Genomic DNA, 121,896 nt, shown 5'->3' on the forward strand with positions numbered 1-121,896 from the left:
CTGAGAATGGAATAGCACATAGAATGGTGATATCAACTTAAATATGTGCCTAAAAAATACAACTAAACAGCAGCCTACCATCTCCTCTAAGGTTTGTTTTATTGCAGAAGCTGTAACTTTTTCTTTGCTGATTTAACATCTAGCAATTACAGTAATTATACTCCTTAAGGGAAATGTGGAAAACAGAGTAAAATAAAATAAGGACTAAAGAGAAAATATTGATTACTTCTAACTGATCGATATTGTCTTTTGAAAGAGGAGTAATATGCCTGGCTAAAATTTGGGATCTCATTAACAAAGGAGAAGAATAACTTGGAGTCTCTTTTTACAGTACACAAACAAGTAAAAAGTTTATCATAATTCAGTATGATGACAATTAAAATCACTATATTAAAGGCTTACCATGCCACAGACTCTAATCGGGATAATTTGTAGACATAACATCATTTAATCCTCAAAACAACCCCTGAGATGATGAACTAGTTTCCTTTGGCCTGCTGTAACAAAGTGCCACAAAAACAATAGAAAAACATTTTTGAAGCAGTTTTCTATCCTCTACCCACCAGTGAGCTGTTCAGCGACATCCACTGTCTCTGAATTTTCTATCACCGTGAGTCGATGAGACTCGGGAGCAGTTCTGTGCTGCAGCTGCATGCAGTCTGAAGAGTGATGATTTTGATGATTCACACACCGTTTCTTCCCAGGCTGGCCACTGTTATTTTCCAGGTGACTTTTCCTGGTATTTTAAATCACTTTTAACTTTCTATTTCATTATGAAATGCTCCGTTATGAATTTATATCTGAAAGTGTATCTACCATTTCAATTTTTCTCTTTGAATTAAAAAAAACCTTCAGGCTAATACAAATCTTTGATACAAAGAAAACCTTAAGGACAGACTTAGTTGTAAATGTAAATCTCTTTATCAGTAGGTATGGATCATGTATTGTGTAGCATATGTGGTGTGGGTTTTTTAAATAATTTACCTTATATTTCTATAGGTTTGTCTTTGTCATGATTCTCTCTCTGAATATCTTCCTTATTCTTTGACCTCAATTCCTCAGTTTCTTTTGCTAAATGTTTCTGCAGCTTTTTGTTCCTTGCAGTTTCTGTACCTTTTTAATATTAGTATTTCCCTGAACTTCATCCTTGACCCACTCTCCATTTCACCTTTCATTATTAAGAAATCTAAGCCTCACTTATAAGCCCATGATTCCCAAATCTCTGTTCCTTTCCTGGAAAGTTCATCTACATTCCAGTCTTTATTTCCACATTCTTACTGAGTCCTCCATTAGCACGCCCCATAGGCATCAGTTCAACATCTCCCAAAATACTCAAATCCAATCATCCTGGCCACTTCCCAGTGAAGCCTCCCGTTCTAGTCACTGTGTCAATTAAGGCACCACTGTTGACTGTGCATGTGAGTCATTCTTGGTCTTCCCTATTTCTACCCCCCACATCTCACTTCCCCCAAACACCCTCCATTGTGCTACCAAAATTCCTCCAACTATTTGTGCAAGATTAAAAATGGACACAAATTGTGTGCCAGTCCTCTCACCTGAACTGGATTTGGCCTTGCACTTTCATTTGGCCAGTTGTACATTAGCAAATGCGACATAGATTAGGGGCTTAATAAGCATTCGTATTTTGAGACTTGTCCTCCTGGAGCTCTGCCCTGAGACACAACGATGTAACGAAGGCAGTCTTGCCTCGAGGAGAGAGGCCATGAGGGAGCGGGAGAGACGCCTTAGCCCACTGTCAGCACCAACACCCGGGCAGATGAGTGGGTCCACCCTGAGCCATGCAGGGTTTCCAGCCGTGATCAGGTGGCAGCCACAAGAATGTCCCCCCACAAGACCAGAAATGAAACCATCCCGCCAGCCCCTATACTGGTCACAACACAGGGAGATGACGTGCTGCAGCCACTCAGTTTGAGGTGGCTCAGCAGGCAGCAGTGACGAACGGAAACATTACTCCCTCCTCTCCGTGTTGATGGCTCCACCTAAGTCTCTCCTGGAGTTTGGAAGTTGCAAGACAACTAATCTCCCTAATTCCTATATGTCCCATCCCAATTTATCTAGAACCACTACCTTTATTACATTCACATAGAATCATATCCTTCCTATATTTAGAAGCTTTCAATAATCACATAGCTTGAATCACTGTGAAACTCCTTAGTATCTTTAATCTTTAATGGCCTCCTATTCTCTCTCCAACTTACTATTCCAGCTTCATTTCCCACCACAGCCACCTTCATGTACTCTTATAGGACATTTCACATGTGTTTTTTGCAGTACTTCTCATCTACTTACATGATTTCATATATTCAAGCATTTGTTCCACCATCTGTAGTAACCCAGGTGACCACAGTGCCTAAACCACAATAGGTATTCAAGTATTGCTTGTCGAGTCAATGTTTCACCATGGTCAGACACTTGGTTTTGCTTTCTTTCACTTACATTTGAATCTTGAAAGCAGAGCTGTTCTGTGTCCATTTTACTGATGAGAAAACAAGTTCAAAAAAGTGCCCAGGTCCTGGAATACTAGAGCCTTTAATCAACACGTGATTATCTGCTTCCTAGCAGAGATCATTTCACCCTAATTGCACACTCTACATCTTCAAAAACATGAGGCATTCACATATTTTCAAAAAGAAAATTTAAATATTCTATCAAAATCAGGCTCTGTGGCAGTGTTGTGTAATTTTATATGATATTCTTTGATTCTATGTTCTAAATATACAGCGGATTCCATTCCTTTAGTCTTAATGCAAAGTTGTATAGTAAAAAAAGGCAAAAAAAACTTTTAATTAATGCTACTTATTAGGGTCAGCTTTCAAATAACCCAATTCCCTCCCCCAGTATTGTCAGGGAATGCTTATCATTTTAGTAGGGTTGGCCTGGTAAAATCAACATATTTAATCTTCATGTGTAATAGTTGGATGAGTGCCAATAGAATCAAAAAGGCAGGTCTGAGCAAGGGAGGAGAGAGGCAAGTGTAGGCGAGCACAGGGTAAAACATCCCTTCAACAGAGGCAGCAGAAAGTGTGTCCTATTCTGTAGGGAATGAACAATTCTAACGGATTAGGTAAGTCATTGTTTCTCCCACTTACTCTATGGTGACCTGGGACACAATCTTAAATTCTCTGTCTTAACTTGTTCGAAAAATAAGAGTAATTGTGCCTCATGAGGTTGTTGGAGGCTTAGCTGAAATAGTATACAGACGGATGTCGCGCAGTGCTTGGCGTACAGCAAGAGAGCACTACCTGCCTTCCTCTGTAGATGGCCCTTCTCTTCCACTTGACCTGGGGTACCTCGACACTTTCACTTTGTTCTCTCTGCTGTCTACTCGCCAGGAACCCCAAAGTTACATCTCTAGCCCAGGCTTCCAGACCCAGCTGCTGAATTGCTTGCTTGACCTATTCCTTTGATCAGCTCACTGGCATCACAAACCTAACAATTCCAGAACTGAAGTCTTGTTTTTCTCCCAAGATTGTTTCTCCTCCACACTCACATCATTTTAATGATACTATCATCCCCCACTGACCCACTCATTTGCTCAGGCCAAAAATCTGGGCACATCTTGACATGTTTTTCTCCTATCGCCACATTTAATATATTACTAAGACTCTGATTCTAACCTCAAAATACCCTACATTTATCCATTCCTCTCCATTTTCATTGCCAACACCTCAGTCCAAGGCATTCTAACTCTCACCTAGACTAATACCATTGTCTCCTAACAATGTGTCTCTCCCTCCACTCTCGCCCCAAATGCAGGGTGATGTCCGTATTGTAACCAGTGTTACCGTTTAGAGATATAGATGAAATGATGTCCCTCTGCTATTCAACTGCAATCTTTTTGTGACCTCCTATTATACCAAAATAAGATTCAAACAACTCAGCGTGGCCCGAAGGCCCCGCCTTGCGGATGTGGATGTGGTCCATCCGTGCCAGTCTCTTCACTCTCCTCTCAGGCTCTGCTTGTCCTAACTGTACCGCGGCCATCTTGGCCTTCTAGTTCCTTGCATTCTCTTTTCCAGCTCCACGACCCTCTCCGAGCTGTTCCTCGGACCGCCTGTACCGCTGTCCATGCACACCCTGCCCCCCACACATGACCTGCACAAATTCTTTGTCTGACTCCTACTCATCCTCCAGAAAGACTTTTTAGGATTGTCTCAGCTAAAGGCAATGACCTGTGCTCTTTCTTACAGCACCTTATTCTCTTCATCATAGCACATGTCACATTTTATAATTTTAAAATTTATTTTAATTTTACAAACAAACAACAAAGGTGTCATTGTTAACATTTATTTCATACGTTTGCTTCCTGGTAGATAGGATGTGTGATTGAGAGTATTTGTTAATTTTCCTACCTGTGTATATTTTTACTGGCTGCTTGGGACCCATCTCCCATTCTTGGAACTGCTGTAAGCAAATACAAATACACAAACACAAGTATGCAAAGTTTCTTTAAAACCCTGAGGAACTAATTAAACTCTAAAATTTGTGCATATTACGATGGGATTCTAAATACCATTTTAACTCAACAAAATCCAGTCCTTGCTAAAAGTGATTTCATTCTTGCAAAATGTTGGATCCAAGAAAGGAGAGGAAATATAAATTCAGTAACATCAAGCTTCAAAATTTACTCTCAATAATGAGTGAGAAATCTCCAATCCAATGAAATCTAGTTTACTTTGATATGTATATACCAATAAATTACCTATATGTCTTTACGGACTCTCTCTTGTCCTTGATTTTAACTTATTAGAATGCTTCAATTGCTCTATGTCAATTATTTTGAGGGAAAAATATCAGTAACATTTTGTCTTTAACATTTCAAATAGGAAATCCCCATTAGTATAATAAATAATGTATTTGTCAGGGAACTGGCAAGCCATCTTAATCAGAAAACTTCCTGGCTGACAATCACACAAAACTGAGACCACAAAGCATATCTTAAATGTTTCAGCACTTGGATTTTCCTAAATACTTCTTTTAAGTTCTTTCTGAACAACTTGCACAAAGATCAAAACATGCTAATTTCATCAGTGCTGCCCAAAATCATAAAAGAAACTTATAAACGCATATGGATACATTTGCTAACTTGTAAACAACAAACTGTTTTGTGGCCTTATTGAAGAGAGTCAGTGTGATAAAAGATTCTCCTTACTTGCAAAATGGAGAGATTGAAGATGAGAGCTAAGATAGCTTCAAACTATAAAAATTCTAATTTTTTTGCTCTTAGACTGAACAAATAGTCCATATTTTCCTCTTCTCATAAGGTAAGGTAATAGCATCTATGTTTTGCCATTTCTATACTTCTACTTTATATTTATTACTGTGTAGTGTATTGAACTGATACACTGAAGATCTGGGTTCTTCTTGCCCCTCTGAGAAGTAGAAATATAAAAGAGTAACTCATTATAAGTTCTTGGTTTGAATAAAGAGCTAATTTGGAGGATTTTCTGCCACCCTTTTACTCTCTATATACTCTTCTCTGCTATTAAACACACATACACATCACCATCACTACCACCAACACCCACCACCACCACCACCACCACCACCACCACCAACACCACTACCATCACCATTACCACCCTCACCACCACTGCCACCATCACCACTGCCACTACCATCACAATCAATCACCACCACCACCAGCACCACTAGCACCACCACCACCACCATCACCAGGATGTTTGTTATGGTTATAACCATTTCTGAAGTGTTGAGGGCAACAGAGAGCATCCTCAGGAACCACTGAGTAGAAAAGCCTTCCCTAGAACCTCTTTCAGGCATCTCCCCTGACAGTGCAGCTGGAGCTGCTGCACTGTGAAGGCATTTTGCTCAGATTCTTGTTCACAGTCCTTGGAAGTGGTGCTTAAAAAAGTAAGAGAGCTAAAATTGAACCAAAGCAAAGTTGCCACCAAGCAAGCAAGAGATTCCAGGACTGCCTATGGTCAGGTTCAAACTGTACCTTGCCACTTGAGCTAATAGACCCTCTTGTATTACAGGGTTCAGGGTTCGGGTTCAGGGGTGGGAAACGGCACTATGTGGATGTATGAGAAGTCACACTGGAACAATCACAATATAGGCTCCTGGGATACTGGAGCAAGGACATACGGTTTACAATAGAGAATACATTGCAATAGAGAATACATTGCAATAGAGAATAGAGAGTCCTTTGAATAGCAACTCTTACCATGGCACTGAGCCTTGGTACAAGTCAAAAGTCTGACTGTGAGATACTAAGTGACCATATGGCTAGAATTTCCCACATGAGCAGACTTCTGCCTGACTCATCAGTTCAGATAGCCCAGGCTCCTTTCATCCCCCGTGGCTGCACCAACACCTCTTCCTCAGCTCACTCCCATGGTCCAGAAGAGGCATGTGTGAGGACTAGCTGATGCAGCATGAAACTGCCCACGTTTGGTTTACAGGCGAGTATGTAGATGTATATCTATGGTATGTAGGTGCAAAAAACGAAAGTCTAACTCAGGGAAAATCTTCCAGTTTGGCAGAATTTGTGACAGTGCACCTGGTCATCTACTTTGCATGTAAAAGAAGTGGCCTGAGATTAGAACATGTAAGGATTTATAGGTAGTCTGGTTGGTTGATCAAAATCCTAGAAGAAGAAAGATTAAGTTTCGGGACAAAGATGCCTGGCAGAAGGGAATATATATGAATAAATGGAAGTGTGTATGAAGCATGAAGATCTTTGTATTAAGTTAATACCAATCCAACAGCCCTCACCGTGGAAGAACTACTAAACAACCAAGTAGATAGAAGAGCTAAACCAGTTGATGACAGCCAGCTGTCGTTGGCCATTCAAATGCTGGAACAGTGGACATTAAAAAGCAGAAATGATGGCAGAGATAGAAGTTAAGCATCAGCCCAGCACTTTCCATATTGAATCTAGCTACGACTACCTCTGAATGTCCAACTGCCATCAATGGAGAACAATGCTGCGCCCATACATGGTACCATTTCTCAAGGAGACTATATACGTTATGGCAAGTTGTCTACCCTGAGACCCTTCTACCCTGAGAATTCCTGTGATTGAATCAGATAGGATAGCCTTTCTGGGTACAAACTGCCTTCAGTGCCTACAACGTGTCAGCCAGTATCACTATCCAGGGGTTTGTTCTACCTGCACAGGATTTTAGTACAGCAGAGTAGGCATGAGAGTAAGCCCAAGATGAAGGCATACATCAGTCATATCGTGTTCATGAAAATGTGGATCTAAGCAGTGATTGGTGGATGGTTATGGAGATGGGGATTCACTGTCTACACACCTTTGCGAGGAAGGGTTTACGGCTCCAAATGCCCAGGTGCTGTCAGCCCCTTGAGGAATCACCTCAGCTGCTAAGAAGCACACTCCCTGTGGAGGTGCACGTCCAGCAACCGATCCAAGCATCAGTAGGAAGTTTCAGCCAACTCATCCCGATGAGTTAGGACCCTTTTAGCTCCAGAGCTCAATCCAAATGGCCAAGTCCAACATCACATATGCATCAGAGCTCAACTTCCCCCGCCCAACCTTACTTCCTTGCCTTTTCTTCCACAGGTGCTCATCCCAAGGGCATGGCCCCGTAAACATCTATCCTCTAAGCTCCACTAACGTAAGGTTCCCAGAGTAGTCAGTCATAGAAAGAGAATGTAGAGTAGTCGCTGCCAGGAGCTGGGAGGAGGGGGGAATGGGGTTAGTGTTTATTGGGTCAGAGTTTCGGTTGAGGAAGATGAAAAAGTTCTGGAGAGAAATGATGGTGACGGCTGCACAGCAATGTCAGTGTACTTAATGCCATAGAACTGTGCACTTCCCATGTTTTAAGAAGGTAAATTTTATGTATATTTTAACACCATAAGATGAGAGGTAGTGAATACTATATGTGAAGGGGGAATTTGGGAACCTCCTTGAAACGAATGCTTTGTTTCTGTTGCAGAAGGCATGCGAACCAGGGTGAGCTGATTTGCAAGGAGTGGTGGGACAACCTGGGCCACGGAAAACTGAGAAGCAGGGGGTCCAGCAGGTTAGATGCGAAAAGCTTGCAATAGCTACTGTCCTGAACAATGGGATAGGTGAGCCCCAAGACCCAGGTGATTACCTTTATGCTGAGGTGCAAACTAATGGGCATCTTAGGTCTCTTCCAAAGCGTTCTGTTGCTACCTCCCAAGAGCTTTTCACGGAAGCTTGAATTTCGTGGGAAGTTGCAGGAGAACTGGCTAATGGGAGGATTTGGATTCGGACGGGGCCTGCTGTCTGTGCGGCAACTTCTCTGTGGGCTGAGACAAAGGGTCCTTAGATTTGGGATGACGTCCCCCAGTCCATAGAAGGAATGCTGGCAAGGTGCTAAGATTCAGCGGAGATCAATAGGACACAAGAATCAGCTCAACTGGCTGGCACTGCGGCCATAGCAACAACCTTGGCAAGCCCTCCACACCAATAGCAACAAGCCACTTCAGAATCACCGGGAGCTGAGCCAAGAGAGGGAACACTGAGACAAGGACTTTGTAAAGCTTAAGGATAAACACCCTGCACATGAAAAACAAAGAACAACTTCCAAAGTATTTCCTTTGATTTCTTCTGATCTCCCTTAATTTCAGAAGCCAGGCCCTAAAGTCTCAAGCTCAGGCCCAGTCTTTCAAAGGGAAGGACAAATTGCCCCAAAGTCCTCAACCTGCAGGCAGGTCCGTAAAACGTTAGATCTGCCTGGAAATACCCATTTGGAACAAAGGATAATGTTCAAGAATCTTAGGGATCAAAAATAACATTAATTCTGGGACATTAGACTCTAAGCAGGGAAATTATTTTGATTACTGAAGGATATGGAGAAAAAAGTAGCTGATGTTGCTGGGTTTTGATCACTGCTGGGTGCAGAGGACCAGAGAAGGTTTCCTGCAGTGGTATCTCCTTTCCCTGACTGTGTCATTGCAAGTGATTCATTGCAATTCTAGCATGGAAAGAGCCTTCAGAAGGTTAAAGAGTAGGACCCAACAATTGGGCATGACAGCAGGGAGCCTCTAGTACAACCGCATATCACAATAGCAAATATGAAATAGCACCAAGGTGCAGCAGGAGTCTACCCAATTACATAGTAAGGATGTTGAAGAAACTGGGAACAACCCCATATACCATTTACTCCCTTAACTCCCTGGTTCGACTAATCTGAGATAGAGATGAACATTAAATCAATGTTTTAGTAATCCGTGGTCACTGATGGAGCAAACACATTCTTTTAGATCCCTGTTAACTTTGGTCACCAATCTATTTTGCCTTCATTTGGACAGAATTGTGTCTTTATTGTCCTACCATAGGGATAAATTCTCAAGCACTAATAAAAGTAGGAATTACTTTATTCTGAAGATTAGTAAACCATCTTTACTGTTTTTTACATGCATAAAACCAAAGGTTTTGAGTTGACACATTTTTCTCTCTCTTACCCTGAACACACTCAGGTGAACACACACAACACACACATGTTCCCACATAGCTTTACCAAAGTTGCATGTTAAACTCCTGTGCTCACCCCACATGCCACCACTAATTTACTTAAGCATTTAGAGGGTGAGCAAATAGGAGTAGCTTCAGAGCATTCAGACAACAGCCAGTCTTGCTATTCAAAGTGTGGTCCATGGCCTAGCAGCATCAAGCATCACCTTGAACATTGTTTAGAAATGTGAAATCTCATCTCCCTCACCACGGTGCCCCCTCGCCTATGTTTCCTTTAATGAGATCCTTCAGGTGATTTTGTGGGCACTTTAAAGTTTGAGAAACACTGCTCTAGACTAGTGGTTCTCAAAGTGTGGTCCCCGGGCCAGCTGCATCACTATTCCCTGGAAACGTGTTAAAAATGCAAAATCAGGGGTCGAGGGAGGTAGGGGAGGTTAAAGGGTAGATAAATGGGAATAGAAGGAAACTTGACTTGGGATGTTGAACACACAACACAATGTACAAATTATGTCCTATAGACCTGTACTCCCGAAACCCATATAATTTAATTAACCAATGTCATCCTGATACATTTAATTTTTTTTTAAAAAAAGCAGAATTTTAGGTCTTACCCCAGACATGAACACAAGAAACTCTGCTGGGGCCCAGCAATCTGTGTTTTCCCAGGTTGGGAACTGGTGGCAGCTGCCACAGTTATCATTACCACAGCCCCACAATGATTGCTCATCTCAGGGTAGTGGTGACATTGACAACCATGGGACAGAAGACAATAAACCTCAGACAGGGGACCTACAGGGTTTGTATCTGCATAGCTTCCTCAACTCCTCTGCCAACTGACCACCGAGTTCCAGCCACAAAGCCCTTCCTCACCATCAGGCCTCCAGACACACCGTGTCCTCTTCCTGCAAGGCTCTCATTCTCTCCTCTTCACCTGGCTGGCTCGTTGTTATTGTTTGGGGCCCATCAAAAATATCACGTCTCCAGAGAAATCTTCCCTGACTCATCCCATCAAAATGTGTTCTCTTTTTCCTGTGTCTGAACCTTGTTTTCCTCACAGAGCATGTCACAGTTCACAACTACAGGATGGGCTAGGTGGTTTACCATCTGCTTCCCTGCTAGACGTTAAGCTCCGTGATGCAGGGCCCACCTCTCTCTTGATCACCAAGTTGCACCAAAGAGTGTCTTCTGTATAGCAGGCTATAATGGGCATTTCCTGGATAAAAGACTAACTAGGAGATAGAATGGAAAAGATACCAGACTCAGACAAGTAGATGGAGCCTTACCATTGTTACGGTGGTGGCACTAAGACTCATTCTTTCTGTGATCATAAAGGGTAAAAGAAATGGTCTTTTCACACCAAATCAAAAAATAATGTGTGAGCTGCCCATAGTGTTTGATGATTTTCAACATTAGACATTCTCTAAGTACTGGAGGTTTTCTCTAGGAAAGTTAAAATTTTGTCATTGAAAAAATTGTGTTATACTAGTAGAATAACTTTGACCTGAAAAGGAATGAAGCCAAAACATAATATAAAAATGTTTAATTCCCTTTTGAATGTGTGTTGAATTCAATACAAATTGATAAAGCATTTTTCTAGGTCAAAGGAACCGATGTTACACTTAGAAGGCAATTGACTGCAAAAAATATAATCTATGCTATACTTTATTTTTAAAAAGAAACTCAAGATCTTATTCTATCTTTAATTATTTTAATAAAGATGTCTTCTTTACAGACAAAGACACCACAACAAAATAATGGCACTATAAAGGGACTTTTGTTGTTTTTTTTTCTCTTTGTAACATCTTCATATAGCAGTAAAAAATAAACTCTTCAATAAATAAATATATAATAAATATTTGCAAATTGAGAGTGTATAAATAGGTCCATCCTTTAAAAAAAATGTCCCGTCTTGGTGTGGCATGTTTCATGGTCCACATTTCACCCAGGTTTTTTATACAGAATGCCATAACCTGCAATATCCTTCAAGGTCCTTACTGTAGATGAGCAGTAATCCTGGCCATCTGTGTTGGTCCATTTCTTCAACATGAAGCATCTGTTTTTAACGTCACTTTTAAAGTAAACATATTCCAGAGAGGTGAAGCACCAGAGCAGCAAACTAGGTGAGGTTCCCATCATCCACAGTGTAACAGGTTTTCCGCTTCCATCTATGGGTAAGGACCAAGCCAGTGCCTCTAGGAGAACCTAATCCACTGATAAAGAGAGATCTTAATCTACAGCAAGTCCAAATATGTTTGTTTGTTTGTTTGATTTCAATATTCTTTCCAAATTCAGTCTCCCAGTGGAAAATAGGCTCTGTACCATTCTGAATGTCTTCCTGGGTTATTATTTTACCGTGGGAACTTTCATAAGAAAGAATGGTTGTAGTTTGGTTCTTCAGTAAAGAAACTATCGCACTTCAAGTGTATATCAGGATGTCCTTATACAATGCAGGCACTCTTTCTGGATCCACGGGTCTGGGCAGGAAATGCGTAAATTTCTGATGTCTTTTAGACCTGGCGCCATCCCTTGGGGTTCCATCTTTATTAAGTGCCACAAAGTATCTGCGGCCGGTGTCTCCATGTTTATATATGTTGGATGAGTAGGTATTATACCAGTTCTCTTCAAATTGCTCCCTAAAGATGCATTCAGAAGTCAGTTTCTCCTAAAAGAGAGAAGATAACTATCATTTAAAAAAAAAGCCTTTGAGAGAATTTTTTTAGAAAAATCTCAACTTTGTCTTTTGATTTCTTTGCCTATAATTATATCCTTGGCAAGAAAGGAGAAAGATTAAATTGTTTTTACTTTATTTTGCTTTCAATTATTATGTATCTGGAATTTTTTCTCCCAGCAGTTCAGTTCAAGGAACTTTGTTTAATGTCAATTCTCAATTTTATTTTCAAATATTTAAACAATATTCTGAACTTGCTCATGTTCCATTTTATTTCCTTTCTACTACACCACCACCAGACAGGCCTGCAGTTTATCTTGTTCCATCATTAGATGCCAAAGTTCTGTGCAGAAAGTTTCTACTACATCAAGATGTTGCTAACATCCAATACCTAATGTAAATCATCATTTCAAACCATGTATCTTCACTTTATACATTTATTAATTGTTTGATGATACATTCCCCATGACTACCTTTGATCTGGAAGCTATTACTTGGTAAACGTGTCATAAAAGCTCAGTGATTTCTTGTCTCTTCAAAATGGACTGTATATTATTCTAAGGGATGGACCGCAGTTAATTTTTTTTTAATCCAACATGTAGATGAAGAAGGAAAATTATGTGCATGTTTTTCTCCATCAATTGTAATGCTACACTTAGGATGATGACACAATGTAGTATTTCTCTTTCTTCTGAGCTGACAGAAAGTCTGGAAGGGTCAAGGCTTATCCTTACCAAGGACAGATATTAAATGGAACACCACTTACTGAGATACTATAACCAATTTTTCTCCGTATATATTGAGATTCTAACTGTATATTGTGGTCTCAGTTGATATTTTAAGGAAAACAAGGTACCAGCCAGGGCCATCAGCTAAATCACAAAAAGTAAATTGCTTTGGAAAATTGTTAGAGACTTTGACTTTGTGAAGGGATTTCATGTGAGCAAATGGGTGAGAGAATGGCACACAATTACACTTTACCAATTTTCTTAAAATTGTATCAGCAATTGTGAACAAATAAAAAATATTACCAGTGAAAGAGAAAAATCTGTATTTTGCTGCAGATTGAGTTTTATGTTATCCTGTTTCTCTAATTCTTGGGTTGTTCTAAAAAATACTTCTCATATTGGTAAAATGTTAACCTGAAAAGTTTCCTTTAAGCCCCATATTTAAAAACATTTATAGTAGACCCACAAATGCACAATGCAACTCCGAATGAGCTCATGGCTGTTATAATTATCAAGACTGCATATGTGGTCAAACTAGTGTGGTTGCCATTATCTGTTGCATCTTATGGTAATCTAAGATTTCGTTCATTCACTTCCTGTGTACAAAGATCAGCAAGTAAGTGATATGTACTTGGCTATTGAAGACAATGAGTAGAGAAAGTTTACATTAAATGAATGTAAAGGTGAAGAGAATCTAACATGGCAGAAAGAAAATGCTCTCATTTTCTCTATCTCTGGTAGGAGTGATCAAAATATGAAGTAAAGCAGAAAGACCCAAGATAACAGCCAGGGGAAAGTAGTGAGCCATAAGCATTATGCTTTTAGGGTTTAGAAAATAAAACTGAGATAATGTACTATCTCCCAGACACATAGAAACATATCGTGATATGTGTTTAATTTGTACATGAGCATTTTGTGTATATTTCCTCAGAAATGCATTATTAGTAGATACAAAATGGATAGTCATTGTTTTACGAATTACATAATGTTTTAAAAATACATACTGATCCATAGAGTTCTCCTTTGTCATTCATTCCCAGGTAAAGGCCGCTGTCCACACCTCGGATACTGACCAGTCCCACTGCCACACTGATGAATTCCAGGATACCTAAATTTATAAACAAAATAATGATTTGTATTTATTAATGAAAATCTTCCAAGCAGCAGTATACCAACATTGCTACATATAATGATGTGTGTGAAAGTCCTTTGTAAACTAAAAAGTGCAATTGTCTTATTATGTACAATTGTCTTATTATGAAGATTCTCCTACTTGATAGGTGGGAAAACAACTAGAGAGGAAAAATGCTCATCATGGTACACTGATAAGGGTATGAAACCTTAAACCAGGCTGACCTGGGTTTGAATTTGAACTATGCAAGTCATTTGAACTTGAGTTTCCTCATAGGCAAATCGGGTGAAATGCCTCCCTATAGGAGCAAGGTAAGGACAAACACACACCTTTAGGCATTTACAAATGGGAGCTATTATTATCATACGTTAGTATATAATAAAGGTGTTCCTAGTTGACTGTGATTTCACTAGTTAATTATAATCATGTTTTATTAATTATTCTTCCATGCAGTTTTTTTGCTCACTATGAATCAAGTCCATCTCTTTGTAGCTGCAAGCAATATATCTTATATGGGTACATTAGTATTTTATAGTTTATAAGAGTCTTCTATTTACATTTTTCATCTGGTCCTGAAAAACAGGCCCCTAACATAGGTCTGGAGATATTATTATTGCTATTTACATACAAAGAAACATTTGAAGAAGCTGAGGCTCAGAAGGCTTACTGATTTGCCTAAGGTCATGACATTTGTAACTCACAGAACCCATAGCTGAACCCGCACTTCTGAGCTCTGATCCAAAGTGTCTACTTCAGGACACTGTTTCTTGAAGACAAGACAGTAGTTTCAAAACCTTATAGATTATATAATATGCTGTTTTCTGTCACCGGATTTTTTAAAGTAAATTTTATAATTCAAAGACACAAAAGAACTTTGTAATTCATTTAATGTGGTAGCCAAATGCCAAGAATTTAGCATGAAAATCGATTTTTCTATCAATAACTTTCTAGAATTATGTTCATTCATCAGAAAGTAAACTAAAACTCTCCACCTAGTACACTAAAATACCATACAAAAAAAAAAAGGAAAGCCTTAATGCTTACCTCTGCAACACTCCCTTTCTAACCTTTGGAGTAATGTTTTTGTCTTGTTCTTCCCCTTAGACTCTGCTGGAAAAGTATATAGACATACTTGCTGTACTTGGAACTTCCTTCCTCAATAGCTTGCTTCCTTCGCCCCTTCACCCCCTCTTAAGCTCTACAAACAGTATAAACGTGCACCATTTAACCTGACTCTTGCTTTTAAGTTATTTCTTGATTTATTGTGCAAGTTTCTATTTGGACACGTGATGTTCCCAAGTCCAAGGGAAAGTACAAAATCTAGCTATTTGCTAATACGAAGGGCTCTGTTCTGTCCAGAGCCTAATTAATTCTTTGGCAGAAATGTAGATTCTTAAGCTCCAAATGTAGATGCTTAAGAACTCAAATGAGCTCTTTCAAACTATTAGAAGATCGCATAGAACACTAGAGCTATCAAGGATCTGAGAGCAACAATACACTACTAAATAGTCCCTAAGTGGCTTGAAAGAGTCAGTGTCCCTAACCGAGAGCCTAAGGCAGAGAGAAGATAAGATATAGCAGGAAGATGAGGACTTTTTAGGATGGCCATTATAATGATAAATATGGAGGTAGGAAGTAAACAGCAATTAAATTTACTGCCAAGCTCATCAGTGAATAATTCATATTAGAAATAAAAATATCAGGCACATCATGATTGGTAGAAGTAGCTGTATTAATGGAATTTCATCCAGGATATACTTACAAATGTATAATTACTTGAAGTTGTATTGAATGTTAAATTCAAATTGAAAAGGATACTATGGCTCACATGTAACTTAATTCTCTTTAAGGATCTGATTTACATTAAGATGCTCCTGTCTTTCAAAGAACAGGAACTGATTAACTGATTAGGATGTATAATAGAACCAGTTTTCAAGTACAAGGAAATATGGTTCATTTGCATATAGACTAATTATATAATAGATCTTATAAAGTATTTATTTTTCCTGTACAACTAAAATCACCCATACTTTCATTTTCATCTTATGATAATGCTTTTTTTTAAAAAGTAGCTGTAGAAAGACAAAAAATACATATATTCTTAGAATAATTATATTCAATACTTCAACTTTAATAAATAACATCTAAAACTTCATATATAACCAGGTATAAATAATTTTGCCATGGCTTATAGGGTTGATGGGAAAAGGGTTATGTGTTTTTATGTTCTCCTTAAGGATTTTAGCCACACTTTTTAATTCTGATCCTTTTTCTCCTCAAGGAAATAGTATACCACATAGTAATTTGTAATCATTTGATTCTTAAATGAGATTTGACAAGTCTTTCTTATTTATAATATGAGGTGGCAACTAAGCTAATTCCTTCACAAAGAGTAGACATGAAAAACTTTCCTTAAGAGGTAATCACAGATTTTAGATAGATTTTCTAATGCCCAGTGTCCCATAAAAAGACTTGGAGGTACTTTGTCTTTCTGGTATCATTTTCAAAGCCAGCCTTCTTAAAAATCATAATAAACAGGTGAGTCAACCCACAATGCAACCACATCAGACAAATCTATGGAGAAGAGGGGAGAATAAAGGGGAAGCCTTTAAAGAACTATGTTTGATCTCAGGCTAAGCTTTTTTTTTTTTTTAAGTAATGACTCCATGTTTATGTATTAGGTGAAGTCTTCCTACTGTACTACTGTGCAGAGAAACTCTATTAGAAACACAGAGCTAACTCTGATAGGAAATTATTTTAACCTCACTGGGACCTTTCTGTCCATTGATGTGGTTTTGAAAATTTCAAATCCAGCATTCTGAACGTTTTATTTAATTAGGGCCAAATCAGCATAAGTTATCAAACATGTCAATTCACTTTAGCATCTGCAAAAGCCAACCTTAAGGTTTTCCAAAATTCTTTTTTAATGACACAGAAATTAATATAAAACAGGTAATTTCATAATTAGTCACTGAAACACTAGGAAAGAAGGCAAACAGAGAAAGAAGCTTATAATATTGTACATGTTAAACATAAACTTTCTTCTTACCTACACTCCTTTGCAGTGAATGATGATGATGTCTGAGCTATCAGAGGCCCCTAGGATGCACTGTAATGCATTGCAGAGTATGCGCACTCCTTTCGGCTGCCAGACTAACCTGGGTTATCTTGTCTTTGTGCGACACTAAATATTTTGTTTTGATATGTAGCCTCCCACCATTGAGTGACAAACCAGCCCAAAATCAGTCTCAGTCATATTTCGGCAAGGACTAAATAATGACACAAAATTTTAGCAAAAAAAAAAAGTTCTCATAAGATAGTAACTCTGATATGCAATCTTCCCTTCTTAAGGATTGGATTGAAATACCAGTTTAATGAGTGTTATCAAGTCTACAAATATTTACTGATCTCTCCTCATAGAGCCAGTCTTATAAAGAGACACAAAGTGGAAGAAGCCTCTCTTGTCTTGGGGAGATTACAGTTGAATTTCAAGTGTCTTAAAAGCAGAATTTCCAAGACTACATTTTCACAGGGGGAAGGAAGCCTGAGTATTTCCTAAGCTTAACGCTCACCTGCTCTACTAATAGGCCTTAACCCGTTTGTGTCCATTTCTAAATCTTCCGGTAGCTGGAGGATTTCTCTGTCATGAATGAAGGGCAGTAATTATTTAAGGCGAGACAACTGAGCCACCTGGTGTCAGCAAAGTTCTTTAGAATCAGAATCTCAGCCTCTTTAATTTAGAAACCACTTTCCAAGAGTGACCCAAGGTTGGCCACTAGGTCATGACACTCTTGAGTCATCGTCAATGGGAATTTGGCAAAGATCAGTGGAAGCTGCAAACATATGGGTTTTACAAAGTTAATTTTCTAAGCCTTTGAGTGCTACCAAATGACCACCACATGCTCATTCCTACATCTAGAGTGACAAACGCCACTCAACCCAAGATTTACACTTCTCCAAAGTTTTAATGAGTACTCGAAGCCAAAGAGGAATGAGGGTAAAACAAGGAGATGAGGACAAGATAAGAGAAGGCCATTTAGAGATGAAATTCTCAAAGAATCCCACAGTGCTGGGGAAGGGAAGGGAAACCCGACACCACGTTGAGCCCTTTCACGTTGCTGCTGACAAGTAAATGGTGTCTTTATTTCAAAAAAAAAAAAAAAAAGAGCCATCAGTGAATCTCTCCAATGGTGTCCCAGGTTTGATGATCAAACATCCTTTCAGAATGCTAGGCAATTAGCTCTAATATGATGAAAACTTCTGCAGTGGAGGAAAGAAAGATACTGGGATGCCAGAACCGGAAAGCGTCTTAAAGCGACCACCTGCCTAACGCCGTCATTGTGCAGTCAGGAAAACCAAGGCTCAGACTGGCGAGGGCGTTTGCTCACTACACAGCTAGTTAGCAGTCCGAGACCTTACGGTTTCCCCGTCCAGGGTCTTAACAATCATTCGCTTGTTTCTTTCCTTTAACCCCTTCTGTTCCCAGGCGCTGCTGGAGGTATTCTGAAACCTGTCCCTGGGTGTTCCCACCCATATCTTCTTTCGCTTCCCCATTTCCTCTTGCGTGCGGTCAACACCCAGATCTTTGCTTTCGGGTTTCACAATTTCTAGAAGAGTTTGGCTGAAGGACTGGGCATGCTCAGTAGCCAGGTAGGCGCTGGCGCTCCCTCGCTCTCTCTCCTCCCCACCCCCCCCCCCACCCATAGGACTTTAAGGGCGTACAGGACTGCTGCCAGGTGAGCCTGACAGTGGCGACGGTGCCCACGGAAAGTTCATCTGTTACCTCTTCAGGTGCTCACTTCACTGCCCCAGGTGGACACGTAAGCGCCCGCATCCCACGCAGGAGCGAGCCTCTGAGCAGTAGCCCTGAACGCATGATCAACTGCGTAACTGTGGGGCATGTTTGAAGAAGCGGGATGCTGCTTCCTGGTATTAATTTTTGTTGATTTAAAAAAACAAACAACAACAACAACAGCAACAAAAAAACGGTAGACGGTCCTGGGGAAAACCTGAGAGGAAGTAGGAGGAAATAATTTGGGGATTTTTTATAACAAAAACAAAACAAATTTAAAAACCTGCCTGAGAGGTAAGTAGTGCTAGCCAGATCCCAGGCTGCAGGAAGGGCTGGGAAGCCCAGTGCGTGCGGAGCCCCCACCCTCTCTCCTCCCGCCCCCAGCGTCCGGAGCAGCGCACCTAAACTCGGGGAGAGGACGGGTCCTCGGGTTCGCTGCGCTGGCTCCCTTCAGCCCCCGCCTCCCAGCCCGCACCTGGCACTGGAAGGGTCCGGGGGCTCGGCTCCGCGCGCAGCCCTGTCTCCCAACACAGGCGAGGAGGGAGGCGGGCGAGATGGAGAGGAGCCAGGGTGGGGGCGCGGGTACGTACCGAAGAGGCTGTGGTCCTGCCGCGTGCCCTGCACCGTGCCGTCCGGCAGGATCTGCAGGTGGAAGCCGGTGCGGCAGTAGAGCTGCCGGCGACGCAGGATGCCGTGCAGGTGCGCCAGCTCCGCGGCCCCCGGCCCACTGCGGGCGCCCCGCTCCGCCGCGCCCCGGCGCTCGCCCAGCAGAGGTGGCCGCTCCCCGGCAGGAGGCAGCAGGAAGTGCGAGCCCACCTGCTGGCCCAAGCCCTCCAGGCCGCCCAGAAAGCCCCCGACTTCGGTTAAAGGAGCCATGGTGGGGCCAGAGGGAGAGGCGGAGTATCCGGAAAACAAAAGACCCCCAATAAAAAGTGTAGCGGGGATGGGGAGGTGAATGAAGAAAAATTACAGCGAAACAAGTGCAAAAAGTTAAGGCCCGGTTACTCCCGTGAGGTCGCTGAACGGACTTTGCACTGAGATAGCCGGGAAGCTCTCACTGTCTTGGAGCGATCTTCTCTCCTTGGGTAGGTGGGAGCCGGCTGCTGGCTTTGCAGAAACATCTATAGCTGCGGCTGCCAATACTGGGACAGGGGGCTGGGGGCTGGGGCTCCCACTCCGCAAACTGATCAGATCAGTCCTGTGTACATACACACCGAGTATATAAGCAGGTCCTCTTGACATATGCTAATCAAGTCCTTTCATGCGCGCTGGGGAGGTTCTGTTTGAAATCTTAAACCGGCCTGCTCTCAACACGTTTTTGCTCTTCGGAAGTGACCAAAAGGGGCCCTTGACGGTTCTCTATCCGTGCAGTCGCAAAAATCATTCCCACACTTGGCCAAAGCTGGCCGGCAACTTCGGAAAGGCGCAGTCAAGGCCCCTCTTTGCGGTTGTCTTTGGAACAACCTTGATGCTGCTCGGCTGCTGCTGTGCAACCGCCTTTGATGTGAGCTCCTTTGCAGTGATAGATGGCTGCTAAAAGGAGCCCGGCTTGGCAGGTATATAGAAGGGGAAGTGGGGAGGGAGGGGAGACTGGAAGGGGGATGGGTAGGAAAGGAAAAGGAGAGAAGAGGAGGAGAATTGGACTTCTTGGGAGCTGCTGGGAGCCTGCAGTGGACAGGTGCAAAGAAAGGTAAGAGAGGGAAAGGAAAAAAGGGCGTTACCTGAGGCTTAGACCTGCCCAGACACACATGAAAGGAAAATCAAAGCTTTTGACAGTTTAACTCGCTAATTTTAAAACACTAATAAAATGTAGAAGCATTACTCTTTCCTTTTATCATTTAGATGGGGGATTTTCTTTACATAATCAGGGTTAGGTTAGAAAAACACATACCCCCCCTTCCCAGGTTCTCTTTAATGTTTATCGTTACTCAGCACACGATACAACCGAGATTGTCTTCTATCTAATGTATATAAAGGTTTTGAATTGTGTGCTAAGGTCATGCACTTTTAATCAATATAATAATATAATATAATGTAATCCTGAATCTAGGGATTGAGAGTAAATCCAAATAGGCTGCAAAGAGATAGTTTTCGCTCTCACACTCGCCCAAATGGAAAATGAATGTCTCTAAGATTGGCATAAATGAGTGACCTCTGGGGACCCCGGTCCAACCTAAGAACACTTTCCTTCTTGGTTGCATTTTCTTTAAGATTAGATTTTGGGGGTTCACTTCCCATCATAAAAACAACTAATGGAAAGTGGTGTTAATTCTTGATGTGTTTTGAGACAATTGAAAAGTTACTGGTAAAAAATATTGTGAGAGTGTCCTATATGTATTTGCAAAATAAAGTCATTGAAGTGAAGGAGTTGGATACATGTCCATTTGAACTTACACGCTTTGGTTTTGGGCCACTAGTTAAATGTAAGCTGTTTCCATTAAAGCTTTTTTCAGTGGTAGAAGAATTGAGAATCAATCATTTGGCAAATTTATGCTCTCCCTGAGCAAAAACTTTTAGGGAATCACTAAAGATTAGTTTTTCAGTCTTGTTTCATGGTCTACTCAGCAAAAGCCTAAACCTGGGAGCACAAATCCGTGTGACTGCTTTATTTTATTTGCTCTAAGGGTTTTGTTTTATTTTTTGCTAATTAGTTGGCAGGTGCTTTAAAGTAGGTAAAGTTACACCTTTTCATCACGAGGGCCCTAAGTACTGACCCTTGTGCAGCCAAGTTATAAAAGCATCCTTAAAATGAGTGATTTACTGTTGATAGATATGAAATAAAACAAAAACACTGGCTAAAAACAATAAACAGATAAATCACTTTAGAAATGTACACTGCTAAGTCTGTTTTAAAGGTTGTACCAGGTAAATGTCACATTATTCCACCTTTCAAATAACTGCAGTCTGTCTTGTGGTAGGACCCCCAAATCCACCATAATCAAGATTTCAAAGCACATCTGTGTAAACATTATCACATCAGTGTAAAACATCAACCAATGAGCTTTTACTTTGAACCAAATCTTCTTAATTGCAGTGTTAAATCAAAGAAAGTTAGATCAAAGTTGTGTGAATCTCATAGAGGGATAACTAAAATAGCCAGTACATGCATTGATCACTTTTAAAGAAGAGATACTTAAAGGTTTAAAACAAAGATCAAGTACCTTTTAATGAGGTTTGTTTCAAGGTCTAAGTTCTGTACAGCATTTAATGCTATTAATTATTCCACAATAGATATACAGCATCGTCACCTGTTCCTTGAGGGACCAGCTTGGTACAAAAATTAAATATTTTAATTCTATAAAATATTCCCCCACGCTTTAAGTCTTGCTGTGTGATTTATACCTCTAAGACTGTTTAAGTCTCTTATGTTACTTATATATACAAAAATATGGGGACATTTCACACATAGTCGCCCCAGCCCAAATACTTTAATAATAAAACTACCTTCTCTTTAGAATTGCCCTGGATTCTAGTTCAGGCTTCAGTTCCACATCCCAGGACCATGTCCTCAAACTCTCCATGTGCCTCGGCTGCCTCTTTTAGAAAATAAGTACAATGTGACTCCTGCCTAGCTCACTATATCTACGGTTGCTATGAGATTTAAATGTAAAAATATTTAGGAACATGTTTTTAAAACTAAAAAGTTTTTCATTCGTATAAGATGCTAGACACCTTCAGTTGCTGGAAAAATTTCTGCTTTCTCATTTAACAAATGTAATTTATTTGAAATACAAAATAAATCTTTTTTTCCCCAAACCAAACCTTTAATGTGTAAGTTTTGAATGGTGCTTAATGCCATTTTATAAAGGGCCAGAATAGAAACAAAAAGATAAGGATTTCTTTTGTTTGCACTAGTCATGTGACAGGAAAAGATAACAGTAAAGATTTTTTTGCTCACACTGTGATGATATCATGGGAAGTTAAATAATTTTGAAGAGTGTTTTACAAGAGTGCATTATTCAACTTTTAAGTATACACTGCAATCTAATCAACTCTCCCTATACTTCCTAGAGACCACACTTGCCTTGCTGTTCTACAAATATGTGGTACAATTTCCACTTCCACAAATGTAGTTACAGTTTTCCAGACCATAAAATTTCTTTGTAGCTTTGCAGCAAGCATATTGTCATGAATCTTTGTTTTTACACATAAACCAGATGCCTTTTGATACTTCTACATGTGTTTGTTTAACTTGAAAAAAAAGAGCTGATTTAAAAGTCATGACTTACACTCCCCAATAAAATAAAAATACATTTGCCTACATTACTTTTATTTGCAACAACATAAATTTCCACACGTAGAAACAAAATATTGGCAACAACATAAATTTCCACACGTAGAAAACTGATTGAATATGTTATGATATGTTCACACCGTGGAGCATTATACAGCTGGGAAAAATGTTGGAGATCTCTATAAACCAATATGGAGTATTTCCAGGTTATATTATTAAGTGAGAAGAGCAAAGCTTCAGCATACTTTATATGTCATGCATTACCTTTCCTGTAAAAAAGGAAAGAAAATAATAAAATCCTATGTGTGTATACTTATTTTTTTTCCTGAGAATAAACATGGAATGGAAAAACCAGAAACTAATGAAATTGGTTACCTGGGGTGAACATAAGGAAAAGAGAGTGTGACACTTCTGTGAGAATAACTTTTAATGGAGCGTAGGCTTTTTGAGAAATCTAAATATTATAGATTGTTTAAAAGTAAAATAAAATAAACAAGAATGAGGGGGAAACGGAATGAAGGCAGAAACAACTTCACTGAATTCAAATGAGTAACACAACCACATAGAAGGAAATAATATTGTTTTGAAAAACTAACTTTTAAATACAGTTTATTGACTATATAATTAAGGTCTAAAGACCAAAAGAAACATAAACAAATATTGAACTTCAGTTACAAAGACTGTTTTTCTCTATGGTAGGGGTTAGACTATTGTATTGTAAGATTGAACCAATGAGTGAATGTACTGACAATAATGAAGAGCTATGTGTTTCACTGTTAGAGAATGGAGTTACAAACATAAAAACAGAAAAGAGGAGAATGAATACTGTAGTGCTGAGTTAAAATTGTAGTTATCAGTATTAACACAAGTGTGTGTGTGTGTAGGTGTGTGTTTATCTTAGCTCTGTCTAGTAAAGGGGCCTAGAAGCAGGGCTACCCTGGAGACGACTGAACACACCTAGTTCCTAGATCTTTAGTTTCTCAATTCAAACTACCTACCTCTAAAAGGACCCATGGTTCCTGGAAAATATCTGGTTTTGGGACTCGGGCATCTTTTTCTTCTTAAGGCTATTTTTTTAGGGCAGCTTTTGGTTCACAGCAAATAAGAAGATACACACTTGCCTAGCTTCCCCCACTACCAACATTCCCTACCTGGGTGGCGCATTTGTCACAATTAATGAACCTACGCTAACCCATCATCACCCAAAGTGCATAGTTAACATTAGGGTGGACTCTTGGTGCTGTGTGTTCCAGGGGTTCTGACGGATATACAGGGCCTGGAAGAAGTAAGGCCTGCTTGAATGTGGTCGGTGGGTGTACTTATTTCTAGTTTTAATTTGAACATTTCACCTAAAATGTCATATGGTGTGCTTGAGTGTGATGTTGTTATGCTACAGAATTACATGCTTATGACTTTGTAATAAAAAAAGGGGGCATTATTGGTGCTGGACCCTGTATAATGACAGGTATCCATCATTACAGTATTGTACAGAGTATTTCCAATGCAATAAAAATCCTCCGTGTCCTGCCTATTTATTCATCCTTCCCCCCACGCATCCCCTGGCAACCTCTGATCTTCTTACTGTCTCCATAGTTTTACCTTTTCCAGAATGTCGCATAGTTGGAATAATATAGTATATTGCTTTTTCTGATTGCTTTCTTTCACTTAGTAATATGCATTTAAGTCTTCTTCATGCCTTTCCATGGCTGGCTAGCTCATCACTTTTAGCACTGAATGGTATTCTACTCTCCGGATTTACTCCAGTTTATTTAGTCATCTACCAAAGGATATATTGATTGCTTCCAAGTTTTAGTAATTATGAATAAAACTCCTAGATATCCATGTGTAGGTTTTTGTGTGGACATAGTTTTCAGCTCTTTTGGGTCAATACCAAGCAGTGTGATTACTAGCTTGTATGGTAAGTGTGTATGTAATTTTGTAAGAAACTGACAAATTATCTTCCAAAGTGGTTGTACCATTTTGCACCCACACCAATAGTGAATGAGAGTACCCATAGCTCCACATCCTCACCAGCATTTGTGACTGGGGGTTTTGGTGTTGTGGTGTTGTATTTTGGTGTTGTGGTGTTTTGGATTTTGACCAATGAACATGTGTGAAAACTATCTCATTTTTTAAATTTGTAATTCCCTAATAACATATAATGTGGGCATCTCTTCATTTTCTTATTTGCCACTTAGATATCTTCTTTGGTGAAGCATCTGTAGCAATCTTTGGCCCAGATCTTTAAATGGGTCGTTTGCTTTCTCTTTGTTGAATTTTGAGTTATTTGTCTATTTTGGAAACAGTCCTTTATCAGATGTGTCTTTTGCAAATATTTGTGCCCAGCCTATGGCTTGTCTTCTCACTCTCCCAACATTGTCTTTGGCAGAACTGAAGGTTTTAATATTAACGAAGTTCTAGCTTAGCAAATTATATGCAGAATGGGACAAAAACAGGTTTACAGTTGTATATGAACCTCAAGAGTTTATTCTTCTATTATTTACTAACTGTTATATTATTTTTCCTTGTGAACAACTGTAAACCTACTTTTGCCCCACCCTGCATCTCATGGGTCGTGCCTTTGGTGTGATATCTAAGAAGTCCCCACCCTGCCCAAGGTCATCTAGGTTTTCTCCTGTGTTATCATTTAGGAGTTTTGTAGTTTTGCATTTCACATTTAGGTGTCTGTTCCATTTTGAGTTAATTTTTGTGAAGATGTAAGATCTGTGTCTCTAGACTCCTTCTTTTTTTTGGCATGAGGATGTCCTATTTTTCCAGCACCATTTATTAAAAAGATATCCTGTTTTTGCTCCATGGGCCATTGATACTTTGTCAATGATCAGCTGACGATGTTTATGTGGATCTACGTCTAGGTTCTCTATTCTCTTCCATTGATTTATGTGTCTGTTCTTTCACCAATACCGTAGTGTCTTGATGTTGTAGCTTAATAGTAATTCTTATGGGTAAGTATTGTCAGTCCTCTACCTTTGTTCTTCTCCTTCAATATTGTGTTGGCCCAGTCTGGGTTTTTCACCTCTCCATATCAACTTACACTCAGTTTCTCAATTGCCATAAACAACTTCCATCAAAATAAATAATGATGGGAGAAGAGATTCATAAAATAAAATAATAACCTATGAGTGCAACTGTTCAAATAAATAAACAACTGAACAAATAAATAAAAAATAAAGGAGACAGAAACACTTTTCCTTAATGGTAGAATACCCACTAATCAATACTGAAAAGAATGATGGAATTAGAAAGTGATGATTTGCTTCTATCCTAGGATCATTGCTAATTCAGCAAAATCGTCATGCATGCTAAAACAATTGGGTAAAAGTTTAATGAAGAAGAGGCAATTTACACAGTCCCCAGTATCCCCTCACAAATGGTTTCTTAATCACCAAGAGAAAATGATAACTTTACAGTGGATTAACGCCAGTAATACTATCTTAACCAAATAACATAAATGATGATAATGGGACAAACCAGGTGTCTCTTGATACCCTGGAAGGATGCAATGTCAGTTTTTTGTGTTCCTGTCAAAAATGTGTAACCTCAACACAATCATTAAATATTAGCCTACCCCAATTGAGGGACATTCTTCAAAACAACTTGTCCATACTCTTCCAAACTGTCAAAGCCAAGAAAGAAGAAAGAAGATTAAGGAACTCTTCCAGATTAAAAGAAACTTAAGAAACATAAAAACTAAATGTGATGTATGATCCTGATATGAAGGCTGAACCTGAAAAAAAACATAAGGGACATTATTGAAACAAGTGTCAAAATCTTAGTATGTAATATGAACCATGAATTAAATAATAGTTTTGTGTCTGTTAAATTTCCTAATTTTGAGCATTTTACTATGAATAAATAAGAAAAACTCTTAGGAAATATAAAATAAAACTTTGTGGATAAAAATGCATGATGTCTACAAAATTATCCTCAAATGGTTAAGAAAAATGTATACACGGCTATATACAGAAAAAGAGGATAGACGATAAAGTAGATGGAGCATTTGAAATGTATGTCAAGATTTAAAGAATGTGAGGAAAGGGTATGTAGAACTCTTTGTACTATTCTTGTAACTTTTCCCTAAGTATAAAATTAGATCAAAATATAAATTTTTAATGTAAAATTTGAAAGGTCACAACTTAGATATTGGAAGCTTTAATTATAGGAGAGAAAATCTGAATTCAACAACTATTATGTAAGGTAGATGAGATAAATCAGAATTCCTGAATTTGAGCTCAGCATTTGCACAGACTTCCAGTCTGCACAAACCTGGGCCAGAATAGGTTGTGTACGCGTATTCTCTGTGGACAGGATGAACAGATGTGGAGAACTGAACAGTAATTGAGCATGAACACAGATAGTTTGGGGGACCCAAATCAGGCAGAATGAAAATTTGACACAAATTGAACATTGTTGTTGCTACCTTCTTATTTCAAAAATGTCAACTACTGGAATCCAGCCCAAGTCCTCACTGTACCCACCACAAGGAGGAAGAAGAATTATAAACAACACATACTTTGATTTTTGCCTTGTATTGTTTTCTTTCCCTATTCACCTTACTAAACATAATAGTTATGAGACCTTGAGAAAATTACATACCTCCCTGGAGCTCAGATTTCCATATAAAACTGGGATAATGAAGTACGTTACGTTCAACTTGCCCAAGTGTTGTAGGAATCATAAATAAATGTGCATGAAAATCCATTAGTGCTCTAGCATGTAAGATATTATTTTGCTGACAGTAATCATTCTCAGTTTTCCCTGGGTTTTAGGCTATTTAAAATTCTACTCACTCTGTAGTGAGAAATGTTAGTAAGGGAAGCCAAGTCAAACATTTGTCAGGTGAGTACCAGCTTGGAGCCCGTACCAGCTATGTGAGTGACATGTTGCAAGTCACCTGCAATTGGCCATGAGGTCAGGTTAGAGAAGATAAGACAAACATTAACCACATTTAACTGTAGATTTTAAGAATGGGCATCAAGAATACAGTTCATAATAGCACAGTTATTGAAATGTGTGTGGAGAGTAGCCTGGTTTGAATGCTGTCCTAAGGAGAAGCTAGTTCACTGGTCCTCCTGCTGGAATGCATGCCCCATGAGGGCAGGAGTCTGTGTGCATTTTGTTCACTAATGTCTATCGAGCACCGACAATAGACTGGCATGTTTTTACACTTGATAAATATTGTTGGTTGATTGACATACACTTAAAGACTTTTTCAGAAACCTGAAGTGTTGTACTTTCTTTGATTTTTTAAAGATTTTATTTATTTACTTTTAGAAAGAGGAGAAGAGAGGGAGAAAGAGAAGGACAGAAACAGCAATGTGTGATTGCCTCTTGCACGCCCCCTACTGGGGACCTGGCCTGAAACCCAAGCATGTGCCCTAGACTGGGAATTGAACCAGCAATTCTTTGGTCCACAGGCTGGCACTCAGTCCACTGAGCCACACCAGCCAGGGCTTGATTTTTTAATTTATTTTTATATTTCCCCTACCTAAAAATTGTTCTGAGTCACAGAATATATATTCAAAGGCTTAAATTTAACTTGACTGTTAAGAAACACAGGCACACTAGGAAAAACATCCTTCATCTTAAGAAATAAGAACCCCTGGGTGTAAAAGCCATACTCCAAGAGGAAGGACAGTCATGGGGGTCAGCCACTAGAGGACGGTGTGGGCACACACGCTGCCAGACCCTCCAGAATGCCAAGAGGGACCTTGACAGACAGGCAGGAATGCTGCCAGGTTTCACTTCTCCAGCTTGTAGCCATGGGTAAGTCCCTCATGCAAAGTTTCACTCCCCCAAATAAAAACAGAATGAGCGCACAACCATAAAGAGTAGGTCATTGGCAGAGATGAAAGTCAGAAAAACTGTGTAAATGTCAATAGTCTTAAGAAGAATAAGATGCAGCTCAGCTGTTTTGTCAGCTGTCAGGACACCGTGAAAGTGTTGACACTGAATATATTTGACTCCAGCAATTCCTGCGAAGTAGGCTATAAGTTTCTAGCTGGCAATGAAATCGTGAAATGAGCTCAAGCACTAGGAGCTTGAGTCAAGCACATGAAATAGCAAGGGGTTGGGTTCAGAGTCATTTCTTGTCATGCAAACCAAATAAAAGGTAAGTTCTTTGAGAATTGTATCACCTATAAAGCTGCATGTACCAGAATCTGCAACAAAAAGACGTGATCACAACAGCAAATATCCGCTCTGTGGGTTGTTCACAATAAGAGAAGAAGCTTTCAGAAAGCAACCTTTCATGAGTGAGAGTTCAGTAAATTCAGACCCACTATTATTTCTTCAATGTTATCAATATAATGAAACATAAATATTTCTAAATGAGCTAAAACTATTGAAAATATTTTTTCAGGGCAATCTTTTTTTTAAGATTTTATTTTTAGGGAGAGGGGAAGGGAGGGAGAGAAACATCAACGTGTGAGAGTTACATTGATCGGTCGCCTCTTGCATACCCCAAGCTGGGGACCTGGACCACAAGCCAAGCATGTGCCCTTACTGAGAATCAAACCGGCAACCTTTTGGTTTGGAGGCTGGCACTCAGTCCACTAAGCCATTCCAGCCAGAGCAGAGCAATCGTTTGAATCTAGCAATTCATTGGCTTGGGTTTCTGAATTTTGAGCAATAATTCAATCTACATCTTTATTATTCTGAAGAAAGAACTTCTACTCATGGTAAATTCATGTGGATTCTCAGGCATTTTATAAAAACAAATATTTGACTTTCATTCAAAAAAATGTAAGTTTTTACTGTAAAACAGGTACTGTCTGTATTTAAAAAAGCAAAACACAATCTCCACCTTCCTGCCACTTACAGTCTAGTTGGTGGATACAAACAAGTAGAAGAGAACATTATAGTGGTCATACTATGATGGGGAAGTTCAAAGTAGTTTATGGGAAGCAGGTCGCAGGGTAGACTAGCCAGCCTCGCAATGGTGTGAGCACTTCAGAAGGAGTTCCATCTAAGCAGAGCCCCATGAGGGAGCCCCAGGGAAGAGAGGGAGGGCGGACAACAACTGGATGGGAAATAGCTCCTGGGAGGGCACCGTCCATTCAGTTTCCTCTTCTCTGTGACCCAGGTCTTGGACTGGATGACCTCTATGGTCCCATTCAACCTAACATTTCATAATGTTTTATCTGAATTTCCAGGTAAAATTTCATTGGAAAATAGAATTCAGTAACTTTGCTCTATAAACTAAGTTCACAAACCTCTGTCTTCAAATTATTTAAATTCTTCTTCCCTTAAAATCAGAGCTTTAATGAAGATGAGGAAGGTTCTAATTATAATATTCAAATATTGATATTTTGTCAAAGTAACTATGCAAAAAAGCCCTAGCTGGCATAGCTCAGTGGATTGAGTGCGGGCTGCGAACCAAAGCATCGTAGGTTCGATTCCCAGTCAGGGCACATGCCTGGGTTGCAGGCCATAGCCCCCAGCAACCACACATTGATGTTTCGCTCTCTCTCTTTCTTCCTCCCTTCCCTCTCTAAAAATAAATAAATAAAATGTTTAAAAGAATAACTATGCAAAAAAGATGCATTTGTATATACATGAACTTCCAATGTCTGAAATTATGGAAATGCTATATAATTTTTAATTTTTGACTTATAGCATATGTTAAACTGTCTTTCAAAGTATGTGTTGTTTTGTGTGTTTTTTTACCAATTTCACATAAAAGCCCAAATAAATTTCGATACAAGCCACCAGGTAGTGGTCAGTCATCGCCTTTAAGACCTCTGTCCCGAAGCTCTAGCTACACATCCTGCCTCGTGGCCTCTTCTAGTTGAATGCCAGGTCAATCCTTCAAAGTTGTCGGAGAAAGGTTATAAGAAAATTTAAGCCCTGGCTGGTGTAGCTCAGTGGATTGAGCGCAGGCTGCGAACCAAAGTGTCGCAGGTTCGACTCCCAGTCAGGGTACATGCCTGGGTTGCAGGCCACGACCCCCAGTAACCGCACATTCATGTTTCTCTCTCTCTCTCTCTCTCTCTTTCTCCCTCCCTTCCCTCTCTAAAACTAAATAAATAAAATCTTAAAAAAAAAGAAAATTTAGTTTTCATCTGCAGACTGGAAGTAAGAACAAGAGCACACCATGTTCCAAACTTCACTTCTCATTTGTTTCCATTTTTAAAAGACTTAAAATAATGAATTACTCTATGTAATGTGTAGCTCCTCCTTCTCATTCAGTTTCTTTTCCATCTGAGAAAGCACCTGGTTTGGATAATGATCTTGAGTTTCATCTATTAGTTTCATCATTGTTTGGTGCTCTTCTTTATTTAAAAATCACTTTAGGGACAAAGTCTTCACAGGCACATACGTGTTTCATTAATAAGTCCATGTAATGTTTTTAGCCAGAGCCAAGAGTTCAATGATTAATTCTAGATGTAGAACTCAAGGCTCCAGTACGTAGGCTGTGACCACAGCATAGGCCCCGAAACAAACACTACACACGACACAACCCTCATCAAATCTGGTTTCGTCGTAAAACACCGCCAGGATGAAGGCACCGACTTCCTTATTCTGGAGTCATTTGTTCAAGGAGACCCACGCACCTGCATGGTGACGTTAGAGTAGCTCGTTTAGTGGTTTTTTTTTATAAAGTCTTATCACCAGTGAAAGGTTCACTTCATCCCCCTTGATGTGGTGCCCTGAGGTTTCCAGGTTCCTGAACATAAGATTGGAGACAATCCTGAAAAAATTGCCACCACTTCATAAGTGCATGAGTTCTGATATGCTCCAGTTGCCAAGGAATTTATGAAAACCCATGCTTTCAGCCTTTTCATTTTTAGATAAATCTCTAGTGTTTCAGGTAAACTGATTTATTTTAGCAGGAAAGGACACTGCATAGTGATCTAAATCACTTGATTACCACATTGCCTTAAGAATGACTAACTTTCTGTAGACAAAATATAAATTGTAACTGTAATAAAGGTAAGCATTATTTAGATGCATTATATCATTGTATTGTAAATTTGAGATAATATATTTTAATCAAACTTAAAAATGAACATTGGCATAAAGGAACACTTAATTACCTGGCAATAGCAAATGAGATCTGGGCCCCAGTGGTTGTCAGCTGGTAAGTGCACAGTGTTTTAACTGGATCTCTGTAAACTCAGCAAGTCTGCACCTGACTCTGCATAGTCAGTTATTTCTGTTCATGCCTGAGATGACTTGTTTTTTAGCTCTAAGTCTTTGGAAACACAAATATAATTATTTGGAAAGAGTAAAAGTAATTTCATAGAGATATCTGTATATGGGTGGATTGAAACCAACTAACCATCCCAGGAAGGGAAGGGAGGTTGTTAAACCCCTTCGTGACTAAAAGGTAGGTACATTTTTGCCATTTGTGGCTAAAGATTTCTTTTGACTGTTACCACTAAAGACTTCCCCCCTTCCCCGCCCCCAACAAACACAGAAAAAAAAAACTTTAAAAGGTTAAAAATTTTTCAGACCAAGCTATTACTAAATTCTTTTGTAGTTTTACATTGTAAATACAACATGTTCACATGCATGTTACAGAAACATTTAAATATTTTTAATTTACCTGTTCCTACAGTTATTTATACTGTCTTCTCTTATTGAAGAGTTGCAAAAATAAAACAAAAACAAAAGCTGGTGGTTCTATAATGCAGCTCAGTGCAATCTGATAGCCTGCCCTTAGCTCTTACCAGACATATTCACCCTCCAAGGCCCTTTTTCCCATGCATTCTGGCCTGACAGGAGAATTTGCTCAGTGTTCTGGGCTACCAATACCAACCAATTGGAGCTGGCAAGAAAGGAAACTGGTGTGCCATCCCGCTAAGCTGCTGCATGTATGTACACCGACCTACCTTATGTTCTGCTGGATTTCTCTAATGGCTCCCTCCTGGTGCTGAGCTTTCCATCTGTTCTGAAGCCTGCCCTTCTGTTTGGTTATCTGCCCTTAAAGCAATTTCCCATCCAACACCTGACAATCTGGGGTTACAGCCAGACACAAGGGCATACACTGGTCTACTAGGCCTTACTACCAGGTACCCACTGGGTCTGTCCATATGGACACTTCATTTCACAGGAGACAGTACTAAAAGTCAGAGAAGGTAACATACCAGGTGGTTGCTTAAAATACCAAGTTATTTTTGGTTTTTCCTTAGTAAATAAGGAAAATCACTAATGAGCATCTGCTTAAGGGTTTTCTGGCACCAAAAGACTTTTGTTAAGATGCTCCTTGAGTTAAATCTCTTTAAGTTATATCAAGATCATCTACCTTTTCCATGAGTTTCCAAATCTTCGATTTTTTTTGCTCTTATCTCAACTCTTCACAAATTCTGTACATTCCTCCTAAGTTGTACCACTCAAAACTGAGCAATTTCTCTAGTAAATAAGAGCATTAGGGATAAATGCTCTTATTTATAAGAGCATTAGGAAGAAAAATATCTTTTATTTTATATAAGCTCTTTATTGAAATATATATTAAAAGGATATACAAATAGTAAGTGGACAGCTCTTTGAATTTTCCCAGAGTGAATACACGTATCTAATGGGCGCTCAGATCAAGAAACAAAACACGAACAGAACTCCAGGACCCCCTTTTTTCCCTCTTTCGGTCACCCTCTGCCCAAGGAAACCACTATACTTCTGAGCATAAACATAAATACAAATGTGGTTTTGATATTCTAAATAGAACAATATAATTGGTTCTTTCATGTTTGCTTTCTTTTTCTCAACTTCCTGGCTGCAAAGTTTATCCATATGACTACATGTAGTTGCATTTCAGTAATTTTCATTGCTATGCAGTATTCAACTATATAAATGTACCAAATGTTTTTAAAAAGATATCCAGGCCACCATAGATGCACAAGTGAATAATATCTAGTTTGGGGCCAATTACAAATGTGTCTTTTGGAGTGCATAAAGTAATCATTTTTGATGAGTATTTCACCTAGGAGTGACATTGGTGGGTCATAGGGTATGCTTATGTTCAACTCTTGCAGTTACATTTTTGGGAAGATTATTTGTTTTTCTACTCTAGTGCCATTCTTGTGTGATGGATGATTATTGTATTCCTCTGAGGCCATTCTCCAGCAGAAAACAGCTTTTAACGAGCACAGATGCTTGCATCACTGTCGGCAGGAAAACGAGGCTCTACCCATCAAGAAAGGGCTCACTTAGTTGTAGAAAGGAAGATTTGCTAGTAGCAAGTCTGAGTTGCTGCTCCTTGTTTCCGAAATAGGATAAGAAGTTCTTGCCGCTAAATGGAGGGTGAAGACATCCACAAGAATTAAACAGTGAGACACTGTCAGTAAAGGCCCTGGAAATTGTATAAAATCAGACATTGTTTAAGTCAGACTGGGTAGTTGTGATTGTCAAAAAGATTGTTACTGGTGTTGAAGTCAGATAGATAAATGTGCACAACTGGCAACTTGCTTGTTGTTACCAGTGAGGTTGGTAAGAACAAGGAGGGAGCTGTCAAGGTCAAGTCACTGACCTTCGGCCATGGATCAAGCTGGAACTCCTGAGAGGACCAGGAGAACCTGGTGGAAGCCTGTTGCTTTAAGGTTCTAAGCCCAGCAGGATCATGCTGAATTATATGTGTAAGGTTGGTTTCAAATAGCAAAATCACAAAATTTATTCCTGACGCAACCCTTCTCCGTGACCACACTCTGTGTAACCTTTCCCTGCCAAAGCCTCACTTTCTCCTTCTGGCCTTCCATTTGCACTAGCTCCATTTCCAGACGCGCTGCTGGGTCTACCGTCTCCTGGTCTCCTACGGTGTCTGATGAGCTACTTCATATTTGTCATCTCCTGATTGGCCATTTCTATCTTGCCCCCCTCCCACATACACAATAATAATAAATTCCCTTCTTCATTTAATAGGCCCTACTATGTGCCAGGAATGTGTCTAAACACTAAATGGCTCTGACTCCTTGGAGCTTAGACACACCTTAGTTTGACTGAGGGAGAAGGGCAGGGTGCAAACCACTATCGGTCTGTCTTTGGGAGAACGAGGCAGTCAGAACAGAAGGCAGACCCTCAGCGCCTTGAGTAAGTTGGTTTCCATAGCCCTGGATGCTGGGTATTGAGTTCCAGACTCCTAGCATCTAACACTCTGAAGAGATCGAGAAAAGGCCATGACCACACAGAACACACCTTCCCCACCACTTTCTCCTTTGATTTTGCCAATTGTCCCCCGAGGCTACCAGCACTGAAAATGAGGACAGTGTTTATGACAACTTTCCCAAGAAAGAAGGGGCTTCCTGCACCCTTGCTCCCTGGCTGGTAGCCTCCCTCTGCCAGAATTAAGTGCACCAGGGGTAGGATCCTCGTGTGTCCTGATGTAGGGTGTCAGATAGAAATGCTTGTCTTTCAGCTTGTCGAGACTTCGGTGCTCAGAGACTAACACAAGATAAACAACATGCTTTAATAGATGGGGTTTTTTTGTTGTTTGTTTTAAACAATCCATTTCTGCCTACACATGGCACACACCCCACTTACATTTCCCATTTTCAAAATGTAGAAGTCACTCGTGTATTTGCAATTTAAGGAGGAATGGTTAAAAAATTCAGTCACAGGATGAAGTGTTAATTGGACAGAATAAAACAGTTATAGGTCCTGAGGAGGGAAACGCCATGTGAAAGACACTATGAAGTATCTGTACACAGTTTCCTGATAGGCTTGGAGTATTTTGGCTCGTGAGGACCACGGGTTCAGAAGGTGATCACCTATTCCATTCCATTACTTTATAGGAAATTATGGCCTCCAAAACATTGTAAGTTTCTACAGTCAAGATGTAGCAAAATCATGAGTCCAGATTTTTCCGTCGAGTTTATCGCTCTGCCCACTGATAGGTGTGCTTTCCTGAAAAACCCTCTTTGGCTTATTGCTTGCTGTTGTAAACATTTTTAAATGTTTCAGAGCTGTTCGTTTTACTGAGACCGTAGTGAACATAAGTGAATATTTTTTTCAAGATGTGGACTCTCACTGGTAGGGACATTTGGGGGATATTATTAATATTCAGTGGAATCGACATAAAAGATGAAGGAAATTGGGCTAAATCTATATTGGTCCGGCAATATTATCTGTAATTTCAGAAGTTTCCAAATTCCTTCCATGTTTCCTTATGATTTTTCCCCCTAAGAATGAAACTCAGACAAATATACAGGTAATAAAGAAATCTGGTTATTTTTATGTAGTTACAATCACAGAGCATCAAAGGTAAAAAGAAAACAACAGCTATACTTCAGGAAATTTGATTTTTACAGGAAAGGTACTGTGGAACGTTCTAGTTGGAATAACCCTTGCCCATGGAATTTTCTGAGTACTCGACAAACTTACCCCAGGATCTCTCACAGAAGGACACGGGTATCTAGCCAGAAAAATAGTTTCAGTAGCTATATTAAATTTATTAAAACTAGAAATCATATATATATGAAGTCATCTTAGATGGAACATTTCTGTCCTTTTCCTTGTAATCGGATATTATTGTATTACACCCCTAATTCTCTTTAGAGCTACTCGGCTTTTAGTATGTAACCAATTAAAATTCATTAGTCTGTCATGCCCTGGCTGGCATAACTCAGTGGATTGAGCGCGGGCTGCGAACCAAAGTGTCGCAGGTTCAATTCCCAGTCAGGGCACATGCCTGGGTTGCAGGCCACGGCCCCCAGCAACTGCACATTGATGTTTCTCTCTCTCTTTCTCCCTCCCTTCCCTCTCTGAAAATAAATAAAATCTTTAAAAAATAAAAAATAAAATTCATTAGTGTGTCCAAGAATTCTGCCATAGGTCATGTTGGAAATTTATTAGAAAAATCTGGAAATTGTGCTCAAAAGCAGAAGAGCTGTGTTATATATTGAGAGACTAAATGCTTTGGATACTGAAGTTTCCCAGAATTCAAAGGAGGCAGAAATTAAAGGAATCTTGGTGATAAAGCAAGGAGCCACTATTGACTTTTCCTTACAGCATTAGTTATGTAAAACCAACAGGCTGAAAGGGAAAGAAATAGAGACGGCTTCCTAAAGTGGACACATTTTGTTCATATGTTATAGGTTTTTCTGTGCATCACTTTGTGTCTTCAAGAAAGAAAACGTCCATGAACCTCTATTAAAACAAGAAGTGACTAAGGCATGTCTGATAGATTCCTATAGGCAACTGGTAAGCTAAGAATGGGAAGAGCAGGATCTGGCCTAGAAAACCTCGTTTCGTTTGCTTCTGCAAAACCCTGATCTTCACACTAACTGCCAGATCCCACTGACCTCATGGCTGGGGACTGCAGCCCCGTTGAGGCTCCTGGGTTTATTGTCTGCACCCCTAGACTCAGAATATTTTAGGGGCTCCAGGCACCACTCCGCGAAGCTAGCATAACTGTTACCAAAACTGGGGCAGAGGTGGAAAACGGTAACAACGTTACATGTACTTTCTCCTAAAAGTGATACGATCGTGTAACAAACTACAGTAGTAACAACAGTAAAGATGGCACAATACACATTGATTCATTTTATATTGAAACCAACAGCAGCTTCCCTCCACAATTAGGGGTAACTTTCAAGACAGTTCTGATTGGTTGAATTAAGGGACCGCAGGTATGGTTTTTTGTTTTGTTTTGTTTTAATATTAATGGTAACTAAAACACAGCATTCAAAAGTCCAGAAGCTTTCATCCTATAGTCAAAACATCCCTGCACTTAACTTGCCATTTTTATGACTTGAGCCAACTTTTAATGCCTCATTTTTGTTGGGCTCTTCAAGATACAATTGCAGATGATTAGTGACCCTGTGTCACAACATCAGAAAGACCGTTAGGGGACTTGACTTTCTCAGCGGGGCCCCAGGCCCAGCGGTGGCGGAGCGCGGCCCCGACACCCCCGCAGACCGGGGTGCGTCTGCGCCCCGCGGACCCAGCCCAGCCTGCGGCGCCCGGCGCCCGCTGTCAGGTGTCGCCGCGGGCAAGCGCTGTTATTTCTGCGGGCGGGACTGGCGGGGGTGCGGGGTGACATAGCAGCCGCCTTCTCCTCCAGGTTCTTGGCGGCTGAAGACCGGGCCTCCCGCGCTGACAGCGGGCCCCGGGGGACCCCGGGCCACGCTTGCACGAGGGTCGCCCCGGCACCCGCGCGAGCCCCGCGCGCCGACTTCTCGCGAGGTTTCCCCACCCCCTCACCCGCCCCTCCGGGCTCCCGAGCAGGCTGCGCCCGCTATGGCTGCGCTGAGGAGGCTCTTCTGGCCGCCGCCTCGGCTCCCGCCTACTCCCTCTCCGCACCACCCGCTCCCCGGGCCTTGGGGGCGCCCTGTGAGCACAGCCGCCGGCCCTCCCGGCCGGCCCACCTCCGGCCGCGAGGAGGAGGAGGAGGCGGCTGTGGCTGGGGCGGCGCGGAGGCGGCGGCGGCGCTGGGGGGAGCTGAGCATCGCGGCGGCCGCCGGCGGGAGTCTGGTCGGCCTCGTGTGCTACCAGCTGTACGGGGACCCCAGGCCCGACTCCACGCGGGCGCCCACCCCCGGGCGCCCCTCCGAGAGCGCGGACGCGGAGCTGGAGGACGCGCCCCGCGGACGGGGGCTGCTCCCCATCCCGGTCGCCGCTGCCAAGGAGACGGTAGGTGCGCGTGCGCGCGCGCGCGCCGCTCTTACCCGCAGGTGACGTCCGAGGGCTGGGCCGACAGGTGTTGGCGCCACCTGGGTGCGGGGCGGTGCGGGGCGACAGCCACTCGCGGTGTGACCGTGGCCGTGAGCCCCCGTGACGTCGGAGGCTGTCGCAGTGTGAGCCCGGCGGCCGCGGGTGGGGACCTCCGGGGACCGAGACCGAGACCGAGACCTCGGCCCAGCGGCCTCGGGTGTGTGTGCGCCCAGATGCTGGGAAGACGGATGATGCTATCAGGATGTGTGAGAACCTCAAAGGTCGCTGCTACCACCTATCAACGGACAGCCCAGACCAGAACAGAGCAAAACAAAAGCCCAAGGAAGAAGTCAAGGGCATGACAGGCAGAAAGTGGAGGGTTGCATTTGTTGCAGGAAAGATCTCCCGAGCCGAGCTGGGCAGCAGCAGATGATCCAGGAGGTGGTGTCAGGTCCCAAAAGACGTTAATGTATGGAAGTGTATTAGTCATAACTGTGTGGCCTCCGTAGTATTATAGGTCAGGAAGAATAAAGATATCAGATTGGAGAAGAAAAAGAAAAAAAAAACTGTTCAAAAAGATTATATCCCACCCACCCCCAAAAGCAGAATCTCTTAAGTAAGGGACAAGTGAGAAAGAAGGTGGATAGGACAGCAAAAGCAGGAAACTGAGTGAGGCTAACTGCCACAGAGGAAGTTCAGATGAAAATGTTCAAATATCATTATGTCCTTCACATAAGGTAAACATGAGTATAAATAAGGCAAGACTAAGTCCTTTTGTTACAGCAATATATTTAGTAGTCACGTAAATGACCAGGAAAATCGCCTAGGGATATTTTCCCTGCAAGACTAGAAGCGTGTGAAAGGCTTAGAGGACAATAATTTAGAAAAGAGGCAACTATTCTATTTTAACTTTAATAAAATGTATGTACTCTTTATTCTTTGCCCAGATGGACAGTAGTGATCTGATGCTGTCAGTGCCTCATTTCTTTGGGTGGAGGTTGTTGATGCATTTAGGTCAGGGAATCTACTTTGTGGACTTTCCAGCAGCAAATTACATTAAGTACTTTTCTACAATGAATACTTAAAATCCTAGCAAATGCCTTCAACCTCTGTGCCCCCAACCCTCACACACGTATGTACATACATTAAACTTGTGGCCTGATTTATTGACCGAGACGGAACTTCTAACCAACCACAGTTGGTTTGGGGGCAGAATAGGAACATAGGAAACAACCAAATAATAGTGTTTTATTTTCTTCTTTTTAAAAAGTTAGTTTACTTTTAAAGTTGAGAGACAGTCTCCTGCAGTTTTTAAAAGACACACTCAGAATGCCCAGACTCTGGCTCCACCACTCACCGATTGTATCTGATTGTATCCGTACTTAACCTCCCAATGCCTGTTTCCTCACCCGTACAAGGAGATTGATAGTGTCTTCCTTGTAGAGTTAGGAGAATTAAATGAGATAATATATTTTTAAAAAGAATGGTACCCTGGCATGTAGTGAGCACTCAATCAATTTGTTTTACTTGTTTCATTCATTTATGTACTTACGGATCTATTCACTTACATTATTATTGCTTATTTACGAAAATACCTGTACATAGTTTTAGAAGTCAGCTAATATTAAAGTCCCGTGTCTTACCCTTTCCAAGTCTCCAGTTATACATTCTGATCATTGTTTCTTTTGTATTTGACCTTTTTCTTCCTCTGAAAACTTCTCTTTATAATCTCTTTAAGAGAGCCTGAAAGAGACAATCTCAGAAGGGATCACCTTCTCTTTATCCCTGGTGTTTGAAAACTTCACAATGATGAGCATTGGTGTGGGCATTTTTTCATTTACCGTGCTAGGTACCAGAGGGCCCTTTCTGTATGGAAATTCATGTCTGAAATTTCTGTATTCTTTTCTTGTATTATTTCTTTGACAATTTTCTCTTCTCTTTCTCTGTTTTCTTTTTCTGAAACCTCTTTTAGTCTGGTGACATCACCTGACAGATCCTAATCTAATTCCAATTTTTCTTATATACAAGCTACTTAATCTTTTTGTTGGTTTGTTTTTATGGCAGGTATCTTTATCTTCAGAGATGACTTTATCTTCTAACTTTTCTATTGAATGTTTTATATCTCAGTTATCCAAATTTTTTTAAATTCCAAGAACTCTTCTGTGTTCTGTGCTGTTTGGTGTTACAATATTCTGTTTTGTTTTATGGCTACTCCATTTCTCTTTTTACTATAAGGATATGAATTACAGTTTTGCTTTTAAATTGCCTTCTGCTCCGTGCATTGTGTTTTTTTTTTTTTCCAAAACGGCCTTGAACGTTTTTTATGTTTGATTTTCTATGCTTTTATTTTCATTTTGGAGGTTTTCCCCACATATCTGTGGTTGTTGCCTATCTCTATTTGAGAGCACTCCGAAGCTGTTTGTACAGGAGTGTTGCTTGTGTGTGTGTGTGTGTGTGTGTGTGTGAGAGAGAGAGAGAGAGAGAGAGAGAGAGAGAGAGAAAGAGATCTGGGCTTTTCCTGAGAGTAGCATCCAAATTTGAATATTTTATAAATCTTTTTCTTTGTTGTCATTGAGCTTCTCCCAAGAAGGAGAGGTGGGAGGCACGGCCATCTGTACAGAGGCATACATGCAGAAGAGTGTGGGAACTGGTGTTGGGAGAGTGTCCAGTGACGTATTGTACTTGCATATTGTTTTCTGATCCTCTGTTTCCAGCCCTACAGCTCTCTCTGCCAGCACAGGTCCTTGTGTTCCGAAGGCCTTCTCCTCTCTGAGCTCTGTCGCCCAAATTAGCTCACCTCCATCTGTATCCTTCACAGCACCCAGGCTGTGCCGCTGCTCCCTCGGTCGATTATCACCCCTCCGTCGCTTCAGGTTTATGAGAATTTGATGAATGCTCTTGAGTGTTTTGGTCTCCTCTCCTTTTCTCTTTCTTAGTTCTTGTATGTTTATACTTTTTTTTTTTAGAAAATCCATTGTGATTTTAATGTGGTTTTGGGAGGAACAGGTTGAGAGAAACTCATAAGGTCCATCTGCCATTTTTCAGAAATATTTTAAACCTGTGTTGCCCCTTCATTTATTAGGCTTATTTGATTTTCCTGAAGTGGTAGAAATGATTTCTTTTGATGTTTAAAACTATTACTAAGAACCCTTGATTTATTAAAGCCTCTTTTAAGTGAGCAGCATATCATATTGAACGTAGCCTAGCATATAAACTAGCCTGTGTGTGTGATGAGACTAAGTTAACCGATAGCAGCGTGCAGCACTGACCTACAGACACGCAGGTCTGTTACCATAGCCTGGAAGGTTTTCACTTCAGAGACATTGCCCGTCATCTTCCAGAGGCCTTCCTGGCTCTGTCGTATACTTCCAGATGAGAGCTTTGTGCAGCTATTTGGAAACTGTCTGTCTTCTCTGCTTGTCTCAGCCCTTTAGGGAGAGGTGTTGTGTTGGTTTTGACCACCTTTGCATCATCTGATCATTGCCTGGTCTGGGGCGTGGCCTTGATAAATACTGTCAAATTGATGAACTTATACTAAGTAGTTGTGTGGGACATGCACATTGAAAAGGCACAACAATATTCTGTGAAAATTAATGGTTTTAATATTTTGTTTAGCTAACGTAGTTATTTTCAGCATTAGAATTGGGAAAACTTCAGTTAAGGTCAAAATTCCAGGCTTTGGGAAGCCAAATCACATGACACTGTGTTTATTTTAATTGTGCAAGTTTGGCTTGCCAACTTTTTTTTTGTAAGCATGACCTTGAATGTTATTAATATTATAAGGAAATGTTGAAAAGATTCTGTTTAGAACTTTACAGTTTTAGTCTTCAAGTATTATTTTTATTTGTGGAAAAAATTTTTGTCCTGTAACTGCCTTTTTGTTTCAGGTCCAGAATTAATCTTCTAGACTGCTTAACACACTTTAATCCACTGTTTTACTTATTATATAGACCACATGATATTTTTTTAAGTATTTTCTTTTTCTTTTTTTAATATTTTATTTATTTTTTTTAGAGAGGGAAGGGAGGGAGATAGAGAAACATCAATGTGCGGTTGCTAGGGGCCGTGGCCTGCAACCCAGACATATACTCTGACTGGGAATCAAACCTGCGACACTTTGGTTTGCAGCCCGCGCTCAATCCACTGAGCTACGCCAGCCAGGGCTTCACATGATATATTTTATGATTCGTTTATCTGAAGAAGCTTTTAGCAACTTAATTTAGTTTTACTCTCAGGTGAAAAACAGAATAATATTTGTATTTCTTTTGCATATTTCTGTAATACCTGCCAATAATCATGCATTTTAAGCTTCTTTCACTTTATATCTTTTCCAGCTTCTTTTTTAAGGTAGCACATTTTGAGACATGAGGTTATACTTATTCTTTGCAGAATATTGAAGATATGCTAGATGTGTAAATATAGAAAAGTCCTAATTTTTATAGAGTGAGGAAAGTGACATAGATGTGAGACTGAAGATAGGCGAACTCTGTGTAGAATAACATTGTTGTACAAGAAGCTAAACTAGGTGATCCTCTTTGGCCTGACCAAGGTGTAGATTCACATACAACAATTTGAGTGTAGAGTTTTTTCCAAGTAAATCACAGAATAAAATTTGGATGAATTTGGAAATAATATTCCTTTTTTTGGTTATACAAAACCAGGAATTATAGAAATGCATGCATTTCTGGGTTGCAATGAAAGCTAGCTGCAGCATTTTATGGATATCTTTTTATTCAGATTCCACAGAAGGAATCTGGAAATGAAACTGTTATGACCTTGAACCTAAATTTTAAAAAATTCTCCTCTGTAATTCTCCTCTGAGACTTAGAAATGGTCAAATAATGCATAGCGATCAGTTTGAATGAAGGTATAAAACAGGTTTTCCCCCCTTGGTCTACGTAATTTCCACATTAAAAAAGTAAGTAAAAACACTGAATTGTATTTTGAATTGGAATTCAGGTAATAGTAGTTGGGTTTAATGTAACTTGCTAATTGAGTGTCATGTTCTCACATATAATTCTGTTTATATAATTTTGGGCTGGACTGTTTATGAGTACTAAGTGTAGTGGCACTGTTATTGATTGAATATATAATTTATCTTTAGTAATTTTTGAAAATGAATGCTACTTTTAACTTAATGATTAAAGAAGACACTTTGGGATTATTAAAACAATTACATTAACCCTAAATGGATGAAACTTCTTTGAAGGAAGTTTCATTTATCCCCCTTTAGCACAAAAGCTTTGTATTTATAGATTTTAATAAATTCTTTTTTAGTGACAAAATGAATGAATTCTTCATCCAGAAATAAATTGTAATATTTTTATTATTATAGTTCTTTAGCAATCTTGCTTTTACAAAATCATCTCATCCATGTTTTAAAGGGAAGTGACAGTGCAGCAGTGAGCAGTTGCTGGGTTGGAAAGAGATTTGGGAGGTAGGATCAACAGGATTGTTGTTATTGCTTAGATTTCAGGGAGAGGGAGATGGAAGAGTCTAGGATGATATTCAGATTTTCGTCTTGGGCTGCTGGGTGGATCGTGCAGCAGTGCACTGAGACTGGGCCCTCAGAGAATCAAGTTGGAGGTTAGTGGGCATGGATGGTGTTTTTTCAGTTTGCGCAATGGATCAAGGTGTCTTTTGAACAGCTGAAGTGAATTCCAGGTGGATACATAGGTCAGAAGCTCAGAAGAGAGATCTGTACTATAGGAATAGACTTGGGAAAACATCAACTGTTAAAAGTCATGGAATGGATGCCATTGTTCAGAATATGTAAAACAACAAGAGAAAGGCACCTAAGAAGAGAGCCCTGGTCAGCATCAGTGATTTAAAAGACTGGCAGAGGAATGGACCGCTGTAAAAAGCTGAGAAAGTAAAAAGAAAGAAAGGCACAAGAAAGCCAGGAGAGTCATGGAAGCCAACAAAAGTTGGTACATCAGACATGAAGCAGTCAGTTACAGTGACCACTGCCAGAGGAGGGGAACTGAGATAAGAAATAAAAAGGGTTGAGTTTAGCTGTGAGGAGACCGTGGTGATCTTGATGAGATCTTGGAAGTGATGATCAGATAGTGGGGTGCGTGGGGAGTAAAGAAAAGAAAACTTGAGGCAGACAAGATAAGATGACAGCCTTTCATGAATTTGGCCATGAAGGGGAGGAGACAGGGCTGTAGCTTAGGGGACATAGAACCGATTCATTCATTCCCTCCTTCCATCCTTCCTTCTAGATGAAAGACCCTCACATATGTTTAAGTGCTAAAAGAATGAAGAGGAACACTAAGCCCAAAGGAAAGAGGATTATTTATTTGTCAAGGACCCAGGTGGAGATGGGAGATGAAAGTGAAAGCACAGGGAAGGGGTTAATTTTAGAAAATGGGAGCAATGCCATTTTCAGCCTAATAGGAGGAAGGATGGGAGGAAGCAGACAGTGTACATTCTTACTGATAACTAGTTGAAGGAGTTCTTGCCTGATGGTGTTTATTTTCTCTGTGAACTAGAGAGAAGATAATAGAAATTTGTGGAGATTTAGGGGAGAGTGGAGAATTGAAATAGCTATTAAAAATTTAAAAACCATGAGATCTTTTAATTTGCTTCTATTTTGTATTTTCAGGATTAAATATGAGTTTTTAAATGATAAAGTGAATTTTTAGCTTGCTCATAAAATGTAATTTGTCAATGAATATTTTTACATGGTCACAACTTTTGCTGTTCAAATTCTTGTTTATATTATACCTCTTTTTGAGATGTGTAAACCTTGGTAATATGATCCAATTAGTACTTTTTTTTTTACCCATGATGTAATATTTAACTTATACAGGAAATACACCAGACTTATACTACAGATTTTACTCTTTTGTTAAAACTTGATAGGCAAGTTTAAACTGGAGAATGTTAGTTCTCACTGATCTTTTGTAACTGTTGTGCCTAACACTGAGAATTTGAGTAATTTTATTTTGTGTTGTGTAATCACTTTTGTGTTGGAGAAAAGTGTATTTTAAAAAATCAAACAAGTTCTATTTATGGCATTATTTATCTAGCATGTAAGACAATGCCTAATCATTTGTGTACCACACAGAATTTTCTGAATATATTACTTTTTCACCTTCCACTTTCTGTAACCCTTACTCCTTTATTTTCTCATGTGTTTTTGGATTATATAAACTAAGTAAATGTGGAACTTTAGAGCTATCATTTAATTGACTAGCATCACGAATGTTTGCTCATTAAAGAATTGTGTTTTTCTAAATTGGGAAAGTAGAATATTCATTTTCTCCTTGTTCCTCCATTCACTAAATTGCCTTTTAACCATTTTAATAATCAACTCTGCCCTCAGAATTTAGACATAGGGAGTGTATATAAAAGAATTTCATATAATTCCATTTTTTTTTCTGCTTTCTGATATGGATGATATTTATCCAATTGATGCTGTAAGTATTGACTAGGTAAAATATTTGGATTATCTCTTTCTCTGGAAGGAATATAATGTATTGTCCAAACTGCTTGCAGCAATTCAAAGAGTATTTTCTGATAGGCTTCACATGGTATCAGAAAGGCTCTCGTAGATTACGTCCAGTTTAAGCCAGCTCCAGCCTGGTACTTCTGTTCAAACAGGATCACTTAAACTTCTTACAACCACTTTAAAGTTATTTTCTAATAACTTTCTAAATCTAAAGATGGAACATGATTACTAATTCTCTGTAACCATACAAGCACATTTACACATTGTTCCAGGAGGTGAAGCAAGGGTTTGAGATGTCACTGCCATCAAGATCATGATGGAATAATAAGGACAGCAGGAGGCAGCTTTCGAATGGAGGGCTCGTGGTGAAGGGAGATCAGTGTGACTTGAACTTCCACCATTCACTCTCGCTTCTCACATGGCTTCCTCGAGACTGTTTCCTGTCCTAGTAAGTAGGTCACAGCAGGATTTTATGTCCTCATTGTGTGAATACAGCCTCAGGACCCGCCTGGTCCAGCGCTGTGCAGATGTTCTAACACACATGCCTGTCGTGTTCTCTTCTGGTCTGCCGCCCTGGTGAGTCCCTGGTCATTGTTAAACTCAGGGAGGAGTTTTGATTCAAGTCTTTTATGACACAGACTTAAAGGCAAGACACCCTATTTAGGGAGTAAAGTTAGAGTCTATACTTCATATTGGATCAGTATTCTAAATATTATCCTGACTACTCTTCAGATGTAACTGAAGAGGCACTTAGTAATCTGGAAGATACTTTTGAGGAAACCACAAAGAATGTAATATAGGAAATGGCAGATGTTAAGGAGAGTCTATGAGACATGGAAATTAGACTGAGAGGGTCTAAAATTCATCTGTTAGGGATTCCAGACTAGGAGAGTAGAGAGAATGAGAGAGGCAGTGCACTGGGCAGTAATGGCCGAACAGTTCTCAGAGAGGAGCAAAGACATTAGTCCTCAGATTTGGGAAATGTAAACAGTCCTGAACAGGATAAATAAAAATAAATCTGTATGTAGTCAGATTATTGTGAAACTGTCGAATCAAAGACAGAGCAGAATCCCTCAAAGGGATAGGTGTTGGCCTGACTGAAGACTAATCTGTGGTAATGGATAGAAGGCAGAAAGTAATAGACTGTATCTTCAAAAGGCTGAGAGAAAATAACTACCAAAATAGATTTCTATACCTAAGAAAATTATAATTTAGGAATAAGAACAAAATAAATTTATTTTCCTAAGTTTGAGAGAGTTTACCAGTGTTAGACCATCATTAAAAGAACTATCAAAAGGTAAACTATAGAGAGTATCAGGAAGAAATGAACCTAAAAAGAAGGGGGAAATTCAAGAAGCAATGGTGAATGAAGAAATTGGTAAAAATGGACTAGTTTTTAAACAGTAACTATATGTTACAACAATATTACTATTTTGAAAGGAGTTAAAATAAGGTGGTTTTCAAGTGTTGAACAACAATGATATGCAAGACAGTAGGGCTTGGGTAGAGTTAGAATGCTATGAGGGAAACAAAAATACATGCCTACTTCATTACACAATAATCCACGTGTATTAGAGTTTTAAATGTGATAAGTGAAACTTTAAGATATTTAGAGGAATATATATGAAAATAAAATTTTGACCCTAAAGGGGGGATTTTCAAAACAAGACAAAAGTACAATCTAGAATGGTAGACACTGCTACATTTCACTTTATTACAACAAAAATATCTAATAAAACACAAAGAAGTCTTGGAATGGAAGAAGATACTTATACATTATAGCACTTTTAAGGAATAAGTATCTACAATATATCACGATGATCTACAAATCAATAATAAAAAAGACAAATAATAGAAAAATGGACAAAGGGTCTAAACAGGCAATTCAAAGGAAATATATTGAAAAGACCAATAAATAGACCAATAAACAAATATATTGAAAAGACCAATAAAAAGATGCTCAACCTTTCTAATTATAGGGAAATACTATTGTAACCACAGTAAAGCACCATTTCTTACTAATTGTATTGGTAAATTTGTAAATAATGATAATAATATGGGCGATGACGTGGAATAACAAAATTCTTATATTCTCGGGGTAGGGGTACAAATCTTTAGAAAATAGATTGACATTATGTGTTAAATTGAAGGTTCCTGTGCCTCATCACTCTGAAATCCTATCTGGATATATACCCTTGAGAAACTGAACCATGTGCTCATTTAGCAGCCCTTTTCCATGTCCCTGATACCTCGATTTCTCATCCCACTAAAGCTATTCCAAAGTCCTGCATTCCCCTGTGCCTGAAGCACACCTCACCTATCTCAAGCAAATGACCTCCGTTTTGAATTTGATAGTAAATTCATAATATGTAAAAGCTAGATTAGACCATCAAAGAAGTAAATTATAAAGTAAGAGAAGAGGGCCAAGCACTGGCCACAGGACGCTGTGTAGATGAGAAGTATCAGCAGTAGTATTGAAAAGGAACTGCCAGAGGAGTCGGACAAAAGCCAGGACAGTGTGACCTTGGAAACTGAGAAAAATTATTTCAAGGAGAGGAGAGTTATCAACAGCGTCAAATGCTGTGAGATGAAAACTGAGAATTGACCTTTGGGTTTAGAAACAAGGAGGTCATGGATGACCTTGACAAGCAGCTTCAGCGGAGGGGTAGAGGAGGGAACCTGCTGAAGTAGAGGAAATCAGAGACAGGAAATGTAGGCAGCTCTCCGCAGTAGCTTGTACAGAGCGGGAGAGGAATGGTGTGGAAACCCCTATCATGTAAGCTACTGTTACAATACAGGGGACACTTTAAAATCATAAACGATCAGTTACTCTCTTTTTTTCTGTTTTACTACTTTCTCTTTCTATTTGATCTCAACCAGGAAAGTACTATCAGCTGAACTTCAGCCACATGTATTTCCACATAGAAGCATTTACTAAGCATCAGGACATTTCACCTACAATACTTAGGGATTTTCCTGCACTGGGAATTTGATGTTTAACCTTTCGACCACCCAGCAAGCAAAGAAACTGTTACTCCTTTTATCTTCATAGAAGCTTTTAAATAAGCCTGAAGCCATTTGACAAAGCCAAGTAAAATACTTCCATGAACATTTTGTTGGCTAGAGTAAAAAATAGATGTGAATAAAATCTCATGTGCATCTCTCTCATAAGATTTTTGCCCACAAAATATAAAATAAAAATCCTTTTTTGTGTTTTACAAAATGTTGGCACAGTTGCCAATATCTGGGTGTAAAATTCTAAACTTCCTGCATGTAATCAAGTAAAATTTCATTTTTTACTTAAAAAAATTAGTATTGATTTAATACAAAACAAATGCTTTTAACAATTAACTAGCAAGGATGAGTAATCGAAATAATTTTGGTTGATACAAATGGTGTGAAATAATTTTGGTTGATACAAATGATGTTTATTTTTCCTTCTTCCATTTTTCATTTTCACGTCTCTGCTTCTTGGCTGCTAAGAGGTAATGCATTATACAGTGTTTAGATAATTGATATAATTGTTTCAAGTTACCTCTTTAGGGTATTATCAGCTTGTAGGAATCAGTTTCTCTAATTGTCAAGTTGAGAATCCTTTATCTGGCATTTAATCTTGCCTCCCTGGGAAAACCAGACCTTACCACAGAGTAAATTTTCAAATTGCTGACCTGAAGTAACGTGACACTGTCCCTTGGCAGTGAACCTCTGCTTTCTGTTATTCTTAGGAAGGATAATGATTTACTCTGTTGCCTGACGGCCCTAGTTTCACTACCTTAAGCAGTGACATCTAAGTGCTAGTGACAGAGGTCTTGAGTTTAGAAATTTCAGAGAATGTGACTTCATTGAGACATATTTTTACTTCCTTTGGAAAGATGAGATAATTTTTAAAAAAGTAACTTTTATAATTTCTACCACTTCTTAAGCCACTGATCTAGCATGATTTAGAAGATTTAAAACGTATCTGAAATGGATCCTTACCTACCATATTTTTCAGACCATAAGGCACACCTAGGTTTCAGAGGAGGAAAATAGGAAAAAAGGTTTTGGAGCAAGAAATGTGGTAAAATGTTTAATAACATAAATGACATAACATTTCACCAATGTAAATGTAAGAGCTCAACAGCAGCATTAACAACCATTATTCCTCCCAAATTTGCGGGGGGGGGATGCATCATATAGTCTGAAAAGTATGGTATTTTTAAGACTAAATGTGTGTGTTACTTTACAGCTGCATTTAAAATTTTTATTTCCATGAAATTCTCCATTTTTATAAGGGAAACTGAGGTTAAAGAATTATAATGTAACACAAAATTTCTTAGTAAAACAGAAAAGGTAGAGATTTCTGGAGCTAGAAAGAAGATTCTCAAAACATTTGTTTAGCAAGCTTGAAAAGAATGTTAATTCCCATAAAATAATTTCCTAGAAGGAGTAAACTGAAAAGGTAAATTTAAATTCTCTTGTACTTTTAGACTTCTGAGATTTCATTTTCCTACGGTGCGACCTTGCATTTCCAGCGAATGTGGTTTATGTGCCAGCTCTTAGACCCATGCCTGGGTAGTTTTCAGTAGCAGCTTTGCAAGATACTTTTGATATGAAAAATTCCATTTTCTCCATGAAATTTGCCACATCTGAAAATATTGCAGTAATACCTTACCTTAAACTTAGGATGTCTGTATTTTCCTGTCCTGTGAAACACCATAAAAATATTAACATATCTAGTTAGGATATGCCCACATGAAGCCAAGAAATTATCATTGCATTACATTTAATAAGTAATATTTGTCAAAAATCACACCATTTATAGTTTCATTATTTTGAAGTTTGATGATGCTTTATTTTCAGGGTGAATTTTACTATATTAATGAAAGAAATGAACTTGTTAGAATTTAAAACTTAAGTTTATGCCCTGGCTGGTGTGGATCAGTGGATTGAGTGCCGGCCTATGAACCAAGGGGTCACCAGTTTGATTCCCAATCAGGGCACATGTCTGGGTTGTGGGCTGGGTCCCCAGTGGGGGGTGTGCAAGAGGCAACCACACATTGATGTTTCCCTCTCTTTCTCCCTCTCTTCCCCTCTGTCTAAAAATAAATAAATAAATAAATAAATAATCTTTTTAAAAAACCCTTAAGTTTATATATATGAATTTTAGGGTAATTTTATATATTATTTGTTACTTAAATTTTAGAGGTTTTAGTTAATTTATTTGGAAATTTTAAGTATAGTGATCTGTCACCAAGTTTAATTTAGGAACAACTCAGTTTTAAATCATAGATCAAAAATTTAAAGGTCATCATCATTTTACCTATAGATAGTTCAGTTCTGTTTTTGTAAATTCAACTATTGGCTACTATCGGGCAATAATTACTTTCACCTCCCGTGGATGCTGTGGGTAGGTCTGTGAGGCAGAGCACAGTCTGTTAACACTCAGCGCCTCTCAGCATTCCAGGATGGAGGACCAGACCCAGCGTGTCTTAATCTCACTGCAGTGTTTTGTGACGAGGTTGGAGCTACAAATGCATTTTGCCAAATTTGGAAAAATAAAGCTGAGAAAGTGCAACTGCAGATATTAAATTTCAAGTGACTAGGGGCTGTGTTTACGACTTTGGAAAGAAATACAATATGCAGAGGATAAAATGTGTGGATGTGTCGATCTAAGTGAATCACAGTAGTTTAGTATTTCCTGAAAAATTAATAAAGGTGATTTAGAAGTCTTATTTCCCGAGAGGCTACGGATGTGGTTTGTTTTGGAAGTGTATCTCTCCAAGTTTTTGTTAAACATGCTATATAAAATTGTAGTGTTTTTCTCCCTAGTCCTTTTTATTCCATCAGTCCTTGATGTTGTCATCAGAAGTTGGTGTGACATCAGCTGCAAGCTGTTCACCACAGTCTCTTCTCTTCCCCCATAATAGTTAGGGCTGTGGATGCCCTGTTCTCTGTTATCCCTTGCACTTAACAGTGGCCATGTGACTAACTCCTTTTCAATTGAATGAAAAGAAAAGTGATTTGTACCACTTCTAGGCCTGGCCTATAAACGCTTCTCTTGTGCGCTTCCTCCATGCTACCCCCACCCCCACCCCCACCAAGTGATAGTCTTCATCACCCCGTGTCCCCAAATGACTGTGTGAAATGAAGCTCCCTGATCCCTCTCCAGCTCCCGCCCGCCCCCACGCCAGGGCCCCCCCGCCCCAGCCATTCCCCCACCCCAATCCAGCAGGTCCTCTCTGGACCTCTATGAGAGAAAAACAAACATACTTCTGTTGTGTTTGAGCCATTACATTTGAGGAATTTAGTCTACCCTATTTAACATAGTAGATAGAGGAGGGATTAATTGGTGACAGCCTTGAGTCCTTGAGTATTGAGAAGGGAAATAACTGTTTTTTAAATTTTGTATTAAATTTTTTAAAATTTTGTATTCAAAATGTTTCTATTCAATATTGTCAACATACAGTATTGTGTTAGTTTCAGTAGTACAACCTAGTGATTCAACATCATTATAGACAATACCTTACAGTAGGACAACCACACTAAGTCTAGTAACCATCTGTCACCATGCAAAGTTATCCCAGTATTATTTTTTCAACTTTTTTTAATTGTTGTTCAAGTACAGTTTTCTGTCTTTTACTCCCATCCCAGCCCAGCGCCCCAGCCCTTCCCACCTCCCTCCCATTTCTACCCACCCTAGTTTTTGTCCATGTGTCCTTTATATTTGTTCCTATAAACCCTTCCCCTTTTCCCCTGAAATCCCTCCCCTCTCCCCTCTGGTCACTGTCAGCCTGTTCTGTTATCCCAGTATTATTGACTGTGACCCCCTTCACCTCCAGTACATTGGGTTTTTCCCACACTGGGAATTTATGTTTAACCTTTCAACCACCCAGCAGGCAAAGAAACGGTTACTCTTTTTATCTTCACAGAAGCTTTCAAATAATCCTGAAGCCATTTGAGAAAGAGAAGTATAATACATCCTTGAACATCTTTTTGTCTAGAGTGATAATAGATATTAAAAGAATCTCACGTGCATCTCTCTCATAAGATTTTTGCCCACAAAATATAAAATAAAAATCCTTCTTAATGTTTTATAAAATGTTGGTACAGTTGCCAAGACCATCCCCTTACCCACCTCACCTCTCCTTTGGCAACCATCAGCTGGTACTCTGTTTCTATGAGTCTGTTTTTGTTTTGTGTGTTCATTTGTTTTTTGAGATTATACATATAAATGTAATTATGTGGTATTTGTCCTTCTCTTATTTCACTTAGCATAATACCCTCTAGGTCCATCCATATTATCACAAATGGCAGAATTTCATTATTTTTTATTGCGGAATAATATTACATTGTATATGTATATACATATATACACATATATATATGTAATGATATATATTATATCTTCTTTATCCATTCATCTAATGATAAAGGAAAATGATTGTTTCTTAAAAAAAATTTTTAAAGATTTTACTTATTTATTTTTAGAGAGAGGGGAAGGGAGGGAAAAAGAGAGGGAGAGAAACATCAATGTGTGGTTGCCTCTCACATGCCCCCTACTGGGGATCTGGCCCACAACACAGGCATATACCCTGACTGGGAATTGAACCAGCAACCCTTTGATTTGCTGGCTGGTGCTTAATCCACTGAGCCACACCAGCCAGGGCTTTGATGAAGGTGAACTAACTTTGTCAGCAGGTTGATATCCTGTATTCTCCTATTAGGAGAGTTCAGCTGACCACCCACCTGTAGGTTCAACCTCACCGTAGACACTAAGACCAATAGGAAACTACATGGAGCTTCATGTTAATGGGCAATTGGCCACTTTTGACATTGTTAATGTAACTGATCCTATGATTTAGCCCCAGTCTATGGATTCCTATCTTATTTCTCAGTGATTTTGTGCAGTATCCAATGGACTACATTTCTTCTTCCTGGACTCGGATTCCTCTCGAACTGGTCTACTCATCTCTTCTTTGAATAATGGATTTCAGCCAGTTTGCCTGCTTCTTGAAGCTCTGTGTAGCACCTGTGTCCCTAGCTGAGATCCACAGTCTGAATCTTGTACTTGGTTCAGGTAATGCCAAATAAATCATATGCTGCATCTCCGGTACCTTTCTGTTCTGGTTCTTGTGCTCTCCACTGCTGTCCCTCCTGCAGTCTTCCATGTAGCCAAAAGGGTAATCTACCAAATTTGAGGCTCCTTCAAATCATATTTGTGTCTGTCTTTTTCTCCAACAATAACCAAGGACCTTCTTCTATGCTGTAACTCCCAGTCTTAATTCAAATTGGGAAAGCTGTATGTATTCTACTCTTTCTGGCTTTCCTTAATTCATATGCTTATAAAATTCTCACCAGTTTGCTGTGCATTTGTTTTTGTTATTCCTGTAGTCAAAGGTTAGAAGAATTTGTGAATTTCATTAATGTTTTTGGAAAGATATTAGAGAAGCAAAAATTACTCTTTATTGTTAAAAACAATTGGTAATGTATAACTGGAAGAAGACAACTGAAATAATATGTAGCTAGTAACATTGTTAATTACTTAAAATTTGAAGTACATAGAGCTCTTTTTAAAATCTAAATAGGAAAAAAGGAAAAATCAAAGTCCAGTTTTTATGTGTTGCAATCACTTGGGAGGAATGCCTGAGAATTGAGGGCCAAATTTCAAGACTTAAGCCACAAGTTACTTTTGCCTATGTTCTTGCTTAAGAAGAGATTCATTTTATTGGAATTTTTACTCTGTTAGCATAATAAACAGACAAACTGAGAAATAAAATCTATAAACTTTATTACGATATCTTACCTTAAACAATTGCCAACATTAATTTTGAAGATATGCTTAGACAACTTTAAAAAAGATACATATAAGTTATGTGGTCTCTTTCTCACTAAAGCTTTAGATTCTCTCTGATTCTCTCTGTCTAAAGTCCAACTTGGAATTAGAAGCCTCTCCTCTGGTTGTCCTTAGCTGTCACCTGATCCAGACTCAGTGTCTCTTTGCCTCTTTGTTACTCAGTTGCCAATTTTTTTTCAGCCATAACCATTCATTTATCCATGCAGTAAACATTTACTGAGCCTCTTAGATATGCCAGGCACTTTTAGTCACTGGTTAAGTTCTTAGAAAGTAAAAAATATTGCCCCTGTCAAGAAATTCATGTTTAATTGGCAGGACAGATATGTAAACAGGTAAAAATACAACCCAATTTGAAAATGAGGGCAAGGAGAGCCAGTGATATGATAGGGATATATGAAGGAAATAACCAGGATTTATCCAAAGTACAGTGTTAGCTCTCAGGGAAGGGGTGTTGTAAAAATCTAAGATATGTTACTAGGAAAGATGTGATTAATTAGGATTGATTTGGAGCAGTATTTTATTCAGCCAAGAGCGCATGGCGTCAGGAGTTCCCTGGCAGGCAGGCTTCCTGTGAGCCTGAGTGGGAGAACCACGTAGCCCATTTGGTGCAGAGCAGAGACTCATCTCCTTGACAAATAGCTGCTTGAGGTGTCAGGGCTCACCTCTAGAGAACTGAAAAGTTAATCAGAGAACTAAAGTTGATCTAAAATATTGTTGGAGCTGACCATAACTCAGACACCATTATGTTTTCCAGAGCTCAACCAGGCACAGGGTGAACTTAGACTCATCCTTGTTTTTATCAACAAATTAGGGCTAGACTTTGGTTAGGATTAGCCTAGTTGGTTTCATGAAGTTCTAGCAGTAGACGACCATTGGACATGTTGATAACTAGCAGATCTCTGTAGCAGAGAGGCTAGAATGAAGCATCAAGGGGACCTCATAAATAGCACCTTAACACCGAGCACTGGAGTGGGTAGGTAAGCATGCACTGTAGTTTCAGGGGAAAGGTCTCAGGCACAGGCCAACAGATGGGAACCAGGATACTGAAACTGGGAAATTATGGATGGGTTCTGATGATAGGAATGAAATCAGGAGTTCAGTTCCTGGTCCCAGAACAGGACAGACACCACTACCTAAATCTGTGGCCTCAAAGTCTCTGGTTACCTCCAGTTTGGGATAGGATTGGTTCTAGAGATGGATGTGAAGCAAGTATCTCTAATAGTACTTATGTAGCTTCAACCACAGATGCTTATAGGAAGTGGAAGTCAAGGACACTATTTCAGAGTCTGAGTTCTTACAATATAGACTCTGGTTCTTATAAAAACCAGGGAAAACATGAATTCAAGGAACAGATAACATTATATTCACCCTCTAAGAATTTTTAATGAGAGCAAATTTTTAACATTGATAATTTTTTATGGTTTCTTTTTTATATTTTATATTTAATCTTTATTGTATTTTTTCCATTACCCTTTAGTCCCCTTATACCTCCTCCCCCCAGCAATCACCACCCTGTTGTCCACGTCCATGAGTCCTTTTTTTCCTCTTCGCTCATCCCTCCACTCCCTACCTGCCCCCCACCACAAGCTGTCATCCTGTTCTCCATCTATGCGTCTGTCCCCATTTTCCTGGTTAGTTCAGCTTGTTCATTAAATTCCACATATGAGTGAAATCATATGGTCCTTGTCTTTCTCTGAAGCTCTACTCCCTGGTTTGATGTGCTCTTCATTGCTTAACAAAAAATTATTTCAGCCTTCCTTCATTTAAGAGCTTCCTCTGTGGGTCTGCTGATAATAAGAAAAACAAACAAAAAAAAAGACAAGGCACAAGTACACGCAGAGAAAGGGTTTCGCCTAATATTGGGCCATTGGAAAGAGGCGTTTCCAGAAAAGATGGAGCGTGGAGACTCTGTACTGAGTTCACCGCGTTGGAGCAGCTGCGCAGCTCCAGCTCCCTCTGCTCTCCTCCCCGCCAGCTCTCTACTGAGGCCATTCTCTTTGCAGCAGCCGTTGTAAGCCAGAGGGTTTTCTCGCTGATATTTCTTACAAATTTAAAGGCTGTCACTTTCTTAAATTCCCCCCAAAAGTGTTTTTTTAATTTGGCTGACAACCTATGTAAATTAGATTTGTTCTTAGTGAACATGACCTCTATAACTTCTGTCTGTCTCTTCCCTGTGGTTCACAAATGATCTACTTGCACTTGATTGCTTTTGGAAGGCTTATTTTTTAAGCACACAGTCCTGGATTGATAGTAATAACTTTCATTTTAGCAAGCACATGGATATAATTCAGGGGTTTTGTTGTGTTTTTTGTTTTTTGTTTTTTGGCTTTCAGGTTGACTTTCCAATTTACTTTAAATACCTTATACTTACTGTTGAGTTTTTACTATATTGGGAACTTGTGATGCAAAAAGTATCATTCACTGAGACAGTATATATTATTTTTAAACTTTTTCTTTAATTGTATTTTCCCATTACAATGAATCCCCCTATACCCTCTTCCACCTCCACCCACCGCCTCCCCCTCCTCAATCACCACACCTCTCTATGTCCATGAGTTCTTTCTCTTCTTTACTCGATCCCTCCACCCTCCCAAACTGCCCCCAGAGCTGGCAGCTTGCTTGTTAGTTCAGATTGTTCATTAGATTCCACATGAGTGAAATCATGTGGTATTTGTCTTTCTTTAAAACAGTATATATTGTTGAAAGATGTTTAGGTTAATTTTAGGTTTTAGAAATTAAAAGATTTGGTGGACTTAGATAAACAAAAAAGGTATTAACGTAGATCAGCCAGTGAATATAGGAATACTTAACCCGCTCCTTGTAATGTAAAGATTGTGCCCAGAGATGCATGCCAGTGTCCTCTAGGGGAATGGCTGTGTCTGTCTGTATTTTGTGAAGCGTCAGAACATTAACATGATACAAGGTCGTTGTCTTGTGTGGGTAAGCAAGACTGTCAAGAGGTTTACAAGAGGACTAGTAAACTGGTATGAATACCATTTTCCACCTTTACTTACTGATTGTTGTTTCTGAATGTTCATAACATTGATGTGAGAACTTAAGAAGGTTTAGATTTTTCAAACTTTGAAAAATACAGAAGCAAAGTTGAATCTTTTAAAGGCTGGAGTTCCTTCTGACACTTGGTAGCCTACTGACCTGGCACTGCCCCTTTCCGCAGAGGTTCCAGTGGCTCAGGTCAGAATCCGCAGCTACAGTTCATGCACTGCAGCTGCGCGTCAGCCTCCTAAACACTGTAGAGTTTAAGGTGGTCAGACCTGTTCCACAGTAAAATAAATAAATGAAGAAAGTTCTTTACCTGTGCATTTACGTCAGTAGTTCAGAAAATTGTCTGTTTGTAAACTATAGAGAAAGACTCAGGTGGATTTTGGAAAGGCTTGCAAGTAGTCAGAAGTGATTAAACAAGCTTACTTATTCATATTTTTCCCCTAATGGCTTTTGATAAAGTAATCTTCCAATCTACTAATTACTTTATAACTGATTCATTTGTATATAGTAGGCATGCATTAGTTCATTAGTTGAAATTCATCTTGGAAACTAAAAATAATTCAAAGATAATGTACATAATAGAGTTTCATCTAGTGTTTTGAGCTTTTGGGGGGATTTTTGTTTTGCTTCTATTTTCCCAACATATTTTAACTGGGGTCTCTATTTATGTTTCTATTCTAGCAAAAAGGCAAAGAAACAAGAGAGCCAAATGATCTCTAAGGACAGTTTTAACTATAAGCTCATTTATTTTCAGTGATCAAAGGAGACTAGATAAATACCCATTCCTGATTTAAGGTAGAAGATAATTATCAAAGCCAAGAGCAAACACTGCATTTAATGGCAATTCATTAGAAGCATTCTCTTCAAAACATGGAACAAGAATGCTTAATATCACTGATACTATTCAACATCATTTTTAGAGACATAGACCTTTAGTAATTAGGGCAATGAAAATGAGGCATAAATATTAAAAAGGATAAGTAATACATCTGTGACTATTTTGAAAGAACTTATGATTCTCCACTTAGAAAATCTAAGAAAAAGTTATTAAAATTAATGAAGGGATGTAGTAAGGTTAGTTGAATACAAAGCAAATATATTGGGTTGGCCAAAAAGCCTGTATGATTTTTTTTCCATAAAATAAAAGACATTTTTTCATTTTTACCAATAACTTTATTGATTTTGATATTTTGAGTATATTGGCTATCTGTTATATGGTATAACATTGATTGTTTTTAATTAATGTCTCAGTTTGATTGCTCTCAACTTCAGCTGGTCTACCTGACCGTGGAGCATCATCCAGTGAGAAGTCTCCAGCACGAAACTTTGCAAATCGCTTTTGACACATTCGATCAGTCACAGCACCTTCTCCACACGATGCACAAATCTTTTTTTGCATTTCAGTTGTGTTTTAATTTTCTTGAAATAAGATAGCATAATATACTGAAAATGTTGGGTATTTTCTTCCATCTTCAATATTAAAATGGTTACACTAAAATTCAACAGTTTTGGTAAGTTTTTTTTTAATATATGCTGATATTACAGCTGTCACAATACAATCTAACAAAATTGTTTTGAATGAAGTTAAAGACAACTAAGTACTACTAGAGCCATCATACAGGGAAACCCAAACAAACCTTTTGGCCAGCCCAGTACTAAAATCAATAGCTTTCTCATTCCTATGAAATAACCAATTGAAATGTAATAGGGGTTAAATGTTCCATTCCCAAGTCACTGTTACATAGAAACTATACCATAGATGAGTGAATCTACCAAAAATATTTAAAACTTAGGTGAAGAACACTGGAAAACTTTACTGAGTGACATAGATCAGGAAATTTAACCTGAAAGCCAAAAAAAAAAAAAAAAAAACCCAACCCTGATTTATATCCATGTAATTGCTAAAATGAAAGTTATTATTATCAATCCAGTATCGTGTACTTAAAAATAGACATTCACATTTTAGTTGGGAAAAATCAAGTGCCCCTAAATTTTTCCAAAACTCAATGTCATCCCAAACAAACCATCAGGAAGATTTTTAAAATTTGACACATTGAATTTAAAGTTTACTTTGGAGAGAAAATTACATATCATTCACCATGAATATTTTAAAAAGATGATCAATAAGATAGGGTTTTGCTTTACTAAAGGCAAAACTGTGACCAAAAGCTGTGGTAATAAACCACTATGATGTATTGGTAGGAGGAGACAAATGAGTCAGTGAAGGGAATAGCGAATACACAAACCTGCCCAAGTACTGATTTCCCGTGATGCTCTTCATCCTATCCCGTTCTCCACCTGATAAGCCTGATTCTCCTCCTAGATCTAGGATCTGTTCGAGGATCAGGCCAGTCTAAGGGACTCACGGGAAAACTGGCTGTCACTTTCTGCCAGTCCATGTCTCCCGTCAGCAGGGCTGGTGTGTGTCACTGCACCATGTGACATGTCACACCGAAGGGGGCAGAGCCAGTGGAGGAAGCACCACCTGCTGCAGCAGGACGCCCTGCGAAGCGCCCAGGCCTGGGTTATCTCTCTTGTCATAAGTCATATTTTTCCCTTCCAGGATATGTATGTGTTTTTTAATCTGGGGAACACTCCATTTCCAAATTCCCCCCCAGACCTTCTTTTTAAGGTGACGCTGTTGACTTGTGGGCTTCACCAAAGAGCGCTATTATCAAAAATGATGGTAACTTTTGCTGATGTAACAGTGGACAGAACTCATGCAGTAGAGTTTTAATGATTACCTTTAATTCTCTGTGGTAGATTTCTTCTGACACCCATGCTCCAGTAGTTAAAGAATACAAAATTACTCTATATTCTGCCTTTCTTCTCTTTCTCTCAGTATAGGGTGGATTAGAGGCAAAAATCATAATTAGGTCATTACTGTAAAATTTTAGGGAAGACGGGTGTTTGGAAAAAGGTAGTGGCAGTGGGTGGATTTGAGAAATTAGAGTGAAACCAACAGGATTTGCTGATTGATTGTTAGTGGAAGTGAAGGAGAAAGGAGTTGGAAGCATCAGCTCTAGAAGGGGGATCAAAGGGCAGGGGCCCGCAGGTTCTGCGTGCTGGGGCAAACGGTAACTGCGCTTAAGGAAGAAGAGTTTGGTGAGAAAGCACAGGCACCTCGCGGGCAGTAATGGCAGTGCCGGCAGTAGAAGTCACAGATCAAGTCCACGTTAGTTCATAGCAAACACAAGACATGATAGGCAGAAACTGTGGTTCGGGATGTTAGACTAAGGCATGGCTTCAGATTGTGGTACAAAAACATCTTTACAGTGAGTGGTCCTCCAGGAAATCCACTGGAGAAGAGTGAGTGACCTGGGGCCACCTAGGCCTAAGGAAATGGCCTGGCAAGAAGAAAGCCGGAAAGTGATTTGTGATCGCAGGCAAGATTGGGTTCCCTGCCCTGGGAGGAAGAAGAAACCCCTGGGGTCCTTGTGTAGAGGGAACTGAAGAAGCTAGGCTGATCCCTGAGGAGTGTTCAGGGAGATTATTGCCCGTCCTTGACATTGGTGTGCATTGTCTGACTTTGCACCCCTGGCAGAGCAAAACGATTTCATAGCGCCCCGGATTGCCTGAGCGCTGTTCCTGGTGCACTGCCAAGCTGCTTGTTGTCTCTGGCCTGGTTGCTCTCTCTCTCTAAAGCACTGGTTCCTCTGTGCCGTCGTTACACTGAAGAGTCTCCCTAAAGCCATTTGTTTTCTGCCAGATTAAATTCCAGTGCTTTACTCTGTCATTCAGAAATTGTTGTCAGTGATCCACCCTTTTCTGTGAATGCAAATCCTACATTTCAGGAAGAGCATTACTATCTTTCAAACATGCTGTGTAAACCTGGAATGTTCATATATTTTCCTGACATTGAAATTTGTATTTTCTTCTTTCTGAATTTGTTCAAGGCTGGTCACTATAACATTGTTTTATAAAAGTAAAATACCATGAATCACCCAAATATTCAACTGTTTGGATTTATTAATTTTGTTATGCTGTAAGCATTTACTATGAAGTAGTATACAATGATTAAAAATGCTCTATTAAACTATTTGGTGACTTGGAAAACGGCCTTGATATATTATTAAGTAAAAAAGACCAGAATACTGAATAGTGATAGTATAACCCAATTTTTTTTGCAAAAATCCCCCACAAAAATTATACCTATAATTTTCTAAAGTTGTCTTCTAAATTATATACAATAATTATGTGTTAATTTTATAATCAGGAAAATAATCCTTTTTTAAAAAATTAATTTGTTATCATTAGTTTAGAAAGAAAATAAATAACAAAAATTATTTATCTATAGAGAAAGGTCTTTAAATTAAGGAAAACAAGAGACTTCCTTCCCCTCATACACATACTCCTTCTAATTCTGTTCCTCTCAACCCTAGGTAGAATTCAGAATGATTATTGGTAGTAAGTATAATACAGTCACCTTGAGTTAGCAACTTTAGGTCTAATCTAAGCACCTCTACTAAATGGTTTCCTTAGCGGTATCCATGAATAGCCTATCAAGGTTTCACTTTTTAAAGAAAATTAATAAGCTGCAATGAATAGACTTCTAATTAAATAAACAAGCCTCTACAGAGAGTGAATAGTAGGCATTCATCCTGTGTTAGTGTTCCCTCTAAAGCTGCGATTTTCAACCAGTGTGCCGCCCGATGTTTAAAACACGCAACACCTGACTGTTTAGTCAGGGGCACTGACCCCTTTTCTCTTAGATTGTCAAATAAAAAAAATGACAACAGCCAACACAACAATAGCTTCTTGTGTGAATGAATCAAAATTATACCTATTTTTATGGTCCAATTGGCAAAAAAAAATTTTTTTGGTGTGCTGCAGAATTTAGGTAATTTGTTTATGTGTGCCATGAGATGAAAAAGGTTGAAAATCACTGCCCTAGAGAAACTGCTAGCTCAGAAATTTAATGTTTTCTTAGACTGAAACTGAAGAAATAAATCACAGGTTCTTCAAAGTTCCAGTTTCAAAACTTCAGGCCCTTAACAATATTCATTGTGGGATCTTTGGAATATTAATTCATTGTATTCATATGGATTATTTATTTATAAAAGTATTAAGTTCTTTAGACGACAGTATTTTCAAATTTTCACTTACTCTGTTAATTCACTTTTAACACAATCGAAAGCATTTCTATTCTAAAAGGAGGCATTCTTTCGCATAGTTCCAATGACTCGCCTTCCTAACTCCAGGTGGGCGTGGGCAGAGCGGACTCGGAAGACCTGGACCTGTGCGCCACGTCTCGGGAGAGGCGGTTCCGTCAGTTTGCCTCCGTGGAGTGCGAGGGCCAGCTGTTCATGACTCCGCAGGACTTCATTCTGGCTGTTACAACCGATGAGCCCAAATGTGAGTGTGCTTTCTTAATTATCTTAATAATGTCATAAGGTTTTTTCTTATCTCCAGTGTACAGCAGTATGTTTTTCAGAAGAACTAACCAAATAATGTGGTATTTTGAAAGATATTATGCTATAACATTTTATCAGACTAATAGTTTATAATACAAATAAATGTTAATTGAGATCCCTTCTAGAACTAAATTGATTACCCTCGTATAGCTTCAAATTGATTACTCTCATATAGCTTCAAATATTATTTTAGTTTTAGTTTCAAAATATGTATTATTAAAAAAATTAGACATACATAAAAATATTAAAAATAAAATAAACATTAATGTATAGCTTTAAGAAATAAAATTCATTCAGTAGAATTGAAGTCCCTCTTCATCCAAGTTATATTTATATATGCAGTAACTTCACATTAAATAAGTTTAGAAAATCAGAAAATCCTTTGAAGAACAATCTTAATGGCTCTTTAGTCTTCATGAGAAAAAGCTAATAATATTGAACATGGTGACATATCCGGCAGAATGAATATGCCTTTTGTGAATAATTTACCCTGGAGATCTCATAAACCCTACAAAACTCAAGAGTGTGTCTAACTTCCTCTTTTGATAAATAGCTTCTGAACATTGCATAAGAGCATGTGCATGTACTTTTGTGCCATTTATTTCTCTCCTTACTGCTATCATTAAAAGCAGCAGAATAATAAATATTATTCACATTGTTCTGCTCGTTATGAAAAGGAGGATGTCTTTAAATGTGAATGTATACAGTACCATAATTAAGGTTAAATTCTGAATTCTACTTTGTAGACATACGATTTTAACCACTTGATTATACGTTTCTATAAATAACCTTGGGTAAAGAAAGGATGCTGCTGTTCCATAAAGAAGAAATCTATCTGCCTAGAAATCAGTTTGCTAAATATTAGAACATACTCCCTTTTGATCTTAAGATGATTCATTGTTTAAAAAAGAGAATGTTGGATAGCAAAGGACATGCCTATCTTAGAATCTTGAATTTGATAGGTTGTTTACATTAATTATGGTTAATTTCACAGAAATAACCACGTTGCCATGTAGGAATATTTCTGGTTGTCATTACTGTAATGTAGCAAAAATACTTAATATTGACCAGTTTCTAATTCAGCTGTATGAGAGGACTTAATCCTATAGAAACCTGGAGATAATTCTTGGGCAGTCATTAGATATTCACAGTGTTCAAATATGAGCAAAGGAAACAGCCGTATGACTCACACTTATTCCAATATTATAAGATTTATAGCTTTTGAGATCTTCAGGAATGTGAAGTGGAATCAGAAAAAGAAAGTGATCCCTGGTGTCTTACTCAACCATGACATCATTAGGGGAGAAGAATGAAAATGGGACGCAACTCTCTAGCTCTCATTGCTTGCTCTCGGCTTCGCCTCTTTTTCCTGTGTCCCCACCTTTCCCATGTACCCTAGAGGGACCTGACTTTTGAATCATCATCAGAGATACTAATACAGTAGAGATCATGGTAACACCTTAAAATTATAATTTCTCTATGTTAATATTTTATATTCTAGTATGAACATTGAATAAATATCATTATTTGTGTTTTTAAGACCATAGATGTTTGACATGAAGTGAATTCACTTACTTCATAAATCCAGAAATCCTCAAAGTAAGATAATGATTATGGAAAAATGTGTTTTGTATTCAATTTATTTATTATGAATAGTTTGTAGTATGTGAAACAAATATATACCATAAATAAAATATCTTGGATCCAAATCTTGAGGTTAAAGAAACTTTGCCTTTTAGATATGAAAGCTTGGTGTTATAAGTTACCAATTTTGAGTTATCTAATTCTTATATATTTGTTTATTATAGTTGTTAAAACGTGGAAGTCATTTTCCAAACAGGTAAGTTAAAGCTCTTGGTGTGCATACTCTCTCACTGTCTTTCTGTCTTTCTCTCTCTTTTCATGCACATACACACACACACACATATAATGCGCTATCAGTTTTTTTCTGGACATTAAATCGCATCCAAGAGCGATTTGAATATGCGTATCAGTGGTAACTCTGGTGTGTGAATGTAAATTGGTATACCCACTTTGGAAAACAGTTTGGCAGTATCTACTAAGGCTGAAGATCCACATGTCCAGTACCTATCAGTTATACCCCTGGGTTTAAGTTTTACGACAGTGGATGCATCTGTACCTGATAAAGTAAGCTTGAATATGCCCTATGATCCAGTGATTTCATACCAGTGTGCATAAGCAAAGATACATTCACATATGCAGGACAGGTTCATAGGAATATCCATAGGTTGTTCATGGTGGCCAAAGAGACTGTGATACAATAGCAATAGTAGAACTGATAAATGAGTTTTGATGTAGTTTTTCCGACTGACTTATTTCACTTAGCTTTAATATTCTCAAGGTGCATTCATGTTGTTGAAAGTGGCAGCGTTTCACCTTTTCTGATGGCTGAGAGTATTCCATTGTGTGTATGTGCCACATCTTTATCCAGTCCTCTACTGAAGGACACCTGAGCTGTTTCCATGTCTTGGCCACTGTGTATAATGCTGCACTGAACATGGGGGTGCATATATCTTTGTGAGTAGACGTTTTTAAATTTTTTAGGTAGGTACCCAGAAGAGGAGTTGCTGGGTCATATGATAACTCTATTCTTAAATTTTGAGGAACCTTCATACTATTTTCCACAGTGGCTGCACCAGTTTACATTCCCACCAGCACTGAATGAGGGTTCCTTTCTCTCCACAACCTCTCCAACACTTGTTATTACTTGTTTTGTTCATAATGGCCATTCCAACAGGTGTGATATAGCATCTCATTGTAGTTTTGATTTGCATTTCCCTAGTAGCTAGTGAAGGTGGGTATCTTTTCATTTATCTGTTTGCCATTTGTATGTCTTCTTAGGAGAAGTGTCTGTTCAGGTCCTCTGTCCATTTTTAATTGGAGTGTTTGTTTGGTGTTAAGCATATGAGTTCTTTATATATTTTGGATATTAACTTCTTGTCAGAGCTGTCATTTGCTCTGCCCATCTCCCATTCAATTGGTTGCCTTTTTGCTCTGCCCATCTCCCATTCAATTGGTTGCCTTTTTGTTTTCTTGGTGGTTTCTTTTGCAGTGAAGATGCTTTTTTAGTTTGATATAGTCCCATTCATTTATTTTTGTCTTTACTTCCCTTGCCTTTGGAGTCAAGTTTATAAAATCTTTTCTGAGTCCAATATCTATGAGTTTAGAATCTATGTTTTCTTCTATGTAATGTATTGTTTCAGGTCTTATATTTAGGTCTTTGATCCATTTTGAGTTAATATTTGTATATGGGGGTAAATAGTAGTCTAGTTTCATTCTTTTTGAGTGGCTTTCCAATATTCACATCACCATTTATTGAAGAGGTTAGCTTTTCTCCATTGTATATTTTTAACTCCTATCTTGAAAATTATTTTCACATATACTGTGGGTTTATTTCTGTACTCTCAATTCTGCTCCATTGGTCTGTGTGTCTGGGTTTTTTTTTCCTCCTGCCTGTACCATACTGTTTTGATTATCATCACTTTGTGGTATAACTTGAAGTCAGGGAGTGTGATACCTGCTGCTTCACCCCTCATCCCGCCCTCCTGTTTAGGATTGCTTTGGCTACTCAGGGTCTTTTGTAATTGCATACAAATCTGATGATTTTCTTCTATTTTTTTAAATGTCATTGGGATTTTGGTGGGGATTGCATTAGATCTGTATATTGCTTTGGGTAATAGGGACATTTTATCTAGATTAATTCTTCCAATGCATGAACATGGACCATCTTTCCATTTCATTGTATTTTTTTCAATCTCTTTTAATAATACCTTGTGGTTTTCAGCATATAGGTCTTCCGCGTCCTTTGTTAACTTTATTCCTAGGTGCTTGATTGTTTTTGTTGCAATTGCAAAAGGAATTAAAAATTTTTGTTTTCCTGAAATGTCATTGCTAGTATATAGGAACATGGTGGATTTTTGTGCATTCAACGTAATACTGGAAGTTCTAGCCAGAGCAGTCAGGCAAGAGAAAGAAACCAAGGCATTCAAATCAGGAATGAAGAAATAAAAGTGTCACTTTTTGCAGATGGCATGATTCTTTATGTAAAAGACCCTAAAGACTCCACCAGAGTAATTAGAAGCAATAAACAAATACAGTAAAGTTGCATGATTTAATAACATATTTAAAAAGACATAAGTAAACAGAGAAATATATTATGTTCATGGATGATTCACTTGGAAGAATAAGGACCCCAGATTTTCAAAACAATTCTGAAAAGGAAGAAAAGAAAAAAAGTAAGAAAACATTTGGGCCTATGTCATGTTAAGATTAATAACAAAGGTGTTTGTGTGTGTGTATGTGTGTGTGTGTGTGTGTGTGTAAAGGCTCTGTATAATAATTAAAGTAGTATTGTTATTATTGCAATACTTTTAATTAGATCAACATAATAGACTATACCATCCAGAAATAGATATAGGCGTGTATGGGAAGATCTATAAATCACTGGAGAAATGATTGACCTGCAGGTATTGAAACAATAGTCTTTCTTACATTTGGGCAAATAAAATTAGGTCTCAAACTGACCACCATATACAAAAGCAGATTTCAGGTGGATTAAGTTCTTAATTTTGAGAAACAAAAATTCTGATATAAGCAAAATGAGGAGCTTGGGAAGTTTTTATTAGACAAAGACATATAAAGAAAAACTCAAAGGAAATTACTGGTAAATTTTACAAAGTTAAATATCAAAAACTTTGTCATTCTAAAAGATAGTATCAACAGTGTTCAAAGATGTATGACAAATGAGAGAATATGCTTGCTGCATTTTAACAGTAAGTCTAAAGTGTCTTGTAAGTCATACAGAACTACTCTAAGTCCATATAGAAAAGAAAATCTTCTCAATAAGAAAAAAGGGGACAAACACGGTTAGAATGGCTGGGGTGTTTGTGTGTGTGTGTGTGTGTGTGTGTGTGTGTGTGTGTAAAGGCTCTGTATCACTAGTAATCAGGGATATGCACATTAAACCAGATATGATGCTATTTCACAACCATCAGATTCTCAACTTCCAGAAATCTAACAATACCAGTACTTAGTATGGACAAGAAGAGAAGGACCCAGGTGAGACTGTAAATTGGTATATTCACTTCGGAGAGAAATTTGACTATCTAGTAAAGTTGAAAATGCATATTAAAAATTCTACTTCTAGGTGTGTGTACTAGGTAAACATTTGTGTGTTTATACCAGGAGTCCTGTACATATTTCCTGTAATAGCAGAAAAAAATTAGAAACATTAGTGTCTGTCAGTAGAGAAATGAGTGAAAGAACTGTGAAATAGGTATATCGAGGACAAATACAGTAATACAAAGCTAAAATGAATAAATAACATAGAGCTACTTATGTTATCAACATGAACAGACTGAGCTAACGGTAAGGTTGCGTAAAACAGCAAGTTGCAGAATAATGTAGACCAGTTGTTCTTTAAAGTGCAAAGACCTTTTTAGGCACCCATAAGGTCAAAGCCATTTCCGTAACAATACTGAGTAGATGCCTGTTTTCTTTCTCTCATCCTGTGGTGAGGCAGCATGATCAGTGATGACACTGTCACTCTGACAGCTTACAGAACATGCATTTGTATGTTCTTGTGTTCTAAGACTTTATCGTTTCCATTTCCACATGCATTAATATAAAGTTACATTTCAGAACTGCCAATATAGATAACTGCTGTGTAACTATGAAAATGAAAATGAATAGTATTTGGCAGGAAAATATGCCCATATATTAGATGCAAAGAGTGAGTTACTGAATAGTATGTACAAAATGATTTACTAATTGTCACAACAATAACAAAATACTATGTAAATATGCCTGAGAGAATTAAACTAAAAGGGTATTAAATTTTTGTGGCTTATCCATGGATTACAATAAATTTTTTTCTGTACTTACTAATTTCCATATATTATATATATTAACTGTACTCTAAACAAAATTGTGTACATTTAAGAAAATTGTATAAATCCTTTAAAAGGCAACTATAATTCTAGGTAACTGAATTCAGTCCAGCAAATATTTATTTGGTACCTGTTTGCAGTACTGCAATATAATTCTGACAGTACCACCAGAGTTATTGTCAGACTCCACCCACGTGTTTAAGGATCCAGTCCCCAACAAGACTGCTTTCCTTTCAGATGCCAGCTGCAAGCTCAAGAGTCCCAGGCCACCCATACTTCTGACAAGTGGCCACAAACCCAGGCGGTGCCCCCCAACTCACCTCAAGTTTTAATAATTTGCTAGACTGACTCATAGAACTCAGGAGCCTTCTACACTCAAAGTTACAGTTTATAATTATAAGGGACACAAATAAGGACCAGCCAAATGATGACACACATAGGGTAAGGTTACAGGAGGGCTCCAGGCACAGAACTTCTGTGCTCTCCCCATGGTACCAGGTGTGTCACCCTCCCTCCTGGCACATCTGCATAGCCCCCAACCTGAAAGCTCCACTGAGCTTGGCGTCAGGGGTTTTCACTGGGGGTTTCACTGCATGGGTCTGATTGACTGGGTCATTGGCCACGTGATTGACGTCAGGCTCCAGTCCCTGTCCTCTTGCCTCCCCAAAGACTGGGCTAGATCAGAGCCCCAGCACTCTGACCACAGGGTGTTCTTTCTGCTTCTCAGCCCCCACCCTGAGTCATCTCCTTAGCATAAGCTCAGGTGTGATGGAGGATACAGAGTCTCCCTCCCAGGAACCTGGACAAAGACTAATCAGCTTCTTTATTATACAGCATGACTGTGTATAAAGGACTCTGATAGGCACTGGAGTGGGGAGGGAGATTCCCAGCCTGAATGGAAATGGGGATTTTACTAAAACTGAACATTCCTTAGATTTAACAAAAGACAAAGAGGATGAGTGTGTCAGTTGGATGATCTAGATCAGAAGAAACTAAATTATTACTAAAATAAACTGCCTAGAATCAGTAAGGATCTGGCCAGTCATTTACTAGTTGTGTGACCTTGGGTTATTTATGCTTTTTAAGACTCAATAAAATATGCAAAATGAGAATTGTCTTTTAGAATTAAATGAGATATTGTAATAGCCCATGGCCAACCACATTGAGAGTACTTGATGAAAGGTAACTAAGTTTAAGATGAATACATATAAACAGTTAAAGTGAAAAAGAAATTAATATTTATATAGTAGAAATGATAAAAATTAAAGTGTATAACACACATTCAAAATATTTTTAATCTCTTGCTATAACAGAAATACTTATGAGTTTAGTATTGTTCAAACAGTAAATATCCCAGCTTCTCATCGTTATTCATAGCTGAATTTTCACCTCTCTGCTGTGCTACCCATAACCTGCTGGCATCTGTTACCTGCAGTGCAGGGATAACACTGTGAAGGAAACGAAAGCCAGGATTGACAGATGGGTTTCAGGGTGTCCATAAATCCCCTAAAAATACCTCTTCTGCCGTTGGCACCCAGGGCTTCCTTATTTGCATGCCAACTCCACTTTGTAAAGAAAGATGGCTTATAAATGCTACAGCATGTTTTTAGGTACAAGTACCTCAGGAAGGGTTTGTTTCAAGTGCTTCTGAATATCAATGTACATAAAAGTCTGGATATCTTGTTAAAAACACAGATTCTGATTTAGTAGGTGTGGGATAGGAACTGAGATTCTGTATTTCTAACAACCTCCCAGGCAGCAATGCTCAGGCTATTGGGTAACCAGACTTTGGCAAGAATCAGATCTGGAAATAGAAGTAGTTTCTAGTGTTTCTTTTTCAGTGTGCTACCTAGCAAACTAATTTTTTAAATAGATACAAATCCTTTTATTTCTTTTTTTTAACAATTTATTTATTTTTAGAGAGAGGGAAAGGGAAGGAGAAAGAGAAGGAGAGAACCATCAATGTGTGGTTGCCTCTCATGTGCCCCCTACTAGGAACCTGGCCCACAACCCAGGCATGTGCCCTAACTGGGAATCGAACCAGTGACCCTTTGGTTCACAGGCTGGCACTCAGTCCACTGAGCCACACCAGACAGGACTTAATTTTTGTATTTCAAATTATTTCAATTTATTTCACCAAATTCTTTAATAATTTTTCTTCACATTTAACCAAATTATAGTTCTCACTTAGTTATTTTCAATACAACATATATAATCAAAATTGTTTTAGTATCTAAAGAATAGTTCAAATGTTTAAATTTTCCAAAATAGTTTCCCCCTACCACCAGCTGTGATAGTTTGATTAAGAACAAAACCCAATTAATCAACAATTGAAGTCTGTATTCTTTACTGAATATTTAAGTTAAAATTAGGAAAAAGAACTGAAAATGTCCATAATAACTCAATGTCCCTGTCCTCCCATTTCATGTAATGTCACAATTCTTTGAGTCACTATTAAAATATTACTCATTCCTTCCCGATACAATCCTTTGTCCATTTATTTCTTCCACCACAAAGCCCCCTAAATCCAAAAGGGCCACAGCGAGCCGACAGTGTGTGAGGCCACGGGGTCTTCTCTGACCTTCATTAGGGAACCTGCTTTTTCCAGTGACTTTCACAAAACTGTCTTCTTCTAACTGGCTCCACAACTTAAACTAAACTCACTGTTTTATCTTCATTTGGTTATCATTTGCTACCAGGTATAGCATCTTTATCATTTATTTTATGTTTGGACTATGGGCAAATACTGGGCTTTGTGGGTGGAGAACAGGATAAATACAGCCATGTCTCAGGTCTTCTAAGTGAATTTTTTTGGATAGGAATTCAAATATTTTTTATCTCTTTTATAATTAATTTACCTATAATCAGCATTATGTCACCTTATGCTATAGGAATTAAATCAAATGCTCTCAGAAACACCACCCATTTGGAAAGGATCATCAAAGCTATTTCGAAATCTTAAAGAAAGAGGTAAGTTGATTATTACCTTTAGTGCTTAAGCACTTTAATATTGATATAATATTACTTATACTAATATATACAGATTTTCTTCATATTTAAAATAATTTTACAACTATGTGTGTGTAAAGAAAAAGCTGAGGAGAATAACACAAAAATGTTAACAATGATTGTTTCTACGTGGTAGGATTAAGGGTGTTTTTTATTTTACTTTTTATATGTGTTATTTGCATCTTCCAAAATTTTTACAACAAAATGAACTTTTATAGGTGAAAAACATTTTTAACCACATTGAGAAGTATAGGCTATATTTACCTATAGAAAACATTTTTCAAAAGCACTAATCTCTAAATCTGTTTTACTTCCAGGAATTATAGGTTTTCTTAAATTTAATCAATATGAAAAACTTATTGGATCTGTCATTGGTTACCCAATTTGAACCTATTTCTTTTAAATACAACTCTTACTACAAAATTCACTTCTCTCAGTTTACTATATTATCCATATCTGTGTATCTAACTTGACTCACTAATTCATACATACAGTCAAATTATATAGCTTTTATTGCAGTTTTCCTTTACAGTGTACTTTTTGTACAAATTTATAGCAAAAACTAATAAAATATTTAGAATTAGTTTAATCTTAAAAAGGAATGTTTCTTTGAGATAATTTTATATATTTAACTATAAGAATGATATGAAATAAAAATATTAAAGAAATTATATAAAGTTACCTTTTTCTTTTTCATCAGTTTTAACCATAGTAATTTGAAAATGTTTTACTCTCACATAAAGACAAATGGTTTGAAGGAGCAGTTATAATCCATATATTTTATGTAAGTAGAATTTTAAAAATTGCTTCCACCTGGTTCTCATGGAATCTGAAAGGAGAGGACACTTTATCTTTTACTTTAAGCTTTTCATAACTTAGGGCTTTAAAATCTGCAAAATTGGTGCCAAGGATCTTTAAAGGTCTTAGCCATCTTCCCTGGAAGGTGTCTGAAAGAGTGCCATTGGCGTCTCTGGGTGGGTGGCAGCATCAGGACCCGTGTCCCACTGAGCCAGTTCGAGCCGCAGCCCCACGGAACTGCAGACACAGACCCCGTTTCCGGGTCCCATTCCCCCCCCACACCCCCGCATTTATGCTTGCTTTCTTTTTTGTTTGTTTGGCTTTTTGTGGGTTTTTTGAGGGATCCCTGTGAAATCTAGGCATTGTATCTGTATATACATTGACCGTTCCAGAATCTTTCTCCCATAACATGCGTGGCAGTCAACCAGAACTGTGTCTATAGGTCGCAATGTCCTAGTACAAACAGAAGGAGGGAATGCTTTCAGGGCCTCCTGGCTCATCCCCCTCGTGACTTCTGACAAACCGCCTGACAGCGACTCCTCTTCTCTTTGTTCTGTGACAAAGAGGCCAGCCTCCAAGAACGCCAGGTAGAAGGGAGGTGTAAAGTTCACAGTACGATTATGTACGGGTTCTTTGTACCCTTTTAGCAACCATCAGGACTGATATCTGGAGAAGTGCTATTGGCTTATTCCCAATTATAATTTTCTCTGGATCTACCTGGAAAGTGAATTAACACATTAATTCTACTCCTGAGTATTATAGTCCAAAAACAAGAATGTGAGTAACAATTCATATTTTTATTTACTCCAAATCAACTCCTTTTAAAGTTTTTGATTCTGGCATTACAGAGAACTCAACTTGTTGTGTGTGTGTGTGTCTGTGTGTAAAGTAAGTACAAACTGTTTAATGAAAATAAAAACTTCTTAGATTATACTTAATAGAAGCATTAATTTTATCAATGATAATGATATCTTGAAAGCAGGATAACTACAGAGTTTGGTTTTTTTAATGCAATGCAGAAATCAAAATTCTAAAGAAGAGTGTCTAAATGTTTAATTCAACTGTTACTAAGAATTAAGTACTTTACAATTTTAACTACTTCCAACCTTTTTATTTTATGTTTGATTCATATACTGAAAACTAGCAGCAAATTTAAAAGCTACAGCTATTAATAAACATTATAATTTTGATTTTTATTGCCAATACTACATATATCCAAAAGCATTAATGAGAATTTTATATGGGTTTCTATAGAAACATGTGAAACAATGAAAGTAAAATTAATTTTGTTGCTTTTTTTGCTATGATTTTATAATAAGTTTGGTCTCATTTAAAACAATACCATCTTCTTTAAAACCGTAAGTTCTTTATTAGTATTACTTATTGCTATTGTAAGAATATTTTACTTGATAAATATGAAGAAAAAGTATTTTTTATATAGCATAACTGGCACTGTTTTTCTTCTAGGTGTGATTTCTTACACAGAATATCTTTTTCTTTTGTGTATTTTAACAAGTAAGTGTACTCACTAAATGTATTTCTGAATGTAATTTTTTTAATTAGAATTTTAGAAAACAAACCTTTCTTAGATTCTCTTTCTATTGAAAATCACTTTAGGTCTGTCCATGCTTTTTGCAAAATTTATGTCTAAATGACCACAGAAAATGCTAAGTGTGGCATATCATGTCAAAATCATAAATATTACTATGGCTCACAGTATAGTAGGAAAATGCTCATAAACGATAAATTTAATATCATATATCAATCCCTGTGGGTTCATCAGCATGAGAGCCTAAAGGTGAGGACATACAATGATTTGTAAATTTCTTGCTACCCTCATTTAAATCACATTTTCTGTAAAATTAGTGTGAAAGAATGACTCTTTTAACTAGTAAGTTTGTCGGAATACCCATCATACATCCTCAAACAGCTTCATTTTTCTCTTCCTCTGATATGCAGCAATTCTTATGAACTATGTGAAGGGTTTACTGAGGTTTTTAGTTAAATTTCATTGCATCTAATGGTGGAGTAGCTACACTCCAGCTGCCTGACCTTTCCGTTCCCTTATTCCCACCTCGGAAATGTGGACCTCCTGCTCCCTCTGGCATCGGTGCTTGCCTTCCACATCCTCATGCTCGTAAACATCACTCAGGTTTCCTTCGACATGTGAAGACGCAGGGAATCCTTCCTTGACCATCCTGTCTAAAATAGCTCCCTCTCTCGTCTCCTCCTTTGTATCCCTTTACGGTGTTCTGTTTTCTTCAGTGCTTAAACTACATGAAAGCATTTATTTATTTATTGGTTTACATGTTCTTGTCTGTCTCTCCACATTTGAATGCAAGGTCCTTGATGGTAAAGATTTTATCTTTTTTGTCCATTTCTGTATCAAGAACAGTGTTTGACATATGTTAGCCTCTCAAAACATAGTTGGGGAATGAATGAAGAACGGCATGAATGAAAGAATATCGGTAGTGGAATTCCCCATTGTGGGGATTTGTGGAGACAGATATTTGGAAACAAGAACTGTGATGATTTGAGTCCTTTCAATGATGAATGATGCTACCACAAAAATTAGAGGGGATACCGGAGTATCTCAGAGACTTGTTAAAAAGTTATTTTTTTTTAGCCAGGATAACTTTGGATGCAAAATTCCAAGTTATAAATACCTAAACCAGTAGGTGATAGGTGAGTCTGAAACAGAACTGGCTAAGGAAGTCATGGGTCGAGGTAGGGTCGAGTGGAGTGTGAGGGTGTTGGAGAGAACGAACACACAGGGTGGCCTTTGCCTGCTCTGGAAGGGGAAGGACGTGGGGATGCTGTGGCTCCACTTCAGAGTCCAGGGTCCCTCTTAGAAACTTCTGAGAGTTTGAATTTTAAAATTATGGATGTCATTTAGTTTAAAACCAAAAAAAAAAATGTGCAAAGAGGATAGGCAAGATGTAGGTTAGATAATTTGTGTTACTTGTCTATAGTTTTCTCCTCTTAATTTTTTATTAGTTTAACTTTATTTTTCCTTCCAAACAAGGCTTGTAAGGACTTCTTATCTACATATATTTTCATGAACTTTCTAAAGCCTAAAACTGAGTTGTCAGAGGTGGTGTAACTTTTTCTTTGTTTCTCAAATGAATAATAATGAAAATAAGTTTAGATTCCTAACATACATGCAAGAAATGAACTTGCATACAAGATGGGCTTCTGTTTCCTTTATTTGCAGAGACAGCTATTACCAGTTAAGAGAGTGGGTCTGTACGCTTCCCTTTTGCTAGGTTCTAGATGTCACAACAGTCAGTGGCAAGTGTGCGTGTGGGAGGTCCCTTTCTGAACTTTTTGCCAATCATCCCAAAAGAGGTCAAACGTGTTGAGAAAGATGTGGACACCAAGCTCCTCCTCCTCTAATGACATGTTCAGGTTTTCCGGTGGCCAAGGTTTCTTCTTTATGCTTTAGAAGTAGAAAGAGAAAAAAGATTGAACCTCATTGTAGGGTTCGTAAAATTAAAGCAGTTCATAATGAGTGAAAGTCTGTCCTTTTCAGAAAAGTAATTGTTCCTTGTATTTTGGGGAGAATTAGGAATTAATTATTTAAGCCTCTTATTTTATATTTCTATTTCTGAAAACTCTAAAAGTTTAAACCCAAATATGTAATCTCCTGTGTGTGATATTTATTTTGATAGGTCATTTCCATTATAATTTTCCCCAGAATTTGGACTAGTTCCTTGTGCCATATTTGTTTTTGGAAAAAAAGTAGTCAAATTTTACTGTCAGTGCTATGCAACAAGTATCTCATAGTGTTTTTAAAGTATATTATCCATTCTGCTACTAAGTATGCTAATATATGAAACACAAATGTGCATACTTATGTACAGCTTTTATTATATTTTATAGTAACATGTTGCTTTCAATTTGTTGGTTAAGGAAGATATCTCTGTACCAAATATAAGTATCTGTTTACAGAGGGACTTTGTACTTTAAAATCATTTCCTGTTTCATACATACTTTTCTGTTTTTTCTGGCAGAGCCGCATGCAGGTTTTAGAATAGCTTTCAACATGTTCGACACCGATGGCAATGAGATGGTAGATAAAAAGGAGTTTTTGGTGGTATGTATATTATGTGCTGAGTTTTGTCAATAATTCACTGTTGCTTCTATTTTTATGTTTTTGCATTATTTTAAATAGTGTTGTAGAATGAAGTGAAAATGTTATGCTTTCACCTTAATTTAATGAAGAAGTGTATGCTCATGTACTTGAAATAATTTTTGCATTGTAAAAATATAAATTACATTTAGTGTATAAAGATGATTATAGTTGATTACACATTTTCTGGAAGTTTGAAATGTGTCCAGGATTTTCTGTTGAGTGGCTGACGTGCGCCCTGAGGTGCTACAGGTGCCCAGTCAGCCCTCCGTCCCCACCCTGCCAGCCACCCAGTCACAGCTGTGTGGCAGGAACACCTCTCTCCCTTCTCTCTCTGGGGTTCTGGTTGTCGCTCCTCCTGCTCACTTTCACCCATTCCTGCCTGCACCCCAGTCTTGTCCCCATTTTCCTGTTCTCTTCCCCTGGCTTTGACCCAAGGCTGCTCTAAAGTGGGAGGGGTAGGATTGCTTGTAGGTGTTTGTCCTTTGATCTTGCTCATCTGACTGGGCCAGCATTGGTGCTGGTCTGGTGACCTGGTTTGTCTTACCACCCCCACCCTGCCTTCCAGAATTTTGCAGTCTCTTTTTACCCATATACTTCTGTACCTCCTTCTGTGGCAAAATGTCTGTTCCATATTTTTCTCCAGAAGGTGGGCTCAAACCCAGAGACCCTGGGTCCTACTCCAGTGTTCTGTACACCCCAGCAGGCTTCACCTCTTTTGTGTGTGTGCCACAAGCTCCGTGTCTCTGTGTCTTAGAGATCACATATTGCCGTAATTTTGTATATTTCACGTGACCGTGGGTTGCTAATGCCAAAGGATGTATTCTCTTTGTCTCAGGGAAAAAATTGACATTAGAAAAAATATATATAATACTTTAATGTTATGTATAGATGAAACCAGTTATTTCCTTTGTTTTAAGACTGCACCTAGTTGGTGTAAGGTGGTGGGTAGGTGCCCTGAAACTCTTGCTTGGTACTTGATTCTTCAGTGGTTTCCTTTTTAGCTTCAAGAGATATTCAGGAAAAAAAATGAAAAGAGAGAAGCTAAAGGAGATGAAGAAAAGCGTGCAATGCTGGTAAGAATAATTTATAGTTTTTGGTGAATTTTCCAGATAAGAATCATTCATATTGAGAACAATTAAATCTGTAAGTTTAGAGCGGTCCCTTTCTTGAAAAGTTTTTAAAGCTCTTATGTAGAAAAATTGCTTCAGTATTGATATGCATCAATATCAATATTTATATCAAATATTGATATTAAATATCTGTATCCATAATTACATTCATGAAATCATTTTATTCATAGTGTTGTTATCCGTGAGATTTGAAGGGTGTATCATATTATAGATTAATATAGATCATTATGCATATAAAAATTTAAAGGTGAATTGCAAAGATTAATTACATATAAGAGTGAATTTAGTGGTGCTGTAACAATATGAATGTTGAAGCAAAAACAAGGAAATAATTTTTTTTGCATTCTTAGAAGTATGTATTATAGACTCTTCTGGGATGATGTTTTTTCATCTTACTCTGAAGGTGGATTTAAGCAGCATTTCACTCCATTTTCCTACCAGTTTTCTTTTGCTTGCCCCAGGTATTTAAACCTGAAACATCCCAGGTTCACATAATAAAAGATAACAGTTCTGAGACCTTCCTGTCAGGCTCTATACTAGATGCTTTGCATGCATTTTCTCATTTAATCTACCCAGCGATTCTCCTGTTACCTATGATTACAGATGTGGAAGTTGATAGTTGGAAAGGTTAAATATCTTGTCCAAAATTATGTAACTATTAAGTTACAAAGCCAAGATTTGAGCCCATGGCTTGCTAGCCCCAAAATCTACACTCTTACCCACTGTGGCATATTTCTTCATCTAGTACTTAAATAGCAGAAACACAGTGAAGTTTGTCGGCATGTAAATGATAATTGTTTCATTTGCAAATCAGTGATTTGTATTGGTCTACCAGGAATTCAAATAACTAACTTCCGGGAGTTACAACATTTTTTTTCCTCATTGTTATAAACATATATATTAGGTTTTTTAAAAACATGGATTATCTGTAGAGGATGGGTGCCATATTCAATCCCAACAGATGTATAAGTGTGTATTCATATTTATATTAAGAAAAGCAGGTTATCAGGGTTATACAATACATGTTATTTCATGGGATATTGACTATGATATATCAGTGTTTGTTGAACTACCCCCAATATACTAATTGACAAAGCTTATGGAAGGCACTCAAAAAAAATCAAAAGACTTGATTATGAGTATTAAAAGGGTATTGAGAGTTCTCTAATTCAGGTCTTATTTTCAAATTGTAATCAATAAATTCTATGTGATTTAGCCCCATAAATGCAATTCTTAGGTTATTAGCAAATAACACTAGAAAATTAAATACCTTCATAAGTTTTATTTCCTGTAGATGATTTAATATATTCAACAAGTAAACAATTATTTTAATTTTCATAGGTTAACAGCTATATTGACTGGGTAGACAAGTTGTTAATAAAATATCACTTGGGAGGTTGAATTATATTAATTAATCTTGATGTACCTTAATGATAAAGTAGATTGTATTTTAGTGGATAGAAATTTAACTTTTATTTATTTGTTTATTTATACTACTTCCAGAAAGGACTTATGGATCTTCCAGTAAAAGTACAATAAATTCTATTCTAATCATTAACATTTACTAAAATATGTAAGTCAAGTAACAAAGGGAGAGAGGAAAGGGAGAAATAATAGCAGACAACCTACACTGGAAAAACCTACAGAGTCAGCACAAAACTTGGCTCTGAACTTCATTGTAGCCCAAGTAAAGTAAGTTGAATTCTAATTAAATATGAACTGTCTGTAATAGTGACGTAAGAAAACCTCATTAACTTTGGATGATTTAGGGAAAGTCTGCCTCAATTATGACATCTAAATTATGTAAGCATACCCCAAAGTCTATTATTTTATATGCCCAATGCTCAATGAAGCTTTTCCTGGCAGTTATATGGGGAAGAAGACTTGTTTTAAAGAACAAATAAACAGAGAACTGTACTCGAAAAACAATTAAAATAAAAATTTTTTAAAAACCTGCAAGTAATAAAATTAAAAAAATAAAGAACAAATAAAAAAACTTAGAAGTAATATATAACTTGTTTCTATGGGAAAGAATGCTCACTAAAATTATTGATCTCCACAGGGACCTCCCACGAATTTATCTGACATAGTTTACTTAGTGCTCCTGAAATCTCATTTACTTAATTTAATGGTCAGACTACTTCTCAAAACGGTGTTAGCATTCTAGGATAACACAGCTCTCTACAAATATGTGTTACTATGTGTAATGATAAAGTCAATTAGTGGTAGCTTATTGTTAATAGCCATCACTTTTAAATAATGCAGATGTGAACTGATGAGACTTTTGAGCTTCAAAGCCATTAAAATGTACAGTGAAAATATATGGGTTATATGAGAGAGACAGTGCACAGGCTCAGGAGCCGGATTTTCAGGGTTCCAATATTAGCTTGACCCTTCATTACCTGGGTGATCTTGAAAAAGGTCCTTAACATCTCTGGGGCTCAGTTTCTTCATTTTCACGGAGGAGAGGATGGGAGTAATGATCACGTGTGATTGCTGAGCTGAAATGTGTAGCCACTTAACAGTGTGTGCAATACAGTAAACACGCAAAGAGGAATGAGTAGAACCATGTAGCTACTTGAACCAAATATTTATTTACATACCGAAGTCAAAATTAAATCAAAACTAAATTTTAAAATATTTACATGCCAGACAAAACTAACTCTGCTTCTGTGCTACGACCATTATAAATGGTCCCTTTTGCTCAGTCGTCATGTTTCCCCCAGGTAAGTACCATGCCTGCTGTGCAGATAAATCACAGTCTTAGAGATGCGTTAACTTGTGTAAGGACGTGGCACTAACACGAGCAGAGCAAGAGTCCACCGCAGGTCTCTTATTCCATTTCCACTGCCGTGCTGCCCCTCTGGATTTCCCCCACCCCACAGAGAATTGCTGAGGTGTATTGAAATAAAATCATAAACTTTGGAGGAACATGTTTTGCTCAAAGCAGTAGGTCTGTCGTAAAGTTACAATAAAAATGGTTGAAACGAGCACAAATTCATTTAATGTTTAATTAATGAGATTTGAAAAACTTTGCTACTCATCTTTAACATTTACCTCACTTGTATGTGTGCTCTATATATAGAATGTAGCATAATGATTTGCCCTTCCTAATTGATTATTTTGTCGTCTTTTTCTTTTTTTCTTTGCCTATACTTGGGTTCATTCTGAAATGTGACACTTCATTTGGCCCTTTGTGCTCTGTGTCAGCGTCTTCAACTGTATGGATACCATTCACCTACTAATAGTGTATGTACAATACTTTCAATGTTCTTTATGTGAATAGCCCTCCCCTGTTATACCTGATCATGTAACTTTGTTGTATAAAGCTGTACCTGCTACTGAAAATGTTTAAGAACTTCCTGGATATAACAGGATACAACCAAGCCAAAATTTTTTGTCTCCTTCCTAGATTTATGAGAAGACTAAAATTTACAGAGTAATTATATATCTTTAACTTTAAATTAAAGTAAAGCTGAGTGAGCAGCAACCAAAACCTCTGGTAGAACAATTGAAATTGTGTAATTTTCATCAGTATTCGAGGAGTTAAATACAAAGTGTGGAGCAGATTTTCAGCCCCTGCGCCGGCAGAACACAGGTGTTTGAAGAACTAGATCTGCCTGTCTGATATACATTCTCTTCTCAGTTCTAACAGAGAGGTATGGTAATGGATAGCCTTTTCTTAGTTTTCAGTACTTCTTCCCAATGTGTTTCTAAAACCTTTGATGCCTGCCTACTGCCTATGGTGTATACACAAGTCTGGTATAAGGTGATATTTGATAGCTTAATATATCATGTTATTTCTCAAAGAGGATTATAATAGTCAGACTCTTCTTTTCCTGACAAAGTTGGGAGTTTGGTAAATGATCTTTCAAATGTACTCTTCTTATGCTAAGCTTTCTCCTTCTTTCCTCTCTGCTGGAAAGTTGAGCTTGTTGGGTAGCCTAGCTACTAAACAACAAAGAGTAGGCTGGGCCCCTTTTGAATGTAAACACGCACAATTCATTTAATTTTCCCAAGGTTAGAAAGATCCCTCAAATGATACAAATTCCACCTGAGAGAAGGCCTTGAATTCTGGTAACTGACTCACCTGCTAAAGGTGTCAGTTAGTGTGCAGCTCTGTAAGTAGCTGTGCTGCCTCAGGTATTGACTAATCAAAAGTCCAGGCTCCATTCTAGATGTGCATATCCTGGAGGCTGATTCGGCATAGAATAAACCTGCGATATCTTGCCAAAGTCACAGGGATGGACCTAGAATGAGCTGGTGGAGAACAGGCCAAGTCCATAGGACCCATATGACGGACTAGTTATTTTGATCCCTTACAGTGTAACTTAAAATATTTTTCTACAAAATTGACTTCTGTTTGTCATTAAATATGGTTTGCCATTTTCTTAAAATTTTAAAAAGCTTCCTCTTAATCATTTAAAAAATTTATAAGAATATGAAAGAAAAATCTTATAGATTATAACGCTATCTGCCTTGTGAATGCTAATAAATGTTAATACTTACAACTTCATTATTTATTTTTCTAATCAAATATGTCATTGCATGAGCCATTTTCCAGCTGTGGCAATTTGTAGTTTTCCTTTAAACTCATAAATAATTTTCAAAAAATGGAGGAAAACAAGGAAAATTTATTTAAATTTAGAAAAAATTCAAACAGCCAGAAAATTTGTATGAAATATCATTGGCATGTTTGTGGCACAAGTATATTAGTATAATGTTATGAATTAACTGGTCATTATCTACTAGTTTACAGAGCTCTAGATCAACTGGAGGATAAAGTATTTAATGTGAGTACAGTTCATGGAGCTGAATATAACTTGAGCTTCTACTTTTACGAAGAAGTCCCTCGGTAAAAGCAGAGGCTCTCTTGACTTTTACTACAGAGATCGAGATTCTGTGTCCTCTGTGGTAACCTGTTCCAGAATGTAATCACTGCTGCACTAGATTCTGCCTGTGTTCAGTCAGATTATTGTTTTTGCTCTATTTCTTGCTTCAGTATTCGTGAAACATTACCGTACAACCTTTTCTGTTTCAAACAACCCTGATTATTTTCATATTTCTCATATAGCCAGCCAGCTCTTGATTGTCTTACCACTATATTGAAAAGAAATATTAAGAAATCAAAAGACTAAATAATGCAAAAGTCAGGTATATTTGATTTTGGCATGCCCTATGTGACTTTTTAAAGTATTTAAAGATTATCTGAATTACCCTATTTCCACTGTGGTCAGAAAATGTACTGTTTTTATACAATTTTTTGACATGTATTGAGACTTCTTTTAGGGACTAAAAGAATGTCAATATTTATAAATGATCTATGTTTGAAAAACTGTGTATTTTCTAATTTGGGGTACAGGGTTATATTTTTAAGATTCTATCTTAAAACACACACATATATATTAGATCAAACATGTTAATTATGTGTTTCAAGTCTCTATCATTATTAATGTTTTTGTCTGTTTGATCTGACCTGTCATAAGTGTGTTAAATTATACATTACAATGATATAGTTGTCAATTTCTACTTATAATCCTCACTTTTTATTTTACATATTTTAGAACATTGTTATTTTCTATCGAAGAATATAAATTACTTGTATCTTTATAGTGAATTGAGTCTTGTATTATATACTATCCCTAGATATCTAGACGTGTTTTTACACTGTTCAAGGATAAAATGGGCCACCTCAGTAGCTTCTGAGGCTAACGCATCTCTGTCACCACAGTTACTGTAGCAAACCTGGTTTCCCTCTCTTCTGCAGTGTCATGCAGAGTTAGTGATCAGGTTTGCATGGCGTGTTTTCATTTTAAAGTCTGTTTTGTTGTTAGAATAAATTTACTACCTTTATTTGTATTTTTTTACAAATCAAGTGTTTTATTTTATTTTCCATTACCATTTATCTCCCTTATTACCCCATCCCCTACCTTTATTTTTATTGTTTTGTTTTTTTATTTTCTACTTTTTCCTCTAGTGATGATGAAGCTTTTCCTGATTTTTAAAATATATTTTAGTTCATAAATTTACTGCAAATAAAATAACTAATAAGAGTATAACCACCATATAGGTCAAAAATAAACAGTTCCGTTCCCCAGAAAGCCCCTCACACATCTCTCCAACCACAGTCTTCTCCTCTTCCCCCGAAGATGACTACAGTCATAACTTCTGTGTAAGTCACTCCTTTGCTTTGTAGTTTTACCACCTACTTATGCACCATAAGTAATATAATACAGTCTTCCCCATTTTGAAACTCTGATAAGTGGGATCATATCATATGAGTTTCTCCTTGTTTTGCTTCTTTGACTCAACACATGGTTGACAAGTCCCTAATCTTCGTTGTATCTGACCCCAGTTCATACACTTTCACTGCTGTGTGCAGCAGTTCTCAGACACTTTGTCTTCAGAGCCCCTTTCCATTGTTGAAAATTATCGAGGACCCAAAGGAACTTCTGTTTATGTTGGTTATGTCTGTCTATATTTATTATATTAGAACTTGAAACTGAGAAATTTAGAAATATTTATTAGTCCATTTTTAAATAAAAAACACACATTAACAAATGTTTTATGGAAAATAACTCCAAAAAGGTAGTGAGGACAATGGTATATTACATCTTTGCAAATCCCTTTAATGTACTGGCTTCATAGAAGGCAGCTGGTTTCTCACAGCTGCTTCTGCATTCCGTCTGTTGCAGAGTATTTTGGCAACAAACACGATCAGTGGTTTCTCTTGGAGTGGCAGGCTCACTCGGTTCACTTTCAAAAAACAGGTCTGCCAGACCCCAATGTCTGAACAGCCATATTGGTCTGTGAGCTTTTCTTTCAAGTAAATATGGTTGTTCATGAAAGAAGTGACTACTTCTCTTTTTAGCACAAACCATCACACAAATGTTTTTTCTGAAGACAACCACATTACTTCAGTAGGCAGAAGTGTGTGCTTCCCATTTTATCACACCGAACACTGAAAAGACGTGTGCTCAAAGGTCAGTTCAACAAAATTGTAAGTTTACTCTTCAGCAAGTACACCATAAGTGAAAGTTGTTTTTTTTTTTTTTTTAATGTGAGTAGGGGGAACTGAAGAGCGTGATCGCTTTGGTCTTTGGTGCTCCTGCTGTCCATATACTAAGGCTTCAGAACTTTTACCCACTGCTGCTTTTGCAACATCATTGCGAGAGTCAACACGGTACCAAGGGCAAAGTGCTATCTTCAAGATGCTTTGCAGGAGACACCTGTTTTATATTTTGTCCAGCTTTTTCCATTATTCTCAGTGAGAAGACTGGTGCTATCTCCAGCCTGTCATTTATAAAAGCCTCATACATCCTTTCCAACCTCTCTCTTTCCTTATATTTTTCAACCTCTCTCTTTATATTTCCTCTCCATGACTACTATTAAGATTTTGTTTACCTTTATTAAAAGTATATTTTGTGTATTTTATTGGTTCCTTTTATCTGTTCTAATTGGAAAATTCAGTTAATTTACGTTACTGTGATTATGAATTTATTTGGATTCATTTAAGACATTCTAAATAGTTTTTTTCTTTCTTCCTTTTTTTTCTCTGTATTCATTTAGAAAACATTCCATTCTATTTCCTCTATATTCTTGAAACTTGAATAAGTGTACTTAAAGTAATACAGTCTTAGATTAGGCCATATCCTTACTCTCTTCCTTAAAAATAGATTCTTAAAGTGCTGTAATTTCTTTCATTCCCCTCCCTGCATGAGTACTCACCATTGCACAATGTTTGTCTTTGTCTTTTTTTTAAACACCACAAATTAGACTTATTAAATATATACCATCAGTATTTGTTTAGGATTGCTTACATATTTGCCATTTCTTACTCATTAATTCCCTCTTTAATCTCACCCATTCTTATATCCTAAAGTGAGGGTCTTTTGGTAAATTTTTCAAAACCCTCTTTCCGGAAATAGCTTTACTTTGCCCTTATTTTCCCCAAGTTTTATTAAAATATAATTGACATGTAACATTGTATTAGTTTAAGGCAAAATATATAATTTGATATCTGTATAGATAGCAATAAATTTACTTAACATCCATCACCTCACATGGTTACAAATGTTTTTTTCTTGTGATAAGAACTTTTAAGATCTCTTTTAGTGAATTCCAGTATACACTACAGTATTGTTAACTGTTGTCACCATGCTGTACAGTATGTTATTTATCTTGTACCTGGGAGTTTCTACTTTTCAACCACCTTCACTCACTCACCCACCCCTGCCCTGCCGCCTGCCTCTGGCAACCACTACTCTGTTCTGTTTCTGTGACTTCACTGTTTTCTTTTCAACTTCTTTTTGATGGAGGTATGATTGACACAAAACATTATGTTAGTTTCAGGTGCACAACATAAGGATTCAATATGTCTATATATGCCTTTATTTTGAAAGATAATTTCACTCGATATATTATTGTAGGTTGATACTTATTCTCAGCAAATTATATCATTTCAGGCTTCTGGTTTCTTTTGTTGAATTTGAAGTCAGTTCTGAGTCTAATTAGTGTTCTTTTTTAGATGAGCTGTTTTCTGACTACTTTTAAGATTTTGTTTGCCTTCAGTATTCTACAGTTTTACTAATAGTATATCTCTGTTTGCTCTTATCTGTCATGAAATTTATTGTGCTTTTCAAATATGATTGTTTATATTAATTATTGAATATTTAGTGCAAATATCTCTCTGAATATTATCTCTTCCCATTTCTCTATTATTACTTTCTGAAGCTTTCACAAATATTCATGCTCTCTTCTGTGTCTCTAAACTTGAATTTAATAATTTGCCATATTTTATCTTTTCACATTGTATTCAGTATAATTTATTCATATTATCTTCCAGTTTACTAATTCTCTCTCCAACCATATATATGATATGATATTGAATTTTAGTGGTTCCAATTTTCATTTCCAGACATTTTATTTGGTTCTTTTTCTAATCAGCCTAATACTTTTTTGGTAGTCTGTTTTTGGTAGTCTGAAAAATCCTTTCAAAAACAGCTTCATTTTTATAAATTTAATAAGTTTATTTTGTATTCTATATCTAATAATTTGAATATCTGAAGTCTGCAGGTCTAGCTCTATTGCTTGTTTCTTCTAGTTCTCATTGATGGTAGCTTATATTATTTTACATTTAGTAATTTTGTATTGTGAGCACATATTTGTTGGAGTGCTTCTGCGTAGATTCTTTAAGGACTCTGTTAAGGGTGTATTTTCCCTGTGAAGGTTTTCTGTGTGTGGATATTTATGTGTGTTTCTGTTTCTGTTATATACTGGGGAAAACTGCCGTTCCATTAAGTTTAAGTTACAATTCTCAGATTGTAGTTATTTCAGTCCACGGTTGTCATAGTGGCACAGATGACAAAGTCTTATGTTCTTCTCTGTGCATTTTTAAATATCACTAAGGTAAAGACACTTTACTGTCTGATTCTATGGGCTGCTATTTTGGTTGTTTATTTTTTTCACAGTTTGCCCAATCTCTGAATATAACCATTCTCAGACCCTAACTGTATTTAGGGTCTGGACAGGATATATTCCCATCTCTAAATCAGTCTTCTTTTTCTTCTAACTCTTTTCATCTTTCCTTTTATCTTAATTTTCTTCCTTCTCTTATTTCCTTCCTCTTTCCCTCTGTCAGTCCATTTGGGATGCTCTAACCAACTACCATAAACTGGATGGCTTATAAAGAACAAACATTTCTCACAGCTTTGGAAGCTGGGAACTCAAAGATCATGGAACCAGCAGATTCAGTGTGGTGGCTGATGAGGGCCTGCTTCCTGGTTCGGAGACGGCACCTTCTTGCTGTGTCTTCACATGGTTGGAAAGGGGCAAAAGAGCCTCTTGGGCCTCTTTTATAAAAGTTAATCCCATTCATGAAGGCTCTACTTTCATGACGCAATCACCTTGCAAAGGCCCCACCTTGTCCTAATACCATGACCTTGAGGGTTAGGGTTTCAACATACAAATTTTTCAGACCATGGCTTGCCCTTTCCTCCCTCTCTACACAGGTCCCCCCCTTCCTCCCTTCCTTGTTTCCTTCCTTGCCTCCCACCTTCTCTCCTTCCTTCCGTCCTTCCTCCCTTCCATCATAAATGCCATGGAATGCCTTGCATAGAAGCATGCTTTGGCTCAGCCAGTCATTAGGAATTCTTTACTCAAACTGCAAAGTTTAAGGAAGTTCTACTAACAACAAGTTCTAAACTTAGCCTGAAAATTTATCAGGCTTACAGAATACAGTACATTTGTGACATCATTTTGCTTGTACCATTCATTTTACAGTTCTTCTGAACTATCTACATCTTTTTCCTCTTTGAATGAAGGTCCACACCTACCTGACACGTTGGCAGGGAGACCTAAAGCTCACAGAGTCATCAAAGACACTAAGAAGACTGAAGGAAGTCCTTGCCAATTTTTCTACATATCATAACATTTCCTAGCCATCCCATTACTCAGCCGTATTTGGACATGTTCCCCTGTCAGTCTTTCCATAGCCTGCATGCGCATGTTCTGATTTTGTATTTGCTTTGCATGCCTTGCTATTAAAGTCTATCCTGATTTGTATGGCTACCTTAAATTTATTTTAAACACCCTTTTTTTTATATAATCTTAATTTCATTTTCTGATTTTCTTTTTTTTAAAGATTTATTTATTTATTTATTTTTAGAGAGGGAAGGGAGGGAGAAAGAGAGAGAGAAACATCAATGTGTGGTTGCTGGGGGCCGTGGCCTGCAACCCAGGCTTGTGCCCTGACTGGGAATCAAACCTGTGATGCTTTGGTTTGCAGCCCACGCTCAATCCACTGAGCTACACCAGCCAGGGCATCCTATTATATTTGTCTGGTATTAAAAATTTCTACTAGTTTTTTGCCTTGGCTTGTGCGGCTCAGTGGATTGAGTGCTGGCCTGTGAAGCAAGGGGTCATTGGTTCGATTCCCAGTCAGGCCACATGCCTGGGTTGCGGGCCAGGTCCTCAGTAGGGGATGCTCGAGAGGCAACCACTCATTGATGTTTCTCTCCCTCTCTTTCTCCTTCCTTTCACCTCTAAAAAAATGAATAAATGAAATCTTTTTTAAAAAGATTCCTGCTAGTTTTGCATGTTCTGAAATTTTACTCTTAATTATATCATCGAAGTCATTAATTAAATAATTAAGTACTGGCTTTTGGACAGGCACACATAATAGGAATCTGTGTGCCAGAAAGTCACTGATGTATTAACTATATTATCTTGTAAGTCGTAAATCATATATTTACTTAAGGCAAGGTGTGACAGTAGTAGCTGTGAGAATACTGTCCCTTCTGTGAGAACTGACATAATTTAAAACACTCTTTAGGATAATTGCAGCAATTCAGTTATATATTCTAGCATAATTTAATCTTTGGAGCTAAATAAAAAGTGGGAAAGCTTTCTGTAAGAGAAGGCTATTACGATGTTATGATCTAAATAACTTATTTTATTTTAAAAAGTTATATATTATCCTGATAGATAAATACAAAAAGAAGAAAATAAAAAAGTATTTTAACGGCACCATTCAGAGGTAATCAGTATATAGGAGTATATTGACCTCTTTTCTATACACAGAAAATGTATTTTTATAGAGAATCATGTCACTAAGGTTTACAAAACTAATTGTATCCCTTAATAAGTTCTAAATAATTTTTCTGATGTCATCAGTGTTTGTGTGTGTGCTCATGCATGTGCATGCATGTGCACGTGTGTGTGATTGGCGGGGACAGGTGTTTGGCAATAGGGAAGAGGCATGGCTTCACAAAGCGCATCATTCCTGTCACCCTCCTAATAGCAGCATAGTCAGCCTCATTTTCTAGCTTGACAGATTTGATAATCCCTTTGTTTTGCATGTACTAACCTTCTAATACAATTTAAAATTTTATCCATGTTTAAAATATTTAGATAATACTTGCAGAGTATTTCATCTAGCTATCATTTATTGAGGTTCCACCATTCCTGTCTAAGAGAAAATGAACTATGTTAGTTCTGTATTCAGCTTATTTTACTTATTTAGCTTATAACTGTTAGTTTAAGCTTATTTAGTTATAAAAAGGGGTAATGAGTGGATTCTCTGTCATATTGTTACATTTACACTTATAGTAATAAATATGTCTGTGTTATATGATTCCTGTTAAATAATACTATATTAACATATTTAAAGATATTATTAAAATATGGGCAATAGGCAGTGCTTTCTAGTTAATAATGCACTGAAACTTAGGTGGTTGAAATAATTCTCAGATGCATTATAATTTTTAGTGGCATCGGACTTTTAATAACACACACAAAAATCAAAGTTTTTGCAGAATCAGCTACGCACTCCTAAGTGTATCGTGCAGTGCTTTTTTCCCACAATAAGTGAAAGAACCTGTGCAATCTTCCTGATAAATCCTTACAGAAACTTGCATTTAATTTTTTTGAGGCTCTATGAACTTGTAAGTTTAAGTTATCAGGTTTAGAGACTCTGTAAACTCTTGAGTGTATAGTTCTGCATTTTCATATGAAGATTAGAGCACTTCTTCACCTTGATATCACTTTCTTCAGACTAGTCAACGACTGAGGTAGAAGCTAGAGTTCTGTCCTTGTAAGAGATTAGAAAGTACCTTATCTGTTCACAAAAGACACACCTATCAAATCCCTGAGTAGCTTTGAGTAGTTTGATTTAAATTGGCTTATTTTGTTTGACAAGTTTTGGATTAATTTAAAGTTTGTTTCTCTAAAGTGTGGATATGGTTGTTTTGACTCTTGGATGCACTAACACAATGTGTGCTAGCCAGCAATAATTCATTTTAATTGAATCATGAATTTTATTGGTTTTTACAAAATTCCCCAGATATCCTGCAAATGAATTTACTTCACATAAAGTGTGAATAAAGTTTTTATTTTACCCCATCGTAGAAGTTACACATGTTTCAGTAGAAGTGCATAGGGGAGGGGCTGAAGAATATGATTCTTTTTGACAAAGCCAGAAAGCACTTAGAAATACTGGTTATACGCTATTACACCTTTGAAAATACGCTGGCTTTACCAGCCATGCCATATGATACTGTTGTGTGCAACGGCAAACAAAAAAGGTAAGCTAATGTGTTTTCTTTTCAAGGTTGGCTAGAAGAGACTCAAAGTGTATAAATGATCGTTCTTCGTGACTATTCCTTAGATTTCAGTTGTGCTTCTTAAAACTTCTGCAGGTACTTAAAACAGATGCTGAGGAACTTGTGTCCAGAAGCTACTGGGACACGCTGAGACGGAACACAAGCCAAGCGCTCTTTCCAGACCTCGCAGAGGTACAGCCAAACGCTGTTGGCCGTTTTGTGAATCTTGTCTGCGCTTCATTTTAGAGTCATAATGATGGAACAAACATTATGTTTTATAATTCTCCTTTTCTCCAGCAAAGCAAGGGTATTTATCTATAAATGGTCTATTGGAATATAACGGCTGTGCTGGCAGAGACTGCAAAATTGCCTACAAATGGTCTGCGTTAAAACAACTTGCTTGTTGTAGAAAACATGACTTTCCAAATTAATTTGAAAAGAAGTTATTTTTTACTTAAGGATCACTTTCAGAAAATTTGAAAATACTATTTTGTAGTTTCACAGGTTTTTCTAACCTTTAGCTTGCAATATTACGTGAAATGCTGAAACTTTTAACTTCGTAAAAGATAGCTGATGCTTTAGAGTTATGGCAGACTTAAACGATTAATTTCCCTCACGTCTTTAACAGGGTGGCTTGCGAAGGGCAGGGTATGAAGCAGGTGTGGTAGGAACTGTCAATCCAGGAAGGGAAGAATATTTCATCTTGACATTGTTTAGGGTTGTCAGTGTGTGGAAAATAAAGAGCAGACTGACCGTTACCCATGCTGCTTTGAACTGGATGGAGACGCACACCTTATCGCTGCACGGAGACAGCTCCCACCACCCCACTCTGATTATGCTGCTCCCAGTAGGGCTCTGTCATTGTAAAAGACAGGCTGTGTTCTGTAGCCTAAACACTACTGCGTGTTTTCTGTTAAGAATTTTTAAGAACTTTTAGAGAAGGCTGTCAGTCTTACCACAAAGAACTTTTCAGTAAATAGTAAAAGATATACACAAGGTTTGTCCAGGAGGTAACAAGCCATGCAATATGAAAAATACAGACATTTATTGAAAATGTAAGGTACAAGAAACATCAGACTATGATGCCTCAGTCCCCTTCAAAGTGGGCACCTTGGGACCTCACACAGTTCTCCCAATTGCCGTCAGCTGCCTGTTGTATTTTCCTGAATCTCATTGATGGCCTGAAATCTTTTCCCTTTCAAAGGTGATTTTACTTGGGCCATTTTTTTTTCGGTCTTGCCACTCCTGCTACATGGTGAGGGGTGGAGCCGTAGGTGTTCACCAGGCAGGGTAACCCGCATCACTGCGTTGTGATGCTGTATGTGGGGGAGGGGTCCCAGAGGGAACAGTGGTGCTTGCTCCGCTCTCTGCCGGATCAAAGCTCCAGAAAAAATACAACTAAGCCACAAAGAGATAGCCAACCTATCAGATGCACAGTTCAAAACACTGGTGATCAGGATGCTCACAGAATTGGTTGAATTTGGTCGCAAATTACATGAAAAAATGTAGGCTATGCTAAGTGAAATAAAGGAAAATGCCAGTAGTGATGGAAAATCACCAATAGTGATGGAAAGGAAACTGGGACTCAAATCAACGGTGTAAACCAGAAGCAAGAAAGAAACATTCAAGCAGAAAAGAATGAAGAAACAAGAATTCAAAAAAAAAAAAATGAGGAGAGGCTCAGGAACCTCCAGGACATCTTTAAACATTCCAACATGGAGAAGAGGAAGAACAAGAAATTGAAAAATTATTTGAACAAATAATGAAGGAGAACTTCCCCAGTCTGGCAAAGGCAGTAGACTTCCAGGAAGCCCAGGAAGCTCAGAAAGTCCCGAAGAATTGGGATCCAAGGAGGAACACACCAAGGCACATCATAATTACATTACCCAAGATTAAAAATAAGGAGAGAATCTTAGAAGCAGCAAGAGATAAGGAGACAATTACCTACAAAGGAGTTCCCATAAGACTGTCAGCTGATTTCTCAAAAGAGACCTTACAGGCAAGAAGGGGCTGGAAAGAAGTATTCCAAGTCATGAAAGGCAAGGACCTACATCCAAGATTGCTCTATCCAACAAAGCTTTCACTTAGAATGGAAGGGCAGATAAAGTGCTTCTCAGATAAGGTCAAGTTAAAGGAGTTCATCATCACCAATCCCTTATTTTATGAAATGTTAAAGGGATTTATCTAAGAAAAAGAAGATAAAAAATATGAACAGCAAAATGACAACAAACTTACAGATATTAACAACCACACCTAAAACAAAAACAAAAGCAAACTAAGCAAACAACTAGAACAGGAACAGACCCACAGAAATGGAGATCATATGGAGGGTTATCAACAGGGGAGTGGGAGAGGAAGAAAAGGGGAAAAAGTACAGAAAATAAGTAGCATAGATGGTAGGTAGAAAATAAACAAGGGGAGGTTAAGAATAGTATAGGAAATGTAGAAGCCAAAGAACTTACATGTTTGACCCATGGACATAAACTAAAGGTGGTGGGGGGGATGTGGGTGTGAGAGTGTGTGCAGGGTGGAGGGGAATAAAGGGGGGAAACTGGGACAACTGTAATAGCATAGTCAATAAAATATATATATTTTTTAAAAGTGATTTTGGTTTTGGAAAAAGCCAGAAGTCCCAGGGTGCCAAATCTGGGCTCTAGGGGAGCTGAGTCGCCTAGGTGATTTGATGTTTCACCAAAAAACCCTGCACAAGACAATGTGATGCATAAGCAGGCACATTGTCATGATGAAGCTATCACTCACCAGTTGCCCATAGCTGTGGCCTTCTGGATCATCCCAGTAGTTTCAGCACAGGAATTTTCAAGCTTAATGCAAAATTTGATGCAGATTCATTGCTCTCCTCATTCAGTCATTTTTAATGTGATGGCCACAGTACGCACGCTCACTCAATGGCATCTACTGCCTCCACTGACTAGTACAATAAAGTTGTCATTGTTTACACGTGCACATTCCTGTCCACACTCCTTGGCTGCCAGGTAATATTGATGTCACACAAACCATCCTTGTTGTATTAACAATGGCTGGACTTTTTCTGGACAGACCTTGTGTTGTTACTAGCTTTTTCTTGATAGAGTTGGCCTCCCATTTAATTTTTAAAGTTTAATGTTTAGCCCTGGCTGGTGTGGCTCAGTGGATTGAGCACCAGCCTGCAAACCAAAGGGTCACCAGTTCGATTCCCAGTCAGAGCACATGCCTGGTTTGCAGGCCAGGTCTTGAGTTGGGGGTGCACAAGAGACAACCACATATTGATGTTTATCTCCCTCTCTTTCTCCTTCCCTTACTCTCTGTCTAAAAATAAATAAAGAAAATCTTTTTTTTAAGTTAAAAAGAAGAAATACTGTTTAAAAAATAAACTTTGACGTTTAAAAGTTACACCTAAAAATATCTAGAGACGTAAATTAGAGCAGGTGTAATATCTGTTACTTATATATACAGTGTTAATTGATACCTCTAGGGCAAACACAGAAATGTTCATTTTTTGTCAGTTGTGCTCAATTTAAAAAATCCCCAAATCAGCTTTCCCTGTCTCTAATCTGCCTTTGACATATCAATATGATATAATTATAATGAGCAATTACTTTTTTAAGATTACCTTTTAAATTTGAACTATTTTTGGGCATGAAGTAGTGATAGGTGTTCCATGTACAGACATTTTAGAAGTCCGTAATTCTGTAATCATGTATGCAGGCACATACTGGAAGTGCTTAATTCTGGAACCATCTGTGCAGGCACAGAGTAAAGGCACCACTGTGCGCCTTTGCTTCTCGGTGCCTGAAAGTGAGGACAGCTCGTGATACCAGCCCTGGGGTCCCCGTGTGCTGCTGTGGCCTGGCTTCCGGTTATGTCCTGTCCCCAGTGTCTCTCCGCACACTAGACTGTCCACCTCTCAGCCTGCAGCCCATCTTTAATCTCGGTTAGCTCTGCTAGAAGCTCGCACAGTTGCACACAATCTGTTAATGAGATGTTGAGTTTAATTTAAATCCTGGCCGGTTTAATATCAGAAGACCAGTCAGCTCTTCCATATACCTAGAGATTATAAATGATTAGAAGATACTTTGAAGATGTTTAGCACGCTGTCAGGGCACGCTGGAGCTAGCTTTTTTGGCTTCCCACAGCTAATTCTGTACATTTCTTCCCAACTTGCCATTCTGTTAAATCCCTTTGGTCCCTTGAAAGTGTGCATGATAAGAGTATTAATATCATAGAAATTGGCAAACACTACAAATCAGCCGTCTTTTCCAGGAAAGCCAGTTTACTAGCACACTATTGGCTGTGGTCAATCCACACTATAATCATAAGCTGCTAAATTAATTGATGAATTGAATTGATTCAAACATCATGAAACTAAATCTGATGGGGAAGAGAAAATAGAAAACAAAAAGAAGAAAAGAAAATAAAACTTATATTGTATTTCAAAGAAAATAATTATTTGGGAATTATCTTTGCTTCCAACCCCCCTCCCATGAGAGAGGGTAATTGAGAATTAACTAAGTTAGGTTACAACTCATTCTAACTCCGTATAGATTATGACTAATGCCAGTGTAACATCGAATTGTTTCAGTATTTCAGGATTCAAATTGGTTCAGAAAGAAAGTTTATAAATCTATTTGTATTTTGTTACTTACATATTTAAAAATGTAAATATTGAGATAAGCATTTTTCTTTAAATATTGTAGGTAAATTTGAGATTAGCCTTTCATATTCTTATTCCAGAGCTTTTGTGTCACAGCCAGCATCAATTTCTAACCAAAATAGTATAAATTTATGGTATAATAATAAGCCTCTCTCAAATAGTTGTTGAATACAATCTGACCACTAGAATTATAAAAACTATTCTGAGTTTTATAGGTAAACTAAAAATTTTTTGTTTGCTTTAAACTTTACTTGTCCTTAATAAATTCCAGTAAATCATTCAGAACCTGTGCCAACAAATCGAGTTTGACGATTTCTTCCAGCCCTTGAATACAGCTTGATAAGGTCATCACATTGTAATAAAGAAAAATGTGTTGAAAGAATATCCTTAAAACCCTTTAATAGTTTGACAAATTTTTATTTCATGCATACTTACTAATTCATTGCATTTTCTGATGAAATTCACAGTAAATTTAAATGAAAACAGTTAGATAATGGCCTTTCATGTAAATGACCCACAGGTTCTTTTGTGGCAGTTTCTTGCTTTGTTATGAAAACACCTGAATTCATTTTATTTTAACAATGAGCACCAGAATCAAAGGGATAAAGTCTCTATTTTTGTCCCGAGCCTCCTGTGATGTAAGTTATATAACACTGTCGGTCGGGACACCAGGGGCTCTGGTGTGGTTTTCAGTGACTCCCAGCAGCCCTCTGTTCACTGAGGGGGGGGCACGTTTTCACCAATTCCATTTTCTGATTTTTTTCCTCCAATGTCAAACTTTTACTTATGCCTCTGTGGGTCTGGATTATCTGGATAAGTGCAACCCAAGTCTAATAAGATTTTGATGATGAAAGACTGTAAATGAAGATCTGCTCTGCTCAGTGGGCCTGAGAAAAACTGGCTGAATGAGGTCATTATTTAAACCCGTGTAAAACAAAGCCAGCTTATTTCAGTGTATTATGTCTTGAGGGAAAGCACATCACTAGAGAAGGCATTCATAGTTTTGTTATCTGAGTTCACTAAGTTTTGGTATTCCTGTAACCTCTCATTTTAAGGCTCCCCCAGCCCAGACCTACATAACATACATGTGTGCTTTTAATAACAAAAATGTAAAAGTGTACCATGTAAAAATCTTTTTTTATTTTTTGGCAGTAAGCTTCAGTGTTATTATCTTTTCTATCTTGTCTGGCCCTTTTTTAATTTCTTGAAATACACTGATTTGGCCAAAATAGTAAAAGCTCATATTTATGGGACATGCACAACATGCCCGTTTCGGTGCTGAATGGTTTGCACGCGTTACGGAATGCTCACAGCTGCCCTCCATAGCAGCAGGTACTGCTGTTCTTCCTGAGGACGATCACATCATCAGAGACAGTCACTTCCCCAAGGTCGCTTAGCTAATGATGGAAAGCCAGAATTCTGGCTCTTGGGCTTATCATATTTGTTCACCACACTACGCTTATTTGTGAAATAAGCAACTTTTTCTAAAACACCATCCCTTCCCTTATCTATTCTGTCCTTCCCCCACATTCCACTCCTCTAGCTTCTAGATGGATCCCCCAGTTCCTCATGCTGAAAACATAGTATGTGACACCTGATTTCCTGGCTGTGTCATTTTCCCCCTAGCAAGCAGATCTTCAGAGAAGTTGGTTTTATTATAGGGAACTTCTTGGTTATTGCAACTTCTGAGAATACTTAGGACTTGTCAACAAACTAAACTAAGAAATAGTAGAGATCTTCTAAATCTTAACCAATTGTAAGGAGGTTATACACCAGAGATTATTTTAAAAACTTAAACTAAATTATTTAAATATAAATAGGCTAGATGATTACTAAGAATTCCAACAGTTTTAGATAATTTAAAGCAGAAGATGTCCTACATATTGGCATTTTTAAGAGAGATGTGAGTAATCAATGTAGTAGAGAGATCACTTTAGAAAAAGTGTCATGGATTTAAAGAGGAAATGTAGGAGGGGAAAAGACCACCATACTAGTTAAAATAATATTTGGTTTAGTGAGAAATGAAATAAAGATCCCATAAAGGTTATGAAAGATAAAATAGCTGTCTTCATGGAAGATTGGAAAGAGGGCTGTGAGGAATCAAAAGATACCATCTGATTTCACTCGTGGAATCTAATGAACAAACCGCAAACAAGTGAGATCAAGTTGATCTCTATAGAGATCAACTCATAGAGAGAAGGATGACAGCTAAGGTGGAGGGAGGTCAGGGTGTGGAGGGACTGAGCAAAAAGGAAAAAGGACTCGTGGACACAGACAACAGCATGGTGATTGCAGTGCAAGGAGGGGGGCATAAGGGTGCTAAGTGGTAATGGAAAAAATACAATAAAAAATTTTTTAATGTAAAACAAAGCTACCAAAATTTAGAGTATGGGAGAGGGGGAAACAACTGATCCTTTATAGAGAAGTATATGCTTTCTATTTCTTATGTTTTTTTATGGAGTACTTATTGTTAGAATTCTGGCCAAGAAGTAATACAGTTCATATATGTCCCTTTTAATAAAGTGATAGTTATTATTTGACCTCTTAATTTTCTTGTATTTCCAGGAGAATATATTAGAGGGGTAAAATTATGTGAAATTTATCATTTTTTACCTGAGTTTTTAAGATAGAAATGAGTTGATGGCCAAATGAAGAAGGGAGGGAAGAAAAAGAAGGAATGGAAAAGACAGGGAGGGAGGGTGGTAGGAAGGGAAAAGAAAGGAAAAACCTATAAAGCTACATAAAAAGACTGAATGAAGATTTCCCATAGGTCATTGAACTTTATAAGGACTCTAATTGACCTATTTTAAGAATATACTTGTTGGAACTTAGTTTATCAAGTTGAGTGGGAAAGGAAAAACCCTCTGGAATTTTTCAAAAAATAATGTAAGACTTTAAAAAAAAAGCCATTATAGATGATGTAAATGCCAAAGTAATACTACTGTCGTTTCTCTTTCAAAATGTAAGTTCCATAAATGTGGACTACAATAAAACCCTCATGTTGGAGGGGGTGACTTTGTAGAGCTTGAGACCATTCCTTTGTCAGTCTGTATGCTCAATAAATCTGAAGAATGTGCCTCTTTCAGACATCTTAAAAAAATATTTTCAAGTTGTATAAGAAAATCTATACTATACATTGCTTAAGTAAAAATGAAATAGATGATTACTAAAGGAGTTTAACTATTTTAGATAATTTAAAATATAGATACCCTATATGCATCATTTGAGGTAGAAAACTTCCTAAAGTATATAATCATATTTTTAAAAAATTTTTGAGGATAAAGGTAGATTTTATTCATCTAACTTCAAACTTCATTTTAACTGTAATGGCATTTATTAATACAGCCTTATGCTTTTCATTCTAATAGTATATTTGTATTTTAGATACTTATGTGTTGATAACATTCTTTGGGGATATCAGGTATCCCTATCCTGTTCATTTATTGCAGCTAACCTTTAAATTGTAATTTTTTTAAAGCGTGCTGATGACATTACGAGTTTAGTAACAGATACTACACTTCTTGTACACTTTTTTGGAAAAAAAGGAAGAGCTGAGCTGAACTTTGAAGATTTTTATAGGTGAGCTTAATTTTTGTATTTGCATTGGAGAAAATGTTAACATGCTAACGTCAGAAAGGTCTTTAGAATCGTCTAGTGCAGTGATACCTCTTTGCTGTTTCCATCCACCTTAACAACCGTCCACTTCTAGCGGTACCTGTAGGCCAGTGGTTTTATTGCTCAGGCTAATAGGAAGGTACTGACGGATAAAGAATGTCTGGACGTCTGGATCGTTACTTCCTGTGAATTCAGAAGCCCCGCAGCAGACACTGGACACTGCACGCCGACTGCTGTAAGTGTCCTCCCGACTCTGCAGGGTGCTGTGGTGACGCCCCGCTGACAGGCGAAGATGCCAGAGGCCCGAGAGGCTGAGCACCATCTGTCTCCTTCTCTCTGCATTCATCTGATTCACTCTCTGTGTGTTTCTGTCGTAGGTTCATGGATAACCTTCAAACAGAAGTTCTAGAAATAGAGTTCCTTTCCTACTCTAATGGGATGAATACTATCAGTGAAGAAGATTTTGCTCATATTCTTTTACGATACACAAATGTGGAAAATACGTCAGTATTTTTGGAGAATGTGCGCTACAGTATACCTGAAGAAAAGGTATCTAATCCCCCATATTTATTTCGTTACATATTTCATTATCTTGTTATTTTACAGGTTTATAAAATATATTGTCCTTTGTCCTTTTGCCCATCTGTGGATTAATAGATACTTTGGATATACTTCATTTCTTCCTATGTATTCTAAGCATTCTGGCTAAATTTTAAAAATTCATTAATTTAAAATTCTGGATAGATATTCATATTTTCCTCAGGTATACTAAAAACCATTAAGGTTATTGTTTTATTCAGATTATGAATATCATTTTTCTGGAGAATTCTGCCTAGCTGTATGCTTTGACTTCTACGTAAACATCAGCTCATACAAAGCAGTTTATGTTGACATCACTTCAGTCACACTTGATTCATTTCTGTAATATTCTCGGTAAAAGGCCATTTGAAGATGGCCAGTGATGAGTGAGTGATCTTATCAGCAGTTGAAGTGAGGTCTTTCAAAGCGTTTGGATGGCATGAATGGTTAAGAACCTGGAACAACTGACTGTCTATTTGTCTGGCCGCAAGTGTTTTGTCGGCAGTTCTGAGCAGTCATGCATTATCTAGTGGTCTTTGAATGCATCGTTGCAACCAAATAGAACTGGTGTTACGAGTACCCTTCAAGCATGGGATGTTTGGGATATATTGCCTTCTGTGTGTGTTTGTACAAGGATCAAGTTCATCTGTCCAAGAAAAACTTGCAAATAGCTTGGCTTTGTTTAAAATGGCTACACGGTGACAGCGCTAACAATTCTTCATGTCCCCTAAGGAATGAGATAAAAGGACCTGCTGCATTTGGCCATTAATTTTACATCACCCCGTGATTAGAAGTCTTTTATCTGTATTACATGTTGAGCTGAATTTTTCTGATTCATAAACACTTCCCTAATAAAAAAGTATTGGAAGTTGAACTATGTCAAACTATTAGGGTATTTTTAGGACCTTAAAGAATCTGCCTTTTTTATTCTTTCATCTTATAGAAACTTACAGAAATCTATAACTCAAAAAGTTTAATTCCAGGGTGAAAAGTGTATGAGACCTCTTTGTGTTATTTTTGGAACTATTTTTCACATTTAAAATTGTTTCAAAATAAAACTTTTAGGTTCAATTCAGCTTCTTTCTTATTTTTTAATTTTTTTATTGTTGTTCAATTACAGTTGTCCTTGTTTCCCCCGTTACTCCCCCCTGTCCTACCCACCCCCCACCCCCTGCATTCAGTCCTCTCCCTCCTCAGTGTCTCTGTCCATGGGTCCTTCATACGTGTTCCTTGATGACCCTTCCCCTTCTTTGCCCCATTACCCCCTCCTCCTTGCCCTCTGGTCACTGTCAGTTTGTTCTTTATTTCCATGTCTTTAGTTCCTTTTTGCTCATGTGTATGTTTTGTTCATTAGGTTCCACTTTAGGTGAGAACATATGGTATTTGTCTTTCACTGACTGGCTTATTTCACTTAGCGTAATACTCTCCAGAGTTCCTTCTTATTTGGAGTTTAGTACATACAGAATTCTTGGTTGACAAATTTTTTCTTTCAGCAACTGAAGTATCCTACTCAGTTCTGGCCTCCATGGTTTCTGATGAGAAATCAGCTGTTAGTCTGATTGGGGATCCTATTTATGTGAAGACTCACTTTTTTCCTACTGCTTTTAAGATTATCTTTGGCTTTGGCTTTTGACAATTTGAGTACAATGTATTATCATGTGGGTCTTCTTCATTTTTTGTATTTGGGGTTTGTTGAGTTTCTTGGATTTGTAAAATGACATATGTCATCACATTTGTGAGGTTTTCAACCATTAGTTAGCTAACTGTTCCTCCTGCCTCTTTCTCTCTTTTCCTTCTGGAAGTCCAATAGCACATATACAACTTAGTACATTGATGGTATCCCCAGGGCCCTTAGGATCTGTTCACTTTTCTTCCTTCTTTCTTCTCCTCGTGCTGAGTAATTTCAGTTTTCCTAATTTAAGTTCAGTGTTTCTTTCGTTTGCTGGCTCAGATCTGCTTTTGAATGTCTCTAGCCAGTTTTTCATCTCAGTTATTGTGCTTTTCAGCTCCAGAATTTTTTTTGTTTCTTGTTTTACAGTTTCTTTTTCTTTATTTTATTCATACATAGTTCTCCGGATTTCCTTTAGTTCTTTGCCCATGATGGTTTCCTTTAGCTCTTTTGAGGATATTTAAAGCAGTGTATTTAAAGTTTTTGTTTTTCAGTCCAGTCTGGGCTTCCTCAGAGTTGATTTCTATTGACTTATTTTTTCCTGCGAATATTTCTGATCCTTTGTATGTATCGTAATTTTTGCTAAAAACAAAACATTTTGAATGTTATAGTGTAGTAACCCTGGAAATCAGATTCTCCCTGCAGTTGTTCATTTGTATTCTCTGTCATGTGCAGTCACTAAAGGTTCTGTTCCGTTATCTTAGTGCTTAACCAGAGAACGGATAGAGATTTCCTCAAATGCCCAGAAGCAGAAAGAAAAAAATATAGTACTCTTCCTGAAATTATTGACATTTTTGTTTACACTTTGCTTAAAAATGTTTCATCCTCCTGGTTTTCACTTTTACCAGCACTGACACGACACCCTGGCACTGACACTGGTGCTGGCAGCTGGTCGCAGCGTGAACTGATTCAGGAGCAGAGCGGTGGCCAGGCTCCCAGCACAAGTCTCCCACCTCTGCACCAACCCCTCCTCCTGGTCCCGCCTCCCTCACTGGCTTCCCCTCTGGGAAACGGGACAGGTGGGACTGAGCCAGAAAGCAGAATTCAGGTTTGGAATAGCCAATCCTGAGTATAAATAAAGAGAAAAAAATATGAAAAGAAAAGACACTGAGGATTTTCCTTGCAGATAAAGAGGGATTGTAATTGAAGTGGAACTAATGTATACCAAGATTTGGTCTTATTATTTTGATAAGAAATTGATAATAAATACTATCTTGACAATAATCACTTAGTACTTGGCTTATATGAAATCAGACTCCCTGTGCCCCTCTATTCAGGTTGGAAATTGGTAAGTCTACATGAGCTCTGGGCCCTCTGCTCTTTTCAGTATACTCTTCCTTTCAGTTACTGATTTTACTGGGAATGCGTTTATTAAATATAGCTCTTCATGGCCACGTTTGTATTATCTGAGGTATGTGGTGTTAGTTTAAATAAGTTTCCTGTTTAAGTCAAGTAATAGTAGTGGCAGTGATGGCCATTCATGTAAATGGTGTTCCAGAGCCCTTCCTGCGACCCACACAGGCCCCGGGGTGGGCCTCCCAGGGTGGGCCTCCCGGAGTGGCAGCCGTGCAGCCGCTGGCCCCCCTGCTGTCCCGGCATTTCCCCCCCCCCAAGCGGAGACAAGGGAACATGCTCTGCTGTCGGCTGATTTTGACTTTGCTTTGTCATTCATTGTAAAGACATTAATAACCACAATATGATGCTGAATTATACTTAAGGAGTACATGTACAGGGGACATTATTTTAGGTGTTTTTTTTACTTTTTTTCCTTTGTCATCACATTTACTTGGAGGATTTAAACAATTCAGGCCTGAAATACAGAGTTTTCAAAATTGAAGATTTTTTATCCATTTTTATTGTAGCAATTTTTTTGGAACTTCACGTTGATATGACAGTATTTTTTAAGTATTCTCGCCTAGTGTTGCCGACAGTAGCATCGCTGTGCAATAGGAAAAAATCTGAGTGGACTTTACACTCCATTGGAGAAAGGTTCCGAATGTGCCCTGGAAATGTTTACTTGCAAGATATATTGCACATGTTTAATCTATTTATTTTAGTAAGTGTAGATAACTTATTTTAATAAATTTGGCAGTACTAAAATGTACTTATATTCTCACAATACAGGGCATCACATTTGATGAATTCAGGTCATTTTTCCAATTTCTGAACAACCTAGAAGATTTTGCCATAGCCCTGAATATGTATAACTTTGCAAGTCGTTCCATAGGGCAAGGTAAGTAACAACCATTTTTAAAAATTAGCAGCAAAAACTAATCCTACATTGTCCTGAGGGCTTTGACAGCAAATTAATTAGATATATCATATTAGCCATCGACTTGCCTGAAAGTTTGCTGTGTACGTCAATGGGAAATCTGTTTTCCCTAAGCAGCGTTTAGGGAAATGTGCTAGACTTGTATATTAACAGTGCAATATACAGATGACGTATCACAGACTTGTACGCCCGAAACCTATATGATCTTATTAACCAATGTCACCCCAATAAATTCAGTAAATAAAATATAAAAATAAAATTTATTATCACCCTTCATCTCACATTATGGGGAAAAGTTAAAGATGTTTGTAAAAGTTCAAAGAGAGCAAACCTCATGGCCACTCAGTCGCATTGAAGGATGTGTGTCTTCTGACAGAAAAGCCAGCTGGTCGTGCCTCAGGCGTCCTTGTGGGATGATGCGCATATAACCCGCAGTCCCTGGCTCGGAAACCTGAATTTTGTCAACAGAGTCCCCTCTTAGCTATGGACTTACATTAGCCGCATTTTAAGAGCAGTATATAAAATCGAATGTTGATTTTGCTCACTGTGTGAAGACACACAGTGGTCATAGAACTCAGTGTTAACCTCAGGACCAGCCCTGTCCTCCCCTGTAGGTAGACTGACAAGTCAAGTCCTTCGTCTAGGGTTCCGTGGCTGCGACTGCTTCCCCCCCTCCCCCAGGGCGGTGTCCTTTTTAGACACTCACGCCACGTGAGGACTTTCTGCTCACGTCTGTGAGGTCATGTGACCTGTGTCTGCCATCACCTCATAAACGCCATTTCCCAAATGTCACCTGAGGGGACAGTCTTGTCGTTTTATTGCCAAGTTCTGGGGAGAAGCCCAGCTGCAGCCCCTAAATCCTAATGTTGGTTCTCTTCCCAAAGCACCGAGACTGAATCCCTCACATGGCTTCATTCGTTTACTCATTGAGGAAGAGAGACCTGAAAATTTGTCTTACTTCACCCTTTGCCCAGTCTAGATTTTCAAACAGAGCGTCTTCTCAACTCAACCCACTTTACTGTTTTAAAACCCAAACCTTTGGGAACGCTGCCTTCCCAGACCAGCGTTCACTACCACGGTAAACCTACCGACCAACCACAAAGGAAAAGAAGTCTGCTTGCCTGGTTCAGAGTGGACAGTGGTTCTTCCACTTTGTGCAAGTGGGGAATGGGAAAAACCAATTGTGTCCTAGGACCTTGAAGGTACTAGGAATATATCTGTCTCTTCCTCTCCTATTGTTACTACTGGCACACTAATCCAGATCTGGTATTCCTGCCAAAGCCCACCTTCTTCTCCAGTATTTCCTAGGCAACTCACAGAGTAATCTTTCTAGAACACAGATTAACCTTTCTGTGGCATGGCTGCTGTGGAAAAGTCTTCAGCTCCCAGCTGCCTGCTGCAGGATGCACAGGTTCCTCTCCGCAGTCCCTGCACAGAGCAGCTCCAGCTCCTCTGTGTCCAGGCTGCTCGTTGTTATCTGAATGTGCGTCATCTACCTCCCACCCCCTCCACGCCTTTGCTCATGTCATCCCCTCCTCTGTCATCACCTCCTCTGTCATTTCTCTCACCCACAAGCTGAAGTCTTCTGTCCTTCAGGGCTCAGCTCACATACAAAGTTGCAGCCTTTCCTGATCACTGGGGTTCTCTCTCCTTTCCCTACCCCACACCACCCACTGGGTGATCGCTCATTTCCAGATCTTCGTAGCACTTCGTTGGTACGCTAGCGTGGTCCTTTGTAATGATTATTTGGGCGATGAGTCCTGTCTCATCTCCCGTCAGGACTGTCAGTTTCTGGAGAACTTACTTATCTTAATAACCTCTAAAATATCTGTTGCTGATAGTAGGTGCTCATTAAATATTCATTGACTATGATTGCATTATTAAACTAAGATAAACCTATTCTTGGCTCTTTAAATTAAAACTGCAAATGATTTTTGTTCCCTAAAAGATGACATGATTAATGAAAAGTCATGTTGCATAAGATCATGACTGTATTTATTAAAAAACTTCTTCTATAACCTTTCTAGTAATTAAGGCATATTATAAAAATAATGTCAATGACTTACTCCTTTTCTGTAACATTTATCCAGATGAATTTAAGCGTGCTGTCTATGTAGCTACTGGCCTCAAACTTTCACCACACTTAGTGAACACAGTCTTCAAGATTTTTGACGTTGACAAAGATGATCAACTAAGCTATAAAGAATTTATTGGAATTATGAAAGACAGACTCCATAGAGGATTCCGGGTAAACCTATAAATTTTAAGTCTATTGATACTGTTTTTTTAAACTGAAAGAAAAAAAAATCCATCTAAGTTTCAGAAACAATTTATATAAATTTTTAAGGATATAAACATGAAATGTTATATTTGAAAAGAAAAATGTAAGGCCCTACCTACTTTCAAAAATAAGGTGAAGTGATAAAATGTAATGCTTTTTTGAAATATAAAATCAATATGAATTTTATTAACACTTTCATATTCAAGTAGTTTAATGTCTTCATCCCAATTTGTGGAGGGAAGTATTACCAAATATTTTTGATTAATCCATTCTGCACACTGGCTTTGAAACTTATTAGTATACAAGGAAATATCACTGTTTCTCATTTTATATGATGTGGGTTTCCACTGGGCAACTTGAGGTACTTAAAGTCACGGCGTACTCAGTACTTTCTTTTTTGTCTGTTGAACCATGCATTCTGTTAACAGCTTACACTGTAAAGTAATTATGAGGAACTCAGTGATTTTTTTCTCAGAAATATGTTTTAAAGAATGCAATGTAGTGTGAGTCAATAAATGTTTACATATCTAACATATTTGTGGATGGTGTCACAAATGGAAAAAGAAAAAAAATTCTATTAACAGCTAGAATGTGCAGTCTTCCCTCTTTAGTAAGAATACCCCTACGCATTATACATTTAAAAAGAAAAGAAGTTATATATATAAAAAGTCAGTATTCATCTTGGACAGTGCTTTTAAAGATCTTTAATGATTTTTTAAAATCCAAGCAGTCTTGGTAAAGATACTGTGTACTGAACTGCCCCCTAGTGGTTAGTTGTTAACATTTGCGATGATGGCTCCAATACCTGAAAGGGCATACGGTGAAAATCGTCTGTTCCCCAAAATGTTCCTCTGAACATTTTCTCTTCCTCTGAAATGTTCCTCAGACATCTTAGGGTAGCAAGGTCAAGTTAAGATATAAACTATGCTGTAACTTCTGACTGTATTTCTCACTTAGGTGTTGTATGGTTTTTTTTCCCTGTATTTAGTGCATACCTGTAGTCCCACAAATTCTATTTACATTTGCATTTTTAATCCTCTCTCCCACAGGGTTATAAAACAGTTCAGAAATATCCCACTTTCAAGTCCTGTCTGAAGAAGGAACTGCACAGCAGATAAGTATGTTAGCTTCTCTGTCTAAAATTGCTCAGTAGCAGTAAAGAAAGGGCCATAACCTGTTTTTCTGCTCTGATATTTAGGAAATAGCTGAGAGAAATACAATTCATATTTAATTTTTAGGTCACTAATTCAATTTAAGAATTACTTTTTAAATGATTTTATTTTAGACCCGTAATTCAGTTCAAGAACTAGTCGTTATAACAGCACTACTTTGTCACTGGTAAGGCGTGATCTAAAAATAAACCGGGTAAAATACGCATCCACCTGGAATTCTCCTGAAATGTCTTGATTGAGAATTATTCTGTTTAACCTTCAGCTCTGTATCCAGGTAGATACAAAATAATCACACCAGACTGGGCTTTTATAATCTAGGATCAGTAACATCAAGGAATATTTATTACCATTTTTTAGGATTATGATCCCAAACGTCTGCTACAGTAATGGCACCTGATGATTTCAGTGCTATTTCATGTGCGTGACTCTGTATGGGGTGGGGTGCTCTTCCCCGTGCAGAACCCCGTTTCACCTTCACAGGTGTCCCACTTAACAGCCCAGAGAGGAGAGGCCTAAAGAGCCATTTGCCCAGCATGCTCTAGTAAGTCACAAACTCGGGTCTGAGCATCCTTCTGTCTGATGGCAGAGCCACCTTCTCTATTATTTTTTAAACTGTCACTGTAGAACAGCATCAGTGAGGAAGAAACAGGAGACCCGTTCAGTTCGTATCAACCCAGAGAAGTGTCTCAGACTTGATGCTCATCTCCAAAATGAGGGTTTCGTTCTCCTTTTCTCTTCTAAAAGTCAACTGCACCTGTAACATTTTGGTCAGTTGTGGGTTCCAATTAGTTCTCTATTTGCAGGTTTCATTCATTCATACATGTTTGCAAATGTATATTTCTTGCTGTTTTTCTCAAGCTTGAAATATTTATATTTGTATATAGCAGTATTGCCAAAGAGACTCCAAAGGATATCAATGCATATTATTCTTTAAAAAAAGTTTCATCAAATAAGTTACAGAAATACAATAAACATAGTTAAAGAGGTTCCTTCCCCCTTAGAACTTACAGGATCTTATTATGCTACCATGCATTTGTCTCTCTAAAAGAAAACAGCAGTATTCCATATTTTGCAAAGTAGCTTTGAGACCTAGCGTTTTGTGGAACCCATCTCGGGAGATGCTAGTCTAAAATGCTGAGTGGCAAGTGGGTTTATGTATTTACATAAGGTGGTAACTATTTTGATTGAGCAAACAAAAGGTCTTCCTAATCTCTGTTTTAAAGAACTTGATACTGCCCTGTAAGGAATTTACATATTAAAAAAAGTAGGACCTTACAATTTGTATGTTCACGCCAGTACTGTTGCCAACTAACTTGTCCTACTGTCACACCAACACTATTGATTGTCTGCAGTAGCACAGAGAACCATAGACTAAAATGACTACATTTATCATAGACCTTTATCAGACTGATGGTTAGACAAGTTACTAAACAAAGCACTGAACTTTTAAATTGAAGGGAATATTTTATAATTTAGTCTTTTATCCTTATATTTTCTGTTGGGTATTTTACCTTACTGTTTCATATTATTATCAGAGTAATATTTGATTAATGCCATCACCTGAATTTCATTCTAAATAAATACTGCTTTTATATGTATATTTTTGAATTAGGTACCTGTAAAGCAAAGTTTAAAGGATTATCTACATGACAAATGCAAGAAGCCAAAATTTCAGAGAACAGAAGCAGGTCTGAGGTCAGAACTTGCAAAAATGCAGGAAAAGGTGAAATGCTAATTACAATCTTTTCTTGAACTGAATTCTTGAACATAAGACAGATAAAATGCATCTTCTTACTAACTACAAAGGTTATGTGTTACCAGGTTAAGCTTTTGCCTCGATTTACTGAACTCTGCACTTTTTCATTCCTTTCAGAAGTATATAGATACTTCCAATGACTATGTAAGAATGTATTTTAAATATTTACATAATAAATATGTATTAGAAATTTGTCTAATTTCAAAATAACATATGACTCCTGGAATCTAGATCACTTAAAAATGAACAATGACATATTTTCTTGGTTTTAGACTGTGAACTTATTTTAAGAAAATAAAGGGTCTTAGAATTGTTGATAAATCCCTATTATTTATTTTTAGTTACATTGAACGTGTTTTGAAAAACTAATAGAAGATACTATACAATATGATGGTTTACACTGTACTTTTAACTTTTAAAAGTACTTAATATACATTGTTTGAATCACATAAAGTTTTTTAAAAGTTTTTATTTATCAAAGTCAACAGAGAATGTCTGGTATTCTTTTATGTATACAGTAAAGAAATTGAATGTAGATATTTTTTGTTCAAAAACCAGTCATGCACTGATGGTGGAATGGCGGTGATTGTGGCAGGAGCCTCTGTCATTGTCCCTGTTTAACATGGCGCCGCTCCTGACGGCAGGTGGCGCGTGTTAGTGACGCTATGAGAACAGCATCACACAGGTCCGCAGCTCACTGCGCATCGTTCGCAGTGTCTGCAGCATCAGGCTGAGTACCGTGAGAGACTGATACGAAGTGGTTTAAAGACTTAGGCAAATATTAGATAGAAGCTAACATTTTGTTTCTTGCAAAAGGACCACCTGCAAAAGTAATGCCAAATAGTAATAATGAATAATTTAATATAATTCATTACTTCAAAATAATAAAAGAGAAAAGAAAAACTTTCTATTAAAAAGTAATAAAGTTAGATTCTCACTTGGAGGAAAATTTGGTAGTACTTAATGGAAATTTGTTCAGTTAAAAAGTTTCATTTATAAAGCGATATTGTACAAAGGTAGAACAATGAATTTAAATTAATATGTGAATGTATTATATGAAGATAGGTTCATTTATCTTCTTTTCCAAGATGTATTTAATGTACAGTGCATACACTCCAGCTATTACCTTGCTTTTGCTTATCAAAATAAGAAATTCTGACTTTGTTTTTATAAGTTATTAAATGTGAAATTGATAGCTGTGCATCAGCCTATTTATAAAAGTAATGTTATTTCCAAGAAAAATGTTATTAGCATTTACTATGTATTTGACTTTTTACATTCTTTATCTGATATTATTTATTACATTGGTATAGAAATATGATTCATAAATTTGAGGATTCTGTATAGTATAAGTAGTTCATCTGCTTTCAAGGTTGATTCAGTCCATTGATATGAAAATGCCTGTCCGTTCATCTAACACACCCAGGTCTGTTCACCTTACCGGAAGGTCCTCAACATTACTTGCTCTCTAAAACAACGGAGAAAATGTAATCTGCTTTCATCTTTGATTGTAAACTATCTTGCATACATGGAAAAGTTGTCATTTAGAACAGTCCTATAAATGTACATTAAAAACTAAGCTCATTAAAATTATATATAATTCTGCTATTCTCTCAAGAAATACTATGTATGCAATCTTTATTCTTTATTATGTATCAGAGTGAATGTCCATTCATCTCTCTATAAGACTACAGCATAATATGAAAACAGGAAAAAGTGAAATATTCTAGTCAATTGAAGTGAAAAAGAGTAGTAAATTACCATGATTCCCTACATATTATCACTTACAAACTTTACCCTCTCGTTAAAATGAGAGATTAAAAAAACTCATTGTATTGTTGTTTACATCAATTGAAAAAATTTTAAATGCTTTGAAAATAGTAATGTACTAAACACATGTATGCTGTTATTTATAGTATTTCCTTCTACAAATTGTTCTTTGGACAGATGACACTATACATAAAATTTTAGTATCATACTCTTTACAGAGAGCCTACATGATGAAAGGTTTGTGGTACTTCTCAGAATCATTTAATAGTAAGAAATTCATTTAACATGAGTTCCAGTTTATTGTTTTTATTATAAAATATAATTGTAACACAACCTTACATTCTTACATTATCTTAAAATAAATATAACTGCTCTTGAATCAAGCAACGTAGTACTTTGCCTTAATGTATATCTGTTGACCTCTGAACAAGGTCAACTCCAGACTTTGGCACTGTGTGTTGGTTACCACACCTCCGTCGATCCCATACCCTCTGCTGTAAAAGTGCATGCCAAGGAAATCAGTCTCAGCATTTCCGCAGGCAAATCAATCACAGAGCCAGAAAGCCTCCCAGAGTGTGTAATGGGCATTGATGTTTGGAGAATGTGTCCATTGGTACTGAGAAGCATTTGCAAAGTTTACAAGTGAATTAATAGGGTATCAGCTTTGCTTTACAGAACTGACTGCTCTAATGGCTTAACATAATTAAACCGATACTGGCAGCAGCCCCCTTTGTACTAACGTTGGTTATTTTGTAGGCATCATCTCGTGTAGGTGACTCAGTAATTTACCAGTTTTCAAAATACACTAATCATCCTACTTTTTATAACCATACAATTGATTAACATTTTTACATACGGCTTTTACTTCCAAAGGATGTAAAAATATGAATTACGTAATATTCAGTAGGTATAAAATAAAAAAATTTAAGTGATAAGAAAGCATACTGGTATTTTCTCTTTTTTTATTAGTAGCTCCTAAAATAATGGTATGTCTTGCAGTCAGTCACACCTTAAATTCTGTGAGATATTGTTAAGATGAAAATCACTGCAAAGATGTAACTCTTTACAATTTTATATCTTTACATCACAGTATTTTTGGCACACATCTTAAACTGAGGAATATCTATAGTTATGACTATAAGCACATTCATATACAGTGCTCGTGGAAAGTAAGATTGTTATTATAACAGCGTTCTGGAAAAGGTAAATTTTGTCCAGCGTTGTAAAGGAAGAGAAGGATATATATGTGTATGGGAACTAGAGTGGAGAACGTGAGAAGAGGATGGAGAAGGGATCTGAGTGGGCACAGATTCTTAGAATGGGGACTGACGAGCGAGTTTTCAGAGAACTGAGTTTTAAACGGTGCGACAAAGCAGCAGTGTCCGTCCGCGCTTTCCCCTGCCGGGCTGAGAAGACGACACCATTGGTGCCGGTGTGGGGCAGCTGCCAGGGAAGCCACGCATTTGGATGCCACATGTCTGGAGGGAGATAGAGAAATATCTCAAAGTTTTGACCCAGAATTTTACTTCTGGGATTGTAATATTCCAATACAGTGTATTTATAAATGTGCACATCAAAAATATGCCTGCACAAGGGGATGGTATGTAACTGTGAGTCCATTGATCATGCTGGTGTGAGACGGTGTACGAGATGTTTTTATGGGAACACAGCACGATATGGAAGAGCTGGTGATACGCTTCCGTCTGCATTCAAAACACACTTTCATTGCAAAGAATTATATTTTAATATATCGTTATCAAAGTTACATGCACAATTTGTTAAAAGTCAGAGTTCTGAAGGGTTTAAATAAAATATTGCATTCCTCTTTCCTCATTTCTGCTTCTCAGAAATCTTTCAGCAGTATCCTTCATTACCTGCCTTCGTATTTCAAGATAAGATGCCTGTACCAACATTGCTCGATTGCTCTCACCTTTAGTGTGTCACCTGCTGACTTCCTACAATGGAAGAGGGTGATTCGGGGCTACTATGCAGCCGCCTTCAAGACACACACACCTTTCCCTCCTCCCCTCCTTTCAGTATAGTTAAGCTTAATTTCAGTTCCATGAATCATTACATCATCATCAATGACTGTATTTCCTTTAACATCTTAAACATCTTCTTATATTCCCTAGAGATAATAATTTTCTTTTTAGTTTGCTTAATTTTTCTGTAGCTCTCATTTATTCATCATTATCGCATCCCCAGACTCATCTCCATAACTAAACATATATTGTTGATACATTGTAACATATCGACTAATATGTGAATTTTTATCACAATTTCAGAAATGCCTCCTGGAGCTCTCCATCTCACTGTCCCATCCCAAATGGTGGCGCTCTCGTCCTAATGCGGACCTGCCATCCCGGGATCTCCCTGCCATCACTTTTGCCCTCCTCTTCTCCCAGGTCTTTCCCTTTTCATTTTTTTTAAGTGAAGCTCAACCCTACATATTTCCTGAGAAATAAATGTTAGAGGTCTCGTATGCCAAAAATGCCTTTATCCTACTCCTCCGCTTGGGTAACAGTTTTGAACTTCGAACTTTCAAAACATTGTCCCATTGTTTTCCAGCTTTTAGTGTTGTTCTCAAAAAATCATGTGCCATTCTAATTCCTGACCTGTTTTTTTTTCTTTTCAGGAAACTCGTAGCATCTACTATTGTAAAAGTTCAAGTTAATATAACTTGGTAAAGGTCTTCTACTCAACAATTCTATTGGGCACTCAGTAGTCTTTTGAGTCTGAAAAAAATGCAGCATTTAGTTTTGTTGAAAAAAAAGGTAATTATTTCTTTGAAAACTTCCTCTTTTTTCTGTTTTCCCTGTCCAGTTTTTCTTGATCTCCCATTTCAGGTTTTCCCTGCATTCTGAAAGTAGAGCATCCCTGTAAACCTTTTGATAGCTGAAAGGGCATAAAGCAAAGAGTAATGTTGCTTTTTCTGAAACTTCACGTTGTCACTTCACTTTTATGAAAGACCTACATTAGTACCTGTTTTCACCAGCCAAAACCAATCCTAAGAGAATTTTCACCTAAAAAGGAAGCCATTACTGTACTAACAGGGGTCTTCCGTAGAAGCAAAGTGGTGTAACACGAACTTTGGGAAGTGGGGGATGCTTGGAATCACACACTGAATCTCCTATACTCGTTCTTGTAATTTTTCTTCTCTTTTCTTCTTAGTGTTCTTCTTCTTGTCTTTTTAAAAGAATTCTTGAGATTTCTTGAGAACCTTTTTACCTTTTACCAATTGAGTTTTTATTTATTCCATCATACTTTTACATTTTTTCTCTGAATTAACCTTTTATCTCTTTTTTTTTCTTTAGTATATTCAGTAGCTTTTTTTATTCTCCTCTGATTATTAACTTTAGCATCTTTGATGTCTCCTTCAGCTTCGTTCATAGCCTTATTCCTTTTTACTGTTTCTCTTTCGGGTATCTCACATTACATGCTTTCCTCATACCATATATCTGGTCATTTTCACTATATGTTCACTTTTTAAAAGAGCACATTGGAAATTCTATGTGCATAGAATGAACTTTCGACTGATGGGTTTCATTTCCTGTGAGAGATCTTAACTAGTAATAATGATAGATCTTTTCTCCTTGGTCAGATTTCTGCTGCCTGGCGATTCAAACTTTAGCTGCTATTTGGTACCCAAGGCCCTTTGCAGCTGGAGCCATAGGTATACTTAGCGAAGGGAGCTATGAGTGTGTATGTTGAAAGAGCTGTTATTGCACTGTTTTGATTGTTTTCACCTCTTTGTTTACTTTTTCAAGAAAAGCACATTTTTTTTCAAAACTTAGGATCTCAGTCTGAAAAACGTGGAAATAAATCATGAAGGTCATGTGTGGGGTGGATTTATTCTCCAAATCGAGTTGGGTTACTTCTTGAAGCAGATGTAGTTTTAAGACCACTGAAAGTCTGAGGGTGATTGTGAATTTATGGAACTATTGCCTGGTGTAAGCTTGGATAGGAGGGTTAGGAGAGGGATGAAGTGACTGATCAAGGACCGTCAGTGGAAATAAGATACGGGATTTAAAAAGTTAAAGATAACAGCCATACTCTCTCACAGAACACTCTGGTGACATTTACCATAAGAGACAACTGTACTTGATTATCAGTCTGATTCAGTATGTCATTTCCTACTGCCTGTTTTCAAGGATGAAACAAGCAGATTAGTGTACTAACAGATCTTAAATGGAGGTAAAAGGAGAGTTTAGGACAGAATGAAAAGCAGTTAGTAAAGATATTTACAGTCTGTGGTATATATACTGCTTTACTCTTTGCAAGGTCTAGGTGCCATAAGAGTTAAAAGTTCAAGCTGAAAAATGTACAAAAAAAAAAACCCTCTGAAAATCTATACTATTTAATGTCATTGCTCTTTGGTGCTAAGAGGTTCTCAAGAAGGTGAGTATCTTATATACCATTTGTGCTGTAATATTTAATTACAATGAGTGTACAGAAGATTAGCTGTCTCAAAGATTCTTTTGAAATCAGATTGCACATCAAAACTGCATTGTGCCCAGCTCAGTAAGCAAATTCGAGAAAGAAGAGAAGGTGATGTCAAGACTTATTGCAAAATGAGCAAATAAAGGAGCAGGATTTGCTTGATGTTCAGCCTATTAAAGCATGAACAAATGTTAGCCTTTGTTTGTCAACTTAAATATGTTTTCCTAAAATTTTGAAGACTCAGTCCATGCAGGGTGCCCTTTAGCCAGGACAGTATTTGTACGTGAGGAATAAAATCAGCAACATGAAAATGCTTAATAGCTTCTACCAGTAGTTCAGTTTCTCATCGTGATTAATTACCACATATGTATGTCCACTAGTAATTCAGATACAGGTATTTTTTAACCTTTTTTGTTATTTTTCTGATCATGAAATTAATACATATTTTTGCTTCCTGATACTCAAGGTTTTAAAAGCTCAGAGGTTAATTTACCTTCTCCTCCAAATTAGCTAGATACCCAAACACAACATATACTGAAGCATTTCTAGTTTCCAGGGGTTTCTCCCTTAAGAAAGAAAAGGTAAAAATAAAATTTAAAATTTCTAATACCCAAGTAGTCAGGGTTGAAGACCAGGTAGGTTCAGGAACCTGAATTGGGTGGGCTTGCTGGAAATAACCAGGAACATAGGTGAGGCTCTTAGGCCAGAGCAACAGAGTTCATAGGTGTGTGAGTTAACAGGTGTTCAGTGTGAGTGTGAGCATGTGTGTATATACATACATATATGTGTAAATGTGTGTGTATATATACACATCATATATATATATATGGGGAGAGAGAGAGAGATTGATCGATTTATTATAAGAAGTGGCTCACGAGATTATGGAAGCTGGCTAGTTCCCAGCTCTGCAGGGGAGCCAGCAAGCTGGAGACACAAGAGAGCTGGTGGTACAGTTCCAGTCTGAGTCTGCCGTCCTGAGGAAAGAGAGCGGGTGGTTTACTTCCCATCTGGAGGCTGGCACACTGCGTACCAAGAAGACAGTGTTTCCGTTCAAAGAAGGCAGGAGGAATTTTATCCTTACTTGGTGGAGAGTCAGCCTTACCTTACTGTTCTGTTCAGGCCTTCCACTGATTGGATATGGTCACCCATGTTAGAGCCATCTGCTTTACTCAGCCTACAGATGCAAATGTTAGTCTCACCCAAAATTCCCGCACAGAGCACCCTGATATTTACCCAAATATCTGGGTACTCCATGGCCCAGTCAGGATGTCACAAAAAATGAATCATCACTGTAGCTTTGTACTATTTTCATCCCATGCAGGAGTAGTTATTCCAGTTAGTCTCACGATCTATGCCTTTTTATCATCTAGGTCATACTACTGCTCAGAAGGTCTTTTCTAGATCCTACATACCATTGTTCCTTTTAAGAATGGAAATTTTTCGCATTAGGTTTTCTATCTGATTATTATTGATGTATAGAAAAGTAGTTGATTTATTCAACAACTTAACTGAACTCTTAAGTTGTTCGGATATTTTTTCAGTTGATTCTCTTGAGTTTTGGGTGGACAGTCATATGCAAATGAAAGTAAATGTGTCCCTGCCATTACTATGGTATTGCTCTTATTTCTGCTTCCTGTGTTACTGCATTGGTCACAGCTTCCAGAACAATGTACAATAGCAGTGACAGCAAACATTTTCTGGTTTCCTGTTTTAATAGGATTATCTCCATTTCAAATTGAGCATAATGTTTTGATATTGATGTAAGGCAAACACTTTATCTTGTTAAGAAAGCATTCTTTACTTCCTGGACTTGGAAGAGTCTGGAAGAACGAATGGGCGTTGAATCATCTCAGATGCCTTTTCCACTTCCAGTGACATGATGATACATTTCCCCAACCTCACCTCCAGGTGTGATGTATCTTCCCTATAGGCTTCTTAATATTACATTCTTCTACATTAGTATAATAAACACTGGTCACGACAGCACATTTCCTTCATTTCGTGGTCTTAGGTAAGTTGACTTCTCTGAATCAGGTTTCTCATCTCTAAACTGGGACTAAAAATTGCATTTTTCCCATGTTACAGGGATTAGATAATTCACATAAATTTACGTAAATGCCTCGCATAATGTCTGGCACATAGAGTTCAACTATTATTATTATTATTACCCAAGGGCTTGAATACAATTAAGTACAGAAAATTGTATTTCCTGTAAGATTTTCTATATTCATGAGTGAGATGTTCCTCATATTTTCTTAAAGAAAATATTTTTAAATTGTTATGTAGGAATCATGGGAAGGAACAATAAAAAGTCATTTTTTTCATGATCTTATTTTAGAACTGCGTTGTTTGTTTACATTCACCTCCTTGAGGGTCAAGTATTGACTCCTCCTCAAAATTCCCGGGGGGCAGGGGACCGGGCCTCGGGGGTCACGTGACCAGGGCGGTTGCGCAAAGCCCGGCATCAGAAGGGCCCCATGCTGTCGGGCCTGGTTAGTATTTGGACGGCAGGAGGCCCGTGTGCTTCTGGTTTAATGTTCAGCAGTCACCATCTTACAAGTCGTCATAGTAATATCGATGAAGTTCTGTAACTGAAGTCAGTGGTTCGGCGGGGCTTGCGCTTGGCGCCTGTGCTCACACACAGTTCTCCACTCCCTCGGAGGGGGTTCTCCGCCACCCTCTCCTTGGCCCAGTCTCACCCTCCGCACCCACGCCCAGTGGCTGCCTCCTCTCTTCACCCACCTTGAAGGGCCTGGGTGCAGTTATGGCTAGGAATGTGGAAGGGTCCAGAACCACAGAGACCGAGGAACACGGAGGCCCTCCTGCCCTAGGCTGGCACTGCACGCCGCACCAGCGGACAGCCAGCCCGGGGCCCCAACCAGCTGCACGCCTCTCCTAAGCCCCGTCCTTAGGGCTTTCTAGTGAGGAGGTTGCAATGCCCCTGGGAGTGGCCTGTCCACTGCGGGTGGGGGCATCAGGCCCCTGGGGAGCAGAGACGTCTGACCGGCCTTCCCCAGGGTTCACCCGGGGATGGTTCATCTGTCCGACAGGGGGCACGGGAGAGAGCCTGGCAGCTGTCGGGCCTGAGCACGTGGCTCCTGAGTCCTGACTCCTGAGTCACGAGATGGGGCCCAGCGCACCGGTGAGGGCCCACCCCCACGCTGAAAGGGTCCCCCAGCTTAAAGCAGTACACCTCGGCTTGCTTCATGCTGGGTGAGATCTCTCCCTCCTCCCCACCGTCAAGAACCTGACTTGTGTAGCCTCTTCTGACCGGCTGGAAGCACTCAGCAGCTGTACAAGACTTACGAAGTCTGTATTCTCAACTGATGCCACTTTTGAGTTAAATGCTCTGATGTTTGCATGTATGTAAAACTGACACTGCACAATATAAAGATGAATGGTAAAGTGCTCATTTAAATTTTTAAGTTTTTACTTTAAATGACATCAAATAGCAAATTAAAAAATTGTGACAGGTTGAGAGAACCAGGGAAGTAAGAAAAAAGCTTTATATTTTAATATCTTAACATTTTTCCTATGTTTTTTTTTTTAACAAAGAGGCCTGTGTTTTCCTTCTGCACTAAGTTCCAAAAACTCCGTGGCCAATCCCTCCCCGGGAAGTGGTGATGGGGCCAGTGCGCAAGGGTGTCTGCGGGTTTGGTGGGATGTAGGATGGTTAAAACCAGGTGAAGGAAACAGGGATAGTTCATGTTATTTGGAAGTGGATATGGATTTTCCAAAAATTATAATGGAGACAATGGGTTTTGTATTAGAAAGCTAAGAGAAAGGAATATTAAGGAGATAACTATGCTGCCTGCAACAAACAAAATTGCATTAGGCTCTAGGAGGTGCATTTGATGTCTAGGGAGCCGTTATGATGAATTACATTTTTAAGTTTCATCAATATGATTAAGGAACTTAACCAAATACCAAATGGGTTTGGTACTTAAGAAAATAAAGATACAAAGTTAACCTTATAACCTCAGTAGAAATCAAATTTATAAAGAACATAGTAAGATGCTATAACATTTTTTTTTACATAAAGCAGAAGCTATTTAGGTAAAGTTGGGGGTTTGAAGGACACGGAACATACTGTTACGACACAGCCAAGGACAACCAGCAAATGGCTGCGATAAGACAGCCTCATCTTGGGACAAACTAGGGAAGGGAATGATAAATGACAGCTGCAAAGAAAAAAAAATACAAGAACTAGCAACTAATGATGCCAGCTTTGTCTTTAATTTACCTAATGCTGGAAAGAATGGGGGTCACCTCGCACTGCAATAGTGAAGAGACACATCATCGCCTCCAAACACAGAAGAATGAGGAGCGCTTCTCTAAGAGCGGCTTGGCACACGCTGGGCCTTAGTGGTTACTGCCTCATCCGAGGTCTCCTACAGGCATTTTCCTTCAGGATGACCACGTGGTTGATGAGCGCTTTTCAGAAAGCAGTCGTCTGAGGGTCTCTGTACTTGAGATCCTGAAACCAATTTCTCATTAAGGTGATTCGTGAAATTTTTCAATTAGATTTCTATGGTATTTTTTAAAAAATCAATTTGGCTTCTACCTTTCAACTAAGTGAATGAGTCAGTGTATCCTTCAGACAGGTGAGGACTTGCATAATTATAAAGTTGAATGATCCTTGGGTGGATTTGAGAAAATGGGCAAAGACAAAAATGCAAAATCCAAGAACACATAATGGTTTCAAAAAAAGATACATTGGAAAATACGCACAAACAGGTGAAACCTATTCGGTCCATCCATTCAGAACAGCACAGGTAAGCACGGGCTCTCAAGGCAGACTTCCTGGGCTCGAACCTGGGCTCTGACTCTCTTTCCCACTGCAGTTAAGCAAGGTTCTTCCATCTTCTGGGCCTCAGCTTCTTCCTGTGTAGGAGGAGGTAAGGGCAGCAGCTGGGTCTTAGGGCGGTTATGAGAATTAAATGTTAAATTGCCTGCAAAACACTGAGTTTAGCAAATAATAAATGTTAGTTATTATTATTCCTAAAATAATATCCCTATTTATTTAGAATCAGCTTATTTGTCATCGTGTTCATCAGCCTGACCTTGATGATTAAGACAAAGTTAAATTCATTCTTGGGCTATTGAAAACTATGAAATGGTATTTATTATTATTAAAGTGGAATAAAAATAGGGAAACAAAAATTTTTTTTTTCAAAAATGTCTTTTGGTAAATATTACCAAATACTTAAACGTGCCCTGTACACATTTCCTATTTTAAATGCCACCATCCTTGTCTGTGGAATTCTCAGGCACCTACTTAACTTTACTGAATATTTTATGCTGTGCATGTGATAGAGTCCGTGGACCTAGAACTATTTCTGTCTACTAGTTTGCCTTGTTCCTAAAAACAGAGAACAGAAATGCCTATGGCAAAAAAAAAAAAAATCCACCTTTCTGTCAGCTCCTTCTGCTGATGCTGATATTTCAAGGATTCCAAATTATATATTCACATAATTTGCATTTTCCCACTCTTAGTTTTAAAAAAAACCATTAAGTTAAAAACTAAAATACATTGCCTTTTACAGCAGAAAATTGCTCTATTGCTCAAAGCTAATTTAAAATAAAATCCAGTCATCCTGACAAACATATTTTAATTAGACCTTCAGATCTGTAGTCACTCATATTCCCACACAACACCTTTTTAAATTTTTTAAGTGTGATATTTTCCTTTAAGGAGTGGGAATAAAGCTGTATTCTTGTTGAAAAGCATTGTGCCTGGGATGTGGTGAATGAATATGAATAAATAAGTGAATGAACAAAGGAAGGCATATGAAGTCTGAAGGGCAGACGTAATCTTTGCCCGGCCTTTACTTTATCCTCTGCACATTTCCTGAAGTATGTCTCTGCCTTTGAATACTAAAATGAATAGATACTGTTAGTCACATAATCGGGAGCTTGCTAGTAAAATACATGTCCCAACAGCTAAAATACTTCAGCCTTAATGAAGTGCATTTGCTTTCTGTGATAGTCAATGCTGATAGTGATGAACATATATTCATCCTGTGTGTTATGCATGTAGAATGCTTAGTACAGCATACATATATCTCTATGCTACATATGCATAGCTTTTCTATATATGCTGGGCACTAGGCTAAGCATTTTAAAGATGCTCCGTAACTTAATGGGATCACAAATCAATAAGCCTACTGTAAACTGAAATTATCATTAAGTTGAAAATGCATTTAATACGCCTAACCTACCAAATATCATAGCTGAGCCTAGGCTACCTTAAATGTGCTCAGAACACAATATTTGGAGGACTCTGG

At 38.0% G+C, this 121,896-nt stretch overlaps 2 protein-coding genes and 1 non-coding gene across 4 annotated transcripts; 1 reads left to right on the top strand and 2 right to left on the bottom strand.

The window, feature by feature from the left end:
* Positions 1-11,376: 11,376 nt before the first annotated feature.
* FGF20 (fibroblast growth factor 20) lies at positions 11,377-19,650 on the bottom strand. Its single transcript, XM_045821678.1, has 3 exons — positions 19,365-19,650; positions 13,855-13,958; positions 11,377-12,116 (listed from the first exon to the last, which is right to left on the bottom strand). The coding sequence occupies exons 1-3, from the start codon at positions 19,648-19,650 to the stop codon at positions 11,871-11,873; spliced, it is 636 nt and encodes a 211-aa protein (XP_045677634.1). The 3' UTR covers positions 11,377-11,870.
* Positions 19,651-38,179: 18,529 nt separating this feature from the next.
* Positions 38,180-111,552, top strand: MICU3 (mitochondrial calcium uptake family member 3). 2 transcript variants are annotated; one of them, XM_045821676.1, is made up of 15 exons: positions 38,180-38,593; positions 63,111-63,264; positions 65,132-65,163; positions 72,124-72,202; positions 74,507-74,554; positions 77,053-77,135; positions 78,176-78,247; positions 81,515-81,553; positions 91,501-91,596; positions 99,534-99,634; positions 100,048-100,219; positions 104,043-104,151; positions 106,281-106,438; positions 107,521-107,589; positions 109,256-111,552. In XM_045821676.1, exons 1-14 carry the CDS (start codon positions 38,201-38,203, stop codon positions 107,587-107,589), a joined length of 1,605 nt encoding a protein of 534 aa, XP_045677632.1. In that variant the 5' UTR covers positions 38,180-38,200; the 3' UTR covers positions 109,256-111,552. The 2 variants fall into 2 exon arrangements, with proteins under 2 accessions (XP_045677632.1, XP_045677633.1); XM_045821677.1 differs by lacking the exon at positions 81,515-81,553.
* LOC123807847 lies at positions 83,970-84,102 on the bottom strand. Its single transcript, XR_006783721.1, has one exon. It is a non-coding gene; the product is annotated as a small nucleolar RNA SNORA66 (small nucleolar RNA).
* Positions 111,553-121,896: the final 10,344 nt, after the last annotated feature.

Source organism: Phyllostomus hastatus, unplaced genomic scaffold (assembly GCF_019186645.2).
Source record: "Phyllostomus hastatus isolate PE091 unplaced genomic scaffold, TTU_PhHast_1.1 phas_scaffold_46, whole genome shotgun sequence".
NCBI classification, from domain to species: Eukaryota; Metazoa; Chordata; class Mammalia; order Chiroptera; family Phyllostomidae; genus Phyllostomus; species Phyllostomus hastatus.

Excerpts from the sequence above, each read along its gene's own strand:
- FGF20 (XM_045821678.1), bottom strand. The coding sequence starts at position 19,650 with ATGGCTCCTTTAACCGAAGTCGGGGGCTTTCTGGGCGGCCTGGAGGGC. Across the intron at positions 13,959-19,364 it reads GCAGGACCACAGCCTCTTCG|GTATCCTGGAATTCATCAGT; the intron begins GTACGTACCCGC and ends TTATAAATTTAG. Across the intron at positions 12,117-13,854 it reads AAGGAGAACTCTATGGATCA|GAGAAACTGACTTCTGAATG; the intron begins GTATGTATTTTT and ends TCTCTCTTTTAG.
- MICU3 (XM_045821676.1), top strand. The coding sequence starts at position 38,201 with ATGGCTGCGCTGAGGAGGCTCTTCTGGCCGCCGCCTCGGCTCCCGCCT. Across the intron at positions 91,597-99,533 it reads TCTTTCCAGACCTCGCAGAG|CGTGCTGATGACATTACGAG; the intron begins GTACAGCCAAAC and ends ATTTTTTTAAAG. Across the intron at positions 106,439-107,520 it reads GACTCCATAGAGGATTCCGG|GGTTATAAAACAGTTCAGAA; the intron begins GTAAACCTATAA and ends TCTCTCCCACAG.